We start from the raw sequence: 143,549 nt of genomic DNA, 5'->3' as shown, positions 1-143,549 counted from the left end.
AACAGGTGATCCCTCGTGTTGGGGGACACCCAGGTGGTGGTTGACTTCCTCAGGGACGATGAGTTCGTGTGTTTGAGTATGCCTAGCTTCATGGAGCATCCTAAAAAGCTTCTCATACTACTCTTAGAGGATCTCATTCTTTATCGCTATCTTATTGTTCTGAGCCTCTAGCTCATCGACTTTAGCCTGAAAAGCAAACTTCTTTCGTTCCTTCTTTCGTTGCTTCGCACTAAGTGCGAAGAGGGTGTCGTTCTGCGTGTTGTGGCTCCCTTCACTCCCCATGTTGGAGAGGGGTGCCTGGTCGAAAGAATGTGTATGAATGGTGGAAACCAGCTTGACAAAGCTGGAGAGAGTAGGAATAAGTGTGATTCCCACAGACGGCGCCAAATGTTGATGCACAAAATCGGTGATGACTTTGGTACAACAGAAAGTGTCAAGTTTGTGACCTTCGCTAGATTGCTCTGGTCATTAGTGTGGATAAATATGTAAATGAGTAGAGATAGGGAAGCAAACAACACAAGATGTACGTGGTTCACCCAGATTGGCTATTTCCACGGAGTAGAGGAGTTCTCATTAGTTGTGAAGGGTTTACACAAATACATAGGTTTAAGCTCTTTTTTAGTGAGTTATAGTGAATAGTTTAGTACCAATGACATTTGGGATTATTGTGGGAGAATGATCCCCTTTTATAGAAGAGAGTTTCTAGTTTTGTTGTGACGTTGACACGTGTCGTGTTGTGATTGGCCTCTGATATCGACACGTGTCGCGCTGTGATTGGCTTCTGATACCGACATGTGTCGTGTTGTGATTGGCCTCCTGGTTGGAGGAAAAGTCTTGTGGGTCCTTGACGGTATGCTGTTGACCGGTGCTTAGTAGTTTCGGGATTGGTCAAGTATGGTACAAACATCATGCACTGTTGGAACATCATCATCATGCTCTGTGCACCTAGGTAATGGAAACAAATCTTGTAGAGACTCCCCTTCACAAGAAGCATGCCTTCTTGGTTGAAAGAAAGAGGTGTCTTCATCAAAGAAGACATCTCTAGAGACAATACATTTGTTGAAGCGAGGATTGAAGCATTTATATCCCTTCTGTGTAGGTGAATACCCTACAAACACACATTTTTCAACTAGAATACCTGAGCGTATTTGTTCTGGTTTCGATACATATCCTTCACAAATTTCCACAAATCTTGTGACGATTCAGAATAACTAAATATCTCATCAACATGTTTCTCTGCAGTGTTGAGCAACAAGGACATAACAAACTGATCCTTGCATGGCCATGCTTCATAGGCCTGAGAAGGAGGGTCTGGAGTTTCAACAATTCCATTAATGAACCCTACTTTCCCCTTCTTCCTAGAGCAAGTGAAAATGCCCTAAACCAAGGAAGGTAGTTAAGCTCATTCAGCAGCACCGAGCATAAGCGCTGATTGATATTGACTTCGGAATCTAAGAAACTTGAAGGAGCTATCTGCAAGCTTTCTCCCTCAAGATTAATTGAACTTTCCTCAGCCATTACAGAAGCTCACAAGAATAGATGCAGAAACTAAACTAGCAAAGATAGGTCAAGGATGACACTGCTCTGATACCATATGGAATTTAGTTTCAAAGTATTGAATTTCATGAAGAGTTCTGAAGGTACATGGCAGTATATGTAATCAAGAAAAGTGAATGGTTACAAGCAACCATCTTTACATGAAACCCTTGAGACTGGGTAAACCTAGGATACAAGCTTTTCCTTAATTCAAGGTGATTTACATCAAACCCAAGACTAAGAAGTAATCAGCAATTTAAGTGCCTTGAATCAAGGAGAAAAGAAAGCTAGAAAGCTGGAAAGCTGGAAAGCAAAACTGGCAGTTGACTGTGTGCATCCATGATTACCTAGAGACTTGTGATACGAGGTGACATGCTAGGGTTTATTGACTGGTTCTAACAAACACCTTATATATGATTGATATCTTTAAGACATCAAATCACAATCAACATTATTCTCCAATATTACATTTCTATTGCATGTAGTAGACCACTTAAAGGTTGATTTATGTTGGATAAATCCAACAGAAGCAGTTCAGACCGTGGTCCCTTCCATTGAAAGTGCTTACTCATTTTCATAACATGCAGGTGAACATCGTCGTTTAATGAATTTTGAATGCCTAATTGCCTATGCATACCTTCGAATATTTTACAAAACAACATTTACCGTTACTTTACTCTCTTCTGTGACCTTATGACTTTTTGTGTTCTTCCATTCTCGGCTCTTGCTCTTTCAGCTCGTCTTTCATATATGTGCTAGTTTTCTCCTTTCCGAGAAAAATCTGCAGAATATTGAGTCTGGTGATGGCGAGATACACTGGAATTGAAAGGATGGACATGAGACTGTGGTCCGTGCAGGGACATGAGACTCGTGGTTTTTTCTTCTAAAATTTTGGCTCCTAATTGTTAATGTGACTACTGACAAATTACATTGCAATTTAAGCTTCATCTTCTTCAAAGCTACCAAAGTGCCATCAAAATATACTTTTTTCTTTGTTAAAAATCGATTGGGTTAAATATATAGTGTGAAAAAGGTTTGCAGCTCACAATACCATGTGAAAAGTACTTAGGAATCATTTGGACTTGCGCACTGTCCGTTTCTGCTAAAATAAATAAAGAGAGCTTTAATGAAAAGGGCTTGGGTCAACAAATATTTAACCAAAAATCATTTCAAAATATTATTTAACCAAAAGGGCTCAAAGTTCAATAAAAAACCATCATCTTCTCACCCTTCTCTAGCTTAAGCGATGCAAGCTCCGCGCAGCAATTGGGTTTTTTCAACTTCTCCAACAACGGCGACCCCAACAACAACATCTTCGGTGTCGAGTTTGATGTCTTCGAAAACCAAGAGTTCCAGGATCCTGATGACAACCATGTTGGTTTGGACATCAACTCCCTTACGTCTAATGCTTCAAGCACTGCAGGGTTTGTTTGTTGACTTTTTTCTGATGGTTTTGTTAATGGGTTTGACAGTGTGGGAGTCGGTCGTTTGCCTCGGAGCTTTGGATTTGACCATGGCGGAGATTCTAGAGGCTCATTGCCCAAACCAAACACGCAGGATTTGGAATTTGGAATTTGGAAGAAGAAATGTGGGATACTTCGTTGAGGGGTTGGATTGTAGAATCATGGGATGGACGCATCTACAGAGGACAATATCTCCTTTATTATAGAGGACTTTTTCGTCTACCTATTGACTAGGGTTTGTTTGTTGACTTTTTTAGCATGAAATTGTTTCGACTCCCGGAACTGCGATGTTGGACTTGAAATTTCTGTTTTCTTGGTTTCCCACTTGGTGCAGTTTTTTGGAATTTAAATCATTGTTTTTGGAATTTAAGTCACTATTTCTGGATTTTGGTTATTTTCTTTCCAGATATAGTGTTTGTTTGTGCACTAAAATTCTAGAAACAGTGACTTAAATTCCAGAAACAATGATTTAAATTCCAGAAACAAGTCTATGTTTTAACCTTTGACTATTTCTTTTCTTTCATATATAAGTTGATTATATTTAAGAAACATGATGCTTAATTTGCTTTGAATCTAAATACAGTAAATTTCACTATTTCTTTTCTAACTTGCATTTAAGAAACAATGTGTATATTTCATTTGGATCCAGAAATAGTAACTTAGATTCTAGAAATAGTGACTTAGATTCCAGAAACAATGTTACTTAAAATCCAGAGACAGTTTATTTTTACAGTCAAGAAACAGTGACTCAAATTTATTTTCTGGAGAAATAAACGATAAACTCCACTGACGAATAAAAATTAAAAAACAGTATCTCGAATACACTATGAATAATAACGACGATCACATTTCAACGAAATAATACAAAATATAAATTAAATAGCATGAGGATCTATATTTTTGTTTCAAAGAAAAGAGAAGAAAGTCTGCAAAACAACGATGAACTCCATTAACAACGAAAATTTGGAACTCAACCTAAAAAAGTTAGGGGTAAATTTGACAAATCATAATTTATTATAGTTGGGCCATTTTTAGTTGGACTACTTTAAAATGGGCCTTGTACTAATCATTAAACAAAACTTATAGCATGGTTTTTTATTAAAACTAAAACTTTTAAAACCCTTTTCATTAGTTTTCCTATAAATAAATACCCATTTAAATTTTAATGGCAATTGATGGTTTGCTGTGGGCCGAAGTAACGTGGTTCATGATCAATATTTACAGATAAGTCACGCGCAAAGCTGATGAGTCATGTGCTGCTCTCTACCTCTGGAAGAAGAACCTTGTCAACTTAATCCAGTCAAATTCTCTTTCCCATGCATTTGTCTTTCGGTCACCAAGACAGACAGGGTTGATGTGGGTGGGTGGCTGATGCTTGGTAAACTGAGTTGGAAGTTATCTAGCAATTTTCCAATTTGATTTTGTTCTCGTAGCTGGCGTGAGCTCGCTGCAACTTGGACTAGGATTGAGCGTCCAACATAGGCTCATCCTCGTGATTATCGGCACACAATGGCATCATATGTCAATAATAAAGATGTTCAAGTTTCTATCCAAACGACATGTTATTGACAATGATACCACCGTAGCAACATATTCATTCCGTGTAAGTTACTCTTCTCTAATATGTGCATTTTAAGTTAAAATGTTTGTGTTTCAAAATGTATAATTAACATGCAATATGATAAGGACCCGGACCAAACACGAGGTTAATTGGTTTTACCTAAGGATTGATTTACCCTGAAGGTAACCCTTGGTCCCTTGTGTTATAACCTTTCAATGGCACATGGACATGGGACATAGGACATGCCGGCCCTAGGCCTATCTTAGGCCTAGGAGACGTTTGCTTCGGCTATAGGACCTGCTTGTCTTAGGCCATGATGGTTTTTGCACCCCCCATCTCATATTAATGTTACACTTTTTAGCCAAAATAATCTATGTAATTATCGTAACTTTTTGCTTTAGTTCTTCAAATTATCCACCGTCAAGCATTTTAATCATTCTATAAAAAAAATCTCCATTAATTTAAAGAAACTACGAGCTCATATTATTACTTAAATACACACAAAACTACTTTGTTTACATACAAATTTATTATGATATAAATGAAATTTAAAAGTCAAAATTGTCATATTTTTAGCTGTAAAAGAGAATGCGGAACGAAAGCAGAATGCTTGAAATAAATAAATAATAAATTAACATATTAAAGAAGAAAACAAGAGATCCTGAGAGGGTTATCGAAAATTAATACAACACCCTGGCACAAAATAAAACAGAAACAACTTGACTTGTATAATTGGCCCCTCTTATAGCCCCCAGCATGTCGCAGCAAAAGCTCTGGTGACAAATAACAGTAATATCATAGTCCCCCCCTAAACGAAATCTAGATTATATTCTGCAGACATAATCCCAACGAACTATTTCACTAACGACACCGGTAAGACAAGAAAATGAAAAAAAAAAAATGTACTATATATTCAAGTCAGACATTAAGGTACATCTGAAGACTTCTTTCGAAAGAATTTCAACACCTGCCCAAACAATAGCACACCTGATCAAGGATCCTTGATTCGTCGCACCAAACAACGGCACTCTTATTTAGATTGCTGATGATTGGGAAATGGCCTTCTTGACAGCCTCGGCATACGTCCTATGCTGATAGGTGAGGGTTGATTCAAGCAAGTCCCAGAGAGAGGTCTTTGGATTCCAACCTGTCATAGATAGTTCCATCACGTTGTCAGAATGCCATTAAGTCACACGGCTCAATCAGATTAAAGACGAGGTAAATGAAAGATACATACCAAGCTGCTTGTTGATAATAGTCATGTCAGGAATTCTCTTGTCACTATCATCATATCCCACTCCATAGAATTCTTGAGAGCTAACATCAATGGTGGGGGTCTCCAGTTTTGGTTCGCTACTTACTTTCGCATAAACCTGTAACGTATAGGGCACCATCGATCCTTGTATCCATATGAATTTAATGTAATATAGCTACTGCAACTTAATTAACTAAAAGAAAGATGGTATCATAGACAATTCTTCACCTCAGTCATCATTTCACCAAGCTGCCTAACAGTAACTTCATTGTTAGGGTTGCCTACATTGAAGATGTGACCATTGGCCCTAGCAGGATTTTCCTGAGGAAAACGGATCACATTACTGAGCAACAACTTTTGCATGCTAAATATTAATTTGAGCAAAAGAGATCTTTATTTTCACTTACAATCATCAACATAACAGCTTCAATAGCATCCTTTATGTAGACAAAAGTTCTTTGAGATTGGCCGCCATCTACGAGCTTGAGAGGCTCACGGCGAAGAAGATTCTGTAACAGATGAAAGCAGAGCACGATCACAACACAAATAATGGAAACAAATAGGGAATGTTTCAATTATTATCTGGCATACATTACTGAAGCATGCAAGAACTCTTGGAACACCCTCACTAGGGCCGTCAATGCCAGGAATGAAATCCATCCTAGGTCCAATCCAGTTAAAGGGTCTCACAATGGTAAATTCAAGACCATTTTCCGCACCCTCGGCTGTAAACAAGAAAAATTAACTCAGAATCAGAAACCTATACAAATACCAATTCATGAACAACCACATAAAAGTAGAACAAAGAGATGACCAACCATAGATCAGCCTCTCGATCAATTGCTTTGCACATGCATAGGACCATCTCTGCTTCTCAATAGATCCAAAAATGCAAGGGGATTCATCTTCTTTAAGCACATAATAAGCAGGATCCTATGAAAACATAGCACGCAAGAAGTAAAGTTTTCCATTAACAAAATCAACAAACTTCAATACACCTTATTGCATTGATCAGTGACTCATTCTGAAGAAATCACATTACACAATGAAAGCATAGAAATGCTTCATATCCGAAGAAAACCGTTAAATAATGTTCTGGATCTACAATTTACATACTCTAATTAGAATTAGATCCCATACTGCACATTTAAGCAAATGGGGATAATGCAATAAGACCGACACACAATTGTAGACCCCAATATTATAATTACGCAATCAAACCATTTAAATAATCCAGCTGAAGAACTTTATGATAAAACAAACACCAAGAAAGGCATAGATCTGAATCGTGTCCAACAAAAACAAACAAAACAATAAATAATAGAAAATTAAAAAGAAAGGAAGAGAGGGGATACCTGACGAAGAGGACTATCTTTAGGAAGATAGCTTCCAATGGTTTTCCCATACACTTCACAAGTAGAAAAGTGAATCAACCGCTTGTTGTTTTCGGAGCAGTACTTCACCTAACATAAATTAATCACAAAAAAAAAAAAAAAAAAAAAAAAAAAAAAGAGCAAAATTTAAGAAAAACCCACATCAAATCTCACATCAACTTCAATCAATTCCCACCCCCACCAACCCAAAATCCCAAATTTCGCAATCAAATTTCACCATCCCAATAACCCAAAACAAGAAACGAAATGCAGCAGCTGAAAACCCACCACCGGCAAAGCATCGATGAAGTTGCTGTAGATGGTGTCAAGCGGGCGGGTGTTGTAGTCCGCCGGAGTACAGATCGCCGCCAGATTAATCGTCTGCAAAAAAACCCACATATCCAAACCATTCAAAAAACAAGAAAATTATGGCAAAATCAAGATAAATACCCAACATTAAGCAAAATATCGCCATGAAAAAAAAATTGAAGAAATGGGTTGTACCAGATCTGCCATTTTGATGAGCCCTTCGAGGCGCGAGTCCTGCTTGATGTTGAGTCGGTGGAACTGGATGCGATCGGACCAGGGGTGCGCGTTCTCGGGCTCGAGCAGGTGCTTGATCTTGTCATTGTAGACGTCCAGAGCTAGGACCTTGTGCGGCGTCTCCGACATCAGCTTCTCGCAGAGGTGGGACCCAATGAACCCTCCGGCTCCAATCATGCATATGGTAATCGGCTTTATCGGGTTGCCGTCTAGATCTACTCTCGCCGACGACGCCATTCCCTACGACGACGTTCTGGGTCCGTGGGGTTTGTCGGTGGGGTGAGAAAATTGGGTGGTGGGCGGAGGAGAGAGGGAGTGTCTTGTGGTTGGAGAAGAAGAGAAGAAGGAGAATGTGGAAGAAGAAAATGAGAGGCCAGACCGTATTTAAAGGGAGTTGGAAATGGGATCGCGAGGGAGGGAAGGAGAAGTGATCTACAGTCCTCTTTACACTCTCAGAGGCTTACTCGCTCTGTGATTGGGCCACGTGTGCGGGTGCTGGGATGAGGATCTGGGGTGGGTAACAGGGGATTGGTGATTTATTTATTGATTGGATCTGTTGATCTCATATGCTTAATGGTGATGGTTGTTGGATGAATAAAAGAAGGAATGGTATTTTTTCACAAGTTTTGGAAATTGCCAGATGACTTAGAGCTGGATTTTCGTTATGCCTCATGGCAATCATGCAGGGTTTGGTTATTTAATTGCAATCAATAATGTGTAATACAAGTACATTCTTTCTTTTGACTTCATGAGGTGATTTGCTACCCACTCGTTGAAGGCCAGGCACAAGTACATTCTCTCTCATTTTCAAATAATCATCCAATTTTTTATCATTTCGAACTTTTATTTATGATGATAAATTATCTTTTTGAAATTTAGATTATATATATAGTAGCATCCATAATACATTATTATTTTTTGTTACACACGAATTTTGGGATTATGGAGGTTTCAGCTAAGTTATACAATTAATTAGTTATAATTAAATATCAAATTTGTGACCATAAAAATCAAACATAATATTTTTTACATACGAGACTACATATAAATCTCATTAGATCGTAGTGCTATTAGCTATATTATGATTTTTTTTATTTTTTTTCTTGTTACAAAGGATGTTATAGGGATAAGATTTCTAGAGCTTAGTGTGAAAATTAAAAATGGGGTCATCTCACATTTTATAACTAAATTCATCATCAATTCTCAGATTTAACAAATTAAGAATTATGTTTATTTGTTCCTTAATCTATATTTGTCATTTGTTAATTTTTTTTGTGGCAAAGTTAAAAAATTTAAATTTCATAAGTCAACTGAAAATGTTGGAATCGTGTGTGATCGCTCCACTTCCTCCACCCTAGCCACATACTATAACCCTTTGATTAATCCAATAATTGCATTAACAAAGAAACAATCAAAATACTTGACCAAAGTGTTGTATATAAAAGCGCTTTTGGTTAAATGAAAGCGGTTTTGGAATTCTTAACCATTCTCCTAAACACACCTGTAAACTAAGCAATTTATTTTTGAACCTTTTATACTTTTATAGATCACGTGATTTGCATTATTCACTAAATATTTGAGCTTTGGAATAATTGAGTACATCCATTTCGATATTCAAAGATCCATATGAGAGTTTGAGATGGAGAGCAAGCAAGCTTGTCAACCAAATTATTGGGGTTCGTTAAGTTGTTATTGTTAAGGCAAAAGTACTTAAACACCCCCATCATTAAATAAATAAGTTGCTTTCACAAATCAAATCATCTAATTTCTTTTTATAATACGTAACACTGAGTAGTATAAAAATATTGCAAGTGATTTTTTACCACAGTAGTGGAAATGTGTTGAGCTCTTACACGATGGCATATGTTTAAACTCCGTTGATGACTAATCTAACAAAATTCATCGGTTGAAAAAAAATACAAAATACAAAATACAAAAAGTGTAGTATAAAAACATTAACTATTAAATTTTGTATATAAAAATAGGATGAAGTGCCGATATAGTCTCTCAACTATCACTTCAGTGAAAATTAAGTCATTGAATTATTTTTTCAGTAAAATAAGTCCCTAAATTCATTAAAAATTACTAATTTCATCCCTACTATTATATTCAAGCTATTTTATCCAATTTTTCGTCAACTTAAGTCACTTGACACACTTTAGAGTGTAATACTATCATTTTCTCCCCTATAAGCCCTCAACATTTTAAATAGGTTGCAAATCTAACGTCTAATTTATCCTCCGAAGTGAACTTACACTATTACTTCTGAAAAACTACCACTTTACCCTCTAAATTTAACTCCATACACTATTTCTTTACTATAAAACTACCAATACATCCTTCAATGTGTATCACATGTAAATAACGTGACTTAAATTGACATAAAATTTAATATAGTACTTCGAATATAATATTAGGGATGTAATTGACATATTTTTATAATTTAATGATTGATTTTTCTGAAAAAAAAAATAGTTTAGAGAATTAATTTTACTGATGTGATAATTTAGAAACTAAATTAACAGTTCACATATAAAAATATAATAAGTTTCTTTTTTGATGATTTATTATTTTTGGTTTAGAGTTTAGTAGTGGGGAAAGTGATTTTACAAGTTGAGAGGCTCACGTGGATCGTATTGGGGTTTCAATCATAGGAAACCACTTGCTCGCTCTTCAATTTCTCACGCGCTTCACTACGTTGTCAATCTGAGCGCACATCACTGTCTCTCAATCCCTTTACCACCTTTCTTTTTTCGACGCTCACGTTCGTTTCTGTATTGGATAACTGTTAGATAATTAAATAATTTTGATTTTTTTTTGTATGGATGATATTTAAAGGTTAACTTAGAAAATAAAAAAATCTAGATTATGATGTAACATTACAAAATGAGAAGAAGAGTCGATAAGATATCATGAGAAACAAAACCCAAATGCGATGGTAGTATTCCCCAAATTGGAATATGCTCATTTTTTTATTGTATATCTTTTTTCACTCTCAAGTATAAAATCTATAAACGAACTAGTATTCGATTTAGTGGTAGTTGTCTCGTTTGGTTGAAAATGATATATGAGTTCGATACGCAATCATAGGTAACCTTATTTTTAGAGTAAACTATAAACTTCATTATGAATGAATTATGTCTTTCTTGTACACATCCTTTAGCTATTGTCCTCATTTTACACTATCATTGCATTATTTTATCGTACGATGAAAATAATAAAAATTCCCCGTTCTCATTACCAATGACACGCGAGATGGTTGTAGAAGACAATGTAGCATTAATAAGTTGCATCAGGGAGCGGTCATGCATTTTCCATACCTGATAGTGATCATTCTTAATGCCTTCAACATCTGAATCATCACCAAATCTTTCTGGGCATTTTCTTGTACCATGAACAAACCCTAAAATGCCATGAACTTCAAGAAGAAGATTTGTCTAAAAACTTCATGTGATCGAACAGTTCGCATGATTGAGCCCTTGGTTGATTCAACAGTTTATGATTCAAAATTTATTTTATGTTTAATTACATTAAATTGAACGACTGTTATTAAGTATGATTTTTAAAATAAAAAAAATCACCAAAGAAATTAGTCTAGAATTATTTTTTTTTAATAATTCGGGGCTTGAATTTTAAGCAATAACTATTGGAGGAAAAAAATTGTTTCTAAGTATAACTTAAAATTTTCTCAGTTAAAATTTTAAGCTTGAACTCACACATGGTTTGCAGGCTATATACGGTTTGATTGAGTGAAAATATTACATCAAATGACTTTTTGCCTAACTCGAACTTATGCATATATAGGGATTAATAATTTTTTGAAATATAATGATATTTAGAGTTGAGAATTTGAGCACAAGTGAAGATAAACACTATTAAACTACAATAATATTAGTATTCCGTTGCGTCTAGCTATTTATTTATTTTTCTTCTTGAAAAATTTATGCCTCACTATGCAATCAAACCTTTAGGCTTTACTATTAAATACTAAGAGAAAAACTTATATGGATTCAAATGTTACAATAACAACGAAATCGTTCTAGATAAGTCTATTTCAAATAATGGGATGAAAACGTTTAAAACATATTCTTAAAAACCAAGTTATTTGTCCAGAAGTCAAGTGGGCCAAAGCATAAAATAGTAAACATTCCTCCAATGGTAAAATCAATGGAAAATATCTGGATATGTTAGCAAAGTATTACTCGAGCAAACTAAAATTAGCAAACTGTTGTACTAATTTGGTAATTAATTACTCGGCAACGACAATTCTACAGAAGGTATGCGCCACGCGTGTATCCAGCGCGTCGGATTACCACGATTCTTCTTCGTCGGTGCATGCATGGCTAGCGCGCGTAAAGGTGTTGATATCGGGGATTTGGCAGCTTTCCTTTCATCCACGCGGCGTTTTGGAAATGATTGTGTGGTCTAATGTTCTCCGTATTTCGGTGGTCTGTCTTAGCAATTTTTCATTTTTGTATTTTATTATATTTTTCTTTTTGGTCTCAAGTCTGCCTCAGCAAGTTTCGAATATGTGTGTTTTTGGGTCGGATGGGTTATAATTGTGCAGACCCAGAACTGAATCACTTCCAATATTGCACCTTCTCATTCACTCAATTGTGATTAACGAATATGTTGTACTATTGTTTTAATCGAAACTGTTCGTATTCTCAATTGTCTTTAAGAGATTACCTTAGCAAAGAACTAATCAAATTGAAGATCATTGAGTTAGAGATCACATATGTATCAAATAAATGGACGAGTTATAGTTAGGATGTAATTATTATCTAAATTGTTAATTTTTTTTTTCTAGATCACCCACAAACACGCTCACGCGCGTGCGCATACACACACATATATATGTGTATGTATGTATGTATGAACTATCTTTAAATTGATTGATATATTCATATAAATTATCTTAAAAAGATGAATAAAAATAAATAAATGACTCCAATTATAATGTGTATATGGTGAAATACATTAATCAGGTTTGGTGAACAATATTGTTTATCTATTAAGTATTAAGTAGACACACGCTCGTGCCCGCACCAACACACGCGAGCGCGCGCATATATATATATATATATGTATGTATGTATGTATGTAAGTATAAACTATCTTTAAATTGATTGATATATTCATATAAATTATCTAGATCACCCACACGCGCGCACATACACACACACACACACATATATATATATATATATATATATATATATATATATATGTATGTATATGTATGTATGTATAAACTATCTTTAAATTGATTGATATATTCATATAAATTATCTTAAAAAGATGAATAAAAAAATAAATAAATGACTCCAACTATAACGTGTATATGGTGAAATACGTTAGGTTTGGTGAACAATATTGTTTATCTATTAAGTATTAAGTAGACACATATGTTATCATCTGAGAATTTAATCCAAAAAATAAAACATAAATGTCTCTAAAGATGAGAAAATTCTACAATATCATGTTGTATTTCATGCAAATGTGAAAATTAACATTTTGATTCTCGGGACAAAGTAAATCACTCAATTAACTACTTGTACTTGTAAAAGATGTGGGATTTGAATGCCCACATGGTTTAACCAAAAGTGAAAAGTAAGAACACTAAAAATAGTAGTATTGTTAGATTTTTTTTTGTTGTTGTATGATATGGTTTTCAACATGCATTAATTTTCTTTGTAGACTTCCGCACCTAAATGTCTCTATATCAAGAGTATGCAATGTATGATATAACAACACACAAGCTCAAGAGTGAAAGCAATAATAGTAATATCCCTCTCTCTCTTTACCTACATCTTTTGTGTGGTATAGTTACGAATCGGAAATAAAGCCTATCTGGTACACTGTCTATGAATTGAAAATACCTATCTCGCCACATCTTCTTAAAAATCAAAGAATCAGAGACTCCCCAAAAACCTACAACAAACTCATGCTACTAGCATTTTATCCCATTATTACCTGGAGACCATTACGTGCTAATCATAGTACAGGGGTGATAATGACTACATGAACTGGATGAGAATAATATGGAGATAATATAGACATTGTCACATCTTTTATACCATATGGAATACTTCACCCCATCTTGGTTAATCCTCGGCTGAATTGACTCCAAGATAATAATTACGATAATTAAGACTGATAGTAATCACTATTCTAAAAATTCCTTCTTAACTTCACTTAGGCTCTACCTAGGCGCTAAGCAGTCGATTACTGTTCCGATTAATTCCTAGGTGTTTGAAAATTAAAAAAGCACGCAAGCAACTGCCTAGGTGGTCCGCTTACTCACCCACCTAGGCGTTAGAAAATTAAGAAAGGACGCAAGCAATTGCCTAGGCGGTCCTCTTACTCTCCCACCTAGGCACATACCTAGGTCGCGACTCTCACTTAGACATAAAATAGATAACTTTCATCGGGTTGTTTTATTAACACCCCACATCTTTATGAATACACCCCACATCCAAAATGTGCCTCTAAAATTCCAGCTTTGTCCTCCATTTTTTTGAAGCCACCCCATCCCCATAAACAAATGACAGCAAAAAAGCTAGCTAGACAACCATGGCCTACCCACATAAGAGGTTTCCGTCATCAATATCAGCATAGCCAAAAACCCCACACGTCGCCGAAGTTGACAGCCAAGGCCGACTTTCTAACAAATCGAGAATTGTCCAACACTCTTGATTCACACATCCCATCTCCCAATTCCCTATTACCTACCGGCGAGTGGCTGGTGATTGGATACATACATACATACATACATACATACATATGTATGGAGAGGGAGATCATGGCGAGTGGCTAAGATTTTTTGCCTAGACACTGTGGTGGTTGGCAGCTGGCATAAGGGGGTGGATAGGATTTATTTTGAACTTCAGAACTTAATTCGTTAGGGTAAAAATGGAAATTTAACTGAAAAAATAAAATTATGGGGCGTATTCATAAGATTGTGGGGTGTTAATATAATTACCCTTCTGCATTTTATTTTTTCAATAATTATAAGAGACTTGTTCAAACTTGGATGAACACTCATTATATACTTGTTCCCCATGTTTTCAATATGTTTTAATACTATATAATCTATGTCATTTATGTATTCCCATACCATTATGAATTTTTTTTTAAGTATAAGTAAACATTTATTTACATATCATATAATAAATTTAATTAAAATTAAAAAGAATTGCCTAGGCCACACCTAGACGTTTAAGAGCTAGACTCTTATCTATCGCCTAATTAGCACCAAACGCCTTTTATAACCTTGATAGTAACGTCTGGAAAAAATATTAATTCATCCAACAAATTCAATTTAATGGATTGATGATACAAACTTGGGTATACACAAACCTTAAGGCCAGAAAAAGCTGGTGAGTTTAGCAGTTAGAGAACTCATGGGAGGTAAAACAAAACAATCACATAGAACACAGGGAAGAGAGTGGTTATAATCATAACACAATGAAGAGAATGGTTTCAGGTTTTAGGGGTTTTATTATAACCATTTTGTTTCAAAATTTTAAAAATTAAAACTAAAAACTTGTTTGATAACAGAAAATAAAAAACTAAAAAACAAAATAGTTATCAAACTAGCTTGGATTTTACACAGTATGGCTTCCCTTGACGAAGCAGGGCATTCTCCATCAACACTTTAACATGATATAGGACTGAATACCGGAAGACATTGTTGGGAACCATTCTAGGTGAATTAGGCTTCCGAGAGATTTACTTGCAGTAAATAAAATCTGAAAGATGGTTTTCAGGAGAATCATTGGATGCTAGACGCGAACCCTAATGATCCAACTACTAAATTCTTCTTCCAAATAGAATAAACAACTGCAAGACATGGACTCTCGGAGGTAGAACTTAGAGAGTAATAAAAATAAAAATAAAAAGAAGACAACCAGATAAATTTGTACATGAGAACACAATATTTGTCTCGACTTCAACCAGAATATACTGAAAATACTTAGGGTTAATACAATGTAAGAATACAAAGTACATATAATCTAACTTCTCAGCCATCTCCTCATCCTGATCATACACATTATTCTCATAACATAGAGCCTATCTGGTACACTGTCCATGAATTGGAAATACCTATATCGCCACATCTTCTTAAAAATCAAAAGAACCACAGACTCCCCAAAAACCTACAATAAACCCAAGAACAAAGAAAATATAAAACCATGGAAGTTGTTTCCCATCATCCACATCTTCGCCATTCTCATTATCTGCTGCATCAACTACATTAGTTGTTCTGCATTCGTTAGGTAGCGGCTCCCCTCAAATGCAGAGGATTGGAAGCTTCGAAGCTGAGTGCTTGTTGGTATTGGTCCTTCAAGATCATTGTATGAGAAATTCAAATATGACAAGAAATTAAGGCCCTTCAATGATTCTGGGATTTTTCCAGTCAGATGATTTTCGGAGAGATCCAATGTATCCAAGTTTTTGAGGTTGGATATTTGGTCTGGGATGCTTCCAGAGAAGTTGTTGAAGCCAAGGCCCAACTTATGGTGAAGCTGCAGTTGGCCAATTTCAGTTGGTATATTACCACTGATGCTATTGTTGTATAGGTATATAGATGGTGGGAAGAAATATAAATAATTGTACTGTAACGCTTTTGCACCATCGCGAATTTTGACGAAGATAGGCAATTCAAGGTAGTTTTGATACACTTGAGCCGAAGTTCCTTCATATAGCAACATCGCTAGTCTGCAAAGTTCCTTCGGAAATTCATCTGAAATTTGGTTGGACCCTAAATTTATGTAAAAGAGCCTAGGAAGAGTCCCTAACCAAATAGGAACTGACACTGTGATTCTGTTAAAATCCAAATTCAATATCTCTAGCTTCTTGAGCTTAGATAACCAAAATGGTATTTGACCAGTGAGCTCACATCGACTCAAAGACAATATTTGAAGATTTTTGAATCCATCAAAATCAACGAGGCCATCATCAGCTGGAATTTCCTCACCTATAAAACCTATATGAAAAGGTCACGACTATGAGACTTTCACAACGCATCAATATGTTCATTGCCCCCGTGAGGTTGGTCCATTTGTTACCACTAAGCGAGAGGAAGGACAAGTATTTCAAGAAAAGAATCTCAGGTTGTATTTGTCCCTCTATGTCGTTTAAGCTGAGTCGAATTGCTTTAAGAGACTTGCATGAATAAAGGCTTACTCTAAAGAGGCCAGTGAAGTTGTAACTCCATAGGTCAATCTTACTAAGTTTACTAAGTTTGGAGAAATTGAGTGCGGAGATGTCTCCTTCCAAGTTGTTATCCCCCAAAAGTAATTATGAAAGATTGGTGCAATTCATCAAATATGGGGGTAGATTGTTGGAGAGTTGACTTTTTATAATTAATTTAGTTACCTTTTTTTTTTTTTTGAGTCCTTATAATCAGATTGTAATTAGGTTATTTGATGTTTATTTTTTTCCTTGTAAATCACTCTTGTACATTATATATTTTCCTCCTTGGTGAGAAGAATGATATCAGAAAATTAAGCCCCAAAGATAAGCTCTAATTAGCATGGTATCAGAGTAAAGATCCTAGGATTTCTGCTCTGCCCGTTCCCTCAAGCAAACTCGGTCCTCCCATGAAGAACCTACCACCACTCCACGGTGGAAACAATTTCATCATAACCGATCCTCCCCCTATACTAAACACTACAACCCTAAACACTACTATCCTAATTGACCTTACCATGAATCCTCCTGTTTCGAGTTCTTCCGACATGCCTCCGGAGTCCTCAGGTAACTATGGTTATTCTTTTAATATGAATAATTGTGATACTCAATCCGATTGGATTATTGACTCTGGTGCCACAGATCATATGACCTATGAGCCCACTGATTTATCTTGTGATACTATTCCACTTCGACGAAATATTACTAATGCTAATGGTGTCACCTCACCGGTAACTGGTGCCAGCACTGTATGCCTCACGCCTACCCTCTCTTTGCCACATACACTACTTGTACCTTCACTAAAGCATAAATTAATGTCTCCTGGCCAAGCTACTGAGCAATTGAATGGTTGTGTACTATTGTATCCAAAGTTTTGTCTTATTCAGGATATTCTCACGAATGAGATAATTGGTCGTGGTACTAAGAGGGGGGATCTTTATTTTGTGGACGATGTCAGTACATGACGGGTCAATATCGCCCAAAGAGCCGTTGATCACAAACGGCGTCATATATGGTTATGGAATCACCGTTTGGATCATCCGTCTTTCAGTTATTTACAGCATATGGTTCTGGATTTATTTGTTGGTTGTTCGGTTTCATACTTTAAATGTGACACTTGCATACTTTCCAAGAGTCACTGTGTCTCTTATCCGTTGAATCCTAATAAAAGTGATATTCCTTTTGGTCTTGTTCATTCGGATGTTTGGGGACCATCTCCGATTACTACTTCATCTGGTATTAGGTGGTTTGTAACGTTCATAGATGATTGCACACGGATGACATGGTTATACCTTCTTAAGCATAAAAGTGATGTGTTGTTGGCATTTAAGACATTCCACACCATGGTTCAGACACAGTTTTCTACTAAAACTGGATTTTGCATTTTGATAATGATGGTGAATATGTTAATAATGATTTTACACATTATTTAACTAATCACAGAATCCTCCACGAGACTACTTGTCCTCAGACTCCTCAACAGAATGAGGTGGCTGAGTGCAAAAATCGCCATCTATTAGAAATAGCTCGATCACTATTGATTGGGGCGGATGTTCCCCGTTCATTTTGGGATGTTTCTTTTCAGACTGCCACTTACCTTATCAACCGTATGCCATCCAAAGTATTGAATTTTCTTACACCTTTGCAAGTTCTTGCTACATTCGTGCCTCTACCATTCGTTTTGGTACTCCCACCGCGAGTTTTTGGATGTGTTGCCTTTGTTCATCTACATAAAAATCAACAGACAAAACTTGACCCATATGCTCTCTGGTGTGTTTTCATGGGGTATGGATTACATTAGAAAGGGCACCATTGCTACCACCCTCCTTCATGTTGGATGTATACTACCATGGATATTACTTTTTCCGAGTCTGAGATGTATTACTCTTCGGCGTCTTCCAACCCTCATCTTCAGGGGGAGACACTGCATGACGAGTAGGTTTGGACCATAGCTGCTGCTGCTACCACTGATTTTCCGTTGCCACTATTAGCCGAGCCCACAGTGGCTATACTGCCAGCCCAGCCAACAGAAGCAGCATCGCTGCCCACAGAACTAGCGGCAGGCACTGCAGTGCTGTGCTCACCCACAACAACAGTGCTGCCACTTGCCAATCTTGAGACTTCTACTGATACTACTCCCTCCTCGTCTCAAAATATAGTACCACCAGATGACCATACTCCAGAGAATATTCCTGAGATATGATTTACTATCCCTATTGATGTATCCGATGTTTCGAATTATCAGTTACCTTTCAGGCACAACCGGGGAAAGCCACCCAATCGATATTCACCGGAAACAACTAAAGGCTCTAAATATCCCATTACTAACTATGTGTCATCACATAAATTATCAGAACCCGCAAAGTTTTTGTACAACAAATATCCAATGATAGCACACCAAGTTCATTGAAAAATGCACTATCTGATGATCAATGGACCAAGGCAATGGAGGAAGAAATGGATGCACTTCAGAAAAATCAAACATGGGATTTAGTTCTGCTACCCCGAGGAAAGAAGAGAGTGGGATGTCGATGGGTGTACACCATCAAGTACAAAGCTGATGGGTCGATTGAACGATACAAAGCACGATTGGTGGCCAAAGGATACACTTAGACATATGGTGTTGATTATACAGAAACATTTGCTCTGGTAGCAAAGATTAATACGGTAAGAGTGTTACTTTCGTTGGCGGCTAACTTGGATTGGCCATTATAGCAATTTGATGTGAAAAATGCTTTCTTACATGGTAATCTTAAAGAAGAAATGTATATGGATATTCCACCTGGTTATGCGTTGGTTTCATAACCCGGACTGGTGTGTAAGTTGAATAAGGCATTGTATGGATTGAAACAATCACCTCGGACATGGTTTGGTAGGTTCCGGATGGCTATGAGGAAGCATAGGTTCAGGCAGAGTAATTCCGATCATACACTTTTCTTGAAACGTCGAATGGGTAAATTGACGACACTGATTATTTATGTGGATGATATGATTGTTACAGGTGATGATAGTGAGGAAATCTCAAGGCTGAAAGATTACTTAGCAACTGAGTTCAAGATGAAAGATCTTGGTGGATTGAAATATTTCTTGGGTATAGAAGTAGCTTAATCTAAACAGGGTATATTTCTATCTCAAAGAAAATATGTTCTTGACTTGTTAGCTGAAACCGAAATGCTTGATTGTAAACCGGCTGACACCCCTATAGTCCAAAATCACCATCTTGCCGTGCACCCTGATCAAGTTCTCACTAACAGAGATCGTTATCAAAGGTTAGTTGGGAGGTTAATTTATTTATCTCACACTAGGCTTGATATTGCATACGCAGTAAGTGTTGTCAGTCAGTTTATGCATTCTCCGAGTGAGGCACATATGGGTGTAGTTGAATGCATCTTACAATACCTGAAGTCCTCACCAAGTAGAATTATCATGTTTTCCAAGAATGATCATTGCCGAATAGAGGGTTACACCGATGCAGATTGGGCAGACAACGTTACTGATCGTTAGTCCACATCTGGTCACTTTACATTTGTGGGAGGAAACTTAGTGACTTGACGGAGTAAGAAACAGAAAGTGGTTGCTTTATCAAGTGTAGAGGTGGAATACAAGGGTATGGGGAAAAGAGTATGTGAACTATTATGGCTTCAGAGGTTACTTGGTGAACTTGGGTATCCTTCGAATTCAACCTCAGATTTATTTTGTGATAATAAAGCAGCTATCAATGTCTCACACAACCCAATTCAACATGATCGCACAAAACATGTGGAAGTTAACAGACACTTCATTAAGGAGAAGTTGGATGGGAATATTATTCAATTCCCATTCGTAAAGTCAGAGGATCAATTAGCAGATATCTTAACTAAAGCTATTGCAAGTCAAGCGTTCTATAACTCTCTTGTCAAGTTGGGCATGAACGACATTTATGCACCAACTTGAGGGGGAGCGTTGGAGAGTTGACTTTTTGTAATTAGTTTAGTTACCTTTTTTTTTAATCCTTATAATCAGATTGTAATTAGGTTATTTGATGTTTATTTCTTTCCTTGTAAATCACTCTTGAACATTATATATTTTCCTCCTTGGTGAGAAGAATGATATCAGAAATTTAAGCCCCAAAGATAAGCTCTAATTAGCATAGAGAACCTTCAAGATAGTTGAAATGAAGGAAGATGAATTTCAGCTTAGAGAGCTTCCCAAAATGGAAAGGCATCACACCACTGAAGTGGTTATAGTAGAGGTTCAGGATTGCAAGATTGGTAAGGTTGACAATTCTATCACTAATGGATCCGTAAAGCGAATTAACGGGTAATGCAATTTCTTCAAGGGTAGTAGCATTATAGATATCTTCTGGAAGTAATCCTGAAAGGTTATTGTAACCGGCACGAAAAACTTGCATTTTGGAACATTCCCCTAATCCTTGAGAAATTTTGCCACTAAATTTATTGAAGGAAAAATCCAATACCTTGACCAAGGGAGAATAATGGAGACAAATTGAGGATCGGATAGAACCCTAGAATGTGTTATTGCTTACATTGAAACTAGTCAAATTTCTAGTTTGATGGAAGAATGAAGATGGAATAACACCATGGAAGTGATTGGTGGAAAAATCCACCACTTGGATACTACTAGATGGTAGAGAAAACGGGAGCTCACTGGAAAGAAGGTTATAGCTCAAATCAAGGATCTCAAGACAATTCACGAAAGGGAAGAATCCAATTTCTTGTGAAATTGAACCATAAAGTGAATTGTGAGAGAGATTTATGTAGGTGAGATGTATGAGATTTCTAAGTGAGGGATGAATGCCTCCCTTGAGTCCCTTGAAGGGCAAGTGTAAATGGGTGATCCAACCATTTTGATTGCAAGTGATACCCTCCCAATAGCAACAATTGATGGAAGTCCAATTTAAAGGAGAAGGAGAAGAGAGAGCAAGGGTGAAGGCCATGAGAGAGCTCTTCTAAGTTTGGTGGCATGCATGATTTGTAGATATAAAGTGAGAGAAAAATAGGATGGAAAGGAAGCCAAGAAACATTGGGTTATCAGGTTGCACTAACATCCTATGTTCTTGGTGAGAGGTGAGATATTAAGTTCCTCTCAAGTTGTATATATATATTAGAGGAAAATAAGGTTTAGAAGCAAAATTAACCAAAAGCATAAGAGAGATTAATTATATCAATTATAATGTAGAATTCTTGACAACTACACATGCAAAGATGCTCAACTACTCCAAAACTTTCTCATGGAATCAAATTTTGGTCTCATTAATGTTATCTCGAATAAATACTTGTTACCTATTCAAAAAACGCATTGTTTGTTCAATAAACAATTATAACGTGATAAAATAATGACATGAGAAAATCTTTCCAATCATGTGCTAGACCCAGTCTCGACTCCCAGAACCTCCCAAGAACCAACGGAGAAGTTAAACATCCTTTTCAATTTTATTCCGGCCATAGTTGACAATCTCAGTCCGGTAAATTTCCTGGAAACCACCCTCATGTGTATAAGTTCCAAAATTCTCTAGTCTCGTATATGCCACTAGACATATATAATGTTCTTTTTAATATTCTTTGACATGACATTAGACATATAAAATCTTGAACAATTAAATAAATCTTTTCATATCCATTATTTATCGGTGGTCATGTGTGTGTACATTGTCTACTATAATTTTTTATAAATGTTGACCAAAAAATGTTTTGATGCATGATTTTCAGAGGGTTGCCATGTGTGTGTAATTTTTCTTGTAAGAACCTCAAAGTCTAGTCTTCCTCTTTTGTTTAAGGAGATCTTGAAAGTCTACTTTAATTTTTTTTTCTTCTTGGACTCGAATCATATTTCTTACCCAATACATTTCCACATTCTTCACGACTTTAACTACCCCTAAAACCCTAAATACAATTTTAATTTTTTGTAAATTTATTTTTAGTAAAACTATAGCATTAATAAGTTATATAGTTAGTTAGTGTCGTTTCTGAGTTTTTGGTGGCCTAGGACGAGAAACTACAATGAGGCCTTTCCGACACATTATTTTCACAAGAAAAATAAAATGTAAATTTTTTTTTATATATCCCTTTTTCAGGCTTAAAACATATTAGTTTGACCAAAATAAATATAGGGGCTTTTAGATCCAAGTCCAAAAATGTAGAGTGTTTTTAGGAGTGAGTCTAGTTATCTAATTATATGTTTTTATTTCTTTTATACTCATTTTATATTTTCTAAAATTATTAAAAATCAATTAAATCTTCTAATATTATGCATTTTCCAACTCCAAAAGAATATATTTAATATCTTATAACAAAAAAACTAATATACTAACATAAATTTATCTGCAAAACATTCTACCCTAACTCAAGTAACAAATATATGAATGTATATAATACCTAAACGTGAGATATGAAACCTAATTAAAAAGTAAAAAAACATAACATACCTACAAGCAAGACACATTAATCTGTGACAGGTTGATTATAAAAAAAGAATCTGTCATATAGGTAGATAAATATAATTAACCTGTGATATAGGTTGATTATTAAAATTAAAAATAAAATCTATAAATGGGGTTTAAAGTAGGAGGAAGAACAAGAAATAACAAAAAGATAAATAAAAAGAAATAAGCAAAGAGATAATTGGGAAGAAATTTGATTTTTACAATAAATCTTATCATTGAACAAATAACTATTGATAATTAGATAATTAAATATAACAAATTGGACTTATTTTAATAAATTGGATTATTCCTACTATTGGCTCAAAAAATTGGACTTATATCAAGTTTCCCCATAAAGATATAAGTATACATAGAATATATCATTCTCAATGCACAAGATTGCCGATCCACTTAACTTTTTATGTGTCATAGTCGACCTAAAGTAATGTTCAACAACTTCAATCGAATTACCTCTTTCTTTTTAAAAGATTACTTATATATATACATATTTTTCATATATGTATACTAGTATAAAAAAAAATTTTGGGGCCCCCTTCATGTGAGGTCCTGAGCGGTTCGATTGGGGAATACCTCTTTACAAAAGTAAACCCCTTCACACCCAATACATCCAGTTACCTAATATTCACTACAATTATTTTGATTATATTGATGCTTAGACTAATATCTTTCTTCATCAGACAGAAGATTTCAGTCATTCATGGTTCATTAATTTTGGCAAAAATTTTAAGTTAAAGTTTCCTGCATGGTTCCCAAAATGGTGGTCAATCCATGGCCCAACAGCCATTCTCCTACCAGAAGAACTTATGCAGAAAATCTCCATCAATTTCCAACCAAAATTTGACAGAAGCAAATTCAACTACAGAATTACACTTATACCAATATTCATGGCCAAGTACAAAGTCCTATAGATCTTGAAGTGGAATTATGAAGTTGTTACCAGTTAAGTCTACAGAGTAAAATGAGTCCAAGTGGTGGGATAAATTTAATCAACAGAGGGTTATCAGTCAGGTCCTCTCTGAATTTCCCATTACTCCACCTCCAGTTATTCCAACCAAGCCATTGTCGCCAATCATTCCAGCATAGTCATTATCGGACATTAGTCCATCCTTATCCCTCAAAGGAACAGTCAAGTCACCCAAGACAACAAGAACAAAGAGCAAGGACAAAGTTGCCCAGCTCCAAGACCTAGCTCAACAATTAGTTGCAGAAGCAGCAATGCTCCACTCTGAACATGAAGAAGCTTCAGACTCAGAATCTTCAGATGCATCCTCACAGCAACCAGTCGATCCAAATAGCCAAATAGCTAAATGGACCAACTACCAGGATTTTCAAGACCCATTTGCATGAAGCCATGTGAACATAGTTAGTCATCATGTCAAGTCACTATGTGAACACCATGTCAATTACCATGTGAAAATTCAGTCATCATTCCAAGTCACCATATGGAGCGTTCAGAAAATATTCGCATCAATAATTCCGACAAGGCAATTTAGTCAGCAGAAAGAATCCAGCACATTCCATAGTAAAAGCAGCAATTGTTCCAACAAGTTCACTATTCATCAACAGTAAAAGCAAGTCATCATCCATCTCGTGCTTCAACGGTAAAGGAATCAATCTTCCAAGTCTCCTTTTCCAAGTCTATAAGAAGATGACTCCAGAGAAAGAGAAATCAAGTTAATTTTCCACAAATCAAACTTTCTTTGGGTTCACACTGTATCCAAAGAAATTTTCAAATGTCAATGATGCATGCATGCACCAATATCCTTTTCATTAGTCATTTTCTTATTTGCTTTCTCAATCATCAGTAAATCAATTGTAAGTCCCAGTGTAAGTTTTGCAATAAAACTTATTTTCAAATTATATTTGCATCATTATTTTCATAACAATTAATTTCAATTGGCATAGAATTCTTACTCACAATCAATTCAACGAATATCTCAAGTTCAAGGTAAACACAAATCAGTCAATCATACATTTCTTTTTATTCATCTATCACAATCAGTTCCATACTTTGTTTAATCCTACATATGAACCTCATTTGCTCCCACTTCTGCCCCATTTGGTATCAGAGCCAAGTAAGTGGTAATTAAGTTATCATCTTTATAGTCTATTCATATTGTTCACATTTCAACTTTTTAGTTACAGTTTACCTTATATGTTAACTTTCTGAGTAGGATTGTTTACTCTCAAACCAAACAGTAAGTCGTGTTCCAAACAATGAGTCCATAGGATTGGCATGAGTGGAGAGAGAATTTAGCAAACACGCGGAGAAAGTAAAACTGGTAAGATTTATGTAATTAAAGAACTTGCATTTTGAACAATGAGTAGATTATTTAGATCTAGTTCAACTACCAGCATTAACTCCAGGTCCATTTTGAGTAAGATTCCAGACATGGTAAATGAGGAACAAAAGTTAGAATTTCAAACAGATGAAAGCATTGATTTTGGAGATTGGAACATCCCCAAAATATCTAGTAAAAATATTTACAAAAAAAAAAAAATGGTCAGTAGTTTCTTTCAGAAGTGAACATCATGTTAAAATAGTCAAGAAAGCTTATGCTCTCAATAAAGAACATGAGACTTGTCAATTATTTACACCAAAACAAATCAATGCTCATTGAAAAGATGGTCACAATTACATTCACATAGGTTTAGTTCGGATCACAGTAAAACCTTTAACAAGAAGATGCCTTAATACCTTTATTTTGTTATGTCTCCGAGATGCAAGATTCACTGACTTCAGTGATAGCATTCTTGGAATGATCGAGTCAAGCCTTTATAATGGGCCAATTCATTTTGATTGTTTCCCAGATCTCACAATAAGCATTTCAAATCCTCACATGCTGAAAGCACTCACATTAAACATCAAAACTTCAGGGTATCAAGTCCTTGAAAGAGTTCAACCATTAGCCTTAATCGAGTTTATTACAAGGTCGTAGGAACAAATATGAATTTCCAAGCCGTAGTTAAAAGTCATAGAGATCACACACTCTTGATACAAACCAATTAAGAGAATGCCAACATCAAAATACCCAAAACTATCAAATGGTCAAATATCGGTCTACCTTCAAATTGGTGTTTGATCAATGAAAGAAAACCAGTAAGCATACAAGTTTAGAGAACCAGTTAGGAATTCTTTTTTTGGATCCACATCAGCCAACATGGTGGATCGAGATCAAGATTTAATAAATTCCCTAGTCAATAAGAAATTAAAATCAGTAGAAACTAGCTCAGTAGTCACCCATCAAGAATTAATTAATGATTTAATCAACATGAAGTTAAAATTAGTAGAAACAACCTCTCAGGTTACACACTCACGATACCAAACTAACACCCATAACCAAGAAGAACAAACCTCCCCAACGGAATCTGATTTCGAAGCAAGTCAAGTCAACCACCAATAACTAGTCCTAAACAAACCATTCAAAATTCAATGAAAGAAGCTCAATGATGACATCGAAGCAACGGAAAATATTCCCAGAAGAAATACCTTTAGGGAAAAATATACAAAAGAACACAAATTGGAGGTCTACAATAAATGGACCAATTTCATGAAAAAACACATATTTAAAGAATTTTTCTTCGATTTCGTTGAGAAATTTAACAAGTCTGAAAAGAAGTTAAAAGTCATCATCAAAGAAAATTGGGTCAAAGAAGATAAAACCATAGTCTCTTCTAGTTGCCCTCCACAAGAAATCATTTTAATTACGACCGCAAACACACATATACCAGCCACTCCTTTTAAACTTCCCAAAGAAGATACAGGAGTTAAGCCAGTCATTGAACAAAAAAATTTCACGAACCAGAGTCTACACACCATAGGAAAACAGCTAGATAAAATAGAAAGAGAAATAGATAGACTTTCACATCCCAAACCAACAATTAAGGAGAAACATTTAGTCAACTTCCCATAAGCCTCATCTAGCACAACAGCTTTAAAGACGATCTCCACTAGTTAAAAAAAAAGAAAAGAAAAAAGAATCAAATGTTACAAGAGTTCAAACAGTCAATGTCTTACAACATCCAGATGAATCTTAACCAGAAACAACTTATGTAATATGAGATTCAGAAGACGAGAGTGAAACAAATTCAATCAGAAAAGTAGAAGAAGCTTTTCATAACCTTGAACTAAAACGAATCACAAATAAAAAGTCAATCCAACAACTCTTACCAAGAATTTTGCATCCAAGACAAACACCTCTGAATATTCAATTTGAGGAAAGAAACATCCAGAACCAATTCTCATCTAAGCTGATAAACTCTATGAATAGAACATAGATGGATTATCAGAACAAGAATTTCTAAACAAATTACAACACATCTCCATAGTTGCTAATAGTTATATTACCAACCATAATCTTAGTCAAGCCTAAGTTGGCGACCTTTTGGTCACTGGATTTACAAGAATGCTCATTCTTGGTGGGAAAAACATCTCACTGAACAATCCAAAAACGAAATTAGAAATGCAGTCAAAAGAGATGAAGGAACACATATTTTCGATGAACAGATCGGAAGGGAAGTTCTAGACGCAGTCAACACGTTACTTTTCACAATCATAGAACACTTCATAGGAACATCTAGTAATGTCACCTTAAGAATTCATGACCAACTTAGTAATTTAAGATGCCCAACCCTAAGCAATTTTAGATGGTACAAAGATGTTTTCATGTCTAGAGTCATGCTTAGAGAAGACAGTAATCAACCATTTTGGGAAAAAAATTTTATTAATGATTTGACAAACTTGTTTGCCCATAAAATCATACAAGTTTTAGTCAAAGAAGGTATCATACCATATAATACCCTTACTTATGGAAATATTATTATTATTATCTAGAAGGAAGGATTAAAAATGTATATTGATATGAAAATTACAAAACAAGTCAAAAAAGACAAGTCAATAGCCAAATATGAGTTAGGAACATTTTGCAAACAATATGGATTACCCCCTATTGCTCTTTAAAAAGAATAAATCAGAACCCGACAATAGGTACCCAAGTAAAAGACACCCCAAATACAACAAATACAAATTCAAAAGTAAGAATTTTGAAACAAAGAATTTTTTCAAGAAACCCAAGTCCAGCAAGAAGTGGAAGAGGAAGCCCTCAGGAAAATTCCACTCTAAAAACCAAGAACAAAAAGGAAATTGCTACAAGTGTGGCAAATTCAGTCACTACGCAAACAAATGTAGAGTCAAGAAAACAATCAACCAGCTAAAAATCTTTGAAGAAAAGAAAGCCCAGTTAATCCAAGTCTTAGAATTAAGAGACACAGACCATAGTCAAGCCGAAGATGGTTTAGAGTCTAATTCGTCTTCTTCCACTACTCCTCAAGTAGCCTTTCATCCCCTGACATCAAGATAGGATGCACGGATACTTGCTGTAAGAAAATTTATGTCCTCAATAAACAAGAAGAACAAGAAGATCTTCTTATCGAGTTAATCAGTAAAATAGATGACCCTGAGTTAAAAACATTTTACTTAAAAAAGCTTAAAAAGTTAGTCTCCCAAGAATAGGTGTAGTATCCCACATCGGCCACACGAGGGTCGAGTCCTGGCCTTATATATCCATTCGCAACCTTGTTGGTTACCAAGACGCGTTTTGTGGCGACGGCGCTGGCTTCGGCTGGAGGTACCGGTTCCACAGGAACAAAGCCGTGCGGTAGCCCCCCTTCGGGCGGGGAATGCCAAAGCGGACAATATCTTGGTAGCGGCGGGTTGGGATGTGACAATTTGGTATCAGAGCCGGACTCGTGCTGGTGGTGTGTGACGTTGTCGTTGGCTACGGCCGACGGGGACGTCGGCTCCCTAAGGGGGGTGGATTGTAGTATCCCACATCGGCCACACGAGGGTCGAGTCCTGGCCGTATATATCCATTCGCAACCTTGTTGGTTACCAAGACGCGTTTTGTGGCGACGGCGCTGGCTTCGGCTGGAGGTACCGGTTCCACAGGAACAAAGCCGTGCGGTAGCCCCCCTTCGGGCGGGGAATGCCAAAGCGGACAATATCTTGGTAGCGGCGGGTTGGGATGTGACAATTTGGTATCAGAGCCGGACTCGTGCTGGTGGTGTGTGACGTTGTCGTTGGCTACGGCCGACGGGGACGTCGGCTCCCTAAGGGGGGTGGATTGTAGTATCCCACATCGGCCACACGAGGGTCGAGTCCTGGCCTTATATATCCATTCGCAACCTTGTTGGTTACCAAGACGCGTTTTGTGGCGACGGCGCTGGCTTCGGCTGGAGGTACCGGTTCCACAGGAACAAAGCCGTGCGGTAGCCCCCTTCGGGCGGGGAATGCCAAAGCGGACAATATCTTGGTAGCGGCGGGTTGGGATGTGACAATAGGCCAGTACTAGTCAACCACAAGTAACCCCAAAAATCTATCTTTGTACAACCCTGGAAAGGTTTAGTAAAACTAAGAAAGGAATTACAATAAATGATTTATAAAGAGAAGTCAATAAGATCAAAGAAGAAATTAAGTTTCTAAAATCAGAAAACCTAGAAATTCGTTCGCATCTTAGAAGCATTCAAACACGAGAATTTCTTAGGAATTAGCAGCATTCAATCACCATCAGATGAAGAACAAAATAATCTTCATCTGATCAATAATGAGAATCCAAGTCCCTAAATAATCCAACACAAAACTTAGTATTAGGATTACTACAAAAGATCAAAATCCAGAAATGGTATTCTAAAGTAAAAATAATAATTGAAGATTTCCAGTTATAAATAATTGCCTTAATCGATTCAGGTGCAGATTTAAATTGTATTAAGGAAAGTTTAATTCCTACTAAATATTTCCATAAATCAATGGAAATCCTTAGTGTAGCAAATCAGTGACCAATGCAATTAAAATAAGAAATTTCCAAGGGCACATGTTTGTCAAAACAATGTTTGCTTTAAAACACCATTTGTTCTGATAAAAAACATATCAGACCCAGTCATCTTAGGGCTACCCTTCATAGCTCTATTATATATTTTCAAAGTTCACCACAATCGCATAACCACAAAATGTTAGGACAAAAAAAAATCACATTTGAGTTCTGCACGGAAATAGATTTCAAAAAATTAAGACAACTACAAAAAGATAGTATTTCAAAAACCATCAATCTAGTTACCAAAAAATCACAACAAATTAATTTCTTAAAAGAATAAATTAATTACAAAAGAATTGAAGAACAATTAACAAACAAATCTTTATTACAAAAACATTGACAACTTTCAAAAGAAACTTGTTAATGAAATTTGTTCTGACATTCCCAACGCTTTTTGGCACAGAAAACAACACATTGTTAAACTTCCTTACAATCAAGAGTTTAATGAAAAGAAAATACCAACAAAAGCCAGGCCAATTCAAATGAGTCAATAAGTTATGGAATTTTTGCAAAACAAAAATTGAAGAACTTCTCAATAAAGGAATAATCAGAAAGAGTAAATCACCATGGTCCTGCCCTGCTTTCTATGTCCAGAAAAACGTTGAACTAGAAAGAGGAACACCTATGTTAGTCATTCATTACAAACCTCTTAATGAAGTCTTGGAATTGATATGGTATCCAATTCCTAACAAAAGAGATTTAATTAAAAGACTCAATCAAGCAGTAATATTCTCAAAATTCGACGTGAAGTCTGAATTTTGGCAAATTCAAATTCATGAGGATGATAAATACAAAATAGCATTTGTCAGTTCTTTTGATCATTATGAATGAAATGTAATGTCATTTGGTCTTAAGAATACATCAAATAAATTTCAGAATATCATGAATAAAATATTTAATCAATACAGTCATCCTTCAATCGTTTACATCGTCCGTGTTCTCATTCATCACAATTTGTGGAATAAATTGTTCCTAAGAAATCATGCTGAAATTCGTTGGAAGAGAAACTGAGTCTGAAATTGGTAGAATATCTCACCACTGGACAGAGGTTCAAATGAGGTTCATACGTAGATTTACACTAAACGTTGAGCCGAGCTGCACCGAGCCGAGCCACGACCTGAAGCCGTTGCACCGAGCCGCACCTGAAGCCGCCTCTAATTCATTTTCCAACCATAAAAACAGAATGCTAACGGTAATAATAAAATAACTCAATGAGAATATAATTTAAAAATATCTGCAGAAACCCATTTGCACGTTACAGATATTACCCAAATCCTCCACCCTACATGATCGCAGCCAGAGCTCTGCGACTCTGCAATGGCTCTGACTCCATGGCCGTACCTCCTCCAGCTCCCACTCCACTCCTCGCCCCACTCCGCTCAGCTCTTCTACTCCCAATCGCGAAAGGCCGAGGCCTCTCTCGTCTCTCCAATTCCGGTCAAGCTCTCCGTCTCGGTCTCGCCGAGACCCAAGTGCTTTCGATCGGCCACCGAGGAGGACCGGTACAGTGACCCCGAAACCATCGCCGATGACGAAGCTAGACCCCACGACGAAGTTCTGGTCAACAGCCGACATCGAACGACGGCGGCGGCGGCGGCGGCGAAGAGTAGTGGTTCGGGTAGGGTTGCGATGTCGTCTGCCGGTGATTCTTTGCTCGGAATTCGCGAGCCGGTCTACGAGGTCTGTTGCAAGTCAGTTTTGTAATCTGTTTAAGTGCAATTAAAGAATGTGATTAATGTATTAATCCATATGATTAACCAATAAGATTATTTAATTAATTTATAGGTGGAAGAAGTGAAGGCTAATGGGACGGTATCTGTTAGAAAAATAAACAGACGTCAGCTGCTGAAGTCAAGCGGTGAGTTAGCAAATTTAAACCAGATTATTGTGTGAAAGAACATATAAATAATATCGTTTGTTAAAAAAAAAAAAATGCAAACGCTTTTTATTAATTTTGTAAAAAAGCTATTTACTTTATACTGCTCTTTGAAATTAAACTGCTAACAACATGATGTGGGTTAATTCTAGTGCTGTTTCCGGGTTACGGGTGTTAATTTTCATCCTCAGGTCTTCGTCCGCGTGACATTCGGAGTGTTGATCCTTCATTGTTTCTCACAAATTCGATGCCTTCGTTGCTGGTATGATTCCATCTTCCATTTTTGGTATTTCATGCTAGTTCCTGCAAATTGTAATGCTTTTGTGTGTGTTCTTACCTGTATAAATATTTAAATTTTGGTAAGTAAGAATCATAGATAACTAATTCTTTTTAAATGGCGGAAATTTATCATACTTACGAGCTTCTTTTGATCCGTCTCTTAGGTCCGGGAGCATGCTATTCTGTTGAATCTAGGCTCATTACGCGCAATTGCAATGCAAGAGCGTGTCCTTATATTTGACTACAACAAGTGAGAGAGCAGAACAAGATATTGCATTGACTTCTAGTTTTGCCTTATCGAGTTCAAAGCATAATACTACTGGAAATTTTGCATGTGCAGTACAGGAGGCAGAGCTTTCATAGAAGCATTGTTGCCTCGACTAAACCCCAAAAATATGAATGGAGGACCATCTATGCCATTTGAGCTCGAGGTTAGCATTCTTGTCGCGATTCCTATCTTGCTTCATGCTAAATCACTGTTTTTGCTTTGGAATTTCTGATTTATTAGTGCGTGTTACAAATTTGCAAAAGGTCTGCATGTAGAAACCTTACACAAAGATGATTCCAAGAAATGCTACCCTTTTAATTTTCTTCAATTATAAGGGTTCAGTTCTGGAGGATTTGAAAAAGGTTTCTAGTTTGCCTTATTGCAGTTTTTTAATATGGCTGCCATTTGCATTGAATTGGAGGGCCAAATATATAAGTTTTAATCCTAGTACCGTTCTTTATTTTATGACTGACTTCAAAGATATATTAGTTCTTGATGTGGTATTTTGTAAGTTGGATACCCTTACCTGAAAATTTCTATAAGAAATAAGAATCTAACTTATAGGCAGATCAAATGTAAGGCTGAGATTGTTCAAATGAGAGAGAGTGAGATTCCTCTCCTATGTAACCTGCTGAGCTCATTAGCTCATTGGTGAGAAATGCAATGAACATTCTCGGAAATTCTCTCTGTCATGCTTCTAATTCTTCCCAGAAATCCAAAAGGGGAAATTTCTCCGTTTTTGATCCTATCCTTTTTGAAAGAAAATACAAACACGCATAAATATGTACACACTTTAACAAGCTTGCGGCATGCAGTGAACTACATAAAATACAATTTCAATAACAACTGAACTGAGATTAAAGATAGACAACTTTCCGTTATGGCTTAGGTGCGACTGCTTTGGATTATATCAAATTTCAAAAGGAGGATACACTGTTTGAGTTTAATGTTTCACCGTATCTCCTTTCTCAATAACTTAGAACAAGCTGTAGGTTTTCAATAACAAGGCTTACATCAAGGACCGATTTCTCTGTTACTAATATTCATGTTCCGAAAAGGTTGGCAAGAGGTAAAAAGTGACCTTATTTGTCATCCATATGCCTCTTCTGAGCAGATGTTTGGATTAACCAAGACAAGTCATTGGCATATTGTCATTAAGAATAGGGGGGGCCTTCTATACTTTGTGTAAACTTGAGGGCTTTCTTTGCGTTTATATGATTCATATTCCTTGTCATGCATATACTTCCTAATCTTTTCACCTATTAAGCTTCTGATTCTCAATTTATCAGAGTGCCGAACATATTTTGTGTTTGTGGTACTTTCAGGTTGTTGAAGCAGCATTGCTCTCAAGAATACAGCGTTTGGAACAAAGACTAATGTATTTAGAACCTCGTGTGAGTATGGGCACATAGTGAGTATTTTAATATTTTTTTTTTTCCAAAGGTTCTCTTTTAGGTTCTCTCAGCAGATATCTGCCTTAGAGCTAAATATATCCTCTATGTTCTAGCTTGCAACTGTCATGAAAAAATTAGTAGCTTGCAACCGTCATGAAAAAATCAGTAAATTAAATATCTGCCTTAGAGCTAAATATTTGTTTTTTCAAATGCTGTGGTTCAAGTGAAATCATGTTTAATCTCCTTCAATTGGCTTCAGGTTCAAAAGTTACTTAGTGTTTTGCCGAACCGGTTAACTGCTGACATACTGGAAGAGCTTCGTATTAGCAAGCAAACCTTGGTATAGTTGATCATTTTGGCTTAATGGTAAACCCGTGTTCAGGGGCATTGACAAACATCATTATTAATCTGGTTACCTGTCCTTTGTTGATGAAAGGTTGAATTGGGTTCGAGGGCAGGAGCTTTCAGGCAAGTGCTCTTTGATCTGTTAGAGGATCCCCATGAAATACGCCGTATATGCATTATGGGGAGAAATTGTACACTCAAGAAGATAAATGATGACATGGAATGTTCTGTTCCTTTAGAGAAGCAGATTGCTGAAGGTTAGTTTTAGTGCTGTAATTTACTTGAGCAATGTATAAGTTGCAAATTCAGTCAATGAGTGTGTATCTTTGGTTTGGTTTTGTTATATACAGAAGAGGAGGAAGAAATTGAGATGCTCTTGGAAAATTATCTTCAACGGTAGGTTCCCCTTCACCCCTAATGTTAGCACGAATGGATAGTGATGCATTTTTTCCCTATGCTATAGTACCACTGAGAAGCAGCATGTTTGAAACCTGTGCTATGATGTTCACCATGGAGTTGAACTTAGTGTTTGATGCATTTGCAGGTGTGAATCTTGTCATGGCCAGGCTGAAAGGCTTCTCGATTCTGCTAAAGAAATGGAAGATTCTATAGCTGTCAATTTGAGGTCTGAATGTTTTTGCTGTTTTTTATTTGTTTATAGCTCTAGACATTCCTCCTGGATGCGAAACATTTATTGATCTTGTTGTTTGACAACCACGAAACCACAGAATCTAAAATGTTTAAGCTGTTAGAAAACTGGGCCAACAACGTATATAGATCAGCATCCTGTTCCACGGAAGCCCCGTCCTGCTCATAGAGAGGCAAACATAAATGCAGACAAGAAACAAATAGCTGCAGCCCCATTCCACACACCATACAACCTCACCTTGAGCTGAATTAGTATTAGTTAAAAGTTTCATATATAATCCTGAAACCGAAAAATTCCCTATTATTTCCTGTTCTGTTTGCACTCTCATACTCAAACCGGAATTGAATTGTATTGGATGCTTAAAGGCCGCACTGGGTGCTTTTCAATTATCTAATTGCCAATTTTAACTGATTTCATTTATCAGTTCTCGGAGGCTTGAGGTTAGCAGAGTGGAATTACTACTCCAGGTTGGGACGTTTTGTGTGGCACTTGGCGCTCTGGTTGCAGGTGTGTCCTTAACCTGCTACAAACCCTATCTCTTACCTGTATTAGTTATGTGTAATGCTTCTGGAAATAAGTTTGGGCATTGTGTTGGTACAAATGTTCCAATGGGTTCCGGTTCGATTCTATTCGTTTCCAGTCTGTCCTTGTGCAAAACTTACTACATAACCTACCACATAGGAAATTCTCACGTATTGTGATCATGGCAAGAAGAATCTATCTACGTTATCAGGAGTCTCATTTCCTTCTAATTTCAGGTATATTTGGCATGAACTTGAGGTCCTACCTTGAAGAACATGTGGTACGTAAAATTCCTCGAATTCCCCCTTTCTTCCGGGTTACTACAACTTGGCCTTGGCCATTACTTACTGCTTAATTTGGTGCAGTTCGCATTTTGGTTTACAACAGCAGGGATACTTGTTGGCGCCGTCGTCGGATTTTTTCTTGTCTACTCTTATCTCAGGACACGGAAAATATTGTAAATGTAAAGTGATTCGGTATAGGTAAAATTTTCAATGCTCTATTTCGTTTCGTTAATCCCGTTTGTGTTCTGGAAACTTAATCGCACCTCATTAATTTTACAGGTGATTTCGGAGGTGATGAACATTCAGCTGCCAAACACAATGATACGATTGTACTGTATTTCAATTATTTCATCACTGCTGCTGGTAACAGCGAGTTGAATCCGTTAGGCTTAGCTCCAGTATACGCAACGAGTAGCGATGATTAGTGTTTATGGCGCTGTAATATTTTGGCCAAGCTGGATGCTGGATTGTGTAAGTGCCCACTGCCCACGCCTTGCGGAAGTAAGAAACAAAGAATGTACACCCCAAAGAACGACATATTCACAAATTACAAACATCAATCTTTAAACGAAACCTAGTCTAGTGAAAGTTTGATACATATACCCTTCCATAGAACCGTAAAATTGGATATAACGAAATATTTGATAAGAATGTTTCTAATCAAAGACAAGATGTGCTTCAGAGATGTGCTTCGAAATTTGATCACGATTGAGAAAGACACTAGAGCAGACTACTGGTAAGCACTAATCAAGGTCGCATCCCCGAAACACGAAATGGATTAACAAATGAATATGGAAAACCAACAAAGCTCAATGCTTTGGACAAAAAAGGAAAGAAGGAAAAGGAAGAAGAGAAAAACACAGCTCTATGGTAAAAGAACAAAACAAATTGCATAAAACATGGAAAAGAAAAACACCTGAACCAACTGGTCATGCCTGTTGTGATGAATTTAGTGCACTTTGGGATTCTTTAACAGGTTTTGAAGATTCATCTATGGCTATATTCCCCATTCCCACCTCCATTGCTTCCCTCTCATCCTTCTCCACCTTCTTAGAAATACTCCCGTTGGACGCCTGAGGTTGCACACCAGCCACGGAGGGCTCAAGGAGTCGAGGACCTGCACTGAACCATGAATGACTGAGGCATTGTGCAGCTGTTGGCCTCTTTTCAGGCACAAAATCAAGTATGGGAACTAGAAACTCTGCCATGTCATTTGCATCTTGCTCGCTGAATGCATACTTCTCTGTTAGCACCTTATTAAGAGGCCAGAAACGCAAACGTCGAATATGCTTCAAATCCCCATACCGGTTAAAGAAGTCCCGGGAATACTTGCCACCTAATGCAGTCTGCAAAAGAAACATTTATGAATACCCTTATTTAACCAGATTTATTGTGAAACAGTATAAACTCACATTCTTGATTCTTCAAAGTGGCAGTGTAAGCACTGCATATTAGTTTCACTTCTTTCAGTGAGCAAAGTATCATGGTATTACCTTACGGGGAATTGTTCCAAGAAGTTCCATCATCAGTGCCAGGTGATCCTGAAAAATGAGATTTAAAAGTCAATATAGAACTTAAATTATTTAAAGGAATACAATATATCTGACACCTAGTTTTTCAAATACATCGTAAACTTCCTTGAAATTCGAAGTGTGCAGTCTACTCCCGTCACTCTATGATCAATTAGCTCAATACCCTATTCAAGCAAATCCAGTAATGTCTAAGGCAAAAAATTAACTCTGTGATATTTGATGAATCATACTGGTTAGATGATGCTTACGATGATATCGAAATTTACAAATTTGCAACTACAAGGGCCCCTTTAAAGTGTTGAGTGCATCAGATAAGACAATTTAGGGGGTGGGGAACAATAATGACCGCATAACGATAGAACATACAAAATGGTCCACCATAAGGTGTAAGTTTTAATATTTGAATTGTTGCCTGAACGAAGAAAATATACATGTTCTATGATCTATCTAGGTGGCTATCCATGGAAAGAAATATTTTGGTGAATTCTCAGTATCTGTAAAAATATCCTATTTGGAAAATCAGACAGTGCAGTACTTCAAAAGCGGCAAAGCTTTAAAAATCTAACAAAAATCTTCAGCAATTTCAGAGGAAGAAATCAAGAATTTCACATACCTCATCCCGATCATAATTGTCACCGCTGTGTGGATCAAAAAGAACGTCACCAGTGGCTAGCTCAAAACAAACACAAGCAAAGGACCATAAATCTGCTGGAGTTGAGTATTTCGCTCCAAGAATAACTTCTGGACATCTGTACTGCCTTGTCTGAATATCACTAGTAAACTGCTTATATGTCCAACAAGCATTTCCAAAATCAACCAATTTGCATTTAAGGTCAGCTTCTGTGAATAACTTCTGCCTTGCAGAACGGCTTGCTTTTGCTTCTTGAGTTTCTTCCTTTTCTTCACCCTTTACTGATTCATTACTAACCCCAGAATCCTTCACTTGTTCTTGAACAGAAACCCCATTTGATTGTACTTCATTAATAGAATCTTCCACATCAACTGTTGTGGAATCTGCCTCCATATCCTTCGAAATTTCCCTTCCTTCACAACCTTGAGTTGCCTTCTTAGCCTTTTTACGGATCTTCTTTTTCTGGTTTTTGGTGAGATCTCCGTTTAACTTCTTAATGTCTTTAGAAGCCCCAGAGACAGGCACATTTTTATCTTTGCTGGTTGGAAGGATGAGAGGAGCACCTGATTTCCTAGGATCTTTAGATGGATCAATCATTGACGAAAGCAAAACATTCTCTGGCTTTAGATCAGTGTGTATTATTGAAAGTTGACTATGTAAATAATCCAAACCCACTAATATATGGAAACAAATTTCTTTGACCATGTGCAGTGGAGCCCCTCGGTAGTCATTATACTTAATAAGGGTCAGGAGGTTATCCCCCAGGTACTCAAAAACCAAACAGACGTGCTGTCCATTTGGGCCTGAATGCTTGAAGTGATCCAAAAGCTTCACAACACACTTCTTATTGCCAGGGTCTCCCTCGGCAATCTGTTTGAGAATCTTTATTTCGTCCATCGCAGCTTCAGTGTAATAACGAGAACTCTTTTGAATCTTCAAAGCTACATAACGCTACAAACAATGAATTTCTCATGTTGTTAAAGGTTTGAACAATGAGATTATAGAATGGGTACTCAATTACTTTCGTACACGTGCATAAAAAAATCCGCACACACAACAGGAAAGATAGAGAATCTTCAATCCAAATGCTAATAAAACAACTAAGATAAAGTAACTGTAATAAGAAACTAGCTCAAATTACTAAAGAGTAACCAATGCAATAAATTTATTCAGAAAACGAGATCCTTACTCAACTACGCCCAACTCTTTTCTCTATTTGTATAAGCCAACCAATATAATCTGAGAATTTGAGCCATTCCCTAATATTATTATTATTTTTTTTTTTTTGGTTCTTCTACTCCTCTTGCAAATTACATTCAAAATTTTCTTTTCATTCTCACAATTACCGAATTGGTTCGCTATCAACTAACTGGATTCATCAAAAAATTATGCTTGTTTTCATTGCCTAAACCCTAAATTTCCAAAGAATCATACAGAACACAACATTTCAATTCCTCTACTCTTTTCATTTTCCCTCAGTTTCTCAGTAACCAAACAAGCAGCATTCTTCACAACAAGACAGATACATACCGAGCTCTTTGTGTCCCACGCAAGCCAGACGGTGGAGAAGTGGCCCCACCCGAGCTTGCTCTGCACCACATAGCAGCCATTCTTGAAGGAGTCCCCAATAGAGACGGCGTGGTAGCCTCCCTTCTTGTAATCCTCGGTGCCTTCGTCTTCCGATGTGTAATCGCTGAGCTCGTCCCGGTCATCCGCCATTGGAATTGGGGAATTAGGGTTAACTCTTCACTGAGAAACCCTAGTGAGGCTTCCTGGAACAAAGACCAACAAAGAAAGTTGATTTTTTTTTTTTTTTTTTTTTTTTTTTTTTTTTTGAACACCAACAAAGAAAGTTGATTGAGATGGCAGAACCGCAATTTTGGGGAAAAAAAAAAAAAGAAAAGAAGAAAGGTGGCAGAACAGTAAATTAAATATAAAAAGAAAAAAACTGGGCCTGGCTAGCCCAGACTCTACCCGGCCCAATGTATTTGGGCACCATATTTGTTCATGGTAAGATTTGAACCCGATACATACATAATCCTAATATAAACTTCAACCTCAAGCTTTAGCCCAGACTCTACCCGGCCCAATGTATTTGGGCACCATATTTGTTCATGGTAAGATTTGAACCCGATACATACATAATCCTAATATAAACTTCAACCTCAAGCTTTATTTGATTAAAAACAAAACTAGCAAAATTCCCACGCCATTGTTTGAATGAACCCTAAAAGAGTGCAATTGTGGACCAAACCGAACCTAATTGTAATAACTTGTTTGGTAAGTTTGACTTACATGAAAATCCACCTAACCCGAATCAAACCGCATAAACTGATTTTTAACTATTTTAGCACTTATCACATTTTTTTTATCGGTTGTTAGCGTATGTACTATTATGTTTTTCTCACAGATTGGTGGGTCCTTAACTGTGTTTAAATGGTTTCTTATTAATCAATTCAATACTGTTTACTATTCAGACACACAAAACTGACATATTTACTGACCATTTCCTATACAAACATGTGCCTTACCATTGTATATAAGATTTAGAATTTGTCAACTAACATGCAAGTTGCTCCCTTTGTTTCTCTCAATCGTAGGGATTTGTAGCAGCCAGATTAGACTAATTAGTTTGTCAATCAAAGGGATAACCGTAATTACCCAAACTAAGTAAACTGCAAATCCCCTCTTCTTCTGTTTTCTAAAATGTTTGTTAACTGTGCTGGTAATCCTCTCATATTCCCCAGAAAATGATTATGATTTTGATGATGGCAAGCTAGAAACCTACCAATTAGCACTTAATCAACCCCTTGTAATGTTCCATTTTATCATAACCCTATCTCTTCATAACACATGACCATTTCCGTCAAGATTGGATGCGATATATTACCCCAAATTATACCCCTCCTCCAAATTCAGTTCTCGAACTACGATCGTCACTGGAAGCACCGCCACCGAGCATGGGTGGTGCTGTAAATAGAGCTACTTTATGTATCATGTCATGCGATTTTGATTGTGAGAGCATAAACGGACCTAAGAGCAACTCCATCTCAAGAAAATTGCTTCGGCTAGTAGGCCATCCAATCCCCCAACCTACCCAAAACTACTCCAACCTTGCCCAATCAGCTAGGCTCTAGAGGGCCGGACCAAGAAAATGGGCTATTCTAGCCCAGCCTTGTGACTGAGTTTATCTGACGTTGCCTGGCGTCAGCCACGTGAAGCCTTTTTTTTTTTTTTTCTTTTTTTTTTCTTTTTTCAACCACGCACATGCATTACACACGCAAATATCGGCGAGTGAGCCAACACAAAGACATAGTCGGGGCCCGCATTACAGCGCATAGAGCTCTTCTTGGTTAGGGGCAACGTAGTTGTGTTTGGGACGTTAGATTTCCAGTGGGTATATTTTTGGGCGTTAGATTTCGGACAGTTAAAAAATTTTGAATTCGAAAAGAATGGCTAATACAGGTGCAGATTCTAGTTCGTTAGATATTCCAATCAACGGTCCAGATTTTTCGGGCTTAAAAATTACAATATATATATCAGAAACAATCCTATTATTACTGTTGGGATTACGTGTCAAAATCTGGGCTTTTGGATTAATCATACAATGTAATCCAACAGTCCATATTAATTAGGTAAGATAAAAGTTATAAAAAAATTATTAACAAATACAAAAAAATATCTCCACCAATTATGCAGCAGTGGAGGCGGTTGAATCTCATTTTATGGTTATTAGGTTTTACTATGTGGTCACTTTTGGGCCTTTTCAGGTGGGCTTTGGCTTTTGGGACAAGACACACTTTGTAATTTTTTGTTTTAGGTATTGAAGGGAACCTTTACTCATGTGATGAATGCATAAGTAGTGTCCCATTTGTGCCTACCCTATTTATGAAGCTGTTATTTTATTTCCTCACTCATCTACCGTCTCCGTTTGGACTTTGTAATAAAAATTCCCATTGACCTAAGAAAAACATATGAAATGCTTCTAACATTCAAGGGTTTCTAGAAGATGAACATGGAGTCAAGTTTCGTTCAAGGGTTTCTAGAAGATTAAGATGGAGTCAAGTTTCATTTAAATTTCTGAATTAATTTGTTTAATCAGTAAGTCTCCTCACATCCTTGAAAGGTTGGAAACAATTCAGCAAGTTTCTTCCCCTGGCACTTGACCTTTGGTGTATATATGATGGTTCAACCCACTCTCAGCGAGCCGTGGACGTGTCTGAGACACAGAAGAGCCATATACACAAAGACTAATAAAGGTTCTCCTACTTGAAGAAGTGTCTTCCATGCGAGGTGCTAAAAAGTGACAACCGCTTTAACTTGGATCTTCATGTATTTAGACAACAGACTGTACATTCGAGAATTGGGTGATCTTGGTGATGATAAAACCGCGCAAGCAGATAGATAAGGTGCTTCTCTTAGCACAAGTTACAAAAGTTGCAACTACATTTTACCATAAGAAAGAAACCAAAAGAAATTGACGAAAAAGCAAACGGTGATAGGTTTAGAAATTACATGTGTTTGTTCACATATAATGTCATGTCACACTGCTTGTCACGGCCTGATAATAAAATGCTCGTCCCAGATCGGGCACGAACAGGTTGCTTGCTTGTTCTTCCATTCAGCTCCACAATTATAGCAAAACTGATGTCCACATCTACAAAGACAATAAAGACATGGTAAAAACTACAAGGGTTCATAAAAAACTCATGAAATTATATATATAGCAGCATCCAAAAACAAAAATAAAAAGAAACACGAGTGAAGGCTTTTCTTAGTTTTCTTTGTAAGAAAGCGAGAGAGAGTCGAAATGTCCTTACTAGAGAAAATTGCATTTGCGTCGAGATCTTGGGACACCATGTAAAAAAGTATAACTTTACTAGCAATATTAATGTATTGCCCTAAAATGTTAATCCACATAAGAACTCAAAGGAACTTCCTCGCAAATTGGAATGTGAAAAACAAAGAGCGGTGTTTATGAGAGTAAAAGGGTGTGCGGAAATCACTTCCCCTCTAATCTTGTCTTTTCTTTTCTTGGCTATTCTTTCATATGTAACATTTCAAAGCTTTCTAAATTAAGACAGCTAAAAGAATCACAGATGAAACCTAAAAATTAATCAGATTGGAGGGACTAGAAACGTAAAGCACAAGCACCTGCAAGTGATGTGGTAGCAACCACTATCAAGTTCAACCATATGATTGCACTTTGAACACTGGCGCCAAAGTTTCTTCGACGCAAATGATTTCAACAATTGGTCTTCCACGCAGGAATACGTTTCTGATCTCTGGAAATCGTAGCAGCTCATATCATAGTGCCAAGCAACCTTGCAGTTGATACAGAAATAGTGTTTACATTTCACGCACTTCCTGCCTCCCTCACCAACAAAAGAAGTCTTGGTATTTTCCAAGACCTCCTGTTTCGACATTAGTGCAGAACACCTCGGAAATGGGCAGTAAACCTTCTCCGTAACAGGAATTGAAGACTCCTTGATTCGTTCGATCAAAACATTGGCTAGTTCAGACGACAAGAATGTCTTACAACTATCGACATTCACCTCACACTTACAGTCTTTATGAGGGCATTGTGCCACGAGCCCGCCTTGCAAATTTATTTCGACGTGATGTTTCAAGCAAGGCAAGCAATATTTGTGTTGACAAGTACCAATCGAAAGCATTCGAGCAACATCAATGTCTTCAAAACAAATCAAACAAGTTTCCTTCACACTCATGGCTTTGCTAGTTCGGGCAGGCAGAGGGGTTCTTAGAAGGCGTAGAATCAAATGTATAACGCTGCTTGCAAGACTCCGTGAGTTCGAAACCTATTTGTTATATATTGTCAGTCTTCTCCATCAATTGCAACAATATAACAAAAGCTTCTGTGCTAACCAAAACAGTAAAATTGAAATGATGAAGCTTAATGCTAATTTAAACTAACATATCGGTCAACCAAGTTATCGTCACAGGAAAAAGATGAACCTTTTCAACTTCAAACCGCAAGCTCCGTAGAATTTGAAGAAGAAAAGTTCGTTCGCACAATTTATCAGAGCACAACTCAGAGTAGCTTTCGGTTGCGCGTTCTTGATGGAGAAGAAGCAAGAATTCAACCAAAGAATAAGAATTGCAGAAGATCGTACCGGTTTTGCAGAGAGAGATTGCAAAAGCAGCGTAGAAGTCAGGATCGAAGACACCGATCGGCCATGTACGGCGAAGATACCATATGGAAATGAAGAAAGTAACCTCAACAGTGAAGTTAGAGAGAAAAGTAGAGAGAGGAATTGCTTTCTGCAATTTTTTTTTGGCAAAATTTGCAAGTGATCTCAGTCCAACATGACTTGTTTGGAATTTTTTTTTTAAATATTTAAATGCTTTTTTAATAATAAAAATTTTAAAACCAACTTTTATTAAAAATACAAGTAAATATAAAAAAAATACTTAAATATTTTCTGAAAAATACTATATTATCGATGCATCATGCAAAAAGTACTTCAACCCCATAGACTTCTCTATTGGAATTTGGAACCGACTCAATTGGACAGATTCTAACCACTCTATTGGAACCGACTCAATAATTTTAAACCTCCCAAGTTAACCAAAAAAAATAAATATCTTTCCTCTCAAATTCACCGAAAAAATAAAAATAACTTTCCTCTCAATCTTTTTGACACCTGAAAGCATCTCAAGCATTGATATCTTTACACCCTCACCCCCACGGTCCACACCACAAAACGATCCATGTTGTAGAGGTTATGAAAATAAATGCTCACATATTTTGGCCTAAGATGAAAAGTAAGGAATACTTAAGAATAATAGTATTGTTGTTGCTGCATGATTCATAATGCACTCATTTTACTTTAATAATTCTTCATAGATATAGTTCTATATAAAGAGTATTCCGTGTACGATCACAATACACAACACAGAAAAAAATGAAAGCAATAATATCAATATCCTTTCATTCCCTTCCTTCCCTACAATCCTTTTGTGTTATAGTTACAAAAATAAACATGTATCACGTTGCAACTACTTCGCTCATGTCTCTAGCAAATGTTACCTCTCTAACTTTTGCCTATTTATAACAATCTAAGATTTTGAGAATCTTTCTAGCTAGTTTCGAAATATCAAAATTTCAAAAGATTTTTCAGTATGCTCGGATGATAAAGTAATACATAACATGTAATTATATATTTAAAGAAACACTTTAAAAAATAACTTTGCACTAATTATATAATTACATGTGACGTATTTCGAACACAATGAAAAATCTTACCAAATTTCAACTTCAAATCTTTGAGTTTTGACGAGAGAGAGAGAGAGAGAGAGAGTAGCACGTAAGGTTTGATTATGAGAATAAACCAGAAGGGTTTTCGTGGTACGTCTTTTGGAGTTCTCCACCTTAATCAATTTCACAACAATAATTTAGGTAATTCAAAAACAATTTTTAAGTTTAAGTCTTAAAGTAAGCTGTTTGGTAAGCCCATTTTGCAAAAAATGAACTCAAAAAAAATTTAAGAACAACTCGTTATGATTTGAGATCGCCAAAAGTCAGGTTTTGTGGTTATAATGTGTTCAACTAAAGTCATATGGAATTATCTATTCAACATATTATATATTATTATAGAAATGGCATGAGACTCTCTTAAAAGTGGCACTATTTATAGACTCTTTGATATTAACGTCAATTGTAACATCCCACATCGCCCAGGGGAGTGATTCTTATATGTATATTCTCATTCCTACCTAGCACGAGGCCTTTTGAGAGCTCACTGGCTTCGGGTTCCATGGGAACTCCGAAGTTAAGCGAGTAACGCGCGAGAGCATTCTCAGGATGGGTGACCCATCGGGAAGTTCTCGTGTGAGTTCCCAAAAACAAAACCGTGAGGGTGTGGTCGGAGCCCAAAGCGGACAATATCGTGCTACGGTGGAGTCGGGCCCGGGAAGTGGTCCCGCCCGGGCCGGGATGTGACATCAATTTCCACACCAACATTATAAAATATTGTGTAAAAAAAAAAAAAAGAGATGTAGCCACTTAGTACTACTATATAGTGAGATTCTTCTTTACTTGTAAGTAAGTGATCTTAGGTTCAATTATCGCCAAACGCGAATTTGAACCACATTATTACTAGCGCATTATAAGGCTTAGCCTACTCCCCCACCCCTTTAGTATAAATAATATCGTTTGTTAAAAAAAAAAAAAAAAAAAAAGAGTTCATAGGAAGTCCTACTATTGAGAGATTTCCCTTTGCATAAATGATATTATCAAATGAGAAATAATTAGTTTTCAGCCGTTATTTTTGTTTTTTATTCAATTAGATAACCAAAAATAAAAATTTGATAACTTAAAAAAAAAAAAAAAAAATTGTGTGAGACTAAAAAAAATGTGTGCAAAAATTATCTTTCGATTAATTATCCTTCTTCAAGGGTGTCTGTTTTGTGGCATAGAAAAAGGAATGTCAGGAAGCTTCCTTCTCTATTTCTTGGTTTTTTACACAAAGCAAAGTGACAGTACACATTTGGTGTTCCTTGTTCTTATTTTTTTAATTCTTTAGCACATTCTCGTCTAGGGATAATGTGATGTCCCACAAAATATAAACTCTGTATCACTTTTCCTTTTTCAATGAAATAAGTCTTGATACTTGATTTTCTTTCTAGTTGAAATAATTGACATGCCTTCGATTTGTAGTTTAAATTGCAGCCCTATTTGGTATGAATGTGAAGACTTCGATTGCATCTGCCCGTTAAATTCATTTCAATCTTTAAACGTTTATAGAACGATGAAATTTTGTATTGTATGTTATATGTACATTGATGTTAAAAGTATTAAGTAGTAGTCCTAGTTGAAGTGTCTCAATACTGTATAAACCCAAACCTAATACTTTGTCCATCTAATCTAAATCAATCAACCAATCTTAATTTGTTTTTTTCTTAACTTCATACCATTAAAGTTATGTAAGACTCGTGCTAATTGAAATGGATGGAATTTGCAATAGAATTGTAGCTCACTAGGAGGGTTATATTTAGGTCACTCTTGGCTTAAATTTGTACAAAATTTGCCTCTAGTTACAAGTCAAAATAAATTTATTAAAAAGGATCAGGCTACAACCTCTAGCCTCGTCGTTATTATAACTTTTAGAGTGGGCCTGTGTTTTTAATCTTTGAATCAAATTTCAAAGATCCAGATTGTTTGATGAGGAAGATTAGGTGGAAAAGATCATGAGAGGATTCCTTCCCTAATACCACTAACAATCAAACAAAAAAGAAAAAGAAAAGAACACCCTAATAAAACTTATGGGGGTAGATTAGTCATTTGAGTAAAAAGGAAAAAGAAGAATCCTACTTTTTGTCCTTTTAACAATTAATTGATGAGGAGATATATTGCCAAACGTGGGCTACCTTTAGCTTTAAAAACCGACCATGTAAGGTAAAATGTGAAATAATTGTGCATTGGGTTCCGCTAAAGTTCACAAAAAATGGACTACATGCCATTTCAAAAAGATAATGGAACTTAATTGGCTCTTTTCGAAGAACATTTCTAATGGTTCCTTAAAGGAGTCTGCTGTACCTAAAATGTAGACAAAAGTTAGAAATATTCATCTCTAATCACACTCCCTCACCACACTCCTAGTAGTCATGGATGCGTGTTAAAGAGATAGTGAGGTTGGATACACAAATCATTGATGAAATTACATATTTATGTGATATTAAGGAGGAGGAGGTTAAAAAGTGAAGACATTACAGAAAAAATGACCATATCCCAGAAATGGTGAGGTGAAGTCCATATCCCAAAAATTCTTAAATTTCAGCTAAAATTGACATATCGATTAAATATCGACAAACTGCTATAGGACATTCCATAAAATTTCATTTCAAATTTCCACATTTTGGAGCCAACTTTCATTATTTCTATCGAAGATAATCGATATCAATATGATATATTTATCAATATTTCTACAAATTTACATATCAATGTTTTCACTGCTACTGATATTTTAAACACTACATGTAACAGATTGGGTTGGATGGTGGTGAAGATAAGCTTTCGAGGGAGGTTCGGTTGACGTGTACAAAAACTAGGAGGAGACGAAGGTGAGAATGGTGGCGGATCATGTCGGCAGGCTACAGATACCTTGCACTGTAAAATGCAATGGTTGTTTGGGTCTCTCCCAATATATTACTTGCAAAGTAAGAGAAAGAAAAAAGATGATGAACGTAGGCGCATGCGCATGTGCATGTTTTTGTAGTTCACCAAAACCCGGAAGAAGCACGGAAGATCACCACTTGTGTCACACCGCAAACTCGAGATTTTGTACCTTTGAAAAGTAAAAGTTTACCGCAATTAATAAAACAATACAAACAAACAAATATTTAAATAAATTATTTACCATTTCCACGTTTTCGAAACTTCTCCTCTCTCTCTCTCTCTCACGTCAATTGCCATCTCTCTGTCTCTCTCTATCTCTTGCTTTCTCTCTCAAGACTCTTTCTTTCCTTCCTTTTATTTCTCAAAAACGCACACGGATTATACTTTCTTTCCTTGTTCTCTATTTGTCTGCGGTTAGAATTGGAAGCTCTGAGAGCTCCTGATTAAATCTTGGGTTTTGATACAAATTCTAGTTGTTCCCACCGTAATGGGCCTTCCCGCCGGGATTCTCATCGCCGGAGCCATTCTGATGTCGGCGGCCGTGGTTCTGTGCAGTTTTCCGGCCACCCTCACCCTCGAGAGAGCTTTTCCTTCGAACCACCGAGTGGACCTGAGCCAACTCAGAGCCCGGGACAGAGTCCGGCATGGGAGGAGGCTTCAGTCCTCCAATGGCGTCGCTGATTTCCCTGTTGAGGGAACTTACAACCCCTTCCGCGTTGGGTAATTTGGTCTCCTCCTTTGGCACTTTTAATGGGTTTTTGATGTGGGTTTTCTCTAATTTATGGATTGGTTTGTGTGTTTGATTTGATTTGATTTTGTGGATAATGGGTTGCATTTTTAAGTTGGGTTTCTTTCCTTATAAGTAACAATTAGTTCCCCGCTGTGGTTATTTGTAAACCATCTCTTATTTCTTTATTTGTTTCTTTAAAAGCTGTATAAGTTTAATGCTGATTTTCTTAATTGTTTTCTTCTGCTTTGATTTTTTTCTCTAAAATTCTATGTTCTTAGCAGTAATGGGTATTTATCATCGAAGGCTTTGGAGAATTGTTACTAATTCTGTTGTTTTTTCTCGGAATTTATTTCCCTTTTTAGGCTTTATTATACAAAGCTGCAATTGGGATCTCCTCCAAGAGATTATTATGTGCAGATTGATACCGGAAGTGATGTTTTGTGGGTCAGTTGCGGTTCCTGCAACGGTTGCCCTGAAACAAGTGGGCTCCCGGTAAACTCGCATTTCCTTACTTTCAACATTCCTATCATGGTTTCAATTTTTTTTTTCGAGTTTTTGAAAGCTTAGGAGCCATATTCTGCTACAGTTTTTGAAATGGTTGCTTGTAACTCATACAGATTCAGATCAATTTGTTTGATCCTGGAAGTTCATCAACGTCACAATTCATTTCTTGCTCAGATCGAAGGTGCAGTCTTGGATCTCAATCGGATTCTGTTTGTTCCACACAGAATAACCAGTGTTCGTACACCTTCCAGTATGGAGACGGCAGTGGGACATCAGGCTATTACGTATCAGACTTATTGCACCTTGAGACGATTCTTGAGGGTTCCATGACCCAAAATTCTTCAGCTAATGTTGTCTTTGGGTGAGTTATAATGGGCCTTTCCAAGTTAAATAATTGAATTGTACTCTTTTGTGCATTTTTCTTGAATCTTGAAAGTCATTCTCTAGGATGGTGAAAACAGGTGTAGCACCTTGCAGACTGGAGACTTGACAAAGTCAGACCGAGCTGTTGATGGGATCTTTGGGTTTGGCCAACAGGGTATGTCTGTCATCTCTCAGTTGTCTTCACAAGGAGTAGCACCAAGTGTCTTCTCCCACTGCTTGAGGGGAGACGATACTGGGGGAGGTATATTGGTTATCGGCGAGATTCTGGAACCAAATATAGTCTATAGCCCGCTTGTCCCCTCACAGTACGTTCCTTTCTGTAATTCCACTGCACATCTTACAATATCACCCCGAAGCTAAAAATATTTTGTGGCCTTCTGTTATTTCACAATAGTAATCTGACTCCATTATAGCATATTATGGTTTACCTAAAACCAAACAGTTTTGTTAACACAAATAAATCACCTTCAGAATATTGTTTTGGCATGGAAAAATAGAGCCTTGTGAACAAAAGGGCAGTTCACTTGACCATTTGGAATCCTTTAAAAATTAATTATTCCTGCATGTACTTCTAAACGAAAAATTTAACACGTTGCTCCATTCTGATATGTCAAATATTAGGGACTTATTCTTTTTCATTTTTGTTTCCTGCTATATTCCTGAGAATGAATAACATAAACCTCACTAATGTGTTTTTGACTAACCATTTGGACATTTAATATTTCAGGCCTCATTATAATTTGAATCTGCAGAGCATTTCTGTCAACGGGCAGATATTACCCATTGATTCCGCAGTGTTTGCAACATCAAGCAACCGAGGAACTATAGTCGACTCTGGTACAACTTTGGCATACCTCGCAGCCGAAGCGTATGGCCCTTTTATCACTGCTGTAAGTCTCACTTATGTGATTTCCCATAATTAGTCTGTTTTGGACATCATTCTGGTGCTTCGGGAGAAATAAATGGAAACATCATGCTCTTTGATGTGTTACGCTAGTCAATGTTTATGGTGATGACACTGAGTATTGAATTTCACAAAGTTCGGGTAAATAAAGCTAGAAAATTTTCAATAATATTTTTCCTTGCCATGCAGATAACAACTTCTGTTTCACAATCTGTGAGCCCTGTTGTTTCCAATGGAAATCAATGTTATTTGGTCACCTCAAGGTAAACTTTCTGAATCTGTCATCTCCATTCTTTTCTCATTTTGTGCTTTCTGTTTTGTAATGGTTTTCTCTAACATGTATGTGTATTTTGTGTTCAGTGTCAGTGATATATTTCCTCAAGTTAGTTTTAACTTTGCTGGTGGTGCATCCATGATTTTGAGACCTCAGGACTACCTCATACAGCAGACTTCTGCTGTAAGTTTTCTTTTTAGATATTTCAGTTACTAAGAACTTGCACGGACATTTTGTTTTCTCACAATACTGATGAATAAAGTGAAATGCATCTGCTTCTTCTAGTGGACAGTCTATGTGATGGATTTTCCATTTGCATATGTCTTCCTTGGCTATTCTTCAGTATACATCCTGCTTCATTTCCTTCAACATTTCATTCATTAACAGTTTCTCTCCACTCACTAGCATTTAGAACGAGTAAATATTGGAAAGTAGAAATGGTTTTGAGCTATAAGATTTACACTGTCCATACACTGCTTGTCCTTTATTTATACCTTATGTAAAGCTATAGTCTTGCTGTCTGAATCATTATTTGAGATGGGTAAACTTCTTGTTACAGAGTGGTGCTGCAAGGTGGTGCATTGGTCTTCAAAAAATTCAAGGTTCAGGGATAACGATTTTAGGAGGTATAGACACCAAACTGGAAACTTTTTGTCGACTAATTAATTTTGTGGATTCTGTACTTTGAAAGTTTATACTCTCTTATCGTGAATTCTGTGGTTGGATGTATGTTTAAGAGTTTTTCTTAATGTGATATTCCCCTTGCCAGACCTTGTGCTAAAAGACAAGATTGTTGTCTATGATTTGGGTGGTCAACGAATTGGATGGACTAACTATGACTGTAAGTTTCCGTATCCTACCTGATTTATGCAATCATTCATTCATATCTTTTTTGCACTTACTCTCGAAGCTGTGAGTTAATAAAGCAGACCCAGCGCTAAACTTTGACCCGTTGTATCATCTTTATTAGGTTCAACGTCAGTTAATGTTTCTGCAACGGGTAGAACTGGAAAAAGTGAATATGTCAATGCAGGACAGCTAAGTGACAGCAGTTCTTTGCATAATGATCGCTACGAGCTGATACCAGCATGCATGTTGGCTTTCGTTTTGTTTATCATAACTATACAAGGAAACTTGTTTTTATAGCATACGCTTCCAATATCTGGGGTTATCATATCATTCTTTTTACCACTGTATATCTCTGATCTTGCTGGTTTATATTCATCGGTTTGTGTTTCTTCTGAGATTGTTTTCATCAAACATGTAGAATTTTACAAGTTACCCTCCCGATAGGTTGTAAAATACATTTACATGTAATTGGTTCAATGGGATAGTAGTTTATACGAAACTTCCTTCATGTCATTCCTTATTTGCACCGGTATATGCTTTGGCACAGATTCGCGTTTTTATTCTTTTTACAATTATTATGAAGTGAATTGTAATTACCTAGAATCTTATCAAGATGTTTGAAACTAGATTTTTAAGGAGCTAATGTTAACTAAATGCTAGATTTATTTTCGCAAGGAGTGATCCCTCACATTTGCTTTAACATGTGATATTCAGTTCTTTGACAGTGCTTATCAATTGTGCTCATCTGTTTGCGAGTTTTATGCGCAAGGAAGTAAGACTTTTCAGGTAGCAAAGCTAGCTCTTCGTATCTATGGCATCGTGCAGGTGAACCTCGCTACACAACCAATTGTTACTCTAGCATCTGCATACAGGCTTACACCTTCCTGTTACCCGGCCTACATGAAAAAATTCCGTAGCTCCCTTAGAATTTAAGCCTATCTGGCCTCGTGAAATCATTCATATAGCCGCTGTCGGAGCAGCCGTAACATCCCCCTATTTCCACCCGGCTCCTCAAAAGAGTCCCTTACCCAGATTTGATCCAACAGTTTAAGCTCTGTGACAGCGGACCATTGGACCTGTAGGAGCTCGGAGGAAAATTGATCTACTTCCCCCTGCTGTCCCATTTTTTCAAGTTTCTGGTGATTTGCTAGAGGGTCTGTTTTCCTCCTCTTTTTCCAAAGGAGGAGAAACTTCAAGGCCGGGATTGTTTTTCCTCCTCTCTTCCCAAGGGAGGAGAAACAATCCCAACCATGAACTCCCCGAACATGGAAAAGGAAGTAATGTTGTAATCTTCCTCTTTTCCCCAAAGAGAAGAAACACCCACACTGCCTATATTTCAGCAGTAGAACACATCATCCTTAATGCACAATGCTTAAATTATGCGGCCACAAGAAGTGAAGAGATAAAACTGAAGAGCATTTGAAAATCCACATTTTAAAAGGAAAATTAATGAACAAGGCTTCAAAACTTTGAATTTTAACAAAAAATTATCTAATAACTTTATTTAATGATAAGGACAAGAGGAAAAAAAAAAAAAAAAATTATCAAGCGTGCCTGTAGTCTCTATATCTTCCGACTGCTTCTTTTTCTAGTATTCATCAATTGGGGTCCAAAAATTGCCTTGCCCGAGCAACTCCAATCATGGCTACTCCAATATCTATTTTACAACACTTACCTCTATATTTGTAATTAATATATATATATATATATACATACATATATATATATATACACACACACACACGCACACCCTAGTATCTATTATATATTATGAACATATGAAGCACTAAAGAGTACCTTGTGCAACTTTATTTACCAAGCCACTAGCTTTTATACCTACAAGTTTGATTTACATGATGCACCATTGAGACGAATGCAATGTTCCCAGCATTTTCCATCCACAAAACCACCAGCGCCGTGAGATGCTTTGGAAATTGTATGGTAACCAAAATTTAGCATTTTTAAGTTCACACAGATATTGAAATGATTGAAGACTTGAGATGCTTCTGAAATTGAAGGACATGAAGCGGGGGTACGATCTGGGCTCATATATGTGGGTTCATTAGATTTTATTGATTTCATTTGCGTTATTTTTTTATCCTGCAAAGGGAGAAGGTGAAATTGTAGGTGGAGGAGAAAAGGAAGCTGCATATGGGCGGACAGTAGAAGAAAGTTAAGTAATTAGTGTAGAAAGTTAAGAAATTGAAGAGATACAGAGAAAATTTGATGAGTATCGAAGAAAATTAGAAGAAGAAAATGTGTTTGGAAGGTGAGAATGTGCCAAAAAAATTCAAGTAGGGGAGAGACAAGAATGTAGTACCGTTAAATTTCATAAACAATGTAGTACCGTTAAGTTTCATAAACAATGTAGTATCGTTAAGTTTCATAAATAGTGTAGTAGGTTCATAAACAATATCATAAGTTTCATAAACAGTGCAGTAAGTTTCATAAAAAGTTAGTACCATTAAGTTTCATAAACAGTGTAGTACAGTTAAGTTTCATAAACAGTTTGTATGAGGACTCATAGGTCCACGCGTCAGATTATTTTAATTTTTTTTTTAATATTAAAATTATGTCTTTTTCATTAAAATTTAAGTTCTTTTATCATTTTTATTAAAATTTAAGAGTTTTTCATTACAATTTAAGTTTTTTTTCATTAAATAAGGTTATAACATAATTTTTTATTAAAATAGACTTAGCTCAAGTCATTTTCATAGAAGTTTTTCTTTAAATGCATAGCATCTCGCTTCAAATAAATTTTATATAATTAGGTGGGTCTTTAATTAAGCAAAATGAAGTCTTAATTAACGTAACAAATTAATTAACATGTAAAGTCCAAAGCTCAATTGTTAAACTTAAAGCTAAACAGCCCAGTGAACATAAACCTATACTATGTGAATGCATATGCATGCCAAACTTATTTGAGTGGATGTCTCTGAAACGTTTGCCATTTTTATGATCAGGAGTACGAGAGACAAATTTAGATTAAAAGAGTTACAATGGAAAAGTCATTACAAGGTTAGGGGTTTTGTTAAGAATTGCCAATTTTGCACTAACATTTTGATTGTACTATAAGGTATTTTGATGTTGAACTTGTTTCAAGTTGAGTTTTAGTATGATGATCATCATGAAATATATATATTTTTTTTCTTCTTTCAATTGGATTTGCATTAATGGCATAAAAAGCATTTAGTTTGTAAAAGATTAGGTTTTGAACTTTTGAGTTTGTTTGAATGTTGAATACTTGTATTAATGACAATTTTTAACGGGCCTACAAGTGAGGCACAAATCAAAACCAAAACTGTTTGAAATCAAACCAAACCAAACCAAAACTAAATAGTTTGGTTTCATTTCGGTTCTCACCCAAAAATCGTACTGAACAAAATAAATTTTGATTTCGCTTTTACTCTAAAACCGCACTGAATCAAACTGTACCCAATTCTAACGGCCGCGGTCACGTTGAGGCATAACGTCTCTGGAGGTTCGGTTTATTGAGAGAAAGAGAGAGGGAGGAGAGTTTAGTGTGTGAAGAGAGCAGAGTGAGAGTAGGTGTGCGTTTGCATGTTGTTTATACAGAATCGGAAAGAAATTAAAGACATGCAAAAGGGAAGTAAGGGCTTTTGGGTTGAAAGCGAGAGCAAAATCAATAGAAATTGACTTCTGATTTCTTCACCAGACCGCCGCGTGAGTAGCCAAATGATTTTTAGAATTATGCCGTGGATCTTTATTTTTTATTTTTTATTATTATTATTTTTAATGTTTTTTTTTAATTATGCTCTAAAACGGTTAAGTAACGTTTCTTAGTGTAGATAATATTGTTTGTTAAAAAAAAAAAAAAAAAGGGTTAAGTCACGTGGTTAGGTGGTTAATTGGGCAGTTGAGAAAATAATGAGAAGGGCACAGAGGACTTTTTATTTTTGTTTGGAAGTTTTAATTTAATTTAACGACCTAATAATTTATTTATTTATTTGGTCAAAAGATAGACGTTATTAAATTCTAATATTAATGTTTACATCTTCAGCAAGAATATTAAAAAAAAAATCAGGACCAGTGACATCCCATAAATAATTTGATTTTGTTGGAATTTGGTTTTTGGGATTGGAATTTATGAGACGATTGATTTTATGATCAGATTCATCTTAAATTGTTTGGTTAGGCAGCTAATCTAAACTACATATTAATATCTTTTTTTGTCCATTAAAAGAGGGTAAAAGATTATTTAATCTTTTATCACAACAAAATAGTTAGGGTTATAAATGTAATTTCACAAAATAAAATTTTGTTATTTTCTGTTTAAACCTAATCTACAGGTGATTTTAACATCTCCATTTTTTTTTAAAGAAAGATAAAAAATAAACCTCTCCCTCTCTCCCCACTCCCACGTTTACTGTCACTCTCTTCCTCTCTCCTTTCATTTTAAAAACAAAAAAAAAAAAACTCTCTTACACACTTTGTATGTGGGCATATACTAGTAATTATTAATAAAAGTGTGTTATTAATTGCAAATTTTCTGTTTAAACGGGCTTTTGTAATGGAGATTGTAAAGTCTCGACTATTAAGTTATTAATGTTCGGAGAAAACTAATCTTGTTACACTAAAGAACTTTATGGAGGTGTAATTATAAAAACTGGCCCCCTTAGCACACCCTAATGAATATGCTAATTGGCTCTTTTTTTTGGTTTTGTCTTATTATTTTGAAAATATTGTAAAACTAACTTTGACAGAGGTGATGTCATTTAGTACTACGGTTTAGTGGTATTCATTTTTACTCGTAAGCGAGAGGTCTTAGGTTCAATTCTTGCCAAAGGTGAATTTGAACTACATTATTGCTAAACTATTATGAGGCTAAACCCACATTTTTCCCTTATTGTAGATAATATCATTAGTTTGGAAAAAAAGAACTTTGACAGAGGTGATAGAGAGAAGGACGTCAAAGAGAGAGAAGAGCATAGGTGTATGAGAATTATATGTTCACTTCATGGCCTTGTACCTTTATTTATACTAATCATGATACTCTTTTTTTTACCTTACAAATAATACAAAGTCTATAAGAATTTGATCTACAAATTTTATTGGGATTCTATTTCCATCCAAGATAGAAATTTTACCCGTCATTAGAGGGCTTTCTGCCCAACAAGAAATGTAACATGACCATTTTATCTTTGCATCTCCCATTAGAGGTGCTCTTACTCACGATTCTCGCCTTGCAAAAAGTTCAGATACAATTCGTTAATGATATGATCGGCTAAAAATGAAAATAAATTAATAAAATCTTTTATAAAGAAAAAATACCGTATTACATATGGTAAAGTAGTTTGTGGGGAAATAAGAGAACGCGAAATTTTGGATAAAACTCTTTTGAATCAATTTATACAATCAAAAAAGGGTTTGGATAAAACTCCTTTGAATCAATTTGTACGATAAAAAATGGGTTTCTTACGGTATCAATGCAGGGTCATACTTGTATGTTCATTCCGGCATCTTAGAGCATCTCTAATGGAGGATGTCAAAAGATAGATGTCAAATATTAATTTGATAACTGACGTGACAATGTCAGATTTTCTCTTCTTCAACTGGATGATTTTTGTTATAAACGATATTTGTAAGACCCATTTATAAAAGAAGAAATAAATTAATATAAATTTTTAAGATCAATAATTAATGCATTAATAAACACCACACAATAAATAATTAAAAAACTAATCACTAAAACCATCACGGATGAGCGAGTGATTTAGACGTCGATCTTCGAGACGATATAAAACTAGAGTCTTGCAAATTTAGTTCATGCAGCCTCGACAAAACACCACTACTAGAAACTAACCGCTCACCAGCGACAAAGTGGACCTCAAGACTGATTCAGCAGTAGAACATGACTTCTTTCACATTTTCCTTAATCTCCGAAAGGTCACGGAACCTCGCACCACCAGCAACCCCAGCTGTAGGTCCCGTAGTAGAATCTCCATCAGAATACTCGTCCCCAATGTAGTATCGTGCACGGAGGGCAGCCAAATGCGCATAGTATGCAGGAGGAACTACATGAAAGAACATAAACATCAGTGGTGCAATCAGGAAAAACCATAATTTCAGAAAACAGATACGAATCCAAGTCAAGTACGTACCAATGGAAACTGAGCGAGTGCACCTTGCATACCTGAAAAATCACATGCCATATGATTAGAATATCAGCAAACAAAATGTTATCTTCAAACTGGCATCGTACAAGTGCAAAAGCCTGAGAGAGAAATGAAATTGTTGTTTGCATACGTGTAGCATAGGTTGTTCGTTAGCATTTGCAAGGCATCTGGGGTGAATCTGTTCTCATCATACAGGACATGGTAATGTGCGGGCCTGCTAGTTCCCTACATGAACACAAGATAACCGTTCAAACTTTAGCACAGCAGAAAATGTCATCATATTTAGCAGTAAATAGAACACATAAATCCTCAGAAGAGGGCAAGCAAACTCCTGCAAAAACACAACTGGCGTATATATAGATGAACAATACAAATAGTACCTGAATGCCAGCATGGCTGTTGAGATAGAAGTCAAACTCCGTCGGATGACAAATCTGAGTGTCAACGACAGTGCCTAGACAACGTAAAGAGAGAGTCAATGCGCAAAAAAAAGCATCAAAATTAATATATCTCAATGCATCTAAATCTGTAACCTGGTTGAATATTGCCACTCTTATCAGTCTTCTGATGATCAGTAGGGAACAGGCGAGTATGGCACGTTTTCTGCACCACAACATAACTATATGGTGGTAGACAAGCCTGACAAATTAGTGACACATATTAGATAAAATCACTTATCTTAAAAATAATTTACTAACTACTTGATCAAATTAAATAATTAAGTAGTGATTAGTGATCTAAACAATAACAAAATAATTCTACAATTATCAGCATACCTTTCTTATAGCATCCATTTCATACAGTAGAACTTGACTAAATTGCCCTTCACCAACTCCATATCTGTCGAGTCAACATCAAAACAAATATTAGCATTTGGCAATGTTGTGTCATTTTCCTTGACCACAGCAAAAACAAGTATTATCCGAAGAAGATCATTCTCTCTGGTTTTCGGCCAGTTGCTTGTCAAAATGCACTGAAATGCTCCCTAACATAATGAAAATAATCATGGTAAGAAAATATACGCACAACTATTATTTAAAAAAATATAAAAATAGAACAATAACAAAAGAAGGTGCATCTTGACCCAATTACATGATCCTTCCTCCACCAACCCGACCCCTGTCAGGGTCCTCTTTAACACTATAAAGATCTTGAATTATTTCTTCACGGTAAGCCTGTGTAGAAACAATTCTTCGGTACTTAGTGATATGGCCAATCCATGGACGCCACCACTTGGTGGAATAAATTAATAGGTTAACACATTATGCATTTTTAATTAAAATGAAATCAAAATAGGAGACCGAAACTTACAGCTGCAATTGACGGACTGCTGTCCACCCCAGGTGGCGGATGCGTAACACCCGCACCAAAGATGATTGTGAGATTGTCGCTAACCAGAGGAATCCTTCTTTGAATGGCGTCTGTTAGAACAGTGTTCCTTCCGCCAACCTACAACAGTTTTAAAAGTTGTCTCAATATATCAATGCTAATATAAGACAGTAAGTAATGTGAGAGACAATACATAAAGAACAAACACAATAAGTAATGTGGCGGAGAATACAAAAAAAGGAACCTTCACATTTATCTTGAGTGACAAATTTTCTACGTATTGTTTACCGAGCTTTGATGCTGACCTAGGCCAACAGCACCGAGATACGATTCCTAACTCAGTTTCACAGATTCGTTTTATCATACCTGAAAGCATATGTCAGATTTTAAACATGATTTTCTTGAAATACAATGTTCTTCGATTGCCACTCACCATATGATGGAGTGACATCAGGCAAAATGATAATTACCAACTGAAGAGGCTCTCCCTTGTGTCCAATTTCTTCAAAGTTCTTGCTAGACATCTTATGAATATCCCTAAGTACCCTCTCGATTTGCGCAGGATGAGCTGATTGATGAGGAATTAAACATTGCGGATGGAAATGCTAGAAAGATAAAAGATTTGGTTAGGAAATGAACAACAATTCAATGCAAAAAGATGAGAGAGTTAAAAAAGGGAGTCGTACCACTCCCTTGCTGTTGCACATATTGACCAAATCATAACAAAATTGGAAGTTAAAACTGTTGGGGGAAAAAAAATTAGAATACACAACTCTAACACAAGTGTTGGAAAAACAACACAAGCAAACAAATTACTTATATTACACACACAAAATATTACAACACACAAACTCTCAAGCACACTCTTTGAAGCTATGACACTCACTCTTTCTAGAGACACACTCTAGACCACCCACACTCCTCACAAGACTACTCCTACTTCTCACTCTCACTTAGTCTTCTTAATTGATACAAATGGTGTGGATGCCTTCTCCTTTTATAGGCATAGATGAAACCTTGGAGAAGCATGGAAACATCATGCTAGAGATATCTAGATAATTCCACTAACTTCCTAAGCTAGAATTATCTACACTAATCTTGCATGTTGGTGAAAACCTCACCATTCTTCTAGACTCTTCCACCAACTTGAACTTTGCTAGAATTTTCTAGCATGTGTGTGGATCTTTCTTTGTCCATGAGCTGGATCCATCTTGGGCCAAGGCAAGATTACACTTCAACACAAACACCAATTAGACTGGTGTTGATCTTCAACAAAAACTTGGGTCTAATCGGGAGAAATTGACACAAGCCCAGAAATCCACTCGACCACCGTTAACCATTTTCTACATAACAAGAATAAATTAAAGTTAATTAGAAATCAAATTTCTAATAAGAACAATGTTTTAATTTTGATGCTGCACCACATATCACAAAAAGTAAAAGACTTAAAAAACCAAAAAAAGAACAAAAAAGAAAAGAGTGATAGTTAGTCTGACTTTGTCATGTGAGACTACAACCTAGAATTTTCAAGCACAATCCATTAACTCGACATGAAACGATACGAAAATAGCAAGTTGTGAGTTGACACGTTAACTATTCGGATCGTTATCGGGTCATTCGTCAATAATCTACATGCGGGTAACCCGTTTCAACCCGGTAAGAAAAAGGTCAGTTTGGTAATTTTTTACCTTTCAATAGTAAACGGTCATAGGTGTCAACTTTGACTACTCATTATGAATTTTTTAATGTAATTTGATTTTTCCTAAAAATACCAAAGCATGACACACCATGACCCGGAATGTTCACTAGGACTCCGAATCGAGCTGTGCTAGCCGACACCTGGAAGGTGACGAAGCCATAAAGTGTAGTGATGTGGAAAATGTGAATAAATTTAAACCTAAAAGTGCCTAAATACAAGAGTACACTGGTGAGCAGGAATGAAAACATTTCACACGTGACGTCAGAGTATAAGTAAAGTACAATAGAGTGGATTGAGAATTATACCTTCAGAGATAACCACTTATACTGAGATTTTCCATGAGTCCTTGTCGATATGAAAGCTCAGCTACTAAAACCTGGAGGGAAGAAAAACAGAAGGGTGAGTGGGCACAAAAAATCAAGATTTGTAAAATCCATTTATTTTCTGAACATACTAACCCCTCGCTGTAAAACATGTATAGTTTCCAGAAAATCATACTACGTATAAGTATGAAATCAAATGCATGCTAACGGTAAAACCAGAAGTATGCCACAGCTCAAAGTCTCATCAGCAATATAAATATAATCATGTGCTCAATAATCTAATACTAGCACGAAAGTCGGAGTCACCTAATGTGACCTGTACGACTGCACCTATTGCTCATCAGTCTATACTAACACACGAGTCGGAGTCGCCTACTGCGACCTATACCACAGGGCTAGGTGTAATAATATACGTTATAGTTCTACGATCAAGTGAATACTAGCGCTATGCACGGATCACCTACAAGTCGGAGTCGCCTAATGCGACTTGTACAACAGGGCTAGCAGCTACTTGGATCCAAAGCGAGCGTGCGGTGTGGGAGGTGAACATCACGTGAAGGACTGGCCTTGGCCCGGGGTGGGAGCACAAACACCGGGGTGCAGCAATGATGAGCAGTACATGAATATATGCATGCCATAATGAATCAATGATTTTAACGCATCCTGTAGGATTATTTAGCATTTCACAACAGTACAATATTTATGAGCAGATAAAATGCATATGAATATGCCATGACAGTATGTAAGTCTCAATGGCATAACAACATTTTTAAAATAAATAAATCATGGCATAGTATGCATAAATCAATTTAAAGGCATTTGTGGAAACTATATAGTTTATATATATATGAAAACAAAAATGCCTACTCATTGCTATGTCGATGAATTGTAACCCCCTAATCTCGCTTGTCCATGTAAGTCTCCCCTATACATGAAATTACTAATTCAATTAGTTTAATAACACATATACGAAAAATTAAATAAAACCTCCTTAGTTTGCTGAAATAAAGGGTTTGAATATATGAAAACGATTTACTCGATGTCACGGACCTACACAAATTGACAAAAAGCCAATTAGAGGCTGGACGTTCCACCACGCGTAGGCCAAACCCTGACGTTCGTCAGGAATATTCCATCAAAATTAACGAAATATTCTGTTAAATACTAATAGAAGTTAACGGCGTTACCTGACACCATTAGAATTTTTCGTCAACTTTCATTGAATATACCGTCATCCTCTTCAGCGAGCCTCGCCAGTCGCCGTCATTCGCTGCTGCCGACTGTCATCTGGTTTCACTAGAAACTGTGGAAAAATTCAAACCTTCATATCTTTTTCATTTCTCAATCAGTTTTCACAAAATTTAGATGGAAATGAAGCTTATGAAGAGTAGAACATGATTGTACCTTTTGGAAGTCCAAAAAGTGGACGGAGGTGGCCTGAAAATGGCTCAAAAGGTTCGGGTTAAACTCCGACTTCTCGAAACCTTGTGTTTCGAGGTTGTTTCTTCTTCAAACCTTCACTAAAGACTTCGGGAAGTTGAGTGGAAGCCCTTAGACTTCCTAAAAACTTGTAACTCGTTCGTAACTCGTCGAGGAAAACTGAGTCGAGTCGGACCTTTCGATTTTGACGTCCAAAACTCGGTCAAAACGTGATCTGAGGGTATGGTTGTGCTCGTGGATTCAAGGGGAGCACGATCGTGTGGTTTTCAAGTCACGTTTGTGAGGTTTTGGTGCTGTTTGAGAGAGTTGCAGAGTGAAAGAGTGAGAGAGAGCTTTCGGGGAGAGAGAGAAGAAAGATAGTGTTGAGTTTTTTGATTGGTGGGTGTAAATGATGGTGATGAAGTTTGATTGGTTGCTTTCAAATGAGGGAAATCAATTGATTAGGTGGTGAGGAACAACAAATGAAGAACTCTTCTAAAACACCCCCTTTTATAAGAATAAAGCTTCAATCCATCAACTAGAGTTCGAAGGCCTAGAGTTAGGAGACACTGATAACAGCTTGGGAGAAGGGATAAAGTTATGTGCTGCAGAGATGATTACTCTTTTCAAACCTTTAATGGTGAAAGGATTGGTTCAACCCATCAAGGACCAGAAGATTGTGATGAATGGTGGAGGTTTTGTACTTATTAAACCTCCAAAGTATCAATCATATTCTTTTGACCTAACCAAGGTAGCAGATATCTACGAGGAAAAGGTGAAAGCTCGGGTAATCTTGCTCGATGCCATTAAAAAGATGCCCAAACCTGAAGAACTTAGAGGAAAGAAGTATTGCAAGGTTCATTATACTTTCATTCACTCAATTGCTAATTGTGTATGGTTCAGAGATTGGATTCAGGACCTTAGAGCAACTCCACCATGTGGAGTAGCCCGATGGACCGACTCCAGAACAAGGGGCAATAGCCCTAGCAATCGTGTCTAGCCCATGCGGGCGATTGCGCAGGAGGGGGCCCGAGCGAAAGGCCCGACGAGAATCGCTTGCACGAGAACCCAATAGGGGGTGATGCAACGCTGACGTTAGGGCGACATCAGCCATTTTTAAATATTTGTTTAGTCAGGCACATGCATAACATGTGCACATAAGGGCGTGTCCCCGACATGTTTCAAGCATTGGGGCCCGCGTCACAGGCCTGTGTAATGTTATCGTTGGAGGCCACGTGGCAGCTCCGTGTCCGTTGGATTTCAAAGGTTACTTTTTGTGGATCGTTGGATTTCCAACGGTAAAAATAAAAAAAATTAAACCTTCATTAATTTCATCCGTTGGATTTGAGATTAACGGTCCACGTTATTTGTCTTTATAAATTAAAAAAATAACAATAAAAAAAATCTGAAATCCAACCGTTGTGCCATGTGGCATAATTTGGAGGGTTGGATTTCAATTTTTTTTTAATCCAACAGCAGAAATTAATTAAGTTAATAAAAAAATGTTAAAAATTAATAAAAAAATCCTAAATTTTTTTTAAAGATTTTTAAAAAAAAAATTGATTTTACTTTTCTATAAGTACCTTCTCATTATCTTCTACCTTACACCACAACGATTCTGAAAAGGTAACGACACGTGGTACGATGACATTGGATAAATATCTTATCGAAATCTATCACAAAAAATTATCTTCTCAGATAATGACACGTGGTGCAACGAGAATGATTAAAAATCTTATCCGAAATTACAAATAAAATTATCTTGTATTATTTTATAAAAAAAATACTAATATTTTATTGTCTATTACCATGGCTATTTAGTGTAGGGGTGGAGATGCAAAAGGCAGTTACTATTCATTAAGTTAGTTACTGTTCATTGGAGGCTATTCAATAGTGACTTGCCCTAGGGGGCCTTTGCAACAGTGGAGTTGCTATTATGGTTAAGGGGAAGCTGCTGCTAGAAAAACCCTAGGCCAACATGATGATTGACATAGATCTACTCCCTGAAGCCCTAATTAACATGATAAATCTTAATTGGGTCGAGAGGGGGAAAAGAAAGGTTGTCCAGGATGAAAGAAGAAAAGTGGTTAGGCCAACAGATGGGCAGCAGAAGGTTGCCCGACAGGGCCCAAGCAGTTGTAGTTAAATGAGTAGTCTTGTGCAGTAGTTGTCAATGTGAATGTGAGCTTGAGGTACCAGTACCAGGCGCCATTGTTGATCAAGAGTTGGTCAAGAGGAAAGAGAAAGAAGAACAAGATGCTCGCAGAAATGTTCTTCAAGCTATTTAGATAAGGCAAGAGGATACCAAGAATGTGTTCCAGAGGTCGGGAGGGGATTCAGAGCCTAAAAATCTATCTAAAATGTTCAGGGACTTTGAAGCCTCTGAAAAATGGAGGATAAAGAGATAAATGTACCATGATGGATGGAGGTTAAGGCCTCCTAACCAACCAGCCATAGTGGCATGAGACATGGGAGACTAAGAAGGATCATGAGCTCAATACTGCCAACTACCAAGGTGAATTCAGCCCGACTTGGCTGAAAAATGGTATGTAGTAGGCAATGATGGAACGCCTATAAGAGAAATGAGGGCATCCATGATAAGAAGGGTGCAGAGAAAGCATAAAGCTCATATAAACTCATTAAAGATCCCCGTTATTTCAGACATTCCTGAGAATATTAAATTTGAGAAGTTTACCCAAGGAGAGGAGAAACAACCTAGCTAGATGAGCAGCAAAAATGGTGGAGAGAGCTAACAACAAGACTGAATGAGGAAGATAACATGTCCCTCAAATCCTCATCCGAGCAAATACAAAGTACTAGGAAGAATGCAAGAGAGCATGGTCATGGTACCCATACCAGGATGGAATCTAGTGCCTATACGTTTTGGAACCATGTTATTTGAAAGAAGGGCACCTATAATATCACAAGAATGCATGCTTTTTGGAACTCATGAGCCCTTACTTAGTTTCAATATGAGCCCGACAGAAGGGGTAGAAGAGGCACTGGAGTTGATGTTGAATGAAAAACCACAAGCCTGGATGAATCAATTTATGTGCCAGATTGGGGGGAAGAAGAAAGGTGTACATGGGCCTAGCAACTTTCATGTCAACATGACCTATGTATTATCCTTCATGTTTTGTGCAGAACCAGATCAACCAGCTGTAATGAAAGATGATTATTTAGCACAAGAGCCAATGATGGCCTTGGTGAACATTTAAGAGGTTAGTAGGTGAAGTCTAGCCTGACAGACATACCCGACACCAGACCAAAAGAGCCCAAGAAAGTTTGTTTTGATAAGATGGTGTTTAGAAGCCCGAGTTTGGCCTTAGTAAACCATTTAAAGCTCATACATGTGACAACTCATTTGGAAAAGGCCTCTTTTAAAAGAATGTTGTTAGACGCGATGAGGGCAACGGTTAATGTAGTGCCACTTAAACAAATAAAGAAGTTTTGCAGATGTGAAAATGACCTTATTCCCATTGATCTCATAGTGTCTAGTTTCTCTAGGGCCATCACCAAAACATATGGGATACTGCCGTTAGAAGTAAACTTAAGGTCCAAGAAGATTATGATGGCTTTCTTTGTAGTAGACAATAGCTCTACTTATGGGGATTTGCTGGGAAGGGATTGGATACACCAGAGTTTGTCAGTGTCATCTACCCTGCACCTATAAGTTGCTGTGTATCATGAACCCACTGTTGCAATATAAGGATTTTGGGAAATAGTGGAGGCCGAATCACGGCCATTTCTTCCCATGGCCAATGTTGCTGAAGCCAATTTCTACAATCCTAATGTTGGAATTCTGCAATGTTCAGGAGCTAATTAGAATGACCACCTTTCCAAGGTAACGACCCAAAAGCTCTTAGAACAAGGACTTTCTCTCACTCAGGAGGAATGAGACATGCCTCATATTGTCCTTGCCCACTAACACCAATGATCACAGACTAGAAGAGAAATGACCAGGTAGTAGTAATCAGGTCTTTAATCAAAAGATTGCTGGAATATGGAAAAGAGATTAGAGAGATAACGGAAAGCTCAGCCAAAGAAATGGTAGAATGGGAAGAATGAACTTTAGGCACCAAAGATGATCAAGGAAGATAAATTTTGGAAGAAGAAAAAGTGAAGGCAGCTATCCATATGGCAGAATGTATATATGACTTGGATCAACTGGAGGAAGAGTCCGAGACTCCGAAGGTGGTAGAATTTTTTTCTACAGAGCCCAATAAACCAGCACCAGACGTTCAAGACCTTTTAGAAACCATTAACCTGGCAACTGAGGAGGATATAAGGCCAATACAACTTAGTGGCCTGCTGGAAGCAGAAGATTAGGCAAAAATAATTAATCTTTTGCATGAATTCAATAACTGTTTTGCATGGCATTATACATAAATTCCAAGATTAGACTCCATTTTATTAAAGCATAGAATGCCTATTAAGAAGGGGTACAAACCTGTAAAGCGGGCACCAAGGAGGATGTCAAAAGAAATAGAAGAAAAGGTTAAGGAGGAAATTGAGAAGCTGGTAAAGGCAGACTTTATTAAACCAGTTAAATATGTAGAATGGTTATCTAACATTAAACCTGCATTAAAAGTTTTAACTAATGCCATTCGATGTTGTGTGGATTATAGAAATATTAATGAAGCAATTCCCAAAGATGAATGCCATATGCCTATGGCTGACCTATCCATTGATGTAGTTGCAAAACACAAAGTATTATCCTTTATGGATGGTAATGCTGGATATAATCAAATAAAAATGGCTAAAGAGGATATACATAAGACAACATTCAGACGCCCATGACATATAAGAGCTTATGAATATGTTGTTATGCCCTTCGGGCTAAAAAAATGCTCGTGCTACTTATCAAAGGGCGATAAATGCTATTTTCCATGATTTGATTGGGCATAGTATAGACGTGTACATTGATGACATCATGGTGAAGTCTAAAATTGAAGAGCAGCACTTGGAAAACCTTAAGCAAATGAGAGCTAACAAGCTGAAGATGAATCCTTGGAAATGTGCCTTTGGAGTGAGATCGAACAACTTTCTGGGATTCCTGGTCCATTAGAAAGGTGTGGAAGTGGACAAGAACAAGGCTAGAAGCATAATGGAGTCACCTGCACCCACTAGGAAAGTGCAATTGCAAAGGTTGCTGGGGAAGATTAACTTTTTAAGAAGATTCATTGTTAATCTTGCGGGCAAAATCCAGCATTTGACTCATTTGTTGAGATTAAAAAATCAAGACAAGTTTGAATGGGGCCCCTAACATCAAGAGGCTTTTGATAAAGTGAACACTTATTTAGCCCCTCCTCTAGTGCTTATTCCTTTCTAAAGGTGAAAGCCTTCAAAGCTTTATATATCAGCCTCTGAAAGATCAATAGGAAGTCTGTTGGCTCAGAATAATGAAGGGGGAAAGGAACAAGCAGTATACTACCTCAATAGGATTGTTACCGAGGTGGAGACAAGATATACCCCGATTGAGAAATTATGCTTAGCATTATATTTCACTGCCAGCAAATTGAGACACTACATGTTGCCTTGCCATATCCGTATAATCGTTAAGACCGATGTGATTAAGTATATAATGTGCAAGCCAATGCTAACTGGAAGAATTGGGAAGTGGATTCTAGCATTGCTAGAGTTCAGTTTCCAATATATACCCCAGAGGGTAGTAAAGGGGCAAGCAATTGCAAACTTCTTAGCTGAGCACCAAAAGCCCGAAGAGAAGCTAATCAATATCCCTAGAACCTTGAAGGTGTCTACCCTTTGGATCCTGCCCAACCAAGCTTAGTCGGGCAAGGATGAGTGTGGATACAACAAGAAATAAAAAGGATAGCCAGCTTATGGATCACTCATTGGAGGTTGTATTTAGATAGATTATGCACACAACATGTTGCAGGAGCTGGAGTTGTCATCATTGACCCTAAGGGAGTCCAACATTGCTACTCATTTCTGTTAGATTATAAGGACACTACCATTAACAGAGCCGAGTATGAAGCATTGATCATTAGCTTAGAAATCCTAATAGAGGTAGGGCTAGCTGAAGTAAAATATATGGTGATTCTAAGCTGATAATTAATCAACTGAATGAAGAGTACAAGTGTAGACACATCACAATGGTAGGATATTACCTAACACCTACTCAATTATTGGGATATTGGGGTAATGAAGTAGTAATTAGCCATATTCCCAGATAAGCAAACTTAATTGCCAATAAAAAGGCGCAGACAGCTTTTGGAGCATAAGTTGAAGAAGAAGTACCTGAGATGAGAATAGAGATTCAAAGGAGAAGTCTCTTCTCTATCTTTGAAAGAGAATTCAGCTTGGTTATGATGATTGAAGAGCTCGAGATAGAGGATTAAAGGACATTCATCATCCAATACTTGAAAGACCCTTCTCTTCCCACTAATAAGAAGACCAGACAACAAGCAACTAGAATTTTTATGTGGGATATGACTTTGTTGAGGAAAACCCCAAATGGATTGCTGTTGAAATGTTTGGGCTTGGAAGAATCAATAAGGGTGATGGTTAAGGTGCATGAAGGCATCTGTGGAGCACATCAGGCAGGAGCGAAGATGAGGTGGTTACTGAGAAGATATGGCTACTTCTGGCCTAATATGGAGAAAGATTGTAAAGCTTATGCTGAGGGATATGAAGATTGCCAAAGACATGGACCACTCCAACACATACCATCAGTACTTTTGAATCCAGTAGTAAAGTCATGATCTTTTAGAAGATGGGCTATGAACTTTGTCGGACACATATATCCAGCTTCTAGTAAGGGGCATACCTTCATGATTGTAGTAACTGATTACTTTACTAAGTGGGTGTTGGGTTTTACGGCTCAAAATTAGGATGATGCAAAAATTAGGTTTGTGTTACTTATTTGGTTTTGGTGTCCTATTTGGGTTTGGATTTTGACTTCTTAGTTGTTTTCCTTGGTGGAGAGATTGTTTTAATTACCTATTTTATTAGGATTTGTATGTACTTCCCATTAGGATTCTTATTGTAACCTAAGTCCTATGCACTATAAATAGGACCTTAGGGTTAATGTATTTTATATGGCTCTTTTGTGTAGCAATTTGGTGAGAGTCAATTTGTGGGATTTGGGTTGTGAGAGTTTAAACACTCTTTTGTAATCTCCGTTTGTTTAGTGAAATTCCTTGACGTTGATATTGGTACTTGTTAGAATTCGCTTCTGTTTGCGCATAAAAGTACAACAAGTGGTATCAGAGCCTAGGTTTCGACTTGGGCTTTGCTTGGTAGTCACTATGAAGCCTTCTGTGTCTTCGGTGGAAGTTGATATTGAAAAGTTCGACGACAATGGCTTTGGTATTTAGCAATTGAAGATGAGTGCTTTGTTAGTTCAACAAGGGCTTTTTAAAACGCTAAACGGTGTGAAGGCTTTGCCGAATTCGTGGACTGATGAAGAAAAAAAAGATATTATGGAGCAGGCACTTGGAGCAATCCTGCTGACTTTATCGAATGAAGTCTTGCGTGAAGTTGGTAGCATCAAATCTACCCCAGAATTGTGGCTAAAATTGGAGAGGTTGTATATGACCAAATCCCTTGCTAAACGGTTGTATTTGAAGAAAAGTTTGCATACTCTTCGTATGGATGAAGGTACGTCAATTCATAAGCATGTTGATGAATTCAATAAACTTATGATGGATTTGAAAAGTGTGGACGACCAAATTAGTGATGAGGATTATGTGATAACTTTGTTGTGCTCTTTGTCTCCTTCGTATGAAGATTTTGTCGATACCATGCTATTTGGTAGACAAAGTCTTAGTTTGGAAGATGTTAAAGTCGCTTTGAATTCTAAGAGCTAAAGAATCTATTGTTATAAGGAAGGTCATTGGAAAGTAGATTGCCCTAAACTCAACGGCAAAAAGAAGCCGTTTGATAAGTCTTTTGCTAGTGTTGATGCAAACATTGTAGAAGATCGTTCATCTGAACTCCTCTAAAGGTTATGTGAGGAGATGGAGCTTGGTACTCAAGCTCTTCAGGTAGAGTGCAATTTGCACTTTTTGTTTGTATGTTCAAGCTTTTGCTTGGATTTTGTTTCGTATTTGTTAGTTTCCATAATGGAAAAGGCGTTAGAGGAAATTTCAAGTTTGAAGACTTATGGTTTTTTTATTCTAGGTGGAGATCAGTTTCAAAAGAATTTGGTGCACATTTGAGTTTGTATTTTGGTATCCCAAATTTGAAGTTTGTATGTGATTTGGACGTTTACTAATTTTTCGCCGAGATGGAGATTGTTGGGTTTTACGGCTCAAAATTAGGATGATGCAAAAATTAGGTTTGTGTTACCTATTTGGTTTTGGTGTCCTATTTGGGTTTGGATTTTGACTTCTTAGTTGTTTTCCTTGGTGGAGAGATTTTGGTAATTACCTATTTAATTATGATTTGTATTTACTTCCTATTAGGATTCTTATTGTAACCTAAGTCCTATGCACTATAAATAGGACCTTAGGGTTAGTGTATTTTGTGTAGCTCTTTTGTGTGGCAATTTGGTGAGAGTCAATTTGTGGGATTTAGGTTGTGAGAGTTTAAACATTCTTTTGTAATCTCCGTTTGTTTAGTGAAATTCCTTGACGTTGATATTAGTACTTGTTAGAATTCGCTTCCATTTGCGCATAAAAGTACAACAATGGGTTGAGGCTTCAACTATGAAGACCATTAATTCAGCTACTGTGAAGAAATTCATTGAGACCAAAATCTTACACAGATATGGAATGCCTGAAATGATTGTTATAGACAATAGGCCATTATTTATTTCAAGAGAAGTTAAAGAGTTTGCAGCTAAGTTCAAGATAAAAATGATCCAGTCTAGTCCATATTATCCCCAATCTAATGGTCAAGCAGAGGCTAGCAACAAGATATTAGTGACCATCATTAAAAGAGTGGTGGCAGATAGCCCAGAACGATGGCATGGAAGTTGGGAGATGCTCTTTGGGCTTATAGAACTTCAAAGAAAGCAAGAATTGGGATTATTCCTTATGCATTAACATTCGGGCAAAATGCAGTGCTTCCAATGAAGATTAATGTGAGTTCTATAAGGCTTTAGAACCAATTTGGTCTACACAATGATGAATTTGTTCAGGCCATGTGCCAAGGGATTGAAGACTTGGATGTTGTCCAAATTGAAGCTTTGAACAAGATCCAAGAAAGGAAAAAGGCAAGCCCAAGCCTACAATAAGAGAGTCAAATTGAAGACTTTTGAAGAATGAGAACTAGTATGGAAAACAGTTTTGCCCTTGGGAGCTCAAGTCAGAGGATTTGGGAAATGGAGTCCAGGCCATTTTACAATTGCCAAAGTCTTGGACAGAGGAGGATATTACTTGACAGATTTAGAAGGGAATTCACAGAAGCACCCAGTCAATGCTAAATTCCTTAAGAAGTATCACCCAACTATGTGAGATGTAAGAGACTGTTATATTGATGAAGAGTGATACTTAGGGGTGTTTTCTGAAGTTCTTTATCTTTTAAAAAAAGTTACTTCGGATGAGTGATAGCCAAAAATAAATAAACAAGTAAAGAAACACAAATATGAAAATCATTTTATTTGATAAGTGATAGAGTACAAGAGCCCTGATGTACAAGTTTAGATCTCTATCTAAAGCAGCTATCCTAGAGTAGTAAGTATGCATTATAGTACAAATATGACTTGGTTCTTCTAAAGTTATATTGGTGTTAGCTAGTTGGGCCTCTGAGTCCTCCACCTCTTGGTTGACAGTCTTCACCTCCTTAATCTTTTTGTATAGTTTGTTGGAGAAGGTCATCTGCTTAGCCTTCAAAGCAAAGATTTGTTCCTCCAACTTCTGGATCTCTGAGGCTACCATCATAATCCAGTCCTCCATAGCTAAACCTTCCTCCACTAGTTGTTGCAGCGTAGTAGAGGTCCGAGTGTGCTTCTCTTTGCAGCACCTTACCTTGTTGGCTTGCCTCTCAGCCCGAATGTGTTGTTCCCTCAAAGCCCTCAGGTTCTCAAAGAATGAGAGGAATGACTCATACTACACCTTGGTCATCAATTATGATTGATACAACTCATTGAAGCTTTCTTAGCTTCTTGAAAGGTCTTGAGACTAAATGAGGAAGTAAAGTCCTTCTGCATTCATTCCTTGAAAATCATGCACTATTATTTAAGATGTTGAGGCTTAAAGTGGCACTTGAGGGATCTCAGCTTGGTCTTAATTTGCAGGAACTCTCTTACTAGTTCAGGTAAGGAAGCCATGGCTGGAAAAGAAGCCAAGGGAGGAAGAAGCACACAAGCACCCCTATAATCAGTAGCAGTAGTGGCAGCCCCAACAGAGATTGAGGGACCAGCAACAGCAGCAACTTTCTGAGGCCGAGGGATTGGAATCCCTAAAGCTCCAGTAGCCCGAGAAGGTTGAGGAAGGACCACCCTACTCACAGCGAGCTGGGAAGACTGGCTCGAGCCCTCACCAGAAGCCTATTAAAACATAAAGAAAACATGTTAATGAAGCAATCTTAACCTAAGTTAAGAAATGACAAGACTGATAAGACGTTTATACCTTAGAAGTACTTTGTGCTCACGATGAGGGTTGGTTGCTGCAGTTGCTTTGGAGGAAGCTGGCTAGCCTGCTGGAGTTAAAGCTTGGAAAGCCTTGGGTATAGTCACATCTGAGACAACATGTATCTTAGTAATTATAGGCTCCCCAAATGCTGGCTCTGGAAGGGTGGTAACCTCTAGCAAAGGAAAAGGCTGGCAAAAGGCAAAAAGAAAAACATAAGTTTAAAAATAAAAGATATTAATAAAGCTTAAAATTGCTCAAGGAAGAAAACTTACACGAAATGGACCATTTCCCCAGTTGTGGGATCAAATTAGGAAGTGAGGGTCACCATTATTACTGGAGAAATGGGAAGAGAAAAATGAGTTGGTGTTCGCCCGACTGAGGGCTTAGCCCGAGAAGGAGGAATGCGTACAGGTCAGGCTGGAGATGAAGAAGGTTTGGCCTATGAAGCCCCTTATGCTTTGGAAGCCTACAATGAAGAACAATAGAACTAATTTAGTACAAGAAGTTAACTTTAGAAATAATAATTAAGTATTAACAGTTTGAGAGAATTACCTTCAACTTCTCCAAGGTCTTGGAGATGACCTCTATATCACTTTGGTCCTCCTCCTCACTTGCTTTCATATCTTTAGAAAGAGAATTAGGCTTCTTGCTAACAACAAGTCCTAATTACAAGAAAGAACATGTTTAGCTCAAAATTTAAGAGAAAAAGACTAGATGAAGAAAAATCAAGTTTGAATCACTTACTGGCAGGCTTCTGTTTTTTCCTACCCGCTTCAACTGGAAGGGCATGAAGAGCCTGAGAGACTTGGGAAGTCTGAGACCTGGTCATCTTCTTAGTAGGAGTATCTTTGGGAGTAGAGAAGTCATGCTTAGCCTTGGACCCCTTCTGGAGCTCAGAATCAGAAGACTCCAATTGTTAGGTCTTGCCCGAGAATAAGCCCTAGTTTTAGCTTCAGGCCCAGCCTCTGTCTCTGAGTCATTTAACATTGCATAAATATTTTCAGTATCCTCAAGCGTATGGTTGGAGCTTCCTTCTTGCCTAGCCACATCTACAGCAGCTTCTTAAAGGACCAATGCATCAGCAGCCTCTTTTTCTTGCCCAACCTTTGCTTCACCAAGAGTGCCTTAGGCTGCAAGATTAAAGAAAGAGTTAGCAATCACGACTATGGGATAATAAATTAGAGAAAGAGACAACAATGCGGGATAATAAATTAGAGAAAGAGTTAGCAATCACGACTATCAGCAGAAGTTGGTTTTTGTCGTTGATGGCCTCTTCAAGCTATGAAACTCTTTTTTCTTGGGCAAGGATTTGAAAAACACTTGCTCCAAGAACCTATCATGGGCTTTTCTAATGTCTCCATTATACTTTTTGCACCACTTGGCTTCCTACCAAGTAGTGAACAAAGTAGTGCACTCGAAGTTGAGAGCTACATGTTTATGGGCTATCTTTGTCATCACCTCCAGGCTGTGCCTGCTCACCTGAAATATAGCCTCTAGAGGAAAATGAAGGTGATAGGAAGTCCCACATTGGACTGAATCAAAAAAGGGAACTGGGATTACTTGTCTAAACCCCAATTGTCTACCACAGAAGTTGGGGTGGTAGACTTCTAGCCCACGTTCATAGCTCACTCGGTCACTTATGACTCCCCAGGCTAGGTCCCTTTGTTGGATACAGCTAATGAATTTCTCCTTGTAAAAGTTGTTGGCATCCTCACCAAAGAACTCTTGGAAGAGGTGATCTGAGAACCAATGGTAACTCCTAAGCACAGAGGCACCCCACTCAAGATCAGCTCGAGTCTTGTAAACTCTGAAGAAGTAGAGACATGCCAAAGTTAAGTGGTTGGTGGGAGGAGCGGTTGCCAAAATTCGGGTTGAAGCCACTTCTTCTAGAAACTCCAAGTTTAGAGCTCGAAACTTTGGGAAGTACCATTGGAGCCAGAGATGCACCATCCAGGTAGCTCGATTGATATTGGTCTCGAAGGGCTGGCCCTTTGTTATCTCATAGAGGATATGGTAGAGATGTGCTAGAATGAAGGGGCCAGTGACAACGTCATCAAAGGAGTGTAGAGCCTCCACCAGAGGGATCCACTCCAACTTCACTATTTTGGATTTGTTGGGAAACACATGCTTGTTCAACAAGTAGAAGAGGAAGTAAATGTGCTCCTGAGCTGGGTTAGTAGTGGGGGAACTCGGGTTGAACATCTTATGGGCGAATAGGATGAAGCCCGCGAAGGAGGTCTTATAAGCCTTGAGGGTAGTAAGGTTGTACTCCAAATTGGTGACAGACTGGGAAGTCTCTAAGCCTTCAGCGGCAGAACATGAGGGTGTTAACCAGTCATGTATGATGTCCGTATACCTGCCCGATGGCCTTAAACCGAAGGCCTAAGCCGTATCCAGAATGGTGGGAGACATATGACCCATTCTGAAGTCGAAGGTATTGGTCATGGTGTTCCAGAAGAAAAAAGCTATTGAAATGAGCTCATGTTTGATGGAGACAGTAACCTTGGACATCATAATTAGCTCGTAGATATCATTTGCCATCCACTTCTTCTTCCAGATGGGCTCCATTTCGTCCACCCACTTCGATCAAGCTGTGTCAATCATGGAAGGAAAGCCCTTCTTAAAGCTTAACCACTTTGCAGCATAAATGCCCTACTCAGCTTCATAGGGGTTAGGGGTAAGCCACTCATTAGCAGACATGTTGTTTTCCACAACAATTGGAACCCTGGAGGTCTAGGCAGGTCCTAGTAAGTGTACTCCACTTCTTCAAAGAAGATAGAGAGTTGAAGGTCGTTTAGACGACGGCGGAGATTGACGATGCCCTCTCCAAACTCGTAGGCAAAATGAGATTTGGGAGCCACTGTTGAAATTGGAGAATGGAGAAGGCAACTAGATCTAAGTTGAAAAGCAGTTGAGAATTTGGGAAAGTTTGTTTGCACTAGAAATCAAGATTATGGAAGATGTTGCCCCCAAAATAGTAAAGTGGGTGTTATGTAACAAGCAGTTAGTTAACGTTTAAAAGTTGTGGGTTAATGCAAGGGTTTATTAAAAAATGGCTAAGGTAATTGGCGCTGATACCCAGTTATGGAAAACATTCAATTCTAATCATTATCAATATCTTGATTAGCAGACTTAATAATGATTAAAGGGGGCACAGTTTGGGCTGAAATAATTAATAATGGGCTTAACATATGGAAGGCCCAAGCTTGCAAAAGCCTCTTGACTCTAGGTTGATTGAAGCACAGGCCTAAGACGGATTTAAAAACCATTTCTGGCGGCAGCAACCTTATAATGGAAGTGACAAGTGACAGGGGGCAGCTTACCTCCGGCAAAAGGTGTTTTTCTGTGACATGGGTGGGTAAATAACAAAAGAAAATGATGACTCGCCTTACTCCAAAAGCTCTCTCTGGAGGGGAAAACTTGGCATTCAGTCTAAGAAGTCTATAAAAGTAGTAAACAAAGCAAGCATAACTCTCTCTCAACCAATTAAACAACTACACTCAACTCTGCATTCCAACAACTCCATATCATAAAGCTTTAGTTTGTTCAGCATTCACCTTTGTAGGACCACCATATAAAGTAATCTTTTGTCAGTTTTAGAAGCTCTGCTATCTTCCTTTGTGTTGTAGTATTGAATCCTATTAGTGAGCCTAGCTTATATTTCATTTTCCAAGTCTTCAACCTCTGTAAAATACAAGGAGAAGTGGTTGCAAAAGGTTGTAAAACACAAGGTTGTAATCTTGCCCGAATCTCCTTTATTTGCACTTAAATAAAGTAGATCTGTTATTTATGCATTTTTCATTAGATCCCATGCTATTTTCAAGCACTTTTGTTCAAGTCTCATCTTTGGTTAATCTTGTCAATGTTCATTAATCTGGCTTCTTTGTTGAAGGGCCTTGAACTCCCCTTACTTGGACATACACATTTATAAGATAAAAGTCCTTGTTTACAAGGCAAGAAAAGGACATCTGTGAACAATCCGATCGAACTAAGAAGTCGAAATAACTTGTGGCGCAAGTAATTGACCTATTTACATAACTAACAAGACAATCTGTTATACAAAGATAACAATAGCACGCTCAGACTCGTATTAGCTTTGATTGTGAGCCTCAAGGCCTAACAAAGGCCCTACAAAGGCACCACTCAAACTAATCACAAACTTCTATTATAGTACACCAAGCTACAAACCTTGCCTAACATGCAAGACCCATGGGATTTGTGCAAGGGACGGATCTAGCCCGAACGCAAGGGTTACGGACCGACCTACAAAACTAGTTTCATAAGCCTCCATAGGACACAAAACTAGTTTCATAAGCCCCTCATAGGACACAAAACTACCATCACGGATAAGATTAGAGTCTTGTACAACTTTAGTTCATACAACCTCGACAAAATGGACCTTGACAAAACACGACTACTAGAAACTAAACACCACCAGTGACAAAACGGACCTTAAGCCTGATTTAGCAATAGAACATGACTTCCTTCACATTTTCCTTGATCTCTGAAAGAGCACGGAACCTCACACCATCAGCACCCCCGGCACCCCCAACCGTAGATCCGGTATTAGAATCTCCATTAGAATACTCACCCTTAATGTAGTATTGTCCACGGAAGGCAGCCAAATAAGCATAGTATGCAGGAGGAACTGCATGAAAAAAACAGAAACATCAGTGGTGCAACCAGGAAAAAGCATAATTTCCGAAAACATATATACAAATCCAACTCAATTACATACCAATGGAAACTGAGCGAGTGCACCTTGCATACCTGAAAATTCACATGCCAAACAATTAGAAAGTTAGCAAACAAAATGTTATCTTCGAATTGGCATTGTACAAATGTAAAAGCCAGAGAAAGAACTGAAATTATTGCCTGCTTACGTATAGCATAGGTTGTTCGTTAGCATTTGCAAGGCATCAGGGGAGAATTTGTTCTCATCAAATAAGACATGGTAATGTGCAGGCCTGCTAGTTCCCTATGCGAACAGAAGATAACAATCCAAACTTTAGCACAACAGAAAATGGCATCATATTTAGCAGTGAATATAACATATACATCCTCAGAAGAGGGCACTGAAACTACCGCAAAAAAGGGAATTGGCACATATAAATCCACAACACAAATAGTACCTGAATGCCAGCATGACTGTTGAGATAGAAGTCAAACTCCGTCGGATGACAAATCTGGGTGTCAATGACGGTGCCTAGACAACATAAAGAGAGAGTTTAATGCGCAAAACGGAAAAGAATCAAATTAATATATCTCAATGCATCTAAATTTGTAACCTGGTTGAATATTGCCACTCTGATCAGTCTTCCGATAATCAGTAGGGAACAAGCGAGTATGATGCCTTTTCTGTACCACAACAAAAGTAACCGGTGGTAGATATCCCTCCTGAAGCGATTGACAAGCCTGAAAATATAGTAACACACATTAGATAAAGTCGCTTGTCTTATAAAATAATTCTAGAATTCAAGCAGTCAGCATACCTTTCTTATAGAATCCATTTCATACAGCAGAACTTGACTAAATTGCCCTTCACAAACTCCATCTCTTTCAAACAAACATCAAAGCAAATATTAGCGGAGTGTTGTGTAATTTTCATTTACCACATAACAAACAATTATTACCTGAAGTAGATAATTCTCTTTGGTTTTAGGCCAGTTGCTTGTCGAAATGCTATTAAATGCTCCCTAGCATAATGAAAATAATCATGTTAAGAAAATACACTCACTACTATTATTTATAAAAAAAAATCGAAACAATAACAAAAGAAGGTGCATGTTGACCCAATTACCTGATCATTCCTCCAACAACCAGACCTCTGCTAGGGTCCTGTTTAATACTATAAGGATCTTGGATTATTTCTTCACGGTGAGCCTGTGCAGAAACAATTCCTCGGTACATAGTGACCTCTGGCCAATCCATGGACGCCACCACCTGAAAGTATAAATTAACAGGTTAGCACATTATGCATTTTTAATTAAAATGAAATCAAAATAGAAGACAGAAACTTACAGCTGCAACTGACGGACGGTTGCAATTTTCAGGTTGCGGATGGGTAACATCCGCACCAAAGATGATTGTGGGAATGTCGCTAACCAGAGGAATCCTTCTTTGAATGGCGTCTGTTAGGACAGTGTTCCTTCCACCAACCTACAAAAGTTTTAAATGTTGTATCAATATTTCAATGCTAATAGAAGACAGTAAGTAATGTGAGAGGCAATACATAAAGAACAAACGCAACAAGTAATGCGACGGACAATACAAAAAAAACGAACCTTCACATTTATCTTGAGTGACAAATTTTCTAGGTATTGTTTTCTGAGCTTTGATTCTGCCCTAGGCCGACAGCACTGAGATACAATTCCTAACTCAGTTTCACAGATTCGTTTTATCATACCTGAAAGCATTTAATATGTCAGATTTTAAACATGATTTTCTTGAAATAAAATGTTCTTAGATTGCTACTCACCATATGATGGAGTGACATCAGGCAAAATGATAATCAACTCTGGTCACAACACTCATGTTACGTAACTTCATATGACTATTAGAACATGGAAATTTTGGTCAATGCATAACCTATATTGAGCGAAAGCCCAGACTGCGTCAGCCTTAGACTCTGATAAAAGCCTCTCCAGCATTCCAGACCCTCAACAAAATCACCTGTCTACCCAAGCTCCCTGGCCAAAAAAGACCTCCCAACAACAGTGTACCTATGATAGAAATTACTACAGTCTTAGTGAGGAAACAACACATACAAGGAGAAAATAAATCTTATGCCCTTATGCCAAATAAAGACTTTTACTTTTCAGAAGTAGTGGCCCTAAGAACAACATTCAGAACTTGAAATACGTCTTGAGGCGACATATGTTGATGGCTTCGTAGGAACTGTTGCAGCTGATGCAGGTCGGGTTTGCTAGCCAATTTGAGAGTGACCTTGAACTCTCGGTCCCTCCTGTAAGCCATTCAAATTACACTACTACAAAAGGACCTAATAGTGTCAGTTGTTGCGTCGGTTTAATATTATATAGTGGCGAAAAAGAGATTTGCGATACTCACTGAAGATGACGTCGTATTTACTGTCGCTTATAAGCGCCATAAAATTTCTCTGTCGCTTTTAAACCGACGTAAAAATTTAGTGTCGCTTATAACCGACATATATTTTAATATTTTTAAGTACTGGCGTCGCTTTAAATAAAACAGTGTCGCTTTTAAGCGACATAAACTATGGGTGTCGCTTCTAGGCGACACTAATTATTGTTTTTAATATTTTAAATCCTGCGTCGGTTTTGAGCGACATATATTTTGAAAACCAGTGTCGTTTGTAAGCGACACATTGATGGTCTTTATATCTCTCCCCCGTGTTTTCTTTTTCTTCTCTTGCACTCTTATTCGTTCTTCCAATTTTTACAAAGTCTCCCGTGTTCTCTCTCTTTCAGCTTTCTCCTTTGGTTTTCAAACTTCATTTGTTCCTCTTCACAACAGTAAGTTTTTCTTGCTTATAATATTTTTATTTTCTCCTCTTATGTTTAATTTTTAGTTACAATTTATTTTTATAGGAAATTTATTTGAGTTGGTTGAGTACATAAAGAATTGTTGACGTCGAAATTCTTCAACAAATCAGGTATGTATCACTAACTTCTTTAATTTTTAAATTGTATAATACACAAGTTTATTTATTTAAAAATTATAATTTAAGCACTTAGATAAAATTCTACTATTTTTGTTAAATTAATAAAAATTTAGTCGAATTAATTAATTTTGTCACTCTAATTGTTATTTTAATTTGTTGTTATTTTGATAATTTTTTGTTGTTATTTACTAGAATGGATTAGATGAACATAATTTGAATTGTTATGAGAAAATGGAATGAATAATATTTATAAGCATTTATGTTAAATTAACAATATTAAATATAACATAAACTTATAATATTGAGTAATATAAGAATATATTATGTTAATTTTTTTTTTTTGCACTCTAATTGTTATTTTAATTTGTTGTTATTTTGATAATTTTTTGTTGTTATTTACTAGAATGGATTAGATGAACATAATTTGAATTGTTATGAGAAAATGGAATGAATAATATTTATAAGCATTTATGTTAAATTAACAATATTAAATATAACATAAACTTATAATATTGAGTAATATAAGAATATATTATGTTAATTTTTTTTTTTTTTTTGCACTCTAATAAGAATATAACCTATACTTATAATATTTAGGAATATAAGAATATAAGAATATAACCCTTCATAAGAATATAACCTAAACTTATAATATTTAGGAATATAAGAATATAAGAATATAACCCTTCATAAGAATATAACCTAAACTTATAATATAAGAATATCCTTTCATATAAGAATATAACCTTTCATATAAGAATATAACCTAAACTTATAATATTTAGGAATATAAGAATATATTAATTAATTTTTTTTGCACTCTAATTGTTATTTAAATTTGTTGTTATTTTGATAAGTTTGATAACTTTTGGTTGTTATTTATTAGAATGGATTAGATGAGCATAATTTTGATAACTTTTTGTTGTTATTTTAATTTGTTTTTACTATAATAGGTGTTGAAAATTAAAAGATTGCAATCGTGATAGAGTTCGAGGGGTGAAAGATAGAAATTGAAAATTTTGATAGTTATGCCTACATGATAGGGATTGAAAGATTGTAGGCATCTTAGTGTCAACGTAATATTTTACCTTCGTAAAGTGGTAAAATATGGACAAGAGTTGGTTGACAATACCCCGCAATTTTGAAGCGTATACAACTGGAATTAATTTGTTTTTGGATCAAGCAGTTGCAAATGGTGTTGGTCCTGATAAGTTTAGATGTCCTTGCAAAAGATGTTGTAATCGATATACTTTTGTTAGGAACACCATTGTTGAACATCTCATATTGTATGATATGGATAAAGATTATAAAAACGCTTGTTGGCGACATCATGGCGAGCAAAACATTGGAGAGCAAAATGTGGGAATTGGAGAAGAAGAAACAGGAGATGAGGTGATTGGCATGCATGATTTTCTTAATGATGTATTTGTCTAACCATTAACAGAAGAAGGTGTTGGGCCATCTACTGAACCCCCTATTGGGGAAGGGCGTCCAGAAGAGGTGCAGACTTTTTTTAAGTTGCTTGAAGAGGCAGATCAAGATTTGTGGCCAGGTTGTAAGGAGTTTAAGAAATTGGAAGCAGTTGTAAGATTGTATCAGATCAAGTATTTAGCGGGAATGCCTGACGAGATCTTCACCACTTTACTGGAGTTAATTAAAAGAATGTTGCCTGAAGGGGATTGTTTGCCTGAATCCTGTTATAAGGCAAAAAAACTTATAAATGACTTGGGGCTGTCGTATGTGAAAATTGATGCATGTCCCAATGATTGCATGATCTATTGGAAAGATACTTCAGATTTGACCATGTGCTCAGTTTGTGGTAAATCAAGGTATAAAATTACCAATGTAGAGGATAGCTCGAGGAAAAAGGTCGCAGCTAAGGTTATGTGGTATTTTCCTTTAAAACCATGATTGCAACGATTTTTTATGTCGAAGCAGATGGCTGAACATATGAGATGGCATGCAACTGAATGTCCAAAGGATGAGTTTATGAGACATCCTTCAGATTCTCCCGCATGGAAGCATTTGGATCATTTATATCCGGATTTTGCATCAGAAATTCGAAATGTCCGATTAGGGTTAGCCAATGATGGATTTAATCCTTTTGGGAAAATGAGGAATGATCATAGCACATGGCCTGTGGTGCTTTCTGTTTATAATTTGCCACCTTGGATGTGCATGAAGCAACCAAATTTGTTATTGTCTTTGTTAATACCAGGACCGCGCAGTCCTGGTAAAGAGATTGATGTATACATGCGTCCATTGATTGACGAGCTGAATGAGTTGTGGGAGGTGGGCATTCCCACTTATGATGCGTATTCCAACCAAAGTTTTACGATGAAGGCTGCCGTGTTATGGACTATAAGTGATTTTCCGGCTTATGGAATGTTGTCAGGATGGAGTACACATGGCTATAAAGCTTGTCCACATTGCATGCATGATAAAGAATCTATTTACTTGCCAGCGAGTCGCAAGATTTGTTATATGGGGCATCGACGTTTTCTTGAAGATAATCATAGGTTTCGAAGGCAAACCATCACTTTTAATGGTCGTCGAGAGCATCGTAGTGCACCAAGGCAGTGGACTGGTTTACAATGTCTCGAAGAACTTTCTACATTAAGATTTACTTTTGGAAAACCAAACAAGGATGCTTCAGTTGGGCAACGCAGAAAAAGAGCTTCGAGCAGTACAAGTAGTAACAGTCAGTGGAAGAAGAAATCGATTTTTTATGAACTACCTTATTGGAGGCATCTGTTGATTAGACACAATCTTGATGTTATGCATATCGAGAAGAATATATGTGACAGTGTGGTGGGAACATTACTAGATATAGAAAAGTCTAAAGATGGATTGGCGGCACGTGCAGATCTTGAATTCTTGAACATAAGACATAGTCAACACCCACGTAGAGAAGGAAATAGAACATTTCGACCTCCAGCATTGTTCACATTGAAAAGAGAAGAAAAAACTGCCTTTTGTAAAGTATTGTCTACTATTCAAGCCCCAGATGGATATTCATCAAATCTGTCGCGATGTGTGCACGTGAATGAACGAAAAATACATGGGTTGAAAAGTCATGATTGCCATGTTTTAATGCAGCAGTTACTCCCGCTTGCAATACGCCCGGTTTTGCCTAAAGCTGTTACTATGGTTTTATTAGAGTTGAGTGCAATTTTCAGACAGTTATGTAGTAAGAAGGAGTCTGAGGAAGGATTTAAGCAACTGAATTCAAGAATTGCCTTAACATTATGTCAACTTGAGAAAATATTCCCTCCTGCATTTTTTGATATAATGGTGCACCTCCCAGTTCACTTGGCAGATGAAGCAGCTCTTACAGGGCCTGTTCAATATAGATGGATGTATCCAATTGAACGGTAATGAATAAATTTTTATAATTTTTTTACAATTGTAGTCATAACTTTAATTACTAATTATAATAATTTGTATTTCGTTTTATAATTGTAGGTATCTGCAAACACTGAAGCGCTATGTTCGTAATAAGGGTCGTCCTGAAGGTTCTATTGCTGAAGCATATTTGGTGGATGAGTGCTTGTCATTTTGTTCCATGTATCTTAGAGACGTTGAGTCTCGTCGTACCCGTAGAGGCCGAAATGAAGATGGTATTGGACGTGGAGTATCTGGTGGGTTATCAATTTTTGACTCGAAAGGATGTTATATGGGTTCAGGAGAAAATGTGGAGCTCGATCTAAATGTTCTTGATCAGTGCCATAGATACATTCTAAATAATTGTGATGAGGTTAGCCCATTTAGAAGGTAAGAACGTTTAATCATACGTCTTAATGTTTTATTGGTTTTCTTAACTTTGAAAAAATAATTATCTAAATTGGACATAATTGTGTAGGCAACATGAAGAATTCTTGAAAACTAAACATCGTCGAGAAAGGTTAACTATGCGACAAATTAAGGAGCTAAGCAAGAAACAATTTCCAGAATGGTTCAACCAACATGTGAGTTGATATAACAATCATATTATTTATTTATTGTTTTGCATTTTAATTATAACATGTTTATAGTTATTCTGTCAATTTTTATTTTCATACTTATTACAGATGAATTCAAGATATGATGCTAATGACACATTGATATCTCAAGACTTGCATTGGCTAGCTAATTATCCTAGTAGGGTTGTGAGTAGATACAAAAGTCACATTGTTCATGGATTTAGATTTCGTATAAAATCTGTGGATGATAAGCATAAGAATCAAAATTGTGGTGTCTTTGTACCTGCAAATGTTCCTGGAGCAATTGGGCAAGTGAATTGTTATGGCAGAGTTGTAGATATGTTCGAGGTCAAATATTGTGGTCCTACTGAAGCAGGAGATAGGGGTCGAGCTGTGATGTTATTTAAGTGCGAATGGGTTAATAGTGAAAGTCCACGAGGAATGAAGACTGATCAATATGGATTTACTATGGTGAATTTCAATCAATTGGGATTTAAAGAGGATCCTTTCATACTAGCATCACAAGCATTACAGGCATTTTACGTGGAGGACACGATTGAAAAAGATTGGCACGTAGTTGTTCGAACTCAGCCAAGAGATTTATTTGACGTGTTAGAGGATAGTGATGCTATTGATGATTATGCCATGCCGAACTTGGATGATCGAATTCTTGATAATGAAAATTTCCATTCAAGGGTTGGCGTGGAAGACACTCCCTTTCTTGAATCATTAGCGTTGCCTACCGGGTTCGTTAATCATGCCAATACCGACGATGAGTTAACAGATGATGACAGGGAATAAATATATTAATTATTTTTTGTATTAATTAGACTTTGTTTCATTTTGTATGCTATGATATCGTATCATAAAATTATATTTCTGTTTTTTTTTTTTTTTTTCTTGTTTCCTGTCGCTTTTAACCGACGGGATATGTCATGTGTGTCAGACTTAGCGTCGGTTTTAACCGACGCAACCTTAGCCTATTCCGACGCAATGTTAACCTTACGTCGGTTTTATGCGACGCATTATTATCATATTTTGACGCAATGTTGTGAATCATATGTAATAATTATATATAATTTAACAGTTTTAAAAACTATAATAATTATATATATTAACTTAAAAATTATAATAATTATATATTAATTTAACACCCCTAAAGACTTGATTTGTCTCATGCATAATCCCACATACTATTTTTTATGCATGGACATAATTGTGTAGCCAGTTCCGTCCCTTGATAAACACATTATTGAAACCAGTTCCATCCCTTAATATGATTCCTTTCTATTCCATATATGGTCCCTTGACATATAATCGAATTAATTACCCTTTATGTCACCATACACATTCCAATTTTTTCTGACCTTGTATTAGGTATAAATGAAAGAAAAATCAGTAAATAATTTAGAGTATTAATTTAAAAACTATAATAACTATAATTTAGAGTAAATAATTATATATATTAATTTAAAAACTATAATAATTATATATAATTATATATTAATTTAACAGTTTTACACCCCTAAAAACTATAATAATTATATATATAATTATTATATGAATTCTACGAAACTAATTTCAACGATCCAACCGTCAAACATGTTTGTATATAATTCGAGATCGTATACGAAAAAAATCGCAAAAAACAAACATTCTGGGATGAAGTAACGAGACAAAAAATTTCAACGGTTATCAAAGAAAAATGACGATTTAACGGTTATTTTAAGTCCGATTTTGATGATTTTTTACAGCTACACTCCTTGAACCTATATGAATACAATGAATGAATTCGATCTTCAAATTAAAATATTTATACTAGTGGATACCACAAAATCTTACGTTATACTTAATGAAAATATGAATAAACTCTTAAGTCTTAGTGAATCTATCGTTTTGATGGGATACGCATTCTACGAAACTAATTTCAACGATCCAACCGTCAAACATGTTTGTATATAATTCGAGATCGTATACGAAAAAAATCGCAAAAAACAAACATTCTGGGATGAAGTAACGGGACAAAAAATTTCGACGGTTATCAACTAAAAATGACGATTTAACGGTTATTGTAAGCCCGATTTTGATGATTTTTTACAGCTACACTCCTTGAACCTATATGAATACAATGGATGATGATCAATGAAAATTGATGATTTTGTAAAAAGAATAAAATGCAAGCTTTGAGTTACATTGACAATGTTTCAACTTTTGAGAGATGCTCATCTAATCCATTATAGTAAATAACAACCAAATGTTATCAAAGTTATCAAAATAACAACAAATTAAAAATTATCAAAGTCATCTAATCCATTATAGTAAATAACAACCAAATGTTATCAAAGTTAAACTTTTGAGAAATGCTCATCTAATCCATTATTGTAAATAACAACCAAATGTTATCAAAGTTATCAAAATAACAACAAATTAAATGTTATCAAAGTCATCTAATCCATTATAGTAAATAACAACCAAATGTTATCAAAGTTAAACTTTTGAGAAATGCTCATCTAATCCATAATATATACTTATATTACTAAATATTATAAGTTTATGTTATATTTAATATTGTTAATTTAACATAAATGCTTATAAATATTATTCATTCCATTTTCTCAAAACAACTCAAATTATGTTCATCTAATCCATTCTAGCTAGTAAATAACAACAAAAAATTATCAAAATAAAAACAAATTAAAATAACAATTACAGTGCAAAAAAAATTGATTCAACTTAATAAATTTATTTATTAAAATATTATATGAGATAACATAACTGATTACTTTTTAATTTTGGATTAAAATTTTTTATTTTTTTTGTTTCTATTTTTATCCTTGTTCTCTTTTTTTTGTAAGTTAAAACTTTTTTTTTTATGTTGGGCGGGAATTTTCCCGGTTTTTTTGCACGGGGGAATGGGTTGGAACACTTTGTCAGTCATTATCATGTCAAATTATGCTTATATTGGCTTTAACCGTTGCAAAATTATACACTTTCGAGACTATCTGCTACAATGGATTTTCTGTCAGAGACACTACACAAATTTGTTCTTATTTCGACGCAAATTTTATCTTATTTCGACACAAACTTGTTCTTATTTCGACATTATAAAAATCTATCAGTCTAACGTCGGTTTGAACCGACGCAATGTGGCCTAATTTCGACTCTACTGACATAGTATGTCAGGCTATAATGATGGTTGAGTCAGACGGTACTGTCAGGCTTTCAGTCAAAAGCTATAATAATGACATAGTGTCGGTTTTAAGCGACACAATGGGTCCTTATTTCGACGCTCTGCAAACTAACGTCGGTTTTAACCGACGCAATGGGTCCTTATTTCGACATTATGCCACATAATGTCGGTTTTAACCGACGCAATGGTCTGAAAAGTTGTCAGGCTTTCTGCCTAATTTATGTCAGGTTACGTGTGTAGGCGAAAGCCTAAACTATGTCAGTTACGTGTGTAGGCTTTCTGTCAAAAGGCAGGCTGTTAGGTCGAGTCAGACCTTGTGTCGGTTTTAACCGACGCAAAGTGTACATATTTTGACGCTATGCAATTATCCATATTTAAATCTTCTTTATTTCCTATCTCGTCTCTAGCTATCCCCCACTTCTGTCTCTCGTCTCTATCCCCCACTTCAGCCATATTCCTTCCACTTCTGTCTCTCGTCTCTATCCCCCACTTCTGTCTCTCGTCTCTTTCCCCCATTTCAGCCATATTCCTTCTCCTTCCATTAAATTTTTCTATGGATAGTTCTCGTGAAGATCAACGTTCTGAAGAACGTCACTTGGAAGAGGACGAGGGTGATGCTGGTTCTTTTTTGAATTGTTATTAATCTCATTTTTTATTTTTATTTTTTTGTGTTTGTGTTTGAACTATTATTATTGCTAAACTGAAAATATACATTTGTTTCCTGGTTTTTAATTGTGTGTTTGTATTAACAAGGTACATCTAAATGGAGGCGTGGACCCTCAATTCCTAAATGGACGAAACAGCTTTGTTCGTTTGATTCGTCCGGAAAATGCATTAGTGATAATGCTAGTGCTTTTTCAAAACATGTAGTAGCGGAGGTTAGGGACTATAGAAATCTGCCGTTGGAGAAAGATTGGCGTAAGGTTACGGAAGAAGATAAGGAAGCTTTCTGGAATAAAATAAAGGTATAGGTGTTTTTATTTTTAGTTGAAAATAGAAGAATAAGTCAATGATTGTAATAATAATTGACTAGCGTGATTTTTTTTGTTTCTTGTTTTTATGTATGTAGGGAAATATTTTTTTTGAAGATGCAGATATAGTAAAAATGCCTTTGATCCGTCATATGACGCTTAAGATTGCGGAGCATGCGCATAAAGAGTTTAGAAATAAGTTTAAAAAAAAGTATTATACAAAAAGAGCAGAGGAGGTGCGCAGCGAGCCTCCTCCTGATGTGATTCCTGACCAGTGGGAAGATTTGTTGGCATATTGGAATAGAGACAAAACAAAGGTAAACCTTACACGATTTATTTCGTTATAACTTTAAAGTTGCCTAATATAATCTTTTTTTTTTCTTTCGTTTTTTTTTCAGGAGGTTGCTGAAAAAAATAAGATTAATCGGGGATTGAAATCAATGAACCATGCCACTGGTACAAAATCCTTTGCAAGAGTGCGGGAAGAATATGTATGGATTGTACATTTTGAAGAAATGATTAATTTTAAATAATTATATTTATTTTTAGTATGAGGTTTGCTTAAGTTGTTTGTATGAAATTTTATTTTTGATAAAGCGGAAGACGCATGGGAAAGAAGCAGATCCTGTAACCTTTTTTCGTGAATGTCATACACGAAAAGATAAAACATGGATTGATGAAACATCGGAGCGTACAGGGGTAATAGATTTTTTCGTGTTAGTATTTGATTTTATTAGTATTTATTATCTATAGCTTATTTTTCTGTTTTACGATTGAATTTTTGTTTTTAAAAATTGTAATGCAAGTCAACAATGGAGAGCAATCTGCAAACATTGATTGAGTCGGGCCAGGAGGATAGTGAAGATCTTAGGACCCAAGTTTATGTTGATACTATGGGTCCTGAGAGGCATAATAGAGTCAGAGGATACGGTCATGGTGTGACTCCTGATATGGTGTCTTATGCATCTTCTTCATCTTCTACATCAATTTCCTCCAGGAGATCATCTAAGAGTTCAATGGCGTTGCTGATGACTCAAAATAATGAGTTGAAAATGAGGGACGAAAATAATAATAAACGGATTTCGGACCTAGAGAACAAGCAAAATCAGTTGTTTGCATGGTTTTTTCAAAGATTTCAGCCACAACCACCGTATAGCCCGGGAACCCAACAATCAGGCTAGAGTCAACCTCCTCAACAGTCGGGCCAAAGTCAGCCTCCCCCTGCATATCCGTATGTTGGCCATAATCAGCAACCTCCATATCCTGTGTATCCGATGCCTGCGCAGCCCATGCCATACATGCAGCAGCCGCCCATGCCATACATGCAGCAGCCACCTTATCAAGTGCCAGTATATCGACCTGAGATGGCTGCTCCTAGTGGATCTTTTCCTGAAGTTCCAGCTGGGGGGTTTTCTGGAATGCTTGCAGGTGTTGGATTTGATGTGGACTTGTCGAGGATTTTTGGATCAGATGGAGGATCTCAAGGAGGAGGATCTCAAGAAGGAGGATCTCAAGCAGAAGGATCTCAAGCAGAAGGATCTGGACGACGTTCAGGCGCAGATTCGGTTGGGTAGTTTAATTGGTTCTTTTTCTTGTCGGTTAAATACGACACTATAATTGTTCTATCTTTTTGTTTTTTTATGTTATGTTTGTAATGTCGGATTTAATGTTTGTTACGACGGACGACTTGTTGGATTTTATGTGAAATGTTAGATGTACAGTTTGGCACTATTGTTTTTGTTATTTATTTTCATTAATGTTTATTTAGATCTTAAAATTTATAATTTTGATTATATAATTTATTTTAGTTGGAATTAATTAAAATTGCATGCAGTTGTCCATCTATTTTTATTATTATTAACAAATATAGTGTCGGTTAAGACCGTTACTAGATTTTATATTTTATTTATTTAATTGTTATCTAACGTCGGTTTAAGGGATATCTTATTTATTTAATTTTAATATAATGTCGATTAAAAGCGACAGTAGATTGCATACTTTATAATTAAATAGCTGATGCACGTGTAAGTATGCGTCGCTTTAAACCGACGTTAAGGTTAGTGTCGCTTTAAACCGACGCTGTGTAGTGTCGGATTAAGCTCAAAAAGCGACACTGAAGCCCTTTCGCGACGCTAGCAATAGTGTGCTATTGAAATGCGACATTACATTGTTTAATGTCGGATTTGTGCCAAATTTTCGACAGAAATTTGATTTCTCGTCGGTTTTTCATCCGCCGGTGATAGCATATATTGTAGTAGATACAAGGAAGAAAACATTAAAAAACTGCAACAACAACAAAGTCTTATTCTACGAAGTGGAAAAAACACTGCAACAAATATAAAAAACATAGAAAAATGAAAATATAAAAGGACATTAAACAGGACAAAAAACATACAAAAATGAACCAGCAGCACCAGAACCCTGTCCCTCGGCCAACTTGACCACAAACTCTTCCGAGGCAAATGGTAAGGGCCCTGCTGTATAAATACTTTGCATGCCATCATAAGCTGGGATTCTCTTGCCCAGGTGGGACTCCCTGTAAAGTTTTACGAGCTGCTTAATGACATCTTTGTTGGTCTTTTTCGATGCAACTCCTGGGGTAATCGTAAGTCACCCCACAACCAACCACATAACCTATTGATGAACACTTTCCTAGATCAATTTTAGAAAACTCTTTTTGAAAAACATATTTAGGTCAACTTTAAATAGAGAGAATAAATTTTACAAAAGCATATGGCTCGCTTTTGACTCAGAAAAATGTTCTGGGAACGCAAAATCACCTTCCATCATGTAATAGTATCTAGGTTGTTTATAATTGAAGTCCCATTCTGATATCCCTCAAATAAAGCTTATTTGAGGGACAACATGTGATGACCATTTCATTAGTTTTTCATCGATCCGAATCGTCTAAATAGTCCGAAGCATCTGGACAGATCAACTCAGAAATATTTTATTTTTAAATAGTGTAAAATAAAATGTAAAAGAAATTTTGGAGCCACAGATGTTGGCGCCAAATGATTTTTTGGTCCCAAAACGACATTCCGAGGGAAGTTTTCAAAAACCAAAGAAAAAGAAAACGTAAAAGAAAATCCAAAAATAAACTGTAAAATGCAGAAGAACATATGAACACAGAAAAATAAGAACGAAAAGGGAAAACTGCAAAATGAAAAAAAGGAAGGAGGCTTACAACGTAGATCTCTCGCCCTAACCTCCAATAGGAAGTGGTTGGCCCTGACTTGGACCTTGTCGCCGACCTTCCCGTACCCAGGCCTAGCCGGATACCTGACGGCCTTCGACGACGACGGTGGTGGAGCGGTCAGCGTCAGTTTCTGCTCCATATCACAGATGAGAAGAGCCTTAGTGAGCAGAGGCGCCGAGCTGGAAGACGGCTGAGCGGGCGCCGGTCCGCGAGAAACTGGTGTTTGAGCCATCGGGTCTCTGCGCTCTGGGGTTTTAGAGTGAAAGTGAGGTTTTCAGAGAGAGGGAGAGGAGGAGTGTTTAAGTGTGTGAGGAGAGCGCAGAGTGAGAATAGGTGGGTAAAGGGAAGAGCAATTTGCTTAGACTTGCTGGTGAAGAATTCGAGGGGTTGAAAAGCAAAAGGAAAAGGAAAAGCGAAGGGAAAAAAAAGCGTACAAGGAAAAGGTAAGAGAGTGAAATGAGAGCGTCTGTTAATTGACTATTTTGCCCCTTCGTTCTCTTCCAGACCGCCGTGAAATTAGGGGAATTAATATGGGATCATGCTCTGTGGGGGAAGAGTGATTAAGCGGTTAAGTGGTAGTTACAAACAATTGTAGGGGTGTAAAAGGGAATTTGGTTTGGGCAAAGGTTTCTTTGGGAAAAGAGACACTTGGTTTGCTACGCATAGGTATGACAATCCAAACTATTAAACATTATAACCATGAATAACTGTTTGAATGGAATGGAATTGGAGATGAAATTAGAGTATATTTTGGATACGGGAAGAAATCGAAAATATTATTCGGCCACATGACGGTTTGATCAAACACGCAAAATATACCTCACTGTTTTAATTTGACCTCACCACTTTGTATTTCGGGTGTCTAGGCTGAAGACGTGAAACCATAAATCATCACAGGCCAAGTGTATTTTATAACTAGAATGGCAAAATTGCTTTTATTGATGGAAGAAACTCATTATTTAACCTAGATGGAGGTTGACTCGAGAGATAGAGACATACTCGGTGGGTGAGTCTCCGACATTGAGTCGACCCCGCCCCGGGCAACCATAGAAGGAATATTGGGCTAAACAGACTCAATGAACAGTTGCACAAGCATTGAGACACAATTACCTTTCATAAAGAGTCTTGCTTGCCTAGGCATGCACCATTGAGACACAATTACTAGTTCAATTTCACATATTCGTTCACCCCTACAAGAAATAAAAATCACATATTTAAGCTTTATATAATGGAAAGAAGAACAAGAAAGGATTGTTTGTTGCTGGTTTTCCTTCTGTGAATATTATTAAGCACCCTCTCCATTTTTCCATGATGAGCACATTCCAAATCCCCCCTTGATTAGTTCATCTCTATTGTAATTACTGTGTGCAACTATCTGCATAGATACAGAAACATGACCATAAGAAACAAGTTTAAAAAGAATTAAACCTGATATGTACTCCTCTCTCTGTCTCCGGGACGTTGACAAGTAGCTCGTAGTAGGGCTGTTACGTGTCTTTCGTTAAGCTTCTTGGAGTATCTCTGGTCAGAAACAATTGTACAAAGCTGCCAGAAAGGTAAATAGGTAAATTATTTCATAAAGACCAGTACCGAACCCGAAAGATAAAACTGGAAAACAAGCCGCTTAAAGAGTCGAGAAAGGTACCTCCATGGGCAAATAAACAGGTTTGGAAACACTTCCAGATTGAATGGCAGGCATTGCCCCATCACAATATTGTACCTTTTGTTGGAATATGTGGCCAAGTGGCCAACTCACATCCACTTTCGGCTAATAAAATAATAAGGTGGACAAAATCATTGTTGCTTTCCTTGTTTTGAGGAGAAAAGGAAAAGGCTAGCAAGTAGCCTTATTATTTTATTTGTATTTGGTTGTTTTTAAAAGGGAATGAAGGGTGCAGCCGAGTGTAGAGAAAAGTGAGGGAGCTCATTTCAGTTTTGGGAAAAAGAGAGAGTTGCAGAGAGAAATCAAGAGAGCTAGAGTGAAAGGTCTCTTATGAAAGAACTCTTGGGGTAGAGTGAGGCTCTTGGGAAAATTCTGTGAGTGGGTGTACAAGGGATATGGGATTGGGTTATGTCGATTTAACTCATGTGTAACTTGTACTGTTTTTCTCACAGTGAAGAGCAATATCTCTCCGAGGACGTAGGCAGGTTTTTGCCGAACCTCGTAAATTTCTCGGTGTCTTTATTTCTCGTATTTTAAACTATTCAACTGTGGGTTTGTATGTTGGTGAAGATAATCAGCCAAGGCACAACACCTTTCCGATAATATTGAACTACTCTCTTACTACTTCCGTCTTCCAGGGTAAACCTAAAATGCAAAGTTCAATAATAATATTGATTCAACGATGACACATATTTACATATACTAACTATCAATCACTTGAGTTGGTTCAGCGGTTCCGCGGACACACCGGTCATTTTATAAGGCCTTTTTCACCTTTGAGTAACAGAATGTCACAAGATTTGCTAACACAAAATGTTTAAGAAACTGACTGTGGACGTACAGTATAAGCTCGATAAGAAACTGATTGACAGATCTCTTACGTTAAAGTATTTTCACAAATTCCGTTACCAGGGTGGATTCATAGAAAGATGTGGCAGACACATTTGAAAATTTTGAATGGAGAAAACAAAAAGGCAAGGCCTTTTTGTTACTTGGCTTTGCATGATTTTCAAAACAAGGAAAATTGGGCTAACATTGTACCTGTTGGAGTCGAAAATTCGGTTCTCTAATCCTTCAACAAGTAAATCTTGTAACCATGCATGTTAAGAAGTCCACTACACCATTTCGCTTGTCATCAATGAGAGCGGGGGACCTGCAAGAAAATACTCTGATGCTCAAGTCAATATTTGTTCCGGATGCTTACAAAATACAAAACAATCTCCTAAGTCCTACCTCTCTCTTTTTTCTCCCCCAGTTCTGACATGATTCTAGGCCTTTTATAGGCATAAAAAGCTTGGGCTCCATGTCCCATTATCTCACTACATATTCCTTTGTTAGTAGTGGCTGATTCATGTTGCTTTATTTTAGCCCGATTCCCTTATTTTTAGGATGCATGGAAAATGGCGAATTACTTAACCCTTAATTTTTGCACCCACAATACCTATATTGAGGTAAATCCCATACTGGGTTGGCCTAAGACTCTGGTGCAAAATCCCAAACTGGGTTGGCCTACGACTCTGGTGCATCAACAAGTGTAACTGTGGTACAAAATACAACATTTAACATATAATTAGTATGGAAACAAGAAACAGAAGAATGAAAGAAACCATATCATACGCCGGTTCTACAAAAAGATGCGTTACTTTTCAGATGGTGAGGCTCTAAGAGCAACATCGCTTGTAAAGCCTGGAGGCGACTCGTGTTGCTTCCTGCGCAAGAAATGTAGTAGTTGGTAAAGGTTGATCCGGTTCGTTCCCCGGTTTGAGAGTCACCTTAAAGTCCCTATTCAATCTGTAAGTCATTCGAACACACCAAAAACAAATGATATTCAGAAAACTGCAATAACCATCGAAACATATAGAGATGAAAACAAGACACAGAAGCACTGAACTCTCGTAGGAAAATACCTTTTCGAGAGAAGAAGAAGACCCACCGCGATCATCTTTCTCAGGTAACTTAACCACAAACCCTTTGGATTCAAATGGCAATGGACCTGCTGTGTGAATGCTTTTCATACCATCATAAGCAGGGTTCTTTGACCTAGGTGTGACTTGTACAAAACAAGAAGCTACTTAACCACCTGCACAGTCCGACAGATGTGGAGTTTGGACACAAAAGGCCTCAATATTTTTGGACTAGGGTTGGGATATTCAAACTTTTCTTTTTCTCTACCCGATGTGGGATGTTTGGACTTGCCTCCTTAAGTGGGACCCAATTAGTAGATCACACAAAGGAAATCCACATATCGGCAATCATGTGGAGCTAAGAGGACTTACCCAACACAGGGATCAAGGGACCCACCATCATCACGATGGGCCAAGGAGATCCACCCATCACGTGGGTGTACGACCTACTCCCTGGCTCTAATACCATGTGACCAAATGCCCACTTCCAACAACACCGATATTGTATCCAACTTGTTAATTTTCATCTCACAGTCCAGCAAACATGCAGTTTTATTACAAAATGTCTCAATATTAGTTGGAGTGGAGTAAGGATATTTAAACTCTTCATTTTCTCCATCTGTGCCCGATGTGGGATATTTCAACACAAACTTGATCCATATTCGAATCCATTTGTGATATGGTTTTCATATTCTAATCATCAAATCTAAACGGTCGCTCCATATCATTAAGCATCGCATCCAAATCACATATCGTTATTGGATCTAAATTACAAATTAAAATTTTTTAAATATCATCAATAACTTCATTCATTTTTATTATATATATATATATATATATATCTATTTACTAGCAATTTTACACATGCTATTGATGTGATTATTAAATTTTCAAAATTAAATTTATAAAGAAAGAAAATATAAAATAATCGCTAAAACTTTTTGGTAACGACTTTCAAATGATTTTTCATTACTAAAGAAGTTGTTTATAATATCTTTGACGAATGTTTTTGAATAATTGTTTTCTCACAAAATGTTTATTTTATCTAGGTGAACACGTGGAAAACAAATGGAGGCAACTGCTATGGTTACCTGGGTGAGCGTAGGTGTGTTTGCGTGTTGTTTATACAGAAATGGAAACAAATCAAAGACCGTGCAAAAGGAAGGAAGGGGTTTTGGGTTGGAAGCGAGGGGAAAGTCAATACAAGAAATTGACGTCTGAATTCTCATATTAAATGACGATTTTGCCCTCCATCATTATTCACAGGACCGCCGCGTGATTGGGCAACTGATTTTTGGGATTTAGTGCTTTCGAACAAAAAACAAAGAATTTCGGAATTGTGCACTTCAGAAAATAATGGGAAGGGCACAGATGACTTTTTCCTTTTTGTCTAGGAGTTTTAATTTAATTAAAGGACCTAATAATTTGATTCTGTTGGGATTTGGGTTTTCGGATTGGATTATGTCACGGTTGATTTTATTAAATTAGGCAGCTAATAATAAAAGCTGTGTAATTAATTGTCACTTAACATGCTAATTAGTATTATGATCCAGTAATATTCTTTTTTCTTTGTGAGTGAAGTTTTATGTTCGATTATTGCTAAAGCGAATTTAAACTATATTATTACTAACTTATTGTGAGGTTTAACCCATCATTTTCCCTTAACATAGATAATATCGTTCATTAAAAGAAAATGTTACTTAGTACTATAGTCTAATAGTATTATTCATCACTTATAAGTGAAAGGTTTTAGGTTCGATTCTCACCAAAAACGTATATACACACACTCACACACAAATACATATACATACTTAAAGTCTTGTACATTTCATTTATCTTCTCGGTAAGATGTAAATATAAGTTCTACTCCAATTTGAGATCCCATTTTTTTTTTTTTTAACTAGCAGGTCATTTGAGGGCTTTCCACCCAACCAAAAATGTAACATGACTATTCCAAGACCCTACGAATCTCCCATTAAAGATGTTCTTAGCCACAACTCATTCTAGGGGTTTCCGCCCAACAAAAAATGTAACAAGGCTATTCCAAACTCTTCGAATCTCCCATTAAAGATGTCTTAGTCATGATTCCCGCATTCCAAAAAGAATTAAATTACAATTCACTCTAGGTTAGGGATGACAATGATAATAAATTAATAAAAACTCGACTAAAGGGAAGCAGCTAAACTTAACCTGCAAGTCACTTTTTGGTAAACTTTATCAAGCCCTTTCAGCAAAACCAAAATTTGGACAAAATATCCAAAATCTCCACCTGGAAAGACATTGCCTCAAAATTTTGAGCTCAGGCCTTAAGAGGAAGGTCAAATCCGGAATAAAAATATATGAACTTACATCAGATGAGATGAAAGTAATTAACAGATGCATGCAACCAAGTAACAGCTCAAAATGTTCTGACTGCACTTGTATATAAACTAAACTTTGAACCAAAGTCCATATCCATATCAGTAGCCAAGGATTCAGGACTAACCCACAAAACTAATCACCAAAACTCATCACGGATGAGCGATTTAGACGTCAATCTTCAAGACGATATAAGATTAGAGTCTTGTGCAACTTTAGTTCATACAACCTCAGACAAAACACGACCACTAGAAACTAACCGCCACCAGTGAGACCTCAAGACTGATTTCAGCAGTAGAACATGACTTCCTTTACATTTTCTTTAATCTCTGGAAGGGCACGGAACCTCGCACCACCAGCAACCCCTCCTGTAGATCCGGTAGTTGAACCTCCATCAGAATACTCACCCTCTATGTAGTATCGCGCACGGAAGGCAGCCAAATGTGCATAGTATGCAGGAGGAACTGCATGAAAAAACAGAAACATCAGTGGTGCAATCAGGAAAAAGCATAATTTCAGAAAACAGATATGAATCCAAGCCAAGTACGTACCAATGGAAACCGAGCGTGTGCACCTTGCATACCTGAAAAATCACATGCCATACGATGAGAATGTCAGAAAACAAAACGTCTGGCATAGTACTATTGCAAAAGCCAGAGAAAGAATTGAAATTGTTGTTCTTACGTGTAGCATAGGTTGTTCGTTAGCATTTGCAAGGCATCTGGAGTGAATCTGTTCTCATCATACAGGACATGGTAATGTGCGGGCCTGCTAGTTCCCTACATGAACACAAGATAACCGTCAAACTTTTAGCAGTGAATAGAGCACAAAATCCTCAGAAGAGGGCAAGGAAACTACCGCAACAAACAGAACTAGCATATATAAATCAACAATACAAATATACCTGAATGCCAGCATGACTGTTGAGATAGAAGTCAAACTCCGTGGGATGACAAATCTGGGTGTCAACGACAGTGCCTAGACAACATAAAGAGAGTCAATGCGCAAAATGGAAAAACATCAAATCCAATATATCTCAATGCATCTAAATCTGTAACCTGGTTGAATATTGCCACTCTTATCAGTCTTCCGTTGATCAGTTGGGAACAGGCGAGTATGATGCCTTTTCTGCACCACAACAAAAGTAACTGGTGGTAGATATCCCTCCTGAAGCGACTGACAAGCCTGAAAAAGTAATGACACACATTAGATAGTCGCTTATCTTAAAAAATAATCACTAACTACTTGATCAAATCAAAGAATTAAGCAATAACAAAATAATTCTAAATTGTAGTAATCAGCATACCTTTCTTATAGCATCCATTTCATACAGCAGAACTTGACTAAACTGGCCTTCACTAACTCCATCTCTGCCAAGCAAACATCAAAACAAATATTAGCAGAATGACGTGTCATTTTCCATGACCACAGCAAAAACAAATATTACCTGAAGAAGATAATTCTCTCTGGTTTTCGGCCAGTTGCTTGTCTAAATGCTCTGAAATGCTCCCTAACATAATGAAAATAATCAAGTTAAGAAAACAGTCACAGCTATTATTTAAAAAAAAAAAATAGAAACAATAACAAAAGAAGGTGCAAGTTGTCCCAATTACCTGATCATTCCTCCGGCAACCGGACCTCTGTTAGGGTCCTGTTTAACACTATAAAGATCTTGGATTATTTCTTCACGGTGAGCCTGTGCAGATACAAGTCCTCGGTACTTAGTGACTTCTGGCCAATCCATGGACGCCACCACCTGATTGAATAAATTGCCATGTTAACACATTATGCATTTTTAAAATGAAATCAATATAAGACTGAAACTTACAGCCGCAATTGAAGGACTGCTGTCCTCCCCAGGTTGTGGATGGGTAACATCAGCACCAAATATTATTGTGGGAATGTCACTCACAAGAGGAATTCTTCTTTGAATGGCATCTATTAGAACAGTGTTCCTTCCACCAACCTACCAACAGTTTTAAATAAGGAAAACTAACGAAAAGTCCAAAAAACCTATAGTTTTAATGAAAAATGACAAATAAAGGTGTAGTGAATAGTACCAGGAAAAGGTAAAAATGTTGATTTCGTTAAAAGTGAACACTACCGAGAGTGTTTCGTTAAAACTCCCTTTTAAATATTGCGTCAACTTTTCAATGTTAATGGAAGACAGTGAGTAATATGAGCGACAATCAATAAAGGATAAACACAATGTGATGGGCAATACATAAAAACAAACCTTCACATTTATCTTGAGTGACAGATTTTCTAGGTATTGTTTACTGAGCTTTGATGCTGCCTTAGGCTGACAGCACTGAGATACAATTCCTAACTCAGTTTCACAGATCCGTTTTATCATACCTGCAAGCAATCAGCAATCAATATGTCAGACCTTAAAGATGATTTTCTTGAAATACAAGACACATTTTGTTCTCAGACTGCTACTCACCATATGATCCAGTAACGTCAGGCAAAATGATAATTAACAACTGAAGAGGCTTTCCCTTATGTCCAATATCTTCAATTTTCTTGCTAGACATCTTATGGATATCTCTGAGCACGCTCTCTATTTGCCCAGGATGAGCTGATTGATGAGGAATTAAGGGATGCGGATGGAAATGCTAGGAACAAAAAACAATTTGGTTAGGAAAAGAACAAAAACAATTCGATGCAGAAATAGGAGGAACTTAAGAAAGGGAGTCGTACCACTCCCTTGCTGTTGCACATATTGACCAAATCCTCACAAAATCGGAAGTTAAAACTTGGGTCTAATCGGGAGAAATTGACACATGCCCAGAAATCCAATCGACCACCGTTAACCATTTTCTACAGAACCAGAATTAATTAAAAATAATCAGAAATCAAATTTGTAACAAGAATAATGTTTTAATTTTGATGCTGCATCACATATCACAAAAGCAGTAAAAGATGGTATTTTAAATGTTTACAAATCCATAATAAATCAGGAAGTTGCTGACTGCAAAGACTTACATTGCAAAAATCTTGTGTAACTATCCTCAAAACACACAATGGAGTTCAACATACGCACAGATCCATCTAAACAAATGAAAAACCAAGATCATACCTTGTTGATCATGTTCCATTGCCCCATTCGTGGATTTTCAGACTTCTCACGACCAGTGTCATGGTATTTCAGCTGTTGTCATCAATTCAAACACCAGCAAAGAAAAAAGTTGAATAAAAAACACTTGAACTATTCATACAAAATTGGAAACAAATACTTACCGAAGGCGGCGGCAGAACACGAGCATTAACTAAAGCCATATCTTGACTTATCTTCATGCCAAATTGCTGGATAAGGTCATCTTCATTGTAACGATTGTGTTTACCCATCTGCACAGATGCAAAAACATGATCACCAGAAACAAAATGAAAACCAGCTAGATTAGGAAAAGAGTTCTATTGATTGAAAAGATGAAATCACATCCAGACATCAACTATACTGCGCTGCCTCTCTCCAGGGCGTTGACAAGTTGCTCTCAGAAGAGCTGTTACTTGTCTCTCATTCAGCTTCCTAGTGTACCTCTGCCCAGCAACAATGGAACAAAGCTGCCAAAAAGGTAAATAAGTAAATTAAGGTAAATAGGTAAATTATCTCCACAAGGCTACTACCATACTTAGAATAGAAACATGCTAGGAAATAAAATGGTGAAGAAGTCAAGAAAGTAACCTCCATAGGCAAATAAACAGGTTTTGAATCGCTCCCAGACTGAAGCGCAGGCATTGCCACATCCCTCAGCACAATATTGTACCTTTCGCGATAATACTGTACTACTGAAGTTCTACTTTGATCTTCTAGAGTGAACCTAAAACACAAACATGGATAATAAGTTATGAACGTTCTGTTACCATGGAACACCGCCATAACCCAATTTGATTTTATTTTCATATTTACCCATTATGATTTATGATATAGCAAATTCAATCAAAATAGTTCAAACGAAAGTAGATAATGAGCATGAAAATTCCAGTTCTACATTTCAAGCAAATCAAGTACCACAACAACCTATATACATGTAAACAAGATATAAGCAAAAATGTATTGTAAAGATTATAAGACTCACGTCAACTTGTTCAGGGGTTCCACGGAGACCCCGGTGATCTTATAAGATCTATTCTCACGATAAGAAAGTTTTACCTTGACCCCCTTTAAGGCCTTTTTCACCTGTAAGTAACAGAATGCCAATCAGTTTTGTTCCAAGACAAAAGAAAAGTAAATGCATAGAACTCTGAATAAATTAGTCTTTGATGAACAAGTCAATTCAATATAAAAGAAAACAAAATGCAGCTTCAAAACCCAATGAGCATAAATACCAGCAAATATGCAAAAATAGAACCTATAACTAGCATTAACTTGTGGAGAATACCTTCAAACGATCACGATCAGGTAAAGGCCTTGACAGTTCTCTGTAGTTCAAAAGTTTTTTCACAAACTCAGTTACCAGAATAGATTCATAAAATGCTCTGGCTGATACATCTGCAAAAATATGAATAAAAAAAGTTAGTCACAACACTCGTGCTAGTTAACTTCATATGATTACGAGAACAGGGAAAATTGGTAAATGCATTACCTATATTGAGTGAAAGCCCAAACTGGGTCGGCCTTAGACTCTGATAAAAGCCTCTCCAGTATTCCAGACCATCACCAAGATCACCTTTCTTCCCAAGATCAATGCCGAAAAAAGACCTCCCAACAACAGTGTAACTGTGACAAAAATTACAACAGTCAAAACCGTCATTAGCGAGGAAACAACGCAGACAAGGGTAAAATAAATCTTATGCCCTTCTACCAAATAAAGACTTTACTTTTCAGAAGGTTTAGCCCTAAGAACAACGTCCAGAACTTGAATTGCGTCCTGAGGCAACTCATGCTGCTGGCTTCCTAGGAACTGTTGGAGGGAATACAGGTCAGGTTTGCTAGCCAACTTGAGAGTGACCTTGAACTCTCGGTCCCTCCTGTAAGTCATTTCAATACAAAGAAGAAAGCGTTCAAAAAACAGAAATAAAAAAAAAATACAGAAATGAAAACAGGACATTAAACCATCGTATAAATATACCTTCTGGAACCAGCAGCAGCAGAAGAACCCTCCCTCTCGGCCAACTGGACCACGAACTCTTTCGAGGCAAAAGGTAAGGGGCCTGCTGTATAAATACTTTTCATGCCATCATAAGCTGGGATTCTCTTGCCCAGGTGAGACTCCCTATAAAGCTTTAAGAGCTGCTTAATGACTTCCCTGTTGATCTTTTTCGATGCAACTTCAGGGGTAATCGACACCTAAAGCCACCAAATGATATCGTAAGACACCCCACAACAAGAACAATCAACTGTTTAAACATGCGAGAATACCAACAGTTTGCCAAGAAAACCCGTTTACCAGGACTCAGAAAATACCAAAAGAATTGCATTGTTCACATAACCCTTCTGAGTAAGAAAAAAAAAAACAGAAAAGCCAAAGAAAACCACCCCCTATTTCTCAGAAACCTTCATTAATAGGTTTTTGGGAACACCAAAAGCTTTCATAAAATAAAAAATTATTGATGAACACCTTCCTGGATCAAATTTACAAAACCCTTTTTGAAAAGCAAATTTAGGTCAACTTTAAACTCAGAAAAATGTTTTGGGAACGTGACATCACCTTTCTGAGTCAGATTTAAAGCATTAGAGGAACGCCAAAAGGGAAATACAACAGAAAATTTAAAAAAAAAATAAAAAAAACAAAAATTAAATGGTTGCGTTTGCTTTTTCATCATTTGGAATCAGAAAGGTGCTTTCAGAAACCTCAAATGATTTTTGGGTCCCAAAACGCCATGAACGACTCAAGTTTACAGCAGTAAACTTCAAAAACAAAAAGGAAAACCCGAAAAAACAAATCCAAATAAATAAAACAAAAATATTCAAAACACAATGACGACGCTCAAAAGTCCAAAGCATCATAAAATTATAAAAAGTAAAATGTAAAAGAAATTTTGGTACGACATTCCGAGTCCAGTTTTCAAATATAAAGAAAAGGAAAACGTAAAAGAAAATTCAAAATTAACTGTAAAAATGCAGATGAACAGATAAACACAGAAAAATAAGAACGAAAAGGGAAAACTGCAAAAGAACAAAGGAAGAAGGAGGCTTACATCGTAGTGATGGAGATCTCTCGCCGCCACCTCCACTAGGAAGTGGTTGGCCCTGACTTGGACCTTCTCGCCAACCCTCCCGTAGCCAGGCCTCGGCGGATACCGGACGGCTTTCGACGACGACGGTGGAGGAGCGGTCAGCGTCAGCTTCTGCTCCATCGCACAGATGAGAGGAGCCTCAGCGGGGGAAGGCGCCGAGCTGGAAGACGCCTGAGCCGGCGCCGGTCCGCGAGGAACCGGTGTTTGAGCCAATGGTGCCGGCGAGGGAGTTTGAGCCGCCGTCGGAGCGGCGACGACTCCAGGACAGTCATATCTAGGTCCCGATTCGGACTGAAACAACGGTGTAGCACCGGGGTTTCGTCCCCGACCACGGCCTCCGCCTCCTCCACCGCGATTAAACGGCGGGGCGTCGGAGCCGTATGAGGGTTCGGAATGGCGGCCTCGGCCGCGGCCGCGTTGAGACATCGCGTCTGTGCGCTCTGGAGTTTTAGAGAGAGAAGGTGAGGTTTTTAGAGAGAGAAGGAGAGGAGTGTCTAGTGTGTGAGGAGAGCGCAGATGGAGAGTAGGTGGTGTTTGCATGGTATTTATAGCAAAAGGAATTTGATGAGACGTGCTGAGGAAGGCTTTCGGGGTTTGAAAAGGAAAACGAGTGGAAAGAGCCGCTTAATTGACTATTTTGCCCTTCCCTTGTTTTCCAGGGCGCTGTGAAATTAGGGAATCAATGGGATTTGTGCTCCACGACGGTCGTGGGGGAAGTGGATGAGGCGGTTAAGTGGTGGTTATAAATGATTGTAGGGGTGTAAAGGGAATTTGGTTTGGGCAAGGGTTTCATTGGGAGAAGATACAAGCGGGACATTTAAGCGTTTGTCATTGATTGGGAAATTATCGGTTTAAACTTGTTCTGAAATGGAGTTTGTAATTTAACATTTTTTGGACAAAAATAAATTTACTAGATTTATTGGCTCTTTAGCTTTTGAGATAAGAATACAAAGGGTACCAAGTGGTGCTAAATTACCTTATTTTTGTTGGACTTTTTTTTTCAAATACTAAATCTCAAATTCCTTACCATGTTGTACTTTTTTTTAAGTTGATTTTTTTTTTTTTGGTTTAACTAAGGAATTACGTTTTTTGTCAAATAAAAAAAGTCCGATTTTCGTAAAATAGTAATGACAATATGTTAAATAGGGTTCGTTGTTTCTAGTCCCCATTTTTTTTGTCGAGATTGTTCTTATGGCCAAAATAGCACCAATTACCATGTAAGGATCAGAAGAACATCTCGGGTGCAGAGCATCTGGCCATGTGACGGTTTGACCAAACACGCGAAACATCCCTTCCCGTTTTAATTTGGCCCCACCACCTCCTTGTATTTCGGGTGTCCAAACACATGCCAAGGTACGGGATTGACGAGGAATATATTTACAAACATGCCATGCCACAGTGATTAAGCCGGATATTCACGCCATGCTCATGCCTATTCATCACGCCATACTTCCTTAGCCACTATTCATGTTAAGCATAAGTCACATATTTGAGGCTTGTCAAGTGAATTGTAGTGTGAATAGTTACGGAAGGTTATCGAGCCTATGTGGAATCGGGGTCATGGGAGACTTTGGGCTGCTTAGGGGCCCAAAGATCCAAGAACATACCCTTTGTATTTCACGCAAGCATCATTGAGAGAGAATTAGCCTAGTTTACTCATTTCTCTAGTAACCCAACTCCTTTAGTTAGAACTAAACTAGATTCTTGCATTAAATGCATGCTAAGCCCAGCAAGACAGGCATTTAATGCTGACTTTCCCTTCCTAACTTGCACAGACAACCAACACATGAAAGCCATGAGGCGCGCTACCAGATTTAGCATCTGTGGAAGGGCGCCCTAGGAAAGGCACATCTCGGAAAAAAGCAAATTGCAAGTCTCAACAATGTAGCTATCTTACACCAAAAAAAAAAGAATAATATGAGGCCTGGGGAGAAAGAAGGGGAAAACCAAGCCACAAAGGGAGATTCCCTTGAAACCTAGAGAAGAGCCATTCACTTACATAAGGAGAGATAAGCCATTACAGAGAGAGGGAGAATAAGTTAAAACGCAGAAAGGAATACATAGATAGATAGAAAAGAAACGCAGGAAGAGAGAACCACCCAGGAACTAAGCTCAAAGAGTTCCATTTAGTCCATAAGCATACTCCAAACCTCAAGCATCACCATTCATGCAGCCTTAGTAATCCCACAGCTTTCCATCAAACATCCCAACCATTAGAAGCCTTGCTATCATCCTCTTTGTCTGTTGGATTTCCAACGATAACAAAAAATTTGAATTTTAAAATTAATGGCTACTGACATGGCACAATGAAGACCGTTCGATTTTCAGATCAACGATCCAGATTTTTCAGCCAAAAAAATTTAAAAAATAAATAAAATGTCAGAAATTAATAATATTTTTTTATAAAGTCATAAATTAAAAATAAAATTATGACAACCCGTCCCTAATTTTAAGTTTTATAAATTTTAAAATAATCATTTTACAAAAATGCCCTTAGAGGCTAGGATGTTTGACTTTCGTTGACCGTTCGAAGTCACAATTAATGTTTCCAAATAGATCTTGAAGCTACAAATGCATAGGCAAAAGTTGTTTGCGAGTTCGGATTATAATGGTATAGTTACGGACGTTTGAAATTGTTTACTCAAATTGTAGTTTATAAACTAATTAAACTCCCACCATGTCGGAATTGTAACCAATCAAATTAAAGGGGGAAGGACCAATCAGAAATTAAAGGAGAGAGATAGCCAATTAGGAGAGGGGTGAGAAAACTCCTAGCCTTCCCTTTCCGTTGACCCATTCGTGCACCCACCCGACCAAATTCCGACAGTTTCCGCCATTTTTTCCGTCGAACCACCATCATCCAACACCTGCAATCTCTTTCACAACCTCCCTTCTACCATCTCCACCGAAATTCAAAGGTTATTTTTAGGTCCAAAACCGTGTAGAACCTCACCAGAGCACCAGAGGTGCTCGACGGTGATTCCTCCATTACGGCGAGTTTCACCACCCACCACCACCCTTAATCAACTCCCCTTGGACCCAGGAACAATACCCAACCAGCGATAGGGGCGTTGGAACACCGGAGAAATCGAATTGACAAACACATATTCTAGGGTTTCCGACGAGTTTGTGGCAATTTGAGGCTTTTTCCGGCCAAATTGGACTTGGCCACAGGTATAAAACTTGCTCTACTCATTGAGATCTTTATTTCTGTCAAATTTGAGAATTTTTAGAAATAGTTGATTTTTCCGGAGAGTCGGGGCGGGCAACCGCCGTGTGCAGCTGCGTGTGGTCTGAGGCACCCTCTGACCTTCCTAGGCTAAATTTGATACCCAAATTCTATATGTGAAGTCCAATTGATGAAATCTCATCGTTTGAACATAGTTTTGATAGAGACTGCCACTTGATCCTTATATGAATCGATGATCCGACCGTTGGATCATCACCAAACCTTAATACATTATAGTACATAATATTTGAGGATAATAATAACTTACGGATCGGGAATCCGAGGTATGGATCTTCCCGAATTGGATTTGCAAGTTCATAAAATAAAACGTCGGCTGCCACTTAATTTTAGCAATTGGTAAAGATCCGACCGTTAGATCGTTCCAAAACTGTACGATGTTGTTCTAAAAGCTTATTGAAAATCTTAGGAAGTTACGGATTGGAAATCCGAGGTGCGGATATTCAGGATCGATTTACGTAGAGTTGTGGACCCTACCGTTGACCTTTGAATGACGGTTGATTTTTTGTCAATGAGTTTCAAATCATTCTAGAACATCCTTGGGGATGTGTTTTATGTAAGTTACGTGTTCTATCGATAAGAATTCTAAAATGTGATTTGATAATTGTTATAGGTGTCGATCGTTCGAGACGCCTAGATATTCGTGCTAGGGAGTTGTACTGCAGACCTCATGTGAGTGGGTCTTTTCCTTTTTATAGTATGTATATATAAACTTTATAGTTTCCACAAATGCTTTTGAATTGATTTGTGCATATCATGCCATGATTAAATAATGTTATAAGATATGTTGCACTATTGTGAAATGCCAAATGATCCTACGGGATGCACAAGTAAGTTCATGTAAGTTTATTATGTTGGTTAGAATTATTGCATCATTATGGCATGTTTATATTCATGTAGTGCTCATCATTGCTGCACCACGGTGTTAGTGCTCCCGCCCAGGCCACTGCACCACAGTGTTAGTGCTCCCGCCCCGGCCAGAGCCAATCCTTCACGTGATGTTCACCTTCTGCACTGCACACTCGCCTTGGATCCAAGTAGGTACTAGCCTTATTGTATAGGTCGCATTAGGCGACTTTGACTCGTAGGTGACTGCGCATAGCGCTAGTCTTCACGAGATTGTAACACTAGAGCGTATATTATTACACCTAGCCTTGTCGTACATGTCGCATTAGGCGACTCTGACTCGTGTGCTAGCATAGATTAATGAGCAATAGGTGTAGTCATATAGGTCGCATTAGGCGACTTCGACTTGCATGCTAGTATAGATTGTTGAGCACCTGATTTTACTTATATTACTGTTGAGATTTTGAATCTTGGGATGTCATACCTTATTTACGTTTTGCAGGCTACGGTGAGTATTTTCATACTATACATAGTACGTATATTTTGGAAACTATACATGCTTAACAGTGAGGGGATATAACATTTTCACAAGTTTTTATTAAAACTTTATTTTCAGGCCTCCTCACCCTTGTTTTTCCCCTCCAAGTTTTAGTAGCTGAGCTTTCATATCGATGAGGATTCTTGGCAAATCTTGGGGTAGACGGTTACCTTCGATGGTATAATTTCTCACCCTATTTTACTGTACTGTACTCATGCTCTGTCATCACGTGTGAATTGGGTTCATTCCCGCTCACAGTGCACTCTTGTATTTAGGCACTTTTAGGTTTAAATTTATTCACATTTCCACATCACTACACTTTATGGCTTCGTCACCCTCCAGGTGTCGGTCATTACAGCTCGATTCGAAGTTCAGGTGTATGTTCCGAGTCGAGATGTGTAAAAAAATATTATTTTTTATTATTTCATAATAAAAATAATAATATTTTAATAAAATTGACTAGGCTATTTTTTTTTAAAGGTAGAGAAGCATTTTACTGTTTATTAGGGTTTATCACTGTTAACTGATAGGATTAAATAAGCTGAATAATAACGTATTTTTTTAAGGATGGGCTGGGTGATTTGCGTAAATATCTCATTTTATTTTAATAAATAAGAAGAAAAAAACAAAAAAAACTGATCTGATATTAAGGCGGAGACGATAACAGCGAGAAATCAGTGCCGCAGCAAGCTGTAGGACGTCTGACAACCGTATGCTCATAGGCTTCGCGGGCCTCGAGACCTCGACATCCGCTGAAACGACGACGACGACGATCGCAGGAAGCCATCACCCTGTCCTCTCGTATTTTTGGTATGGTTTTACCCGGTCCCCCGCATCAGATTATTCAACCTTTCCTGGAAATGGAAAGAACCCGGCTTTATTAGTTTTATTGTGGGGCCCACGTCCGTACAAGTTAATTAACATTGCCTTTGGTCAAGTGGGGCCCACGCGGTAGTGCAGCTCACGTGCCAAGTGGGACGTAATAGCAAGTTTGTGGCACTTGTACCCAACCGTTTATTGTATTCTCGTACAGCCCGTCGAGGTTTTTAAAATGACACAATTGTCCCTAAGGTTTTAGTGTTGTTTCCCCATAGCGCTTTTGTCTACTAACGATCAATAATAAATCCTTAGAAAATTTTATTTGAATCCAATCTATATTTTTATACTTCACTTAAATTTTCATATGAATTTTGTAAGGTACCATGGTACGGAGTTACAGTTTATATACAAAAGAATTTAACATATAAATAATAAAAACTAATAGCTTCATTCCCCATCCAACTCCACCGACAAACAACGTTACCCACCTGCTCCCTTCCCTTCGTTTTCCAATGGTTTATTGTATTCTTGTATAGCCCATCGAGGTTTTGAAAATAACAAATCCATCCTTGAGGTTTTAGTGTTGTTTCCCATAGCTGATCTTTTATCTACTAACGATCATAATAAATTCTTGAAAATTTTTATTTGAAATCCAATCTATATCTTTTTACACTCAACTTAAAATTTTCATTTTTATAAAATTATGCAATGCATTTATTTGCATAATTTCATAAAAATGAACATTATAATATCTTTGCTGTCAATTTCTATTTTTATTTCATAAATTATTTTACATTAATTGACACTAAAGAAAAAGTGAAAAGACCTATTTCATAAATTATTTTGCTCCGTACAGTCGCACGCAAACTTTACTTGGCGTAGAGGGTTTTGGGTGTGGCTTGCACATGCGGGATCCACAAGCTGCCTCCCTTAAGTAAGCTTAACCTTTTTTTTTTTTTTTTGTTGCAATTAAGGTGGGATTAATTTATTCATTACGTAAAGTCAAATGCCATGCATGTGACAAATAATTAAATTAGGAGAGTGCAGTGAAAACGTTGCGGAAGAGAAAATGTGTACGATTTTGACGAGTGAGGGTACGGTATTCATTTTTTGTTTTTGCTAAATAAGCGGATTCTGAAAATAGCTAAGCAGGTTGAGCACGTTTTGAAAAAAAAGAGTTTTAACGAAATATTCTCGATATTGTTTACCTTTTTTTTGGTATTATTCATTACACTTTTATTTGTCTTTTTTCATTAAAACTAAAGTTTTTCTTGGACTTTTGGTTAGTTTTCCTTTTTAAAAATCGCTAAGTGGGTTAAGTACGTTACAAAAATTGCTAGGCAAACTAAGACCATCCAACGCTTGGGCTAAAGCCTAAAATTTTCAACCCATAAAATTTAAGTTTTAACTCAGAAACAGTTTTTCTCCTCCAACCCTTATGGTTAAATTTTTAGTCCGAGATTATTAAATAATGAATTTAAGATAATTTTTTTGTTTCTTAAAGTAACTTTTTTTATAAAAAAAAAATAAAAAAAAAAGAAAAAGTGTAGACTATCCTAATTTAATTTTATGAACATTTTAATTTAAAAATATTTATATTCCGATAAATTTTGAAAAATTACTAAATCGACACTATGAAACCAATGGAACACTACGAAAGAATATGAAATACATAAAATAAAATTTTTTAATTACTTTAGCCATTGGATTTAAATTTAGACCGTTAGATATTTTTTATTTATTACCGTTGGATTTGATTAAATTAGATCTTAACTGTTGGATTCAATGAATTTATAAATATAAAACTAAAAAAATATATATACATATATGGTGGGTCAACCCCACTAATATAGGGGAAATCATGGGCTAAATTTGCCCCACAAATGAGTTTTGAGTTTTAACTCATATTTGCCCCAAAGGTTGGAGCAAGTTGTGGTAAGTTTAGAACCTAAATTTTGAGTTGAATTAACTTAAAGGATTAGAGTAGGTCTAAGCAGGTTAAACAATTTTTAGAGAAAATGCGTACGTTATTTACCAAAGTAAAATCACTGAGTCGTCAAACCTGTTTAGGGCTGCCTAGAAAAAGGAAGTCCGACAACCAAATCATTATTTGCACAAAACATTGAAGTCGTTCAACGTCATTGTATAAGAGAATAATCGAGCAAAACATTTATCTTTGTACTTACAGTTGCAATTCGATGCTTAGGTATCATTTGATGCTTATAATTTGAATGAATTGTGTAAATCATAAAATTTAAGATACATCAAATGGTCTCTAGCACCGTGACCAAACAATAATATTAAAAAAAATTTACCAAAAAAATATAAAGAGCAAGCTTTCACACTGACTTCTATTTCTTCATTCTCTCTAAGTGTGTAGCCTTTTACGGTTTCAGAGGCAAAAAAATTACAATGCTAAGACCATGTTGGAGGTGCTCGAGTTGCAAAACTTTAGTAAACTACACGAGTTAAATCGAAAATTTCAAATTATATGGACCGAAGAACTGAACCATATGACAAAATCATTGCCGTATTCGATTTCTAACTCGAACAAAATCGTCTCCCCCACCCCCGAAAAGCGGTTCAACTAAAGAAGCGAAATGCATTGGAAGGCCACATGTACGCATGAAAACTAGACACGAAATACAGAAATGTGGCATTGCGAGTGGAATTGCTACAGTCTAGCATCCTTGAATTATGAACTCGTTTCACCTCAAGATGTATGTGTCAAGAAAAGGGGCGCTCCAAGAATTAATCATTCCCTGTCAAGGAAAAAGAAACTAATTTTTGTAGCAACAACAGTAACAGAAAACCATAAACATTGATGCAATAACATAACAAGTTTAACTAACATTCTACATTCCATAACCAAACATAATACGTCCACGACAAAGTACCAATACCTACTACAAAGTTGCTACCTAGCTTACATATTAATAAGATTGAATATTGGCAATGGAAAAATGATAGCACGCTCTGTTCGGTCGAACAACGTACACACTCTTGAGCTATGTAAGCACTAAATAAACTTAACATCAATAAGGAAGTTCTAGTGGTTCCCCCTACCAGAAGGATGACTTAAATGGATCTTTCAGAATATAGCTCCGCGAAATAAGTCAGTTGGGATGGATCTTTAGGATTACACTAATGATCAATTCTCCTCACCAAGCTACTAGGATAAAGATCAATTGCATTTCACTCTCCAGATCAATAAAAAACACTGAGTGATCAATCGTATCTGCCACCTGGCTCATCTCCCATATACAGCTTATGTTTCCAATTTCCGAGGTGTGCCTCGCCATTGTTTGATGACTTTACAACCATTAGTTGCAAGGATCCAATAATAGGCGATAGAAAGATTACAATTCAATTTCTAGACATGTCTTGCTATCATTATTGTAATCAGAGAATTTTCTAAAAAATTTACATAGTTTTTCTCTCCATGTTCAGAAGAGAATGAATAAATTGCAAAATAGAATTCTATCCTTCTGGTTCCCTTTTCTCGCATCACAGTCCTACTGGCCTTATTATCCTTGATAGAGAGGTCCTATACATACATACTATAGTAAGAGTGGAAAAGTCTTTTATAAGAATTCCTCAAATATTGCAAATAATTCAAGATGGGTTGCTCATTTGAAAGTATAAAAATACTAGAAAAATAACTCAATTGCTTACCTGGGAGCTTGCTCAAAATGAAAGGCATACTAAAGATGCCTTGGGGACTTCCAATTTGTTGGCCTCAGCAACATTTCCATTCCCATTGGAGCGAACGGGCAGCTTCAATATTTTTCCATCAGAGTAGTTCACTTCTAAGTCAGGAAACTTTACGGCTGCCATTGCAGGAACTATGGTTTTGTTTGCCACATAAATCTAGACACAGAAACTAAAATTTACATTTCCAACTTAAATAAAAACTGAACAAGACATCACTGAAACTTGCTTTTTAGTGCATATGGTAAAGGCGTCTTCAAATAAGATCATGCCCCATCAGCATGATTTAAGAAAGCATAATGCTTCCCCCTAAAGGCTAATATTACTATCAGTTAGTACTACTTACCACCCCAATTCCAAATTATGAACAAAAGAAAAAGGAATTGCCTTTTCGGCATGACAATGTACCGGGTTGATCACCCCTAACCCCAAATGAATTATGGATGCAAAATCATAATAAAAAGGTAATGTTTCCTTACCTTCCCACCATGTTTCTTAAGCTCAGACATATCAGCAAAATACCCCCTATTCAACTCATCTGAACTGCCCTACATTACAGCAACAATGCATTGATATTGATACATGTCCCCCAAAAAAAATTGAAAACAAACAGAAAATGGTACAAGAACTTACAGCCGGGCACGCTCTTTCTCTATAGCTGCTTTATTTGCAAGCTGCAAAATCAAATGGGGTTTCCCTAATTTCCACTAACAATACTGGGTTTTGGCTAATTTCGAAAAAATAAAGTATAAATTGCACATTTGAATTGGTGGGAGTGAAATAAGAGATGGGGTACCTTGTAAATGTCGAAGAAACGATTGGAGCTTCTTTGAGCTAAGAAATGCTGGGAAGCTGGAAGCAGATGCTGCTTATTGCTCTCATTGGGCCTCACGATTTGAGAAGCGAATATGGAAGATCGGCTGAATCGGTTCATAATTTCTATCTCACTGTGCAAAACCCTAAATTCAAATTCAAAGATTTTGTAGGGTTTTTGTTGTTGTATCAGAATTTGTTACGTTGTGAACTTGTCAGTTCTCCGACCGTGAAGATGGTGATTTGCAGAAGCTGTAGGCCTGGTAATGGGCCAAGGCTCAGTCAAAGTGATGGGCTTCTACTTTTTAAATTGGTTGCGTATAATGGATCTATGCACCCATCAATTTGATCTATGCACCAAGTACATACTTAAAATAAAAAGTGCTTTTGACCGCATTTAGAAGAATGTTATAAAATTAGTGGGTGAATGCCCACTCAAAAGAATGCCCAAAGACTTAGTAATATTAGTAATAGTGTTTGATACTTTCAAAAGTATCATCATTGTATTTTGATGGTTGTAGTTATGAGAGTCGCTCTGTAAATAGAGCACTCCGTCTGTTATCAAATGCACTGTGAAATAAAGCAAGAGAAATAATATCCTCCCTCTCTTTATCTGCCATCCTTTTTTGTGTTATAATTACTAAAGTCATAGTGTGATATTTTGCACCTATTTCGCTCATGTCCTTAGAAAGGTTATCTCTATAACTTTTGTTTATTTATAACACGTTATCAGCACGACTTTCTAACCTTAAATACTTCACATCTCCCTTCACCGAAAGAAAGCTAAAAAAAATGCTTCCTTTAAGGTTTTTCCTATTTTTCTTCTGCTTCTGCTTCATCTGCGTGATACACCCTCGCGATGAACTGCTAGCACCATGACTGCTTCTTGTTCTAAATTTAACAGTTACTTATATCTTTGATTTCTTGTTTGGTGCAGTTCTTGGTTTCTAACCCAGTGTTTATTTATGTTAATTTTACTGCAATCAAAGATAGTGCGATATAATCGCCCATCTTGAACTGTAAATTTAATTTTCACTGTGATCAAAGATGGTACGGTACAATCGCCCATGTTGAGCTGTAAATTTAATTTTACTGCAATTTAAGATGGTGCGGTATAATCATCCACCTTACTCTACATATTTAAATCGATTATATCTTGCTCTACATATTTAAATTTTTTTGCTGTTCAAGTGGTGCGGAATAATTGTCCATCTTATGCTTGTTTCGATGAGAATGGTGCGGTACAATCGCCCTTCTCATTAATCATGAAAATCTCAAGCCTGAAGTTTCGAGTGCTTATCATTTTTAGCCTGAAGATCAAAATGAAAAATTTATAAGAACCAGAAGTTCTAACGCTATATTCCTCCAGGAATACATATTATTTCAAGTTATTACGCATCTCATTTTTCTTTCAAAAAGAAAAGAAAATGGCGAACTTGGCAAAACTTGATTTTGCTGCCCTGGACATTACTGGGAATAATTACCCTACTTGGGTACTAGATACCAAGATCCATCTGAAAGCAGATAATCTTGAAGATACCATTAGGGAAGAAAACAGCTCATCTTCTCAAGATCGGGCGAAGGCCATGATCTTTATTCATCGCCATCTTGATAAGGGACTAAAGAGCGAGTACTTAACGGTTGAAAATCTGTTAGCTCTTTAGAAGGCATTGAGAAACAGATACAATCACCAGGCAACGATGATTCTTCCAAGGGCTCGCTATGAATGGACTCACCTAAGGATCCAGGATTTCAAGTCAGTGGCTGAGTACAATTCTGCGTTGTTCAGAATTACCTCTCAGATAAAACTCTGTGGGGATACCATTACTGAGGAAGATATGCTGGAAAAGACTTTCAGTACATTTCATGCATTCAACGTGCTCCTGCAGCAGCAGTATAGAGCGCGATGCTTCAGTGAATACAACCAGCTGATATCTGTGCTCTTGGTAGCTGAACAAAACAATGAGCTCCTGATGAAAAATCATCAGTCCCGACCTACTGGATCTGCACCATTCCTAAAAATGAATCTACTTCCCTTGAAGTGAACGCCACATCCTCTAGTGACGATAATCATAAACAAAGACGTGGCCATAAGCGAGGCCGGTGGAACAGGAAATGCAAGAATCATGGTGGTCAGTTTCACAACTAGATTCCAAGGTAAAATTCGGGCCCGAGCTTTAAAAATGGAAATCGCCACAAAGGCAAAGCTCGTATGAACAATGCTCCTAACTCTGATGGAGCCTCCTATAGGTGTGGTGACAATGGGCACTGGGCGAGTACCTGTAGTACCCCAAAATATCTGGTGGATCTATATCAAGCCTTCCTCAAGGAGAAGGGTGTCGAGACTAATTTCCTCGACCAGGCTAGACCAATGGATATACCTGTTCCAGTATGCGACTTATCAAGACAGTTGAACACAACCCACCTAGATGTCTCAAACTTCATTGTGGAAAGGAGGAATGAAGTGTATCGGTCCGACTGAATCATTTATATTTGATGTACTTTTATTATTTTGAACTTGTAGTTTAAAAACTAGCATTTCAACAAAAGAGGCATTTAAATTTCTAAGTTGTTTTTAACCATGATCCCTTTTACTCAGAAAGCATGGATAAAAGCTATGGTTATTCTCAAAACATGAGAAATGGCGGAGATATTTGTCTTGCAGACAGTGTAACCACACATACAATACTTCGTGATCGAAAGTATTTCTCAGGCTTGATGCTTACAAGGGTAAGGATAACAACAATATCAGGTCAATCAGATGTAATTGAAGGCTCAGGGAAAGCCCATATTATATTACCAAATGGAACAATATTGTCCATACAGAATGCATTGTATGCCACTCGATCTACTCGAAATTTGTTGAGTTTCAAAGACATACGTTTAAATGGATATCACATTGAAACGAAAACTGTAGAAAATGTGGAGTATCTATGCATTACCTCCAATGATACCTAGAAGTGTATATTGGAGAAGTTGCGTGGTTTGTCGAGTGGATTGTATTATACATACATAAGGACAATTGAATCACATGTTGTCATAAACTAGAAGTTCATTGATTCAAAAGATTACATGTTTTGGCATGACCGTTTGGGTCATCTAGGATCCACCATGATGTGTAGGATCATTACCAACTTTAATGGACATCCATTATTGAGCAGAGACATTGCTATCTCAAATGATAACCCTTGCAAGGCTTGTTCTCAAGGGAAGTTGGTATTTCGACATTATTTGTGGACCTATTCAACCATTTTGTGGATCATTTCGATATTTTATGGTTTTGGTTGATGTATCTACCGGATGGTCACATGTTTGTCTCTTATCTACTCGGAATGTAGCTTTTGCGAGACTTCTTGCTCAAATAATCAAGTTGCGAGCACAGTTCCCAGATTATCCCATTAAGTCAATTTGACTTAATAACGCTAGTGAATTTACGTCTCAAACCTTTGATGATTACTGCATGATATTGGGCATTGATGTTGAACACCCTGTTCCTTATGTCCATACTCAAAATGGTTTAGCAGAAGCATTGATCAAGCAGCTTCAGTTAATAGCTCGCACTCTGCTCATGAAAACAAAATTGTCAGTTTCTGCATGGGGACACGCCATCTTACATGCTGCATCATTGGTTCGATTGAGACCTATAGCCAACCACTAATACTCCTCAGTACAACTCGTGTTTGGACATCAGCCAAACATTTCACATTTACGAGTTTTTGGTTGTGATGTTTATGTGTCTATTGCACCGCTGCAACGCACTAAAATAGGACCTCAGCGTAGACTGGGAATTTATGTGGGTTTTGATTCACCATCTATCATTAGATATTTTGAACCCCTAACAGGTGATATGTTTACAGCTCGTTGTGCTGATTATCACTTTGATGAGATAGTCTTCCCGTCGTTAAGGGTAGAAAAGACCATTCCAGAAGAATGGCAAGAGCTGACATGGGTTGCACCCACCTTCTCTTATTTTGATCCACGTAGCACTCAATGTGAAAAGGATCGTTCATCTTTAAAGTATTGCCAATCAATGCCAGATGCATTTAATGATGCTATGAAAGTGACAAAATCACATATACCAGCTGCAAATGCACCTGCATGAATTGATGTCCCTATTGGAGAAAATAAAGTGGCAGAGAATGATTCATCTGTTGCACGCCTGAAGCGTGGTAGACCCCCAGGTTCAAAAGATTTAGCCCCTCAAAAGAGAAAGACAAGGGCGCAGCTGAATCCAAATGAAATCATTCCAAAAGAGAAAATGGATGAAAAATCCGCAATTCATGATTCTGTACTTCCAGAAAAAAGAAAATGTCCTTGATGAAACACATGTCCCTGAAGAGACAGCTGTACATGAAAACAAAGAAATCTCCATAAATTATGCATGTACAAATGAATTGTGGGATTAGAATGAAATAATCAAGGATGATATGTTTGCATTCGCAGAAGCCACTGAAATCATATTAAGTAATGATATTGAGCCCTGCTCTGTTGATGAATGCAAACAGAGACAAGATTAGCCTAAGTGGAAAGATGCAATCCAGGCAGAATTAAATTCCTTGGAAAGGCGAAGTGTTTTTGGACTGGTAGTCCAAACTCCGCCTGGTGTAAATCCCATGGGTTGCAAATGGATATTCACAAGAAAACGCAATGAGAAAAACGAGATTGCAAGATACAAAGCACGACTCGTTGCGCAAGGCTTTTCACAGAGACCTGGAATTGATTATGAGGAGACATATTCTCCTGTAATGGACGCAATTACGTTCCGTTACTTAATAAGTTTAGTAGTTTCAGAAAAGCTTGACATGTGACTTATGGATGTCATCACTGCGTATCTCTATGGAGAATTAGATACTGACATATACATGAAGGTCCCGGAAAGACTTAAGTTTCCTGAAACAACTATCAAACCACGAGGTATGCTCTCGATCAAATTAAGATGATCATTGTATGGGCTGAAACAATTTGAACGAATGTGGTATAATCGTCTCAGTGAATAATTGATCAAAGAAGGATATATCAACAATGTCATTTGCCCTTGTGTGTTCATTAAGAAATCCAATTCTGGATTTGTTATAGTGGCAGTATATGTTGATGATATAAACGTAGTTGGAACTCCTGAAGAGCTCAATAAAACTGTTGAATATTTGAAAAGTGAATTTGAAATGAAAGACATCGGGAAAACAAAATATTGTCTCGGCCTGCAGATCGAGCATTGTGCTAATGGAATTTTGGTCCACCAATCAGCTTACATTGAAAAAATCTTGAAGCGATTTAGCATGGACAAGGCTTATCCACTAAGCACGCCAATGGTCGTTCGTTCTTTGGACATTAAGAAAGATCCATTCCGTCCAAAAGAAGATGATGAAATGGTCATTGGTCTATAAGTATCATATCTGAGTGCAATAGGTGCTTTATTGTACTTAGCGCAATGTATTAGACCAGATATAGCCTTTTTAGTTAACTTGTTAGCAAGGTATAACTCTGCTCCAACAATGCGTCATTGGAAATGAGTCAAAGATGTTTTGCGATACCTTTGTGGGACAACAGACATAAGTCTCTTCTACTCAAGAAAATCCACAAATGACCAGATCCTTGCTAGATATGCAGATGCAGATGCTGGTTTCCTCTTTGATCCGCATAAAGCCCGCTCACAAACTGGATATGTGTTCACTAATAGAGATACAATAATCTCATGGCGCTCAACAAATTAAACATTAGTTGCTACATCTTCAAATCACTCAGAAATACTTTCTTTACATGAAGCAAGTCGTGAATGTTCCTGGTTAAGATCAATGATCCATTATATCTAGAATTCACGTGGTCTACCTTCGAAGACAGACAATCTAAATGTCATCCATGAAGATAATGCAGCCTGTGTTGTCCAAATGAATGAATGATTCATTAAGGGTGATACGACTAAACACATATTGCCAAAGTTTTTCAGTGCACATGAGCTTCAGAAGGCTAAAGTTATTGAAGTCAGACAAATCTGTTCCAATGAAAATCTGGCAGACCTGTTCACCAAGTCTCTACCAAAGTGCACATTTCAGAAGTTAGTGCATAGTATCGGATTACTTCGACTTACTAATCAGCTAAATTTGAAGAATGCAGAATCAGGGAAAGCATCCATGATACATGCTTGTTGTACTCTTTTTCCTTCGACTAGGATTTTTCCCACAGGGTTTTTCCTATCAAGGTTTTAACGAGGCAACATAAGCATACTTAACACTATATCAACAATCCAGGTAAAGTTGTACTCTTTTTCCTTCGCTATGGATTTTTCCCACTGGGTTTTTCCGAGCAAGGTTTTAACGAGGCAACTGATGTTGATATGTGGGCATATAAGGGGGAGTGTTATATAATTAATGGGTGAATGCCCACTCAAAAGAATGCCCAAAGACTTAGTAATAGTGAGTAATAGTGTTTGATACTTTCAAAAGTATCATCATTGTATTTTGATGGTTGTAGTTACGAGAGTCGCTCTATAAATAGAGCATTCCGTCTGTTATCAAATGCACTGCGAAAGAAAGCAAGATAAATAATGTCAGTATCCCTCCCTCTCTTTATATGCCATCCTTTTTGTGTTATAGCTACTAAAGTCATAGTGTGATATCTTGCACCTGCTTCGTTCCTGTCCTTAGAAAGGTTATCTCTCTAACTTTTGTCTATTTATAACAAAGAAAATATTTAAAATGATTTTGGGTTGTAGAGAAACACTTGTTAAGTACTTTTTAAAAAGCACTTTTTGAAAACTGCTAAACCCACTTCAGTGTCCTATTTTCTCACCTGTATTATAATTTCACCAACCATAAAAGGTTAAAAATTGAAATGTTATTTCCCCACCCACTATTATTTCTAAAATAACCTCTAGAATGTATCTAAAATTATAAACTTGTCTCTTAGGAAAAAAAAGAATATAAAACAAAGAATATATAGAACTAAAACTAAGGACATGATTATGGTAGAATTTCATCACCTTCATCTAACATAAGAAAAACACATGATTGTTTCATATAAAGAAAAAAGATGTACATCACATGCCACAGAGTCAATACCGTTCATTTTGGACAACCAATCCTCCAGGACCATATATAGTGCACTAATTGAGACAAAACCGCGAAGTTCCATGAAATATGAATGTCTAAAATCATGATGCATCAATATCAAACTTCTTCTCAGAGGAAGCCTTGGTTTCAGTGTACCGCAACTCAAGCAGAGCATGCATACTTTCCCACGAAAATATTTGGTCCTTATAACCTGATGTTATTTTCCTTTCTTTTCAGCTGTTCTGTAGAAGCTTTTAGAATAAATGAGCTCAATGTTTATGTCAGAGTTCATGTCTTCCGGAGACTGCTGGAATCTGCGGCAGACTGTATTTAAAGTTAGTTGAGAGATGGAACATATCTTATTGATTTACATAAACTGTTGTGTTTGTGTGTTTCTGAGGTCTGTTTACTCATATTGTCGGGCGCAGTTCCTTTCACTCGCTTATTAGAGCCTAGTTGTCTGGCAATTCTTGTGTGCTTTTCCTAATGACTTTTTGTCGTGCAAACTAAAAGGAAACCAGATTAACGGTAAATTTGACAGGCTTCGTCGTTTGAATCTTTATCGATGAATTTGCATGTAGAAATTAACTAGAAACATGAACAACTTAGAAACATTGCATATATTTGTATGTACTACGAAAAGAAATTACATTCGTCAAAATTTTAGTACAAACATTCACTATGAACCAAGTTCTACAAGCAGTAGTGAATATTACTGCAGCAATGATTACCTTGGCAATATATCTTATTCTCCATAATCTCCTATACAGATCAGTACTCCTTTTGTTCAAAATCCCATTAGCTCATTGATAAACCTATCGGAACAGTAGTTGTAGGTGCTGTCTTCAAATGGTTGGTTTAACAAATTCTGAAAGTAATTGCTCAGAATCTGATAGTTTGCTTCAATTGGTCCTCCATCTTCAACAGCAAGATGGGCAGAACCAGCAGTTGGCAAAGGCAGTTGCTCTTCTTGGTTTCCATCCTTCTGATCATGGTCAAAGTCAAGCGTTGCGAAGATATCTTCAGCGTCAAAGGTAGGAATATGACTACTACGCAGCATGTTATCGTCAAGGAATAATATATCATTGCTCTCTCCGACAGTGTTGATCACATTCACATTCTGATCCTTCGGTTGATGATCTTCCCATGGATAGTAATTACTTGGAATATAGTAAGTTTCAAGTGGTCCTCCATCATCAGCACCAGGCCAGGCATAGCCAACAGTCGGCAAAGGCACATCTTCTTGGGTTTCAGCCATTTGATCAGGTGACAGATTTTCTGATGACGCTATCGCAGACTCGCTATCTAGGGGCGCCAAGAGTTCCTCAATGCTGATGGAATCAGTAGGACTAGTAATTAGCATGTCCTCATTAAAGAATAATGCAGGATCATCGTCATAAGCAACATCAGTCATCCTCTTCCTCTTATTGTTCTCATCAGGCAGTGGCAGCACAAGGTGATCAGTGTTAGTAATTAGAGTGGAGCAGCTTTCTTGCGGTTCTTCAACATTATTCGTATTCTGATCATCCGAACTCTTTCTCTTGTTCTCACCGGACTTCCTTCTCATCTTACATATCACGAAATCAAAATCATAACGATTCTTTGAGGCCTTCGTGTCACTACAATCATGAGCCGCAGCATCGTAAAGACTATACTCTTCTAAAAGCCACCTACCGTGGTCTTCTGACTTACATTTATTCTCGAATCGAAATTTCCTTTTCTTACCGATAGGATTAGGGTTTCTATGGCCCTCAATCTCTTTCGACCCACTTTCGCTCCAAGTACCAGCATGCCCCATCTTGCGACTGATGTTCTTACGGCTCCTCTTGAGCTCGGAGAAGAAGAAGAGTTGTTGGCCATGGACTTGATCTCCTCCGTAGCGCTCCCAGATCTCAGATGGTTCCGAGTTATGCCCGAACAAACTGCACTTGTGGATAAGGCTGTCGTATCCCGCCATCAAAGGGTCTTTCTCTACCACGATCTTGTTGAGAAGGATGAAGATTTCTTGGTCTGCGGGGTCGAAGCGAAAACCCAGCGGAGGACGGAATTTAGCCATTGCAGACGTTTGATATGTGATGTGATGGATCAAGTCGAGTGCAGTGAAGTAGTTCTCTGGTGTTTGCTCGATTACTGTTCGATCGGAATAGGAAAGTGTATATTTATAGGAGGTAGGGTTAGGGTTTCTGATTTCCTTGGAGACAAAGGAAAAGGAAACTAGCCGTTGGGCCTGCTAAGTCGGTTACCCTCAATATTTGTCGTTTTCTGAAATCGAGCACACGTTTTTTTTTATTATGGCGCGCGCCACTCTAACGACGGCGTATGGACCGTTCGTTAACTTCACCTTGATTTTTCCGGTCTTATGTTTTATTAGTTTATTTTTTAGACTGTACTATCACACACCTTATTTTACTTCTCATACATTCCTTGATAATTTATGTTCGTTGATTTTCTTCAATTCATCCGATCCGACGGCCAAAAATTAAAAGGGTCTATGAGAAGTAAAATGAAGAGTGGATATCACACCCCTATTTTTTTGTTTGATTGAAATTAAATTTAATTCCAAAGAATAGTCCAATAATCAAAAAAATTAATAATTATAAAAGAATTACACGTGTTAAATTTGAAAATTAGAATATAAATGAAATTAAGTAGGAAAAAATTCATTGCTTTGTTTGGTTTTATTTATTATAAGGGATATTTCTACGTTGAGTTAGGCTAAAAGAAATGAGGAGGGTAAAGCCGTAAAGGGAATATGGGGAAAATTAGTTTATGTCTTGACATAAGGTTTAAGTCTTGTTTTAACTGTATTCGGGGCCACTAGTTGAACGACACCCAAAAGGTGGTATTTTTGGGTACATCCTTGACAATTCATACGTTAGACGTAAATGAGATAACTAAAGAGGTTGTCGAACCCGAAGTTTCATATCTAAGTTCAATTAGCGTCTTCTAGTGATTTTTGTTAAGTTCACTTGTAAACGAGATTTTTAGGTTTGATTCACATGAATGCGATATAATATAATTTGTATGTTGAATTCAATATTTATTTATCATTGGTCCATTGTGTTGTTAATATCATTGTATGAAATAAAAAAAAAAAAAGTGGTTTATACATGCTACGCAAGAAACTTTTTAATCTTGGTCACGTCATCGTCATGTAAATGCTTCCTATGTATGTACTACCGATTCACTAGACGATAGCCACATGCTCTAAGTTCGAGTTCAATTTTTTTTTTTCGATTTATTTTACCTCATTAATTAAATTGAGAGACTGAAAATTAGTTTTTTCTTTTTTTTTTTTTTGTCTAACGGATTGGAAATTAGTTTATTTCAATTACTTTTGGCTTTAACTGGTTCACTAGTAAACGGTGTTATATATATGGGAGTAAGATTCTTTCTCTTTCAAATCCCACTCCGCGCTCTAGTTTTCTTCTATTTGAATTGTCATGATTAAGCCACGTCAAAATCTTGTGTTAACTTTTTTATAGAGATGGGAAGACAAAGAAGAAAGTGAGAGAGGAGAGAAGAGACGGGGATTGAGGAGTGAGAATCTCACTCCATATATGTATGCAGGCTCTTTATGCAAAAGGATCCCTAATTTTGAAAAAAATAGGGATTAGGTGTGAGGCCCACTTCACATCAAATTTCAACGATCCGAACCATCTATTTTATAAGTCTCGATTCATAGATTATCCTTGCAAAAATTCAATTCAATTTGAAATTATTTGCCTATTTAATTATCAAGATCAAATTTCATTGTTTCTTATATAACAAAATATTCATTCATTTCTTTGAACTCAATTAAACGTCTTAAATATTTCCGATTAAGCTAATATTTTGTAAAGATGATCTATGAGGTGCAACTTAAAAAATAAACGGTTCGGATCGTTAAAATTCGATGTGGTGTGAATCCCACAAATAATTCCTATTTTTATAATAATTATAAAAAATAAAAAAATAAAATAAAATAAAATAAAAGGAATTCCTTTCCTTAAAGGCTTCCTCTGTATGTATGCCGCCTAAGGGCCCTAACAATGAGTCCATGAATACAGTCCGAGTAAACCCTATGATTGACATCTTTCCTTAAAGACGAAAACCTCCAACCTTGTAATCGAAACAAAGTACAAAATATAAGTTAGGGTTACTGTCAGATATTCGTCAATCATTTATATAAGTTAGGTTTACTCTCGTGAGAATACTGGTCAACAATCATTTTCCAGAAAATAAAAAGAAAATATTGATAAATTACCAAACCTGCACTTGAGAGCTTCATTACAATTAGCAACTGAGGATGATTCTGATTACTTGAAAAGTACAAGCCAAAAGCACATAAGACGACCAACGGGGTGTCGTGGATCATCACCTACGGGCACTGCTGCTACTGTCCGACATTTCCGTACATTAAACTCCCACTTCTCAACTGCAAAAGGGTTTATAACGTTGAAACTACAAGACTCTTGAGGATGGGGCTGCCAAAAAAAACGAAAAGATGAAGAGGTAAAAGTGTACCTTCTCAACAGCATCCTCCAAGCCTGACAAATCTACCCTTTCTTTCTTTAAAAGTTGTATATGATCCCGAAGATGGTGGTTCTGTTGCTTAGCCTAAATTTGGCAAGTTCAAACAAATAAATATAAACAAGCAAAAACCAGATACTATAATCTGCAACTACAAATAAACATTCATTTCGAACTGCGAGAAAATAAATTCAATAAGGTAATTTTTGGAAGGGGAGAAGTTATTCAGAAGAAGGTTTCACATCAACAAGAAATCGTGTGCGTGCAGTTGTGCATGAGTGAGTCAGAGAAAGCAAGAAAGACTGCCACATTACATTAAGAGGACATCAACCACCTTGTTTGCATGTTATAGCTATAAACCATCAATCCCATGAAAAGTTTCTGGACAGCCAAGCACGAGCAGAAACTAGGAAAAGTTACCGTACCGTACAAGTTAAAGGAAACATTGGTGAATCAGTGAACTTCAACTGAAACCCATGCATTTATTGACAGAGACCTTTTATGGATCGTCTAACCACAGAAGTTAACAACGTGAGAAACGTTACAGAAAATATAACACAGGTTTCAACCTAACGGTGTCTTTAACCTAAGTGGGCCAACTACCAAAGATAATCTGCGGATATGTGTGCATGGATTTGTGCAAACCATGTAGCATCTAGAGAAATAACGCTGAAACATGAAACCTTTAAAAGGGTTAAAACTTACATTGGGTGGTTTCTTTTTAATTTCAGAACACCTGCAGTTTCTCTACCTAGTGCATATTGTTTTTCCGCTTGCCAGAGCACTATTTGCCAGTAAGACCTCTTTTCATAACTGCATATCCTATCACGTACCAGTTTTATGAACCAGTGAAGGGGTGAAAATCGTTTACTAATACAAGTTCTTGGTAACTATTACACTGTGCATATCCCAACCGCTGGGATTTAATCTGGACTGATCTCAATGGACGAGAAAGAAGAGACCCTACAAACCTTGAATTCTACAACAAAGAAACCTATGAAGACGTCCTTTTTTGGAAAATTCCAACAAAAAAAAATTGAAGATTTCATCTCTACTAATCAAATTTTAATTGGATTTAATTACGAATATATCTACCATTCCCAGCCTCTGTGTCAAGTTCTGGATTTCATCCTTCTTCATTGTGGACAGATCGCGAGCAACATCCATTAGATTAGTCCTGCATGAGTAACTAAACGTTTAAACAATGAAGTCTAGCTTAATAGTAAGAAATTACAAAACGTAAAGAACATAGATAAAGATGGATATTCTCAAGGATAATGCTCGCTGTCTACCCAAATAACAAAAGAAAAATAGACAACACTACCCATCTGTCATAGTAACAAAGAAATGAACAGTAGCCTAAAAATCAAACATTTAATATCTTTAGTTAAGATGATTCTAACAGAAAGAACATGGTGATAAATTGGTCTCTTCCCCCTCTCATTCATATCTTCTGCAGGGACATATATTTTGTACTTAGAAGCATTCTATTGAAACATGATGGCATATATTGCATTACGTCTAGGATGATTTATCAATCTAAAAATGAAATAGAAGAAAACTACAGTACACATACGGTTCTTGGCAATTGAGCAGTCAACCAAAACTTGGTTTCTTGTTCATTTTAATTTTTGTCTATGGAGAAGGTGTTACAAAGGAGACCATATCTAAATACATTTTTACAGAATCAAGAAGATACTTACTTATCTTTAGACAAAGGATCCATAGCTTGTTCTTCCACAATTTGTTCAACAGTGTCCAGAACAGTTCCCACCTGTGAGCAAAAAGAGACCACGTAGAAAAAGAAAATATATTGGGTGCAAATAATAAACACAATGATGAATTTGTATCCAAGAAGTTAAAACAAGAGGATCTTGAACTAATAGTTAAGTAAAAATACATCAGTGCATGGTTAATTTGCTCAATACTTCTAAATGTATACTGTGTATAAACACATAAGGGACATTATATAGCCACAAATTCTAGTGTTCCTTACTCAACATTAATCATCTAAAGATTCTGTCTGTTAAACAGGTGATTCCTTTAAGACTGTAATAATGTCAAAATCTGTAACAATTAGAGAAATACTTCCTGTTGCTTGCATAAAACAATAACTTTAGAACTTCAACCAAGTTAATAGGCAACTCTCTCGATAAAACACAAATGAATTGGGTCTTAGGAATCATCAATAAGCCACCATTAGTTCCCTCTTGTCATAAAACCCTTCGTTGAAACTGCTAAGTCAAAGGCACAGCAGATGCATGTTGATAACAGATAACTAAATGTATTTCTACTTTCTCTGTCCTTTATAATTCTCTTTTACTAATTTTTTCATCTGCACTGTCTTCTGATATCAGAACTGACCCCAATTTTAATAACTTGCACTGAAACCAGTTATCATCCTTTTTCCTGTTATTAAAACCATAACTTTTATATATATATAAAAAAAAAAAAAAAAAAACATGTCAAAGCTAATGTATTCATTTCCCAAATAAAAGGTGCAACTAAACGACCATTTAAATAGTGGTGATGGCTCATTGAGTGGCGTGAACATTTCTTGCTAAATTACCTCTACAATCAAGCTGCAATCATTTCAACACAGACACGCTGAAAAGAAATTCATGAATAACGTATAAATTGAGACGCAAATAAACTATAAGACCCAATTGGAACTCTTAATAACAACCAGCAGGCTTTAGACACCAGAATATATGCTTGGGCTAATTAAAGTGACCTCCCTAACTTACAACATACTCTCTCTAATTTAGGAAATAACTTGTATCCTAATGGCACAGAAGAACCTACATACTGTAAGTTGTTAAATGGAGTAACTGCACACTAACATCACCAGCAAATATTAATATGTATACCTGTGTTTCAAGGCATGCTGACTGAAACTCGTCCTGTAAAATTAAAAGGAAGTTCAGAATTCATCTTATAGCGTTATAAATTATACATTATGACATATAAATAAATAAATAAATATCATGTCTCATGTTGAGGGAGAGAGTCCAAAAAAATTCTGTTTATAAGCTGTTTTGAGTGAAACATAGAAGTGGTGCTTGTGGACACTTTGTTCATCAATCAGATGAGCCAGAAGTGCAGATACTATTTGGCATTCAACTAGGTCATGAATCCTCACTAATGGAATGAATTTGGTTCACTTAACAACCTATAAGCTGGCCAGAATTCAAATTGCATTTGTTATGAATGATTAAATATCATATGTCAATCCGTTATCAACTATCATTAACTTAAAAAATGCTTAGCGGCTAAAATACGAAATCAATGTGCACAGAAATAAGTCCTCTACACTATACTTTCCCAAAAACAATAATAGTCCTGATGAGACTGAGAGCCACGGATACAGACAATTCAACCATATCTTTAAATCGAAACCATTGTTAGTAGTGCAAATTGGTAAGAAAAAGAGTACCTCTAAATTTCCATGCAAAGAAGCGACAACCTGAATAAACAAACGAGCAATTGTTCTCATTCTAAATTCAAAATAATGAAATAAAAGAGAAAAATCTCCAGTTGAATAATACATACAAATCATTGCACGTAGAAATTGCGGAGAAAATAAACAAAAAGTGTAGGTCCATTGTAAAATGATAAATATATATTCATATGCACCTGGATAAAAAGCCTATGAAGGTGTTCTTGCTCGGCAATTGTAAAATTCGGAAATGCTTGGCAGAATTCCTTATGTGTTCAATTCATCATATAAGAAAATCAGTCAAATTACGAATCCGCGAGGAAGAAATGCATAAACTCAAAAGAATAGAATTAAAAAGAAAATCGCAGACGCTACGCAACACAAATCACTGTAAAGAAGAAGAAATTGTTAAGAGAAAAAGACACCTGCTTGGAACAGGGAGTGAGCAGAGAACGTATGGCCAGCTTGAAGGCTTTCTTCATGTCCAATTCCTTCATCCCCATCGAAAACACACAAAAGATTGCGAGGCAAAAACCCTGAACCCTAAATCCACAGAAAATACGAACCACGAGTAATTCAACTTCACTAGAAATATGCTTTAACAGAAAATTAAATTCGAGCAGCATCATGAAAAATGACTTAAACAATTGACGAAGCAGGTTTACACAAGATTCTAAAGGGAAAGTGAGAGTGGGAAATCGGAAATGAATACCTGCAGTGCAGCTTCGCAGAAGTTGAAGTGGCTTCGTGGCCGTATCTGCTTCAACACCTGCTCGCCTGTGCAGTGGCTTCGTGGAGGAGATGAGGTTTTTTCAGCGCGCGGAGAATTTGATGAGACTTTTGAGTTTCAATTTGAGTTGGGCGGGGGTTGAGGGTTGGGGGCGGGGATGGTCACACGGGTCTTTGAACCGATGCGGCCCGTTTACCCGGTCCGATGTAAAATCAGGTTTTTCTTTGATTTATTTCAGTTAGGGCAATAAGGTGGTTTTAGTAGCCTAAGTGGTCTCTTGAATTTATGGAGTTTTGATTTCCCTTAGAACGTTTATTGGTATTGGTTTTGTTAAATGTAATTTATTTCATTGCGGAAACACATAAAGATTGTTTTATATTATTGTTTTGTTATACGACATATGATTGTAAATGAATTTTTTCGACCCGTAAATACCATACGGTTATCAAACGAATCCAAATGAATTGGTTCCACTAATAAACATATATAAACCTAGACCGGCTCAAACTCATTTAAAAAAGAACAAGTTGAACCGAATCCACTAAAAATGGACCCAGCTGGACCCGCGCCCACTCATAATTTAGGGATTTTAGTGGATTTATTTTAATCTATGGAGCTTGATGGAGATTTTTTTTATAAATTCTAAATGAATTTTCTCAAAATTTTATGGGAATATGTGATATTTGTAAATGATTAAAATACATTACAAATATCCTCTAATTTTCACGAAATCCGACACGTTTTAAAATCCCTCTTTTGCTAATTGAAACTATAATATAAATCTTAGGTACCAATATTTTGAAAATCCACCTGAATGAATTGGGGGTCATTTATTTGATGACATGACTGGGTCTCTAAGACTCACCTTGTTTGTAATACTAACTCTTTGAGCTAGATCTAGGTGTTGCGTCTCCATTTATTTTAAAAAATAAAAAATCCTTTAAAATCAATTTTGATCAAATACACTTGGACTTTAAAATCTATTCTATTAAGAAAATCCTCCTTGTCAACTTTTTGCCCCATTTTTTCCTACTTTGCCCTCACTTTTGTTACACAATATTGACATAAGAAGGACAAAATAGTAATTTTGTATCTTTTAAGAAAATGACAATCATATCCCTATTTTTCTTATTTTACCCTCTCTTTTTTTAAATGACAATCATATTCCTATTTTACCCTCACTTTTGATACACAATATTTACATAAGAAAGACAAAACATTAATTATGTAATATTAAGAAAAAAAATATGCACTTATTATCATTATTTCATACCCTTTTTAAAATTTTAAAAACTAATCACACTCCTTAATAAAAAAAATAAAAAAAACAAAATGAAATTGTTCACACACACAAAGTGTGTGCTCCTATGCTAGTCTCTTTTAAAGTTCTAAATGAATACACCTAAAATTTATAGAATTATTTAAAATCTAGATGAATAACCTAGATTTATAACGGAATCAAAATCCTTCAAAATCACAATGGAAGTCCTAGTTGAATACACCTTCAATTGTGATTTTAAGGAAAGAAATGATTTTTGCACAAAAAAAAAAATTGTGTTTGCAAATAACTAAAGGTGATACTATCCATGCACATCTTTTTACCTCTTATAAACTCCATGTTAATTTTTTTCTTTTAATTCCCTTCAATTCATTCAATCTAATGGTTAGAAATTGATAGATGTGTATGAAAAATAAAAAGAAGTGTGAGGATAACACGGAACATGAGAAATTTTATGTGTATTTGGAACACTTATCACATGATGTACCTTTCCACATTAAATACGTACCACTATTGAAGATCTCACTTAAATTCAATGAATTCCCATTTATTGATCCTATTTTTCACATAATTGACCACTCACGCAAAGTACAACACGTGACAATAGGTGGGCGACATGGTTGATGTATATTAAAAAGCAAATACATATTATAACTTCAGTGGAATAGTAAGATCAAGTGGTCACATTCTCCATACACGGTAAATTCTCTTGGATAACATACAAGAAGTACACCGCATAACAAGCATTCCAAGCATACACAACACTTAACCACCACGGGGTGGTCCAGTGGTTAGGGATGAATTCTAGGCCCGTATTCCACAGGCATGTCCTAGATTTGTTTCCTGCCGCTAGTGAATCATGATAACCAAGGAAAGACTGAAATGCTTTTGTGAGTCTTCTCAGCCCCTGAAAGAGTGGGCTACTGTGACGAAGTCATAGCTGGTTCATTTTTTTAGTAAGTAAAAAAAAAGTATGCACAATAGTTACTCATAGCCAAGAGGGTGCTATCTATTCATCTGTCTAGCTGAAATAAAGGCATGGTGCAAAAGGAGAAGGAAGTAGAACCATATTCTCTCAATGCACCAATTAAATAAAAATAACTTGAGATATTCTACATCTGAGCATTTAAAACAACAGAAACTGAGACAACGACCCGCTTGATCCTACTCTTGACACTTTGGTTTTTCACTCTTATACATGATGTTTTATTGAATAGCAACGACAAAGGAGGAGCTCTCGAAATGCATCTCGAAAATCTTTCAAGCCATGGGACGGAAGCTTGCTCATGAAGCCAGACCACTTGGTCGACTGGTACTGGCTTTGCCTTTGTGATCGCTGGTAATGTAGTGAGAAACAAATTTATTTTCCTGCTTCGTGAGCCTGAGGCGTTTCTTGAGATAGAGAAAATTGTTAACCCTCTGTTTAGCTATCTCCTCCTCCTCTTCGGGAGCTATCTCCCTTAGCATCACCGTTAGTTGGTAATTTGGTCTCACTTTAGTTCCATCATTGCTTTTACCATGGTAGTAAAGTCAGTTCTTGCGGAATCCCACGAATCCCTTTCCAACCAAGGCCCCAGCTGCAAGAAGGACAGAATGCAGAGCAATGAAAATTGATTTTTTAGAAAATTGATTTTTTAGAAAAATAATAGAATAAATAGAGGAAACATTACTGCACTTGCATTATTTACCAACGAGAAGACGTTCTGGATCCAACCCATGATTATAAGTGGCATCTGCCCGGGCTGAGTGAATAGCCTGCGAACAGTAGCGTCGGTCTTAATTAATGTTAATATTTTGTTATAAAAGGTTATGACTCAAAGGAAAAATACAAAACCTCTAGAGGCTGTGAAACACATCCAAATATTAGACATTTCTTCATCTGTGAGTTCTAGATGAGCATAATCAAATAATTATGTAAAAAACACCGAAGCCAATATCCTATTCAAAATATTAAATCATTCACATGATGATTACTATAATTTGTAAGAAATGAATATCATTTTGTAAGACAAAATACTCAAGGACACACACACACACACACACACACACACACCGAGTATTTATCTAATTAACAGGCTTCCAAGCTCAACAAGTGTGGAAGGAAGGGCTCTACCACCTGATGCACAGTTTTTGCAGCTTGCTTGTCTGTCACTTGCAGTTGCAATAATGCATCTTCAACACGCATACCACGAACCAGTTTGGCAACCAAGTTGACCTTATTAGGGCTCTACAAGCAAGCACGGAGTGAGCTAAAACTAATAAATGTATGCCCATTTCAATGTATAACATCCCCACCCCCACCCCCACCCGCAGCCCAAGGAAAAACAATTATTTAAAAAGATGCAACAAGTGTGAAATATGGTAACCTGATTAATTCCCTTTAAGACAAATTGAACTTGTGAAGGTCCAGAGGGTGATTTCCGGTCCTGTTCTTCACCTTTTTCACCATCTGATGCTGGTAGAGGAGTAACTCCAGCAGACAAATCTGCAAGCAAGTTCCTTGAACTGGAAATTCCCTTGTGATATGGAAAACAGCGAATACAATAATTAAATGGCAATTAAAACAAAAGGAAAGAGAAAATCAGAAGAGTTTTGTGCCTTACCAACTGTTGAAAGTAGTGATAAAGGGGCCTTGACATGGTTTGAGAAGGTGGTGTCTGGAGTTTCAGAAAATGACAAGGAGAAAAGGAAGAAGTACTATAATTCTCCACTCTTTTCCCAACTTGACGGATTAGGGACTGTACATGCTTCTGCCAACCCACCATGTCTTCAACCAAAGAGAAGAATTCTCCAGCTGCCCAAACAAAATAAAGCAGAATAAATCAACCAATAAACTGTCAAGAGAGAGAGAGAGAGAGCAAGCAAATGAAGGAGTTGGGGCGGCTAACTATAAAGTTTAGATATATTCAGTATATAACGTATAAATATATTTGTTACACAATATTATCACCAGTTGACATCTGCTTCAGTTATTAAGTAATAGAATTCCATGCATCAGTCCCCGTGGCTCATTTTTGCAAAATATTGCTGCTATATATCTGACCTTACATACTCCTTTTTTCCCTAGATTAAAAGTTTCATGGATATTTTATTCGCTTGTTTGTTTGTTCAGAATGTCCCAAACTTACAAAACCAGTTTTAAACATACAAATGAACTGAATAACAAGATTCAAACAATTAGACGATGCGAATGAATTAAACACAAGGGTTTAGGAAGACGTAATCAACCTTACCCCACAACAGAGTATTCACTTGCACACACAAAAAGACACACCTCCTTATATACATTACACGCATGCATACGTATGATTTTTAAATTAAACGAATACTAAACCAAACTGAGCAACAACGAAGAAACATTTTTGAGGTATCCCCCTACAAGGATGTAAGAAACTGAGTAGTCACTTGCATATACAAAATAAATCCCTGAATAGTTATTTTAAGATTAAAAAACTGATTATAGACACATGCATATGTATTCACACCCATGGTCACTGGTCACCGGTCAAAAGATGCATATTGAGGTAACTGGTCACTGACTCATTCATGCATGAAATCCAATTCATTTTTGCACTTTCAAGTTGAACTAATAGAAATGCAGAACCAAACCCAACTAACAAACACAAGGCTTTTAGGACCTTATCTAACCCATCTTTCTTCTACTAATTTCTGCACCACAAAAAATTAAGGGACCTAGCTAACTGATCATAGAAGAGCTAGCTTACGCTCTTTCAAAGTCTATTCTCCATTCAAACAATTCCACGATCTATATATTGCTACTGCATTTGTCAAGTTGAATGCAAGAAACCCATAGGTGAGGAAAAATTAAAAATTAGAACGCAAAGTATGAATTGAAAAATAGAAAACTTCTTGCATTACGTAATTGGTTAAGTCGTATATAGTTAAGTTTTGGAAAAAAATCAAAATAAAGTCTCAAATGATGAAAAATCCTAAAATACCAGCCAAAAAACAGAATCAATGAAGTATTGAGCCCAACAGTTTCCAGAAGAATCAGAAATGAAAACTAAAGATTTTCTCCAGAGACACAAAGGCAAGACATGTATTTTCTTGGCAACAAAAGATATCATAAAAAAAACGAAAAAGGTAAAAAAAATCTGGCCCTCTTTACCTTTCCGGTGGCCACATTTTTATTAGAAAAATCACATCAAAGTAACAGGGAGGGAGCACGAAGTTCCCTTTTTTAAATCTTCAATCAAAACTAGAGATAATGACAATTAGACGTGATTCAGCGATCAAATTTAAAAGTTCCAATATTCATTTGTGATACCAATTCCTTGCTATTGCAAATCAAAGCACAGCCAACAGAAGAAAGCAAATCTTCTTCCAATGTATTTCCATTACATAGCTCTGCCATGCCTAAACCCTAAATCCCTATATCCCTAAACTAGAAAGAAATAGAATAAAAAAATTAAATTAAAGGAAGAGAAATAGTAGAAATAAAAGTTGTAAGAGAACAAAAGAAGAAATGGATGAATTCCCAACAAGTGTTTGGAAGATGAAAAACCAACTTACGAAGGCGGCGGTGGCGGCCGCGGCGGTGGGCACTAGCTGATGGTGAAGACTAGGGAGCGAGAAGTAGAAACCAGTGGGAGAGGGATGTCGTAAGTTCGTAACTCGTAATTGTTTTTGGGATAATTTCTCTTTTGATTTTCGGTCTCCACATGTTCGCCTTTTCTTCAATATAAGTTATAACTAGGGGCCCAAGCCCATCTAAGGATTCAACATAATAAAAGATGGGAAATAAAAACTACCAAAATACTTTAAAATGGAACAAATTCTTAATCTTGGGACATAAATATGACAAACTAGTCATACACAAGCCATGCACAAAATCAAAATTACTAAAATACTCACATAAATGGGTTATTTCTCCCATTTTCTAATTGTTCTCTCTCTACTTTCTCTCCCTTCCTCTCTCTTCTTTCACACATAAATGGGTTACTAAAATACCCACATAAATGAACTTTAGGTTCACCTCATACCTTTGGTTTCGAACAAAGGGATGTGAGATAGAGGTGAGAAGAGTGAGCTGAGTTTTGAACCATATTTTCTGTTTTGGTCGGAAAGTTCCATTTTTTCCAGCAACTAAAGCTTCGGCAGGCATATTAAGGTAGGGTGTTTAGTTCCAAGTTCATTCATCAATGATTTATGGAATAAATGGGTTGTTTGTAAGATGAATTAATACTTAGAAGTTAAATTAAGGTTTGTGTTTCATGTTGGGGCGTATGTGTGGATGCAAATTTCTTTTTTCTTGTTCTTGGATGAAAATGCACCTACAAAAACAATTAACACCTTAGGTCAAGGCCAAGAGCTTCACACGCCCATGATGAAGGGGGGTGCTTTGGGTAAAGAACCTCCAATGTCAAAGTTAGAATTTTGAGGGAAAAATGTTTGGAGAATTTAGATAATTTTGCAAGAGGATTCAACTTAGGTTTCTGGAGAAATGAAGTGGTATTTATAGGGGTGTGGACGGCCCCCTTTGCAGAGGTGCGAACCGGCCACATTTGGTGGTTTTTGGGTGTAATTGCAAGATATTATGTCACTATAATATCTTGCAATCAATTAGGAAATTAATTAGAAAATCAATTAATTAATTTAGTTAATTAATCCTATTTTGAATGAATATTTGGAGGTTACCTTGTTGGGAGGATTTGATGAGGATGGATGAAATAAGTTTTTGAATAAATACATATTTTGATCACTTTTGACCTTGATTGAGTAATGATTGTCTGTTGCTCGCACGTAGGAGTTCCGATGTGCCTTGAGGGTAATCTTGTCTTTTTTGCCCAAAAATTCATGTGTCACCTCCATATTTTTCTTGATTATTTTTGGCTCCACAAATGCCCCTACACCTGTTGGGCTACTTGTAAGAAATGACAGCAGGTGCAGAGATCTTCTTGCTTTAGGAAATGTAGAATTGTTTCCTATTTTGATGTAGATTCCCTCCTTAATTAGAAATTAAATCCTTCTAGGAAAGGAAAATAAATCACTTCTAAAGTCTATTTAAGTCTACCTTAAGTAGATGATTCAATCAACTTTAGAGAGCAATTTATTCTACCCTACAAGAGAGAAAAAGCTAGAGGATATTTGTTCCCCCTCCCCTAGCAATCTTTTACACTTGCCCATGCAAATGACCATCTTTCATTGTTTTCTTCTTGGATAGTGCTGTCGCGGGGCAGCTGTCGGGGTGGTGCAGCACGTCGGCTGACAAGGGCCAGGAGTTGGCTCAGTATGGGCCGATGAGGTGTTATGGTTGGAACCACTGCTTGGGCTGCTCGGCTTGGCTAGATCTAAGGGCAGCTTGTGCGATTGGGGTCGCGGATTGAGGTATTGGGGTGCAGTGCTAGGCGAGCCGCATCGCTTATGTACTTTGGGCTCTTGGATTTGACGTAGGCCATGTCGGCGATTAAGAGAAATGAAGATGTCGTGGGCCTCATAGGCTATTGGAATGCTGGGCATGCAAGCTTTTACCTGTTGGTCCGAGAGAAAAAATGAGGGAAAAATCAATATGGGCTGAGCTCCCCTGCTGAGCACCGTGAATGGCGTTGGTTGTTTAGTCATTTTTGCCAAGAGAAAGATGGGTTGCTCTTGAGAAATGAGGTAAAAAGGATCAAGGCAAATGCATTTGCTCGTCTGATCACTGTCGTGGTGCTTACTATGAATGAAGCTGGATAAAAGAGATATTCCCCGCCTGCTCAAGAGATGTTGGTTGAGATAAAATTGAAGACTTCCTCCGTTGTTCATGAAGGTCCGCCTGCTGCCGAGAGGCTTGTGATTGACATAACTTCTTCCAATGGGAAGAAAAATAAGGCTGTTAGATCTGAGCATGTGGCGCCTGCCATGTCGAGAATGGCTAGTATGATTGCTGATAGGATTGCTCAGCGTAGAGGTCATGTTATGCCCCCAATGCTAAAGTCTGTATCAAGATGTTCGTTGAGAGTTAAGTCTGGTTCACCTTTGGAGAGACTTGTTATTATGAAGAGCGATAAAGTGGACTCTACTGCTAAAGTGGTGCCAAGGCCCACTCCCCTACTGCTGTGACTGGTTCGCCTGCTGAGGTGCTGGGGCGCAGTGTTAGGCTAGCCACATGGCCCTTATCCTTTGGGCTCTTGGACCTGACGTGGGCTATGCTGGCGATTGAGAAAAATGAAGAGGTCGTGGACCTCATAAGCTGCTGGAATGCTGGGCATGCAAGCCTCATACTTGCTGGTCCGAAAGAAAAAATAGGGGAAAAACCATTATGGGTTGAGCTCCCCTGTTGAGCACTATGAATGGCATTGGCTGCTTAGTCTTATTTGCTGGGAGGAAAGTGGGATGCTCCCAAGATAGGAGGTAAAGAAGATCAAGGCAGATGCATTGGTTTGTCTAATCGCTGTCGTGGAGCTTACTATGAATAAAGGTGGAAAGAAGAGATATTCCCCACCTGCTCAAGAGATGCCAGTTGAGAAAAAACTGAAGACTTCCTTCGCTGCTCGTAAGGGTCCGCTTGTTGCCGAGAAGCATGTGATTGACATGACTTATTCCCATGGGAAGAAAAATAAGGCTGCTAGATTTAAGCTTACGACACCTGCCATGTTGAGAATGGCTAGTATGATTGCTGATAGGATTGCTCAACGTAGAGGTCATGTCATGCCCTCAGTGCTGAAGTCTGTACCAAGACATCCATTGGGAATTAAGTCCGGTTCACTTTTGGAGAGACTTGCTATCATGAAGAATGATAAAGTGGACTCTACTGCTAAAGTGGCGCCAAGGCTCACTCCCCACATTGCTGAGACTCATTCGCCTGCTGGGAAGGAGGAGACTGCTCGCGTGGGCAGTTGTGAGAAATCCATTAAGCCTGCTTATGGGGAGACTGTTGAAATCTGTGCAATTTTAAAACTAGATATGCTTGAAGACATGGATGTTTGTGCCAAGTTTGTCGATGGCATTATAGGGGTTATTTGCCAAAGTTCCTTTGCGAAGCATACAACCGAGTATAGGAAGACTGCCCTACTTTCCATGAAGCAAAAGATGGTTATTCTGGTAGCCGAGTCTATGCTCCATAACCAAAAGGATATCAAGGTTGCCAAATAGGTGGCAAAGATTGTGGCAGCCAAAGTTTATTCTTCTACCGAGAAGATCAAGAGGTTGGAATCTGAGCTCGTCGCTTTGAAGGGGTCTAATATCTCTGCCCTCACTTCTCTGCAGCTTGAAATCACTCGCAAAGAGATCATTGACTTGAAGACTAGGCTTGACGCAATCCAAGTTAAGTATGAAAGTGCAGAGAAGGAGATCGGATGTTACATACCTCGGATTCAAGATTTTGAGTGTACTATTTTTTAGCTTCGTTCTGCTGCTTATGCAAATGATGAAGAGTTGATTGCTGCTTATAACTAAGTGATCCACTTCAAGAAGGTCGTTAATAGGCTTGAACCCCAAGTGTTGGAACTCCAAGGTGCGCTGAAGATCAACGAAAGTTTGAAGAAATAAATAGCTAAGCTGCAATGCATCCGTGTTGGTCTGCTCAAGGAGAACGAGCAGCTGAAGGGTAAAAAATTGGGCTTAAGTGTTCGCTTGTTCAGATTCATGCCGATTTCTACAAGCTAGGTTATGTAGATCATCTATTTGGTAGGCCGTCCGCCTTCGAGTTTGCTAGGAAAGACTTCGAAACCTTCCTTATTTCTTCGAAAGACTTGATTGCCTTTGCTTTTAAGGCTTCCATTAATGAATTAGTCAAAGAGGTTGGTGCCCATGTTAGGGCAACCAGGGATGAAGCGCTGGATGATGTCGCTGCTGAGGGTGCTGCGGCTGCTGAAGGTGTGGCGACTGAATAGTCATGGAGCGTCCAAGCTACTGAGGAATAGTCTTCTATGTAGTCATTAGGATTTTCTTTGTTTTCCTTGTTGTTTTTGCTTTGCTTGAATTGTTTCAGTTTTTGCTAATCGTTTATTAATTTTGCTAGAAAATTTAATAAACTTGTTTCTTTCACTTTTCTCCATCTTCACTTCTTTTGTTCATGCCCTAACCTTTAGACTTTATAGACCAGTGGCATGCATACTACTTTTCTATAAACAGACAGGCCACGTAGCTTATGCAGTCGTAGGTGTTGGTGTAGAACTTTGTAAAGTTGTTAGCCATAGGGTTAGCAGCCAGACGCTTTACTTACAGAAGCAGACAAGTCCGCATCACCACTAGGCTGTTAACCTTGGCTTTCTCCAATTCTGTAGGTTGCGTAGCAAGTATCACAACACTTTAGAACTTGGTGTATGTCGTTCTGCGCTTGGCAAATGTGAGTTTATCGACTATGTAGCATGTCGTTAATAGATAAAGCTTCGTGTATGCATGCTAGCTTGTTTAACCTTTCACAAGAATATGCGGTTGTATAAGTTTAGCGCGGCTTTACTGCTCGAAGGGCAAGCCGTAGGCAGTCTTCTGGAAACAGTAAGTTACCTTAGTGCACTCGGTAACAACTTTAGGGTTCTAAGGCAGCTACCCATAAGGCGTACTGCGTAATGTGCCTCCTCCATCTCTGAGGCCCGATTCCCCATGGATTAGGACAAGAGACCCAAAATCCTTCAGCTAGCTAAGCCTTGAAAAAGACCATTGTGGCTACTTCTAGGAATCTCAACGCAAGCCATCGTGCACCTAGTTATACCAGGGCAGCCCGGCATATCCACATATGGATATTCGGAGTGTAAGTTTATCCTCTTGCTTTGGAGAGCAGACCCACGTGGATGTTAGGGAATTGGTTTAGCCTCTCACACTAGAGAGTATGGTTGGTCTATCGGGGGGCGTAATTCCTACGATAAGTCATTAAGAAGGGCACGATCTTCTTTTGAAGTGCAGGAGTGATTAGTTGTTGTAAGCATGCAACCGAGCCAAGTTATAGATTACTTCTGAATTCCTAATTGAAAAACGAGTGAAACAAACAAGAACTTAGCTATAAGGTAGGAACTGCATAACAACTGGATAGTTACCGGCTTGCGAGGTGGTGCCCGTCGAGCTGCTTAAGTATTCGGGCTTTGATGTGGTAGGAGGTCACACATAGTACTTCTTCAGATTGTAGGCGTTCCACTACTTTTCAATCTCTTTGTCGTTCATGGTGGCGAGGATGTAACTACCATTGCCATTTATTTTGCTAATCTTGTACGGACCTTCCAAGATGGAATCCATCTTTTTGGAGCCTTCTCTGTAGGTAGTGATAAAAGCTTTTCTTAGGACTAGATCTTCGAGTTGGAATTGTTAGATCTTGGCCATTTTGTTGTAGCTAAAATGACCTCCTGCTGGTAAGCTACAATACGAGTCATGGTCTGTTCGCGCTTTTCCTCTGCCAGATCTAATCTTGTGGCCATCTCCTTACTGTTTTGCTCAATGCTTGGCAATATAGTGATGATACTTGGCACGATGACATTTGGGATGAATGATTATTTCTGAACCAAATGCTAAAGTGAAAGGAGTTTCACCGGTGGCTTGTTATTTAGTCATACGATATGCGCATAAACATCCGAGGAGTTCGTCTGGCCATTTTCCTTTCTTGTCGAAGAGGGATTTCTTAAGTCAGTCGAGAATCTTTATGTTGGATGCTTCGACCTACCCATTGCCTTGAGGATATCTCTATGTGGACATGTGCTGCTTAATGCCATACTTTTGGAAGAACTTCACCAAATATTTACCCATGAATTACAGGTTGTTGTTGGTGACAATGGATTGAGGATGCTAAATTGGCAAATAATGTTTCTCCATACAAAGCACTCTTTGTCTGCCTGAGTTGTGGTTGTCATAGGCTCTACGTAAAGTAATCAGTGGCCACGATCATCATGCATCTGCCTCCAGTAGCGGGCGGCATTGGCCCTACCAAGTCAATTGCCCACTGCATAAACAGACGAAGACTCGTCTATAGGTGTAGCTTTTTGGCAGGCAGTGCTGGTACCAACTTGTAGCGTTAGCATTGGTCATATTTTTGCACTAACTCCTTAGTGTCTTGATGCATGGTAGGCTAGTAATAACCTATGTTAAGAGACCTTTACACTAAGGATCGGCCTCTGGAGTGATTTCCACAAACACCTTAGTGGATTAAGCTTAGAACATTTAGGTCATCAGGAGGCACTAGGCAGCAGAGATGTGGTCTAGTGTAGGATCTTCGGGTGAGAATGTCGTTCCATATATAGTAGCGTGCTGCCTTTATTTAGAGCTTTATAGACTCCAACCTTTCCGTGAAAAGTGTGTCATTGACCAGGTAGTCTATAATAAAACTTTGCCAGTTTGGAGTTGTACTATCATGTGACACTTTAGCTGCCGACTCCGCCTCTATGCTTGGCCTGTCTAGATATTCCATGAGGATAGAGCGTTTGAGTTGGTGGTCGACGGCGGAGCCTAGGCCGACTAGTGCGTCTGCGTGGGCATTGTTTGTCCACGGAACTTGAGTAAGGGCATTGTCTGTCCGTGTACTCCCCAATAATCTGGTTGGTGATTAGCTGGGAATCAGAATGAATTGCAAGCTTCTTCATCACCAGGTCTTTTATCATTCAGAGGCCAGCTAGTAGGGTTTCGTACCCTACTTCGTTCTTAGATGCCTTAAAGCCTAGGGTAATCGCATGCTCGAGCATCGAACCATCTGAGGTGACAATGACTATGTCTGTTACCAAGCCTTTGTAGTTGGATGCGCCGTTGACATACAAATGCCAGAAGTCTCAATCCAGCGAAGTAGACGTGGCTAGGGCATGCTCAGCTGCCTCCGAAGCGTCGTTGGGTGGCTCTGTTGCATCGCCTAGGTTAGGCGTAAAGGTACAGTAGGGAGCCGTGGAGCTAGGGCCATGTTACACGTACCAAGGAATGCTCAACTACCCGTATTAGGCCATTGTAGACCTAAATTATGGAGCTAAGGTCGGCTAGGGCCGTGTGACGCGCAACAGAAGATGGTGCTCAACTTGCCAGTACATATTGCTCCTATGTAGAATCTTCTAGGGCGACAATGACAAAACTTGCTTCCGAGTGTCTTTCTAGTTTAGTCTACATTTGCATGCGTTTTGAGCTAAGTTGTTGTGTTCGTAAAAAAACTTTGCACCGTTAGTTCTGCGCCTTTATCGTCGCGCTTCTGGATTGGGAGAAATAGTGCGTCATGAGGATGACTTTGTGTGTCTGAAGGTATAACTTGAGCTTCCGGGTTGCAACAACTATCGCCAAAGTTAGCTTTTGAATTTCTGGTAGTTAGTTTCCGCATCGAGGAAAGCTTTTGAATTATGGAAT

At 37.2% G+C, this 143,549-nt stretch overlaps 11 protein-coding genes across 12 annotated transcripts; 3 read left to right on the top strand and 8 right to left on the bottom strand.

Moving 5' to 3' along the window:
* Positions 1-5,170: 5,170 nt before the first annotated feature.
* LOC137715451 (UDP-D-apiose/UDP-D-xylose synthase 2) lies at positions 5,171-8,334 on the bottom strand. The gene is made up of 9 exons (XM_068454786.1): positions 7,693-8,334; positions 7,477-7,569; positions 7,171-7,278; positions 6,634-6,748; positions 6,407-6,540; positions 6,223-6,324; positions 6,044-6,136; positions 5,798-5,933; positions 5,171-5,707 (listed from the first exon to the last, which is right to left on the bottom strand). Exons 1-9 carry the CDS (start codon positions 7,966-7,968, stop codon positions 5,595-5,597), a joined length of 1,170 nt encoding a protein of 389 aa, XP_068310887.1. The 5' UTR covers positions 7,969-8,334; the 3' UTR covers positions 5,171-5,594.
* A 7,652-nt stretch (positions 8,335-15,986) lies between these two features.
* Positions 15,987-16,448, bottom strand: LOC137714345 (receptor-like protein 2). Its single transcript, XM_068453583.1, has one exon. The coding sequence runs from the start codon at positions 16,446-16,448 to the stop codon at positions 15,987-15,989; it is 462 nt and encodes a 153-aa protein (XP_068309684.1).
* A 15,011-nt stretch (positions 16,449-31,459) lies between these two features.
* Positions 31,460-36,434, top strand: LOC137715214 (magnesium transporter MRS2-11, chloroplastic-like). Its single transcript, XM_068454460.1, has 14 exons — positions 31,460-31,920; positions 32,026-32,098; positions 32,308-32,378; positions 32,560-32,645; positions 32,736-32,826; positions 33,989-34,057; positions 34,317-34,397; positions 34,494-34,659; positions 34,753-34,798; positions 34,947-35,027; positions 35,476-35,558; positions 35,810-35,853; positions 35,939-36,055; positions 36,137-36,434. The coding sequence occupies exons 1-13, from the start codon at positions 31,558-31,560 to the stop codon at positions 36,032-36,034; spliced, it is 1,350 nt and encodes a 449-aa protein (XP_068310561.1). The 5' UTR covers positions 31,460-31,557; the 3' UTR covers positions 36,035-36,055; positions 36,137-36,434.
* Positions 36,435-36,615: 181 nt separating this feature from the next.
* On the bottom strand, positions 36,616-39,817 carry LOC137715213 (uncharacterized). Its single transcript, XM_068454459.1, has 4 exons — positions 39,551-39,817; positions 38,003-38,971; positions 37,351-37,398; positions 36,616-37,203 (listed from the first exon to the last, which is right to left on the bottom strand). Exons 1-4 carry the CDS (start codon positions 39,737-39,739, stop codon positions 36,787-36,789), a joined length of 1,623 nt encoding a protein of 540 aa, XP_068310560.1. The 5' UTR covers positions 39,740-39,817; the 3' UTR covers positions 36,616-36,786.
* An 8,637-nt stretch (positions 39,818-48,454) lies between these two features.
* LOC137715833 (aspartic proteinase 36-like) lies at positions 48,455-52,477 on the top strand. Its single transcript, XM_068455181.1, has 10 exons — positions 48,455-48,878; positions 49,251-49,380; positions 49,506-49,753; positions 49,854-50,081; positions 50,504-50,666; positions 50,870-50,943; positions 51,041-51,137; positions 51,514-51,580; positions 51,724-51,795; positions 51,925-52,477. Exons 1-10 carry the CDS (start codon positions 48,646-48,648, stop codon positions 52,098-52,100), a joined length of 1,488 nt encoding a protein of 495 aa, XP_068311282.1. The 5' UTR covers positions 48,455-48,645; the 3' UTR covers positions 52,101-52,477.
* A 24,809-nt stretch (positions 52,478-77,286) lies between these two features.
* LOC137716140 (protein argonaute 5-like) lies at positions 77,287-79,761 on the bottom strand. Its single transcript, XM_068455540.1, has 11 exons — positions 79,730-79,761; positions 79,536-79,657; positions 79,273-79,410; positions 79,052-79,194; positions 78,885-78,947; positions 78,744-78,807; positions 78,540-78,666; positions 78,384-78,457; positions 78,135-78,229; positions 77,990-78,021; positions 77,287-77,899 (listed from the first exon to the last, which is right to left on the bottom strand). The coding sequence occupies exons 2-11, from the start codon at positions 79,653-79,655 to the stop codon at positions 77,715-77,717; spliced, it is 1,041 nt and encodes a 346-aa protein (XP_068311641.1). The 5' UTR covers positions 79,656-79,657; positions 79,730-79,761; the 3' UTR covers positions 77,287-77,714.
* A 2,239-nt stretch (positions 79,762-82,000) lies between these two features.
* Positions 82,001-85,656, top strand: LOC137714344 (uncharacterized). The gene is made up of 6 exons (XM_068453582.1): positions 82,001-82,292; positions 82,338-82,774; positions 82,832-84,267; positions 84,359-84,667; positions 84,756-84,861; positions 84,964-85,656. Exons 1-6 carry the CDS (start codon positions 82,001-82,003, stop codon positions 85,654-85,656), a joined length of 3,273 nt encoding a protein of 1,090 aa, XP_068309683.1.
* A 12,456-nt stretch (positions 85,657-98,112) lies between these two features.
* On the bottom strand, positions 98,113-104,823 carry LOC137715401 (protein argonaute 5-like). The gene is made up of 22 exons (XM_068454721.1): positions 104,285-104,823; positions 103,216-103,433; positions 102,965-103,114; positions 102,730-102,863; positions 102,526-102,635; positions 102,223-102,323; positions 101,829-101,964; positions 101,591-101,707; positions 101,384-101,491; positions 101,223-101,294; positions 100,844-100,963; positions 100,587-100,758; positions 100,377-100,498; positions 99,969-100,106; positions 99,754-99,896; positions 99,588-99,650; positions 99,447-99,510; positions 99,199-99,325; positions 99,045-99,118; positions 98,825-98,919; positions 98,692-98,723; positions 98,113-98,604 (listed from the first exon to the last, which is right to left on the bottom strand). Exons 1-22 carry the CDS (start codon positions 104,747-104,749, stop codon positions 98,429-98,431), a joined length of 2,937 nt encoding a protein of 978 aa, XP_068310822.1. The 5' UTR covers positions 104,750-104,823; the 3' UTR covers positions 98,113-98,428.
* Positions 104,824-113,258: 8,435 nt separating this feature from the next.
* Positions 113,259-114,486, bottom strand: LOC137716574 (uncharacterized). Its single transcript, XM_068456027.1, has 5 exons — positions 114,281-114,486; positions 114,118-114,158; positions 113,964-114,027; positions 113,449-113,643; positions 113,259-113,333 (listed from the first exon to the last, which is right to left on the bottom strand). Exons 1-4 carry the CDS (start codon positions 114,416-114,418, stop codon positions 113,461-113,463), a joined length of 426 nt encoding a protein of 141 aa, XP_068312128.1. The 5' UTR covers positions 114,419-114,486; the 3' UTR covers positions 113,259-113,333; positions 113,449-113,460.
* A 10,864-nt stretch (positions 114,487-125,350) lies between these two features.
* Positions 125,351-130,145, bottom strand: LOC137716228 (uncharacterized). Of its 2 annotated transcripts, none has more exons than XM_068455652.1 (9): positions 130,007-130,145; positions 129,720-129,837; positions 129,492-129,560; positions 129,292-129,321; positions 128,726-128,758; positions 127,559-127,629; positions 126,951-127,044; positions 125,850-125,942; positions 125,351-125,760 (listed from the first exon to the last, which is right to left on the bottom strand). In XM_068455652.1, exons 2-9 carry the CDS (start codon positions 129,795-129,797, stop codon positions 125,719-125,721), a joined length of 510 nt encoding a protein of 169 aa, XP_068311753.1. In that variant the 5' UTR covers positions 129,798-129,837; positions 130,007-130,145; the 3' UTR covers positions 125,351-125,718. The 2 variants fall into 2 exon arrangements, with proteins under 2 accessions (XP_068311753.1, XP_068311754.1); XM_068455653.1 differs by having other exon boundaries at positions 126,951-127,032.
* A 2,184-nt stretch (positions 130,146-132,329) lies between these two features.
* LOC137716373 (uncharacterized) lies at positions 132,330-135,963 on the bottom strand. The gene is made up of 6 exons (XM_068455818.1): positions 135,837-135,963; positions 133,907-134,097; positions 133,670-133,819; positions 133,420-133,530; positions 132,992-133,058; positions 132,330-132,880 (listed from the first exon to the last, which is right to left on the bottom strand). Exons 2-6 carry the CDS (start codon positions 134,066-134,068, stop codon positions 132,834-132,836), a joined length of 537 nt encoding a protein of 178 aa, XP_068311919.1. The 5' UTR covers positions 134,069-134,097; positions 135,837-135,963; the 3' UTR covers positions 132,330-132,833.
* Between the last annotated feature and the right edge of the window lie 7,586 nt (positions 135,964-143,549).

This window comes from Pyrus communis, chromosome 14, assembly GCF_963583255.1.
Source record: "Pyrus communis chromosome 14, drPyrComm1.1, whole genome shotgun sequence".
Classification (NCBI taxonomy): Eukaryota; Viridiplantae; Streptophyta; class Magnoliopsida; order Rosales; family Rosaceae; genus Pyrus; species Pyrus communis.
This window is presented reverse-complemented; position numbering and strand designations above follow the sequence as displayed.

Bases quoted from the DNA above. Each gene is read 5' to 3' on its own strand.
- LOC137715451 (XM_068454786.1), bottom strand. From the start codon at position 7,968: ATGGCGTCGTCGGCGAGAGTAGATCTAGACGGCAACCCGATAAAGCCG. The intron at 6,325-6,406 runs GTATGCCAGATA...CATCTGTTACAG, and splicing joins TTCTTGCATGCTTCAGTAAT to AATCTTCTTCGCCGTGAGCC. The intron at 5,934-6,043 runs GTGAAGAATTGT...TATACGTTACAG, and splicing joins TTGGTGAAATGATGACTGAG to GTTTATGCGAAAGTAAGTAG.
- LOC137714345 (XM_068453583.1), bottom strand. From the start codon at position 16,448: ATGTTGCTATATGAAGGAACTTCGGCTCAAGTGTATCAAAACTACCTT.
- LOC137715214 (XM_068454460.1), top strand. From the start codon at position 31,558: ATGGCTCTGACTCCATGGCCGTACCTCCTCCAGCTCCCACTCCACTCC. The intron at 34,398-34,493 runs GTATAGTTGATC...TGTTGATGAAAG, and splicing joins GTATTAGCAAGCAAACCTTG to GTTGAATTGGGTTCGAGGGC. The intron at 34,799-34,946 runs GTAGGTTCCCCT...ATGCATTTGCAG, and splicing joins TTGGAAAATTATCTTCAACG to GTGTGAATCTTGTCATGGCC.
- LOC137715213 (XM_068454459.1), bottom strand. From the start codon at position 39,739: ATGGCGGATGACCGGGACGAGCTCAGCGATTACACATCGGAAGACGAA. The intron at 37,399-38,002 runs GTATGTGAAATT...CTCATTTTTCAG, and splicing joins ACAATTATGATCGGGATGAG to GATCACCTGGCACTGATGAT. The intron at 37,204-37,350 runs GTAATACCATGA...TTTCTTTTGCAG, and splicing joins TTGGAACAATTCCCCGTAAG to ACTGCATTAGGTGGCAAGTA.
- LOC137715833 (XM_068455181.1), top strand. From the start codon at position 48,646: ATGGGCCTTCCCGCCGGGATTCTCATCGCCGGAGCCATTCTGATGTCG. The intron at 48,879-49,250 runs GTAATTTGGTCT...TTCCCTTTTTAG, and splicing joins TACAACCCCTTCCGCGTTGG to GCTTTATTATACAAAGCTGC. The intron at 50,082-50,503 runs GTACGTTCCTTT...TTAATATTTCAG, and splicing joins AGCCCGCTTGTCCCCTCACA to GCCTCATTATAATTTGAATC.
- LOC137716140 (XM_068455540.1), bottom strand. From the start codon at position 79,655: ATGATAAAACGAATCTGTGAAACTGAGTTAGGAATTGTATCTCAGTGC. The intron at 79,411-79,535 runs GTTCGTTTTTTT...AAACTTTTGTAG, and splicing joins CACTCAAGATAAATGTGAAG to GTTGGTGGAAGGAACACTGT. The intron at 79,195-79,272 runs GTAAGTTTCTGT...TTATACTTTCAG, and splicing joins ACCGTCCGTCAGTTGCAGCT to GTGGTGGCGTCCATGGATTG.
- LOC137714344 (XM_068453582.1), top strand. From the start codon at position 82,001: ATGGACAAGAGTTGGTTGACAATACCCCGCAATTTTGAAGCGTATACA. The intron at 82,775-82,831 runs GTTATGTGGTAT...ATGTCGAAGCAG, and splicing joins GGAAAAAGGTCGCAGCTAAG to ATGGCTGAACATATGAGATG. The intron at 84,862-84,963 runs GTGAGTTGATAT...TACTTATTACAG, and splicing joins CAGAATGGTTCAACCAACAT to ATGAATTCAAGATATGATGC.
- LOC137715401 (XM_068454721.1), bottom strand. From the start codon at position 104,749: ATGTCTCAACGCGGCCGCGGCCGAGGCCGCCATTCCGAACCCTCATAC. The intron at 102,636-102,729 runs GTAATGCATTTA...ATATTTTTGCAG, and splicing joins TGGGCTTTCACTCAATATAG to ATGTATCAGCCAGAGCATTT. The intron at 100,759-100,843 runs GTACGACTCCCT...TTTTGTTCCTAG, and splicing joins TGTGCAACAGCAAGGGAGTG to CATTTCCATCCGCATCCCTT.
- LOC137716574 (XM_068456027.1), bottom strand. From the start codon at position 114,418: ATGAACCGATTCAGCCGATCTTCCATATTCGCTTCTCAAATCGTGAGG. The intron at 114,159-114,280 runs GTACCCCATCTC...TTGATTTTGCAG, and splicing joins GTTTCTTCGACATTTACAAG to CTTGCAAATAAAGCAGCTAT. The intron at 113,644-113,963 runs GTAAGGAAACAT...TTCTGTGTCTAG, and splicing joins TTAAGAAACATGGTGGGAAG to ATTTATGTGGCAAACAAAAC.
- LOC137716228 (XM_068455652.1), bottom strand. From the start codon at position 129,797: ATGGGGATGAAGGAATTGGACATGAAGAAAGCCTTCAAGCTGGCCATA. The intron at 125,943-126,950 runs GTAGATATATTC...TGCCAAATTTAG, and splicing joins TGACACAGAGGCTGGGAATG to GCTAAGCAACAGAACCACCA. The intron at 125,761-125,849 runs GTACACTTTTAC...ACCCTTTTGCAG, and splicing joins TGGAGGATGCTGTTGAGAAG to TTGAGAAGTGGGAGTTTAAT.
- LOC137716373 (XM_068455818.1), bottom strand. From the start codon at position 134,068: ATGGTGGGTTGGCAGAAGCATGTACAGTCCCTAATCCGTCAAGTTGGG. The intron at 133,531-133,669 runs GTTACCATATTT...GCTTGCTTGTAG, and splicing joins TCTTAAAGGGAATTAATCAG to AGCCCTAATAAGGTCAACTT. The intron at 133,059-133,419 runs GTGGTAGAGCCC...TACTGTTCGCAG, and splicing joins CTGCAAAAACTGTGCATCAG to GCTATTCACTCAGCCCGGGC.